Source organism: Lactuca virosa, chromosome 6 (assembly GCF_052849685.1).
Source record: "Lactuca virosa cultivar CGN04683 chromosome 6, Lactuca_virosa_CGN04683_v6, whole genome shotgun sequence".
In the NCBI taxonomy this organism is placed as follows: Eukaryota; Viridiplantae; Streptophyta; class Magnoliopsida; order Asterales; family Asteraceae; genus Lactuca; species Lactuca virosa.
The window spans coordinates 121,598,068-121,742,246 of record NC_136431.1 but is presented as its reverse complement, the minus strand read 5'-3'; the positions used below and the strand labels follow the sequence as shown (position 1 = coordinate 121,742,246).

The following is a 144,179-nucleotide window of genomic DNA, read 5'->3' as shown; positions in this document are numbered from 1 at the left end:
GATAATAGATACTGGCACTCCATGGAGTTTCACGACCTCCTTGATGTAGATTCGGGTCAGATTTTCCATCTTGTAGGATTCTTTTATTGGCAGGAAATGAGCGGATTTTGTCAATTTATCGACAATTACCCAGATAGCATCCAATCCGTCTGCTGTCTTTGGCAATTTGGCCATGAAGTCCATAGTAATCTTTTCCCATTTCCACTCGGGTATCACTGGTTGTTGCAATAGTCATGAGGGCTTTTTGTATTCCACTTTCACCTTGGCGCAAGTAAGATACTTGCCCACGAAAGTAGCTATCTCTGCCTTCATATTAGGCCACCAATATTGATGCTTGATATCCAAATACATTTTATCTGACCCCAGATGAATAGAATATTGCGTTTTGTGGGCTTCATGCATGACTTTCTCTCTGAATCCCCCAATTATGGGAACCCAGATTCTATTCATGAAGTCGTGGGTTCCGTCATCTTTAACTTCGAGCTCCTTCTCCATTCCTCGTAGCGATTCACTAGCGACATTCTCTGGCTTCAATGCGTCCAATTAAGCTTCCTTGATCTGTGAGGCTAGATGAGATTGGATGGTGATTGACAGAGTCTTCGCACGACGACTTGAATACTTCTTTCTGCTCAGGGCATCGGCTACCACGTTAGCCTTGCCTGGATGATATTTGATCTCACACTCATAATCATTTAACAGCTCAACCCATCTTCGATGCCTCATGTTTAGTTCCTTTTGATTTAGAATGTGCTGGAGGCTCTTGTGCTCTGTAAAGATGGTGCACTTGGTACCATATACGTAGTGCCTCCAAATTTTTAAGGCGAAGACCACCACCCCCAGTTCAAGATCATGCGTGGTGTAATTTACTTCATGCGTTTTCAGTTGTCTGGATGCATAAGCAATTAGTTTCTCTCGTTGCATGAGGACACAACCTAAACCCTGATTCGAAGCATCACAGTAAAATATAAAGTTTTCGGTTCCCTCTGGTAAGGATAGCACTGGAGCACTACAGAGCGCTTGCTTCAAGGTTTGTAAGGCAAACTCTTGCTTTGCGGTCCATTTGAAGGGTACGCCCTTTTGGGTTAACGTGGTGAGGGGTTTGGCTATCTTGGAAAAGTTCTGAATGAATCTTCGGTAGTAGCCTGCAAGACCCAAGAATTGGCGAATTTCTGTTGGCGTTGACGGAATTTCCCAGTTTTCGATTGCTTTGATCTTGGAGGGGTCCACATGTATTCCTTCCTGACTGACTACATGGACCAGGAAGTTCACACTGCGGAGCCAGAACTCGCACTTGGAGAGTTTCGCATACAACTTTTCAGCCCGTAGGGTTTCTAAAATCTGTCGAAGGTGTTGGCTATGATCTTCTTCGCTTCGAGAGTACACGAGAATATTGTCGATGAAAATGATCACGAATTTATCAAGGAATGGGCGGCAGACTCGATTCATGAGGTCCATAAATGCAGCGGGGGCATTTGTCATACCGAAGGGCATTACGACGAATTCATAATGACCGTAACAAGTTCGGAAAGCAGTCTTAGGAATGTCCTCATCTCGGACTTTGAGTTGATGATAACCGGATCTCATATCTATCTTTGAAAAGTAACTAGCTCCTTGAAGCTGGTCAAGTAGATCATCAATTCATGGAAGTGGATACCGATTTTTGATGGTGAGTTTGTTTAATTACCTATAGTCGATGCACATCCTGAAGGATCCGTCTTTCTTTTTAACGAAAAGAACCGGAGCTCTCCATGGCGAGAAGCTGGGTCTGATGAATCCTTTATCCAGGAGTTCGCTTATTTGGCTTGATAATTCTTGCATTTCAGCAAGGGCCAACCTATAGGGTGATTTGGCTATTGGAGTGGCTCCAGGCACTAGGTCGATTCGGAATTCGATTTGTCGTTTTGGGGGTATTCCCGGAAGATCTTCTGGAAACACGTCCGGGAAGTCACACGCCACTGGGATGTTGTGAATGCTCTCTTCCTCTTTGGTTTTATCCACCACATGAGCAAGGAATGCGTAGTTCTTCTTTTGTAGACACTTTTGTGCCTTGATACATGAGATAAGGTGAAGGTTTGCGTCGGGTTTATCTCCATAGATTATTAGGGTTTCGTGATTAGGAAGTTGAAGGCGAACGGCCTTCTCGTGACACATAATATCGGCATGATGGGGGCTTAACCAATCCATGCCGATGATCACATCAAAACTCCTAATATTTACTGGCATCAAATTTATTTGGAAAGAGTGTTTGCTTAGTGTTAACGTACATCCTATATAGATATATTTTGTTGTTTCCGTTTTCCCATTAGCCATTTCCACCGTAAAGGCTTCGTTGAGCTTCTGGGGTTGTTGATTTAGCAAGTGTTTGAATTTATTAGTAACAAAACTTCGTTCCGCCCCACTATCAAATAGGATGCATGCATACGAGTTGTTAAGTAGGAACGTACCGGTGCAACGACTGGGTCCTGTACTGCTTCACCCTGACCCATTGTCAGCACTCTCCCTGCTACTCCTGCCCGTTGATTGTTCGCGTTAGGGCAGTTTCGCCTGAAATTACCGGTCTTCCCACATCCGTAACAGGTATAGCTGGCTCCAGCATTGGTGTTGTTCTTATTGTTGCTGTTGTTGTTATTGTTGTTGTTGTTTGTCATCTGGTTCTGTGGGAGCTGAGTCCTACAATACTTTGCTGTATGGCCCTTCCGGTTGCACCTTGTGCAATTCATCTCTCTGCACTCCCGGTGATGGTGGAAGTTGCATTTGTTACACTTGGGAAGATTTCCTGAATACTGCTTTGAAGCATTTGGCATGGATGAGGCTGGAGCATGTGGTGTGGTGGTAGCTTGTGTTGCAGCATGGACAGACACCGTTTGTTGCTTCTTAGACAATTCCGAGTTTTGCTTTCCCTTTCGCTTGTTGTTTCTCCCCTTCTTGTTCTCACCTTCTTTCTTGACCTCCGCTTCTACTGTTTTGGCACCCTTTTTGTTACCGTGATCATACAGTTTCTTGGCCAGTCTCTTGGCGCTATCAAACGTCTTAGGGTTTTCCGCAATGACATTCCCTTGGATAGGTGCAGTTAATCCCCAGATAAACCTCTCAATCTTTTTCCCTTCTGAGGTGATCATTCCGGGACATAGAAGAGATAGCTCGCTAAACCGGGATATGTATGCATCGATATTGGAGTTTTGAACCGTGAGGTTCCACAACTCTTGTTGCATCTTCTGAATCTCACCTCTAGGACAATATTCCGCTAACATCATCTCCTTCAGCTCTTCCCAGGGCATCACGTTCGCCACCGGAAGTGTCATGGCCTCTATGTGGCCATTCCACCAGGAGAGAGCTTGGTCAATGAACGTGCAGGCTGCGAACTTGACCTTACACTCATCCGAACATCCGCAGATTTCGAAGACAGATTCTACCTTCTCGATCCATCTCTTCAGGGCTATTACGCCTCCTGTCCCATTAAAGGTCCGAGGTTTGGCGTTGGCGAAGTCCTTGTAAGTGCACGATCGTGCGGCTCCGTGGTTTGTCCCTTGATTGGTGCTTCCGGCTCCCTGCCCGTTGCCTTCTCCGTTGTTTCAATTGTGAATCTGCGCAAGTGCTGCAGTGACCGCAGCGGACACTGCTGCCTGGAATGCAACCAAGTTTATCTCAGGTGGGGTCGGTGTTGAGTTGTTTCCACGGTTGGGTCTTTGAGGCATCTTTCTGTCATGGAATGGAAGGATGTTAAGTGCCTATTGTTTTGCGATTTTGTGATCCTATAGACTAGGGGCGTAACGTGTGTATTTAAGTAACTTCATGCATTAACATAAAACAAGGAACATAAAACACATAGCAGATGACAACGTCATGATAAAACATAAAGCATTTTCATTAATACTAATAGTTTTGATACATGAAAATTTTCCAGAAGGCATAGAGTAGGCGGGGAAAATATAAAATCCGGCAGCATAACGACCCTATGAGTAATGTGGTCACTTAAACACAGAGTCAGTAGTACATAGGGTGGCATAAGTTAGAAGAAACATAATATTAGTAGGAAATACGGCTTGTTCCACACACTGTGAGAACTATATAGCAAGTAGTAGAGCAAGTCCCATCAGTAGTGATGACGATGACTCTCAATCGTCGAGCTGACGTATCAGGAGTTCAGCTAGTTCATTCGCCTCTTGGGTGATTACCTCTACTCTTTGCTCGACTCGTACATCACTTGCTTCGGATATAAAAAGTTGAAGCTTGAGACTGATTATTTCTTCCTCGAGAGAGCGTAGATGGTCTGTATCACCCTTCTGAACCGTGTGTGGATCTGATGGGGCTTTCGATAGGCGGGGTTCACTGCATGCCTCCTCAACGTCCTTTCCTTCATCTAACTCCCGGTCAGATTCGTCATATTCGTAATCAGTTACCACATACTCTTCCGGTTCCACTTCGGGTCCCTCTTTGGATTCCTCTAGCCATCCGTTATTTCCCCGATTGGGAAAATAAGGATCTTCGGGGTGGTGGAAACCAGCCATACTGACTGCACAAGGGTGCGTAAATAAATCACGTTTTGATTATCCCTATAGTATATTTTAATTATTTAGATTTAAGTTCCTTAGAGTTTTTTGGAGAGTAAGGTAGGCTTTTGGATTCATTTCCTGCTATGATTACTCCCGAACACATGTTGATCATATTCTGAATAAATATAGTTGATCAGACTATATTTATCCCTAATATGACTACATAACTGCCCAGGTTTAATCATAGTGCTCAATTTCCTCCAGAAGCTTTTATTAGATATTGTTAGATTGTTATTCAAATTTGTGCACATAAGTGTGAAATTTTTGTTTTGTTCAGAGTTATTTAGTCCCATTGTGTTTATAGTTGCATATCATGTATGGTTAGATATGCTAGTTCACTATAAACATTCCTCTGATACCAACCTGTCACACCCCCGAACCAGACGGCGTAAACGTCCCGGGGCTCGTGTGACTAACAATTGAATAATCATCACAATGAATATACATGAATCATAACACGATCATCACCAACATTACATAATACAACTAGCATTGTTCACATCAAATACATTGTTAAAATACATAAGTTCAAATTGTTAAAAGTACGATAAGTGTTGTTACATAAAACAAAACCATACACACTTGCAAAGCTTCCAGCTTAACGATTACCTGAGAATACAAGTTATTTTGAAAACGGTCAACATATATAATGTTGGTGAGTTCATAAGTATGTTTGAGTAAAAGTCTTTGTATCTTTCATAAAAACCCAGAAAATCCGATATTTTCTGTAAAATGTCTGAAAATGTTGTGAAAATCAAGTATAAATGCATGTGTGAATTTCATAGTTATAACTTATAAGAGTGTAGTTTAGATTGATTGTATTGTGAATAAATGATAAATGTATATGAATAATTTCCCCAGAAAATCCGATATTTTCTGTTTTATAACAACGTCTAGATTCTTGTATCGTTAAATAAGTCGTTTTGCATTGACACAATCGAAGAGTTTATTTCCGAAAGGTTACTTTTGGTATTAAATCCCTATATGAGCCGTTATAACCATGCATGATAATGACTAGGTCGCCCGTCTTGGTATTTTTCCAAATGTCGGTCTTTGCTAAGGATTTTGTCGCCCTAGACTGGCCTAGTCTAGCTGTAGCGAGCAGCTAAGGCGTGGGGGTTACCACGTATAGATCTATACACAAACTCCCGCTTTCCTACTAGGAAACTCTGATTATAACTACAGGCTACGATCGTACACTCAGAGTTGCCAACCGACATGTCTCACTAGATTCTCAACCCCTTTTTGTATTATGTTTAATGTTTACGTAAATGTGGTATGTTTTTGTATTCGAAAGGTATATATATAAGTATACGATGTTTAATGATTACACAAAGGTATAGTTACGGCCTACTAACATGTGAAATTTTCATTCCAAGCCCTATTAGCATGTAATTAGACCACAAAGGCCCAATAACATGTAAAAGGGTAATTTAGGCCCAATATGCATGTAAATGGGCCACAAAAGCCCAATAAACATGTAATCCATAACTTAGGCCCAAATTTAACATGTAAGTGGGTCGCAAGACCCAATAAACACGTCATGGAAAACATTGGGTTCAATATACACTTAATTGGGACCTTAGGGCCCAATGGCCAAGTAACGTGAATATTAGGCCCAATAAATAGTTATCGACGTATTTCGTTCGTTTGTTTTATTTCGTTGTTTGTTTTAGCTTGAGGTTTACTAGATTGATGATAAGAAGCTTTCATTTTGTAAAAATGACATTTTTAGTCAATAATCCTCCAATTCTTAATTAAGGCCCAAAGTTTTGTAAAAATGATACTTTAGTCCATAATTTATAAAAATTTGTAATTTTGTCCCAAATGTTTGGAATTTCACGGATTTAGCCCAAAAAGTTATATTTTCACATTTAGAACCCTGTTTTGCAGAAAAGTACATTTTCAGCCCCTTGTTTGTAAAAATTTACACTTTCGGCCCAATTTTGGAAAATTTTACATTTTTGGTCCAATTTTAAAATAAATGTTATTTTCACCCCTAAATTTGGTTTATTTACATTTATGAGTCAAACTTTGGCCAAATAATATTTTTAACCCCAAAACTTCATTTTTTTTGCAAATTGGGCCCAAAACCGTGAGGCCCAAAAGTTTTGGCCCATTAAGCTTAAATTTGCATTTTTGGCCCTTTTTAAAGTACGTTTGACATAAAAATACCTTTTTATACATGTAGGACCTGTTTGGCCCTTATAAAAACATAAATGTCACTTTTTCCCCTTATCTTTTGTTTTCTTGACAATTTTGACCTTTAACAAGGTTTTTGTTGAAATCTTGTGTATCTTAAACATGTAATCACTTTTGGCTTGATAATGTGATGTATATAATGTCATAGTTCATAGATCTTTGCTAAATAATACTTAAAATTTCGAGATTTACTAAGATCTAACACATTTTTACCAAATAAACTAAGAATTCACACAAAACATGCATATAACACATAGATCTACACATTTTACTTGCATTCTCCCCCAAAAATCATATGAAAACCGAAAATAAGGGGGTATGAACTCACCTTTGCTTGATGTTTCGGTTTTTGAAGAAGAAGTGGAAAGGATTTTTGGTCTTAGCACACCTTTGTTGTGAATCTCGAGTTTATGAAGCTTCTAAGGTGTGATCATGGAATAAAAACCTTGTAAGAAGGAGTTTTTCATGTTAAGATGAAAGAAGATACTTGTGTTTGACAATAACTTACCAAATATTTGAATGAATTGATGAAGATCCTTAGAACCCTAGCAAAATTTTGAGATCTTGGAGGAAGGAAAAGGATGATTTTAGAGAAGTTTGGAGAGAATTTTTCAAGTGTGTGTGTGTGTGTGTGTTTTGGCTCTCGGCCGAGAGTAGAAGAAGAGAGGATAGAGAGGTAGTGAGGTGACTTGCATGGAAGTATGGGGGATCTAACATGGATACATGGTGGACAAAATGGAGGTGGCACCTCCAAAGTCAACCCCCCCAAATTTCACTTCTTTTTTTTTGTTTACATGGGCCGAGATTTTGGGCCAAGAAGAAAGGGTGGAGTGGTTTGGGCCCATTAAGTTTAGGTAGGGTCTTTGGATCCTAAACATAAAATGTTTCGGCCCATTGGGCCCTTGAAAGCATTCACGGCCCAAATAGAATAAAAGAATGGGCTTTTGGCTCACTAAGGTTAATTGGATTAGTTATTGCCCAATAAGGCCCATTAGGGTTAGAATGAACCATTCTAGACCCAAATGGTACAAAATGTTTTAGATTTATGAATTGGGTCCAATTAGGATCCAATTAGGGCTTCTAAGTCCAATAAAGTTGAATTGGGTGCTTATTGGCCCATTAGGCCCAATAAGGAAATCCTAGTCCAATATGGACTTAAACCATGGATCTTAGGGCTTCAGACTCTTTGTTGAACATGAATGGTGAATCTAAATGAGCATTGAGTGAGATTTACTTAGAGTATATGTTTTACAATAGTTGAATGGTTACACAGGAATAGAATTTCCTAGCTAAAATGCCAGTTGTGACAAAATCTGAAAGTTGTGCCTAGAAACCTTAAATACACACTTGACTTCCTAAAAATTCGTCACCAACCCACTGCTCCTACGAGCATAATGATGGGTCATCCAAGAATTTCACGTTACATCCAAATTCCTTATCATCACGGATGTACATCCACCTGAAAAATCACTCGAGACATCTACAACAAACTACATGAGTCGAGATTTCATAACCACTAACCAACATTGGTAACCAAGTCCCTAATATACCACCATCTACAAAACGCGGTCCACAATTTCAAACATTCATCAAGCGACTTCTGATGCACAACTAATACATCTACCAAAACAAACTTCTACTATCCTTACGATCCAAACCAGCTGGTCATGGAGTCTCCCGACTCGAAATAATGCATTAACACTCAAACATGCCAATAAGACTAACGATGTGAGACCTAAGAGTCTCAGTCAAATTACTACCGGGTCCCACCCATGTGAATCATACAGCTACTGGTTTACGATACATCGTGACACCTTCTAACCACTAAAACGATAAGCTCACGGCACTTCGTTGATCTTGCCGTCATTCCATCACTGACCTGAAGACTCACGTCCAATACCACAAGGGCCTATAGGTACTAAACCATCAACCCACCGACTCGCATTATACCAATCAATATCCCTCTCGACACAATACGCACCATACCTTCTATAATGCACAGTTCCTTTCACAACACACGTTGTTACCAACGCAAAAGCAGAGTAAAACATGGTTGCACAAAACCAACAAATGGGATAGGCGGTTGTACTCTTCCTCCAATTCAAAGGCTACTAAACAAGTAAGAACCATATAAATAAATTCGACATTCCTGAAAGGATCCACTGGCTACAACAAGCTCATTGTCCAACAACTTCATGTCTCGATGATAACTCATGCATTCTCGAGCACATACATCTGATGGAAACTAGCTCTACACCCCCGACTTGACCAAATTTTGAACCAAAGTATCGTATACCCGGACCGCAGATCCCTATGACCCATTCTTTCGAAACTATAAACTCGAATAGATCGATGATCCTCCAAGCAGAATACCCAATTATCCCCCATTTCGGGTTCAAACTACCACCAACTAACATTACAAACATACCAAAATTCGAACCAGCTCAACCGGATACATAGCATTCCTAATCCTTGGAATGTATAACAAAACGAAAGATGATCTTCTAGATAAAGACCAAGCAACTCAAACTGATTTATGAATCTCAGATGAAGACCTCAGAAACTTCCAATCATAACCGCCTCTAACCTCGAGAATCTCATACAGATGCACAAGTAATAATTTTGACAGTCCATTCATAGCACATATTCTATATCTAGAAACAAATGGATTACCACTTACCTCGTCCACAAATCCCCAACTATCAGTTCATTGCGAGGATCATTCATATATACAAGAGGCATCACTCTCATAGTCAGGATACATCAGAGACAAAAAAAGTGGTCGCTCACGATTTACTTCCCTGATCATCTGAAACCATCAACTAGCACCTGACCTACCTATATCCAAAGAAAGAAAAACATTGATCTCATCTCAAGGCAACCATACCACAAGAATCCTATTCAGCATTCCCACACTGCCATATTGCCGCCAAAAACCGCAACCATCTATCCAGATGCTGGGTCTACATCCCAACTCTAAAAATCACATTTCCACTCTCTCTTTTCCTTCGAAAAATGAAAAGATTAAAGAACATAATATTCGTACAAGATCGTGACATCCCAACCCATCTGCCAATAATCACTTAGCCTCTGCAATCCTCGAGGCGATCATCACCATCGCTCTCTGCCTGAGTCCCGTGACTCATCTGGCACTACCCCGACCAAGGCCCTTGAGACCTCAAAATAAATTAACCTACCTAGGTGTGCACCATTCAAATCCCCAACTGACATGACCACTAAGGCCTAAAAAGTTTTTAGTCCCATCCCCAGCCTAAACAACCATAACCGATAAACCAATAAAGGTGGGAATACACTGTAATGAATCATGGTGCCCAACCATACAATATACCCTCAATGAACTCCATATAATCCCTGAATTTTTCCTCGATTCGATTATGAATACTGTGATTTCAATGGTAAGGGCCCAATACTACCTTCCACACCTATTCGTACTTTCCTGAAGAATCATTTCGGATCCTCTAAGTAGCTACTCATGTCCACTACAGTCCGATCCAATCATATATACCTGCTCTCAATCTAGTACACATTGCTCTTCTTCCTAGATTCTCCTTCTAGGATCCCTCTTCCGAAAATACTCACACAAGCACATTCTAACATTCTTCCAAGGCTTTCATAGGGTTCCCTTCAAACCACTCTCGGCCATCAGCTGTAGAAGAGACTCATCTAATACCTTCTAACTACCTTAAGAATACAATTACCTGCTACATGCACTAGATAATTCTTCGACTACAATGTCTCACACTACAACGGTTGTACTCAAACAAGAGCTGAGCAATAGAGTTAAACCCCACCTTCTAAAATTATCTAATCCCCGCAATATGTAACCTAACGTATTCACTTAATAGTTATATGATATTAGTGGAGGTCTCTAAAAGCACAAAGAAAGTAGCATTCAAGCATCGAGTAATTTAAACCAGCGCCTCACTTAATCAGGGCATTCTATCCAACAACCTGGAATCCATATTAGCATGCAGTTCCAAAAGCTGAATCAACAGGCATATAACAGAATCTCTCCTAACATTCTATCATGCAAATCCTGATCGGATCCTTATCCCTAATCTAACATGAAATTCTCATATACCTATACAATAATAATAAGCAGAACACATGTATGGGTATTTTGGGAAAGTACTTACTTCAGCTCGCCTGATTGCATGCATCGTACCCCTTTTTCCTAAAAAACCCTTTTAGAAAACTCATTTTCTTTTTAAAAGATTTTATTAACTCCTCAGTTTTATTTTATGCACACCCAAGAGTATGCCCAAATCCCTCAAACCAAGGCTATGATACCAACTTTTAACGTCCCAAAAATACCAAGTAAAAATTTCATTTACTTAAATCAAAACCATTCATTCATTTGTTCCAAAAGACAATAAGAGTAAAAGTATTCCCAAAACATCAGAGTACATCGTAAACAGTCAATGTAGAATATATATCCAGTGTATGCAGTGCGATTAATTTGAGCCCTTCCTTTTGAAGCTGAAAGTACGGTAACACAATTAACACAAAACCTAATAACATAGTTTACGAAGTTCCCCAAAATACCATATACTATACATACATTGTCATGGGCTACTCCCATGGTCTTTCATATAAGTGTCATGGGCTACCCCCAAGGTCTTTTCCCTGGAATACCACGGGCTACCCCAATAGTCTTTTCCATGGAATACCATGGGCTACCCCCAGGGTCTTACAACCAAGTGTCATAGGTTACCCCCATGGTCTAACATCAAGTGACATGGGCTACCCCCATGGTCTTTCCTTGAAATTCCATGGGCTACCCTCATGGTCTAACATGAAATTGCCATGGGCTACCCCATGGTCTTTCATAAAAATGCTACGGGCTACCCCCAGGGTCTTCCATGCAAGTATCACAAACACAACTAGCATATAACACAATCCAGTGGGCCGAAATTGGTGCCTTCCACCCACGAGTACAGTGACAAGACTCACATAAACTACTCAACAGAAGCTCAACAGCTACCTCATCATCAGCACAACCAACTCAAACTTCCTAAAATCCAAACCGAGACCCATCCTTAGTCAAATATTAAAATATACTCAAGTTTGACCAAAAGTCAAATTGTTCAACAAATCAACTATCAAAATCAAAGTTAAAAATGCCAATCTGCAGCCCTCCACGTTCTGGCCTTCCTTGGCCACGTCATGGGCACAAAATGTCAAAACAATCGCTAATTCCCCAGTTGTCACATTGTGGTAGCCTAAGGCCACGTCGTGGGAACTGGTCTGAACAACTCAAACGAGCTTAATCCATTTTATTCCGATTCCAAGAGCTCCAAATCTCAAATTTGATCCTTTCCAAGGTCTTAATGGATAAAGTTTCTAACTTTATCCATTAGGAAGGTCCAAACCACAAAGATCTAGACTTTAAGTCTCAAAGGGACCTAAAAATGCATCTTTCTCAACTTAATCCATTAAGTCCAACTCTCCAACTTTTAGATCTGAATCAACTAGATGTCTAGATGGATAAAGTTTCCAACTTTATCCATAATAATTCCATAATCTTCCAAGATATAAACTTTAATACACGAAAATAACCCAAAGGACCAAGATAACTTGAATGGCTAAAAGGAAAGGCAAAAAGATCACAACTTTCCTAGGTAATGAGGTCAAAGAAGCATTCTAACTTACCAAAAGATGTTGGAGTCCACTCAACTAGAAGATCACCCAAAAAATGGACCAAAATTGCCAAAAATCTGAAATGACAAGATCTAAGGAACTAGATAGCAAGATTGGAACTTTATACTTACAATAGTATGAAATATAGCGTCTTTGATAGATCTAAACTTGAAGCATTCTTCCTTACAACCAAAAAAGCATTCTTGATATTTAAACTTCATCAAATTATCATAAAAATAACCCAAAAGAGGAGATAGAAGAAAAGAGAAGCTCAAATCTTGAAGGTGGAGGCTAGAGTTTCTCCCAAGGGGTTCTAGAGGTGATGGAGGCTAATAAAATGGCAAAAAGTTGGAACCTTATGCTTAAATACGTTGAAAACCCTAAAAATCATGGGCTTGGGCCTGAATGATCGCTACGTCATGGGCTCTGATCCCCACTCCGTGGCCATGACTTTTCACCCAAACCCACCTCAACTTCAGACAACCATAACTTCTTTGTTTCAACTCCGGTTTCGGCGATCTTTATACCCACGGTTTCGGCGATCTTTATACCCACGACGATCTTAACACATGTCAAACCAAAAACTATAATCCATGCAAGAAGCCTAACAAATAACTTTTCCTATTTTACTCCTTAGCTCCAAAACATAAACCAAGGGCTTAGATCACATAACCAAAGTTATCGACATCCAATAGGGTCTAAACGTTATTCCTTTGAAGCCCAAGGCCTTTATATGATCCATTTATTGCCCACAATCCTGAAATAAGAAACTTCTCGAAACAGGATGTTACAGTGTTATAGGTCAAGAAGGATGTATTTTTCAAAGACATTTTTTTTACATTTAAAATACGAGGTATTAAGAGGGAATGATAAAGAGTTTTACTTGAAAAATTTCTTGTTCTAAATCTATCTTAGAGATGGATAGATTTTATTTCTCAAAGACATACAAGCATGTCTTCTAATGTGGTCACAAATCAGTCGAGGTGCATGAGATAAATAGTAGTTTCATTACATGTTTTAAAATATAATAGTATTTTTTTCATATAAAGGAAACAATCAGATGAATGAAATGAACTAATGTGAGCAAATTGATACATTTTTCTCTTCAAAACTAAAGGATATCCTGGATAACAATAATGAACTGGTTAAAAATTATAAGATAATTCGAGATAGATTCCACGGTAATGGGTTTGACAACAAGAATTTCTAGTTGGTAGGTATACATAAGGTAGGGTATATTATTTACCTAAAACATCTAAGGTAGTCATGTTGATTGCCGAATATGTTGACACATGTGTTGAGAAAATAGGTATTGTTGTTGAGACTAAAATTGGATCCTAATAACGCATCAATGTACTACACCTAGCATACATACTATTACAGTATCCATTATTATTTCCTTATGGAGATGGTGGATACAAACCTGAAATTGCCCATAAGGTGTGCTTGCTATCAGCTTAGAAAAGAAAACAAGGTTAATGATGCGGGAATTCTTTACTTACAGAATAAAAGATTGTGAAAAATGAATGTGTTCTGGTTCTCCGTGGTAGGCGTCTGTTACAAAAATTTATTTTCGATGCATATACGATGATTGAATTGGAAAGGCTAACATATATATGGACAAGACAAACGCTCTTGCGATAAAGTTCGTATGAGAAATTCCATAAATCATTAGATAAAGAGGAAACTGAGACTTCTTCAACTAGAAAAACAGTGATGTTTCCTTTATCTTTTATTCAAGGAATGTGTGATATATGATGCATAATTATCTTGATGTAGTTGCATTATGAAAATGGTATGCTTATCCTCATTTACTCGTCACATTCAAGTGCAACCCAAAATAGCTTAAACTAACATGTTACCCAAATGGGAAAGAACTGAAACCTAGGGACCGGTCATATATAGTTACATATGTTTTCAAACAAATATTTTATAAGCTTATATCTGATTTGAAAAAAAATCTTTCGGATGTTTAATGCGAGTTTAATTTTGTATTTGCTTTAAATCACCAAACTAAGATTATTTCATATTATATAATTACTTTAATGTACTTATGGTTCATTTTTTTGTAGTTGTGTACATGATTGAGTTACATAACAAGGCCCTCCACATGCTCATATATGTCATTTCCTTCATGAGGCTGATAAACTACCAACTGCATATCAAATATATATAGTTATCTAAACTGAAATGCCAGATAAGGAAACATAAAGCGACTTGTTCCAACTTCTGCATAATTTTATGGTTTATGTTCTATGTAGTTTGGGTAATGAACAATCTCTATGTATGAAATCAAGAAAGTGTAGCAAAATATACCTAAAGAAAATTATGACTCCACTATAGAGATACCAATGGATATCTTGTCTACAGATGTTGTAATGATGGATAATTTGTTTTCTGAAAAATGGGACAATGATTGACAATAGATTTGTTGTAACTTACAACAATTACCTTCTCAAAATAAATTAAGCTCATATTAATTCAGAATGGTGCAACCAAGTAGGATTGATTAAATAGATTTTTAAGTATATCACAAAAGGTCCAGATCATGTTGCTCTTTCAATTTGCCAATGTAAGAAAAATAAATTAATGAAGCGGAGGAAAGACACAGATGAAATAAAAGAGTATAATGTTTACAGATTGTATCTGCATGTGAAGTAAGATTACATATTTTTAGTTATGATATAGCATATAGAAGTCTTGTGGTTGACAGGTTGTGTTTTCATTTAGAAAAGGGAACAACCTATAATGTATAATGATGAAGAAAATCTTGGCAATATGCTTGCACAACCAGCTGTTAGTTGTTCTATGTTCATGTCTTAGATGGAATGCGGCCAAATTGATCCATAAGCTCGGGAACTTACTTATTTCGAGTTCCTAATGAAATATGTTTAGCATTCCATAAAAGGAAATAGGAAAAAAGGAAAAGAGTGTTTTCAACTGGAAGAATAAAATATGTTCCTCCAATAATAAGGGAGGCATACTTTTTGCAAAGATTGATGAATATAATGTGTTACATTTAAGGTAAAATGTTATCAACTTGGTTTGTTAGACAATGATAGTGAAATGGTGAAGCAATTAAGTAAGCCAGTTTTTGAGGAACTAGTAATTACTTATGTTTTTGTTTGTGACCCTTCTAACGCCATATAGTTTTTTCATAGTTTGCCAATGTTTGGAAAGAAACATGGAAATTTCTAGCTGAAGACATATGTAACAAGATATTAAATCTTTCAAATTTAAATGTTCAGTAGTGTTAATATTATAAATTCTTTTATATCTTAAGAGCCTACGTATTGATACTAATTATTGATATTATAAATTGGTTTTCCCTTTTTAAAGAATATAAGTTTCAGATGATATTATTGAAAATCTTGCATCGCCGGAGGTAGAAAAAGTAATGAAACAATGCTTGTAACTTATGTGGATTCCTCAAAGTGTCATATCTAATTGTTGATAATTCTTTGGTAAATCAAAATAGCTTAATCCAAAATCAGTTATCATATGATCAAATTTTTTTGGCAACGGGACATGAAACATTAATAGTTTAACTCACACGTGAATAAAAGAACACATACGATATGATTATGAAATTTGTAGACAATAATATTAGAAGAATGTTCTTTATTTATAGATTTTATAGAACTAGAAAAAAAACATATGTTTGATAGATCTTATGCTCACTATGTTCAAAAGGACATACTCTTCTTATTGTTTCATCAAGTGGAATAGCTTCACTATTGCTTACAAGAGCGTGCACTTCTCATTCAAGATTTTCAATTTTGATTAATGTTAAAGAAGACTAATTTTCTTCCATTGATATCGATAGTAATGAGGCTCCGATGGTACATAGACATTATGTTGACTCTTTAGACCAAACTCTTACTAAAATTTTAGGAATGCAAAACAATTGCAACAATGTTCCACCATTCGTTGGAAAAGCTTTTGTTCTTGGAGGGAATTTTAGACATATATTCTTTTTCACACGGAAAGGAGAAGGAAATATATCTTTCATGTATCTCTTAATTCTTCAAATATTTAGCATCACTATAAGGTATTAAAGTTGACTATGAATATACAATTACAAGTAGGTTTTAATGTAGACTAGTTGCCCGAAATTCAAGAACTCACATGGTTGATATAATATATTTGTATTGATTTCATGCATCCCTGTATCTTATCAAAATTATAAACTAGCACCTCATTTCAATAACTTGCTATTTTAGCAACAACGAATGACAAAGTAGGTCAAATTAATGAGAATATGCTTGATTATGTCTACTGATTTGCAAACATATTAATTATGGACAAATTGTGAAATACAGAACAATACAATTGTTTGACTGAAGTTGTACGCATTTGATGTCCTAAACTTCATTAAATTGTGAGGAATATCGAGTCATGAAATAAAGCTGAAAATGGGTGCTTTGGTAATGTTCTTGTGCAATCTTGATCAGTCTCTAGTGCTATGTAATGGAACACACATGAGTGTAGCAACAAATATGATAAAAGTAGAACTAATTTCTAGAAATAATGTTGGATCTCGAATATTCATTTACTTTGTGTCTAATACTCATAAACAATTCCCCATGGTGTGGTGTTTTACAGTGACAAGCAATAAAAGTTACTTTTGAGAGATGGGTTATTCTTGTCAATATCTATGTTCACCCACCAACAAATATATCTCACCTTATCTATAGTAATACATAAAAAAGAAGAAATCACAACAAAAAAACCCGCTTTTAGCGATGACAACAGTAGCCATAATTGATTCCAGAAATCGTCGCTAAAGGTATTAGCAAAGACTTGTCGTCGCAAATGGGTCATTGCTAGTACTTTGTGTCTAATACTTATAAAGTCGCTCTTAGCGACATCTCTAATAGCTGTGGTCGCAAAAAGAGGTCATCACCGCAAATAAGGTCATCGTTATTACCATTCCGATACACCGGTCGGAGTTTGTTTGGCCAAGGTTGTTGGAGTCACAAGTCGTCACAAATGAATCATGTCGTAGCAAATACACATCACCACTAATGATTTCTTTATTTTTTTATATATAATTTATATTTTATATAAGTTAGAGTAAATTGCACGAATGGTCCCTGTGGTTTGGGGTAACTTGCTCGTTTGGTCCGTAACTTTTTTTTTTAACTCGGACGTTCCCTGATATATGTTTTTGTTGCGTCGTTGTTCCCTACGTGAAGTATAACTACTATTTTCCACTTATTAATTTATTTTTTAATTTATTATATATTTTTATTATTTTTATTATTAAAAACTGACAATGGGCCTACTAGTTATGCCACCTTATCAAAACAAGTCTACATTCATTTAAGGTATTTCTTCTGCGACAACCATGATACTTCATGTCTTGCAACCACCAACTACCATCAATTTCACTTGTCTGGTGAACCAGAGCTTATATCTTTCGCAATGTGACTGATTTCGAATCTACAAATCCATAAAATTTTCATAAAATTTAAACTTTTCAAAACAACCCTTCTGAAATAGAAGTGTTTACAAAAAAACATTTGTTCCCAAAACATTATTTAAAATCTGAATCTCTTTCAACATAGTTTCCAAAACATTCACATTATCAGAGTTTCTTAGAAATCATCAGTTCAGAACGCGAGGATGTGTACGGTCACACCTTCACCTTGCCACGATCCACTGAAGTACCTGAAACCATAAACCAAAACTGTAAGCACGAATCTTAATGAGTTCCCCCAAAATACCAACACCCAAACAGATAACATAACAAATACATCATGCAATGGGTCCACAGCTAACAGACTGGATTGCCCCTGAGCCCAGAGTATGAGTCTGGCTTGCCTAACGGGCCCATAGATCATATATGGCTTGCTCCTGAGCCCACAACATAAGTCTGGCTTGCCCTTGGGGCCCACAACTTATGTATGGCTTGCTCCCTGTACCGATCAGTCATCGGACTGAATTATAAATGTTTAGCCCTCAGTACGAGTGTGGCATACCTATCGGGTCCTTAGCTCGTATATGGAATGCTATTGAGCCCTCAGTATGAGTCTGGCATGCCCTACCCGGCCCTCAGCTCATATCTGGAATGCTCCAGGGTTTGTTGGCTACAACACGAAGCAGTACAACCTCAACCCAACCCAATATGCCGACACATAATAGATAAACATATAAACAATCTACAGGCAGACAGGCAGATCTACAGATCACTACTCATAGCATCATCCTATAAGGCAGGATACTGATCTAACAAATCACTACTAAACATTAACATACTATCACATAATAGGATATCTAATCCAATGCCTTCGACCCAAAAGTACAGTGAGAAGAACTCACCTTGAATACAAAAGGTCACTAAAGAAATCCCTAGCTGCTACCCTGCCGGCTTCCCGAGCTATCAAAACCAACAACACACCCAATTAGCAATTGGGTTCCACGCTATAATCCATAATCCATAATTGCGGTAAAATGACCATTCTACCCCTAAGCCAACATACACCAAAACTGAGGCCGAAAACCAAAAGATCCAGAAAGGCTCACTAATGTCCCCATTTTCCGAATTGGGCCCAGACCCATATGGGTCTTATCCTAAGCCCATATTTTTCTTAAATCAAAAATAGGTTATCACAACACCCCTCGGGACAAACTTGGTCAATGACATACATCAAAAGTCAAAGTCAACGGTCCAAGTTAACCCAACTCGCTGAGTTGTCCTTCAACTCATCGAGTTTCTCCATCAATCTATACAGATCGAGAAAACCCAAGTCAACTCGCCGAGTTTACCCCTAGCCCATCGAGTTCTTCTATTCATATGAAAATATTGGGGAAAACCTAGCCAACTCATCGAGTTTATCCATAAACTCTCCGAGTTCGCTCAAATTCCAGCAGCTTAACTCATTAAGCACCTAATCCATAAAGGCATGGCCACAAAGCATAGATCTGACTTTCTTGAGCTGGAAAACCATTTAAAGTTGCTAACTTTACGTCCATGCATGTCTAGATGAAGCTCTTAAGCTTCAAATGAGCTTAACACTCAACTTAATGCATGCATGACCTCAAGATCCTCCTAAAGTTTTCACCTTTAAGGTCAAGGGTAGCAAAACAAACTCATATCTGAAAGGATGAACCTTTATACCACCTATCTTATCCATAATCTCAAAAAGGAGGCCAAAATCACAATAAAATCCAAATAAGAAGGTCTAAGCTATTAATGACCAAGTTCCAGACTTTTTAACTCAAATGGTTGCCAAAAGTGTGATATATTCTGGATCCCAAAGCTTCCCTCCAAGCTCTTCCAAACCTTCACCAAGCACCAAAAGCACACAAAAATCCACTCAAAACCGCAAGATTCCCAACAAGAGGATCACAACTCAATTTAGGGTTTCAGGAGGACAAGGAGGCTGGTCAAGGAAGTTTAAGATCTTTAAATAAGGTGCAAAACCCGGAAAATTAGGGGTTCCTTCCCAACTGCTAACTCCTTGAGTTGGGGCTCCCCATCTCGTCGAGTTGGTTCATTACTTCCTCGCGATCCATCCATATTCAAAACGACGAGTTGGTCCCTCCAACTCATCGAGTTGACCTAGAATTTGGGTTTTTCCCAACAATTCCTCTTCAAGATTTCGGATGTTACAACTCTCCCCCAGTTAAATTTGATTTCGTCCTCGAAATCGCCCTTACTAACACTCATAACCAGCACAAATACCTGAGGAAAGCACCTAGAAATTATGCACATAAACGACCTTCCAAAAACAATCCATCTCGAATAGAAACTGCCAACCTGAAGAAGAACAACCCATGATCCCATGCAAAGACCCAACCTTGTATATCCGCACTTGGGTATCGAATTGGTCTTAGTCCCTGACATACCTCCCAAACTGATCCGATTGCTAAAACCATGATACTTATCCATCGAACAATCTATCCAACCTTTGATGATAATAATTCCATAAACACATAAGAGATATAAAACACAGACTTCCTCGACCGTCGGACCGATACACTGCTGTTAAAGGCCCGAAACCTCATCACTTGCCCTTCATTCACAAGATGAAGCCACCCTAAAGCGCAGACACATAAGCTAGACTCTGAATCCTCCAACTGATGCTTTTGATATACAGATTTCTTAACCCCCTCCGCTCTGGATACGGACCTTGCACGGTCCCACTCGCGATTCCCAACACGAGTTCCCACCAAAAGCCTGCTCGAAAATGGCTACCCATGATACCTCCTCACGGAACCTTCCCTAAAACTGACGAATATCTATTTGAATCTACCCCCAGTCCCTAACAGGAGTATTGCCAGAACCATGAAGAATGATCCTTGAAACACACCGACCGCATACTTAACCCAAAACCAAACCATACGATGAACCCAAAATCTTAGCAACCCTTGACTCTTTGCTATGCCATTACCAACCACTGCTTTGACGAGCAACTACGATCAAACCATGAACTTCTGCAATACATCCAACCCTTACCGGTTCTGGTGCACCCCCACCTGGGTACCCACTTGATACAATCAGTAAGGACTTGATGACTTACGACTGCATAAGAAATTTCCAACTTGAGAATTACAATCTAACAACAGCTCGCGAACCACTAGAATTATAATGCATACATCCTGCTGAGACTTTCTGATACTTGACTGATACTTTCCCCAATCCTTAGTGCTTCCTTTATCCAACCAACCGATCTACAGCTTGCCCGACCCCCCTCAACGCGTCCATACCGAAAGTACTCCACGCAGAAGAAATGAACCATTAAGATCACTAGGCCCACAACCTATGACTGGAATACCCCTACAAGGTCCTCAGCATAGGTCTGGATTGCCTCTAATCCCACAACATGAGTCTGGTATGCCCTCCCTAGCCCTCAGCCCATGATTGGAATGCTCCTGATACCCTACCGACACTGTCGTCATCACATCATTGGCGCAACACTCCGGGTCTGAAGATATACACCTCATTCCATCATCTTGAAGGGACCTAAACAACTCCCTTACAATGCCAAACAAGCACCACAAAATAGCTACCAAAAAAACCTTACGAAAACAAAGTTGCACACAACCCGCAGATAGGATAAATGTTGCACTTTTGATCCAAATCGGAAGCTGAAACCCAAGAGAACCATGCACATAATTTCGACCCAAGAGCCCCAAGCCCTCTTGCCTAGATCACATAGAAAACCCCCATGCACATAATCAAGAGACCTAAAATCTCATCCAAAGAGAAAAGAAATACAAGAGATAATCAACATGCCACCTTATTCAAAGCAGAAAACATCTTCACAATCGGTCAAAACGAGACCCCATACTGAACTGAACAGATTCCATCACTACCCCACTAGCTCGAGAAAACCTACAAGATGATCCTAAAGGCTACCAAAACCAAGCTCCCACTCTACCATTTGAGGATAAGCACACCTGAAAACCGAAGGGACTTAGAATATAACGAACAGGAGGGTAACTGACGCATTCCTTGACCTTTAACTGGCACCACTTAAATCCTTTGGAGAATTCCTACTGAAAAAAACTCAACGACCAATGGCCTCTAATACATTGACACCCAAACCAGAGAAACCACAAGCCACCTGGAGCTGAATGCACCTACTTCTGAAAGGGTTCACCAATCAACATCTTCCCAACAAATCTGAAAGCAGCAAACCAAACAGCGGACTGACAAAACACTCAATGACTGACACTCACCCTAAGAATTCCAATTCTCCCCCACTTAGAACTTGAACCACCGCCCATTGGTGGTGGAACCAAAACATAACCCAAGTAGCCCATCCACGTACAATCATACATAACCATGAGTCAAATATCACCCGCAGAATAGTCTTCCAGGTGCGGACCAAACGAACCCCATGTGGAACCTGAAAAACAGCTGCAGACCTCGGATCTTCCTATAATAACCACTTACAAAGCATAAGCATCAACCAATTTATGATCCTAACATACACCCCTGCATGCAACCCACACAGCAATCTGGCACCTGACCTTCCATTTCTTAATGATACGACCCTTGCTCACATTGTTAAGATACTCGTGTCACATCAAAAAACTTGCGCACACCAGCGCTGACATGTCGTCACCCACCACCGCGACCAACATACATCAAGCTTAGAATCCAAACTAACTTGGGAGGTCACAAGCCTGCCCACTCCTTCGAACTTGAAAATCTGGAGGGCAAGATCCCTGCCACCAATAACAACAATCAAATTCGACAATCTGCCACTTAAATTCCAGATGCAATTCCAAACTGATCATATCAACCAATTCCTCCCCGTGTCTCGAGGCTCAAGGTACGACCTCTAACAAACTCCTCGAGACTTTCAATCAACATACTCATCTGGGTCTGAACCATTCAACCCACATCAATATTGCCACAGGGGGCTGAACAACACAAAACCCATCCTCGACTGAGCAACCCAAGCTAAAAGATCAACAAATACTGAACCACTGCCTCGAACCATGGTATCCAACTATGCTATCTTCCCTGACCAGCCCTTAGATTCCCTGAAATCTTCCTTGAATCGAGTATGGATCCTGTGCTTTCAGTAGTACGGGCCTAATATTACATTCCACACCTATCCATACTTTCCTCAAAAATTATCTCGAGTCCTCTACGACCTAGTCACAATATTCTTGAATCATGCTCAACAACAAAACAACCGCACTAAAGGGCTCCCTAGGCTATTTTAGGATTCTACACTTCTCTGCCACCAGCTACGGAAGAACTCCTCAGAATGTCAATTAGCCATTCCATGAATACAATCATATGCGACAAAGCTCAGATAATCCTTCGAGTAACAGACTCATCCCTACAACGGTTAGACTCAGACAAGAGCTGCGCAGCAGGGTCAAATCCGTCACTCTGAGATTATCCAACCTTTTCCATGTAACATCCCGAAATTTTAGAAGTTCAATGAAGGGCCAAAAGTGTAAATAAAAGAAGGGACTCGACGAGTAGGTCTGCTTACTCGCCGAGTCGAAGCAGGATTCTGTCGCGGTTTTAATGGCCAACTCGTCGAGTCGTCGGCTTGGACTCGACGAGTTGGTGCTGTAGAGAAAAAACCCTAATCTCGGGGGTTGTGCCCTATATAAAGAACATTATAACCCACCCTTAGCCTCTTTACTACCCTTTTGAGATCCAAAAACCCTAAAATCGAGTGAGCCTCCATTAATAGAGATAATAGAGCTTTGGAGGAGGAAATCTTGGAAAGGGGCTTGAAGATCAAGAGGCTTGCTGCAAAGGAGTGGTGTAGATTCGGGATCTACTTCAATTGGAGCTTATATTGGAGGTAATAATCTGTTGCTTGGGCTCTTTTGCATCTAGATCTTTTATCATTTGAGATTTGGGGCATTTTTGGTATGATTGAGAGCTATTTCGAGTTAGAGGCTTAGATCTGAGGTTGCTACCTCAGATCTAGGCTTGTGATGGTCCAAAATATCATAAAGCTCCTGTCTAAGAGTTGTTGGTGAAGCCCCCTAGTCCTTAACCTTAGCCCTAGAGTGTTTTGGGCCTATATCTCCTTGGTTTCACGTAAAGTTTGCCACTTTATGTGAGGGTTAGACTGTAGAAGAGTGGATCTATGGATTGGAGCCCCTGCATGGTTCGAAAAGCCACTGTATGGATTGAGAACTGGAGAGACTCGGCGAGTCACATGGGTGTACTCGACGAGTTGTATGAACATGTGCATGGCCTCGGCGAGTTGGAAGAACAACTCGGCAAGTCTGTTGAAGATTGCCTTGGACTCTGCGAGTCTGTTCTTGGACTCGGCGAGTCTTGTCGCAGAACCCCAATCTCTTCTGGTTAAACCTCGAAGCAGTGAGTCGGGAGGTGACTCGGTGAGTTGAGCAGGATGGGACTCGGAGATCGTTGGACTCGACGAGTCTTGGGGTGACTCGGCGATTTGAGTCGTGTTCTAAGAGTTTTCAGAGTATAAGGACTCGAAGAGTCAACGGGTTGACTCGGCGAGTAGAGTTAGTCATGAAGTTTGACTTTGGTCTGGACTTTGACTTTGACCTTCATGGGTGTTATGGTAATTGGTTATCTATGTCAATGGTCCATTGATGGAAATAGGTGTTGGGGTTTGGAGCAGTGCTTCGGGAGTGTGCTTTCGTGGTTCGATTCTTCGTTTCAGGTGAGTTATCCTCACTGTACTCAAGGGTCTAAGGCACCAAGTTCGGCCCTTTGAATTGTTGTTTATAGCTTGTTATACTTATGAGATGATATGCTTGCTAGTATCCTGGTAGATAGGATAATGATATGATGTTATGCTCTGTTAGCTTAGTATCCTGGAGGATAAGGTAGTTAAGTGATGTCAAGTTTTGTTGGATCAGCACCCTGGTAGTTGGGTAGTGGTTATATTCATAGACTTGTAGTTGGTCTTGCCTTATGTATGCTGGTAGGAGGTTACCTGCGGGATTTGTATGTTGAGCAGTAGCAGAAGGCATTCCATCCCGGTAGGATGATAGGGCCCTAGTATGTTGGTTCTGTAGAGTGTTATGTGGTTGCCTGTTATGTGTGCATGTTTGCTAGTGTAGGGGCATTCCAACCCGATAGTTGTGGGCCAGGAGTATTCCATCCAGGTGGGATGATTGGACTCGTAGTAGGTTGGCATTCCAACCCGATGGTTGAGGGGCCTGGAGTATTCCATCCGGAGGGATGATTGGACCCATAGTAGTAGTTATTGTATGTATAGGAAGTGGGGCATTCCAACCCGATGGTTGTGGGCCAGGAGTATTCCATCCCGGTAGGATGATTGGACTCATAGTATGTTGGCATTCCAACCCGATGGTTGAGGGCCCTGGGGTATTCCATCTTGCGAGATGATTGGACCCATAGTAGTTATTGTTGTATGTATAAGTGTATGGGCATTCCAACCCAATGGTTGTGGGCCGAGAGTATTCCATCCCGGCAGGATGATTAGGCTCGTAGTATGTAGGCATTCCAACCCGATGGTTGAGGGCCAGGGGAATTTCAACCGGAAGGTTGATTGGACCCATAGTATGTTGTTCTTTGTTGTATGTATGTTTATGTGTGTATGGGTACTTTGGGGGAACTCACTAAGCTTTCGGGCTTACAGTTGTAGTTTATTGTTTCAGGTACTTCAGGAGATCGTGGCAAGGCGAAGGCGTGATCGTATCGCTCCTCATGTTTTATGATTTATGTGATGTGGTTCTTGGGATACTCTGATGTCTAAACTATTTTGAAAACAAGATGTATGAACTTAATGGTTTTGAAATGAAATAAAATGTTTTAAATTGGTTGGAATTTTTGGTTGTTACAAGTTGGTATCAGAGCCTTGGTTTGAGTGAATTGGAGGAACATTCGTGTGAATCCAGTCTCAAATCAAGGAGAGATTTTTAAAAATAGTTTTCAAATGGTTTTCAAAATAAGTAAGGGAGGACGCAGAGGGTACGATCAGCCGGAGCCAGTAAGTTACCCCAAAATACCATACAAGTTATTTGTTTATGTGATATGTTAGAACAGCATGCTAGTACTAGGCTAGGGATCTTCAGGAATTGCATGATAGAATTGCCTAATTCGTGATGCCTGCTAGCCTAGGGTTTTCTTGATATGAGATATTCGGTATTCCTCTAGGGGTGAGGATTGAGTGCTTGCTATGTATGTTTGTGCTTAGGGCGTTGTGGTGATACTTGAGACAAATATGGGTAGGTGTGGAAGGTAGTATGGGCCCGTACTACTGAAAGCACAGGATCCATACGCGTGTCAAGGAAGTCACAACCCCTAGGTTGTTGGTTAGAGGTTAGTTTGCGGCGGTTATGTGAGGTATCTGAGGTTCTTGTGGTTTATTGCAGTATGGTGGATGTGAGACGATTCGAGTCAGGATCCGGTTCGGGATCGGGAGAGGGTGGTCAGGATGGATCAGCACCACCTGAGGTTATTGGTCAGATAAGGACGGATGAGTTGGATGCTAGGATTCGGGAGATCCTGCATGAGGAGGTTGCTGCTATGTTCCGGGCCGAGTTACCGAAACTGTTTGGGTCAATCAAGACCGCCATTGTTGAGTATTTTGATGAGCGCTATGCAGCTCTGGCAGAGACAGCAGCCGCGGCAGCCGCATCGGCTGTGGTAGCAGTAGGGGGATGAGCCAGTCGGGGATTTCAGTATCGGGATTTCGACAATACGAAGCCCCCTACTTTTGATGGAGTTTAGGATCCGATTGTAGCTATGAGATGGTTGTCAGATTTGGAGGGATGTTTCTTCACATTTTCATGCCCTGCTGATCAGAGGGTGAGGTGTGCTCTGAACCTGTTGAGGCTCGGGGCGAAGGATTGGTGGAGGTTGACCACGGGATCGTATTCTGATGCGCAGAGAGCTGCGGTTACTTGGGACCAGTTCCGAGACATGTTCAGTACTCGTTATGTTTCGCGGGTGGAGCGGGAGAGATTGGCTCAGGAGTTTTTGGAGCTGAAGCAGGATTCTGAGTCGGTGACGGAGATCACCAAGATGTTCACGGAGAGGGCGATGTTTTTCCCTGAGTTTGCTTCGGAGCAGGCTCAGATGACTCGATATCTGAGCATGCTCAAGACGAACATCAGGCAGTTCGTATCCACGCAGAGGTGTAGTACCTTGTTGGAGTTGCAGGAGGCCGCTAGGCGGCGCGAGTTAGATATTGAGCTCCAGTTGAGAGAGCAGAGGCAGGCCCCGGTGCAGTCGCAGCCTGCACCGAAGCGGATGAGGCCCACTGATTGTCGACAGGGAGGTCAGAGGAGTCGCACTTGCGGGAAGTGCGACAAGGTGCACGAGGGAAGTTGTCGTTCTTCTTCGGGATGCCACAAGTGTGGCAAGGAGGGCCACATAGCCAGAGATTGCAGGCAGTCGACTCCAGCTGCAGGAGTCCGACTTTGTTATCATTGTGATCAGGTGGGCCATATGAAGGCCCAGTGTCCTCTGCTGGCTGCCAGGTCAGTGCAGGCCCCAGCGCCAGCTACTTTGAGACTTACTGACGGGAGTCAGGGTCGAGCAGAGCCTCCGAATGCTCCAAGGCGTGCTTATCTGCTTGTGACCGAGGAGATCAGGTCAGCACCAGAGGTGTCAGCCGGTATGTTTTTCTGCTTTATCTCGTTTATGTTATGATTATGTGTTGTTGCTTCTCGCATGAGATATAAAGTGTTGTATGTGTTAGAGAAGAGTTAGTATTGAGAGTTTTTAGAGAGATAGTATCCGGTGTGGAATTCGTAAGAAAGGAAGGTCATGATTCGGGGAATTGGAAACTTTCAACAGGAACTTAGGTTCCTTGAAGTTCGGTGTATTAGTGGGGTTCGATTGAGTAGCATGTCAGCCTCGCCGCCTGTGTATAATAGCTAGTGCTCTAAGTGGGGGAGAATTGGAAATTCTCGAATGAGTTGCTGGGTGTAGAGTGTTACCTGTCGTGGTTTGAATGTTGATCATTGGAGTGGTGCAATGAGGCGGTTCAGTTGTAGTAAGGGCTTGGCACGTATCATGGATCTTGGAGCAAGTAGGGAGGATGCTGCTATGTGATAGCGGCTGGTGGGGTTGTCCCCGAATGGTGGAAATGCTGAGGAAATGCGGCAGGCTATGTATGGATTGCTGGTTATGCGATCAGTCTCTGGGTATGTATGCATGTTATGAGATAGCAGTGTGCGCCGCTAAGGGGTGATGTATAGTGAGGTGCTGTCATTGTGACAATGATTGGATGATATGTAGACATGATTTCAGTCTCCTTGGAAGAGGAGAAGGATAGTAATTCCAGATTGGAGATTTGGACAGAGGAAAGTGAGATGGCAGGTTGACAGACTCGGGAGTAGTCTAGACCGGTGATGAGGGCTGTATAATGATATTGCAGTCTGAGGGCGAGGACCTAGAGATCGTGATAAGGAGGTGTGATTGGGTTACACTCAGTTGTTTCGAACCGAAGGGTTCGAGGGTGACGCAAGGACAAGGTCCTTGGGTCCCGAGCATGGTTGTAGGTTTGGGTCATGTATGTGGAGGTATTCCAATCTAGGGTACTCCATCATGAGGATGACCGGACCCTATGATTGATTGGACCTGGTGTGTTTGGTATTCCAACCCGAGGGTTGATTGGGCCAAACATACATGAGGATGCGTGGGTATACCATCCTGGGAATGACTGTACCCGTTATAGGCGTGCCTGGTATTCCAGCCCGAGGCTGATTGGGCCAGGTACGAGTGGTTACGTGATATGGTTGGTTGATGGGTTATGGGAGCTGAAGGATGTAGTATCCTGTCAACGCGTAAGGGATATAATCAGAAAGGGGAACAGGGTTCATTCCAGGTTGCAAGTTATCAGGGTTATCGTCAATCTTGGGCGAAGGAAGATGGATTAGTGTCTTAGCAGAGCTCAGTGGGTGTTTGTAGAATCTAGCGTTTGCAGGGCGCGGAAGTGTGCCCCTGATATGAAGGGTTAGTATTATCGGGTGATTCGTGATTGATAGGTGGTGCTTTTGAGATGAAAGGCCAATGGTCAGCTTGGAGTAGTGGCAAGGATGCCACGCGAGAATAAGCCATTTTAAAAGAGATGCAGAAGTAGGGTTTGTAAGAACCTGAGTTGATTGAGAAATCGGAGTCTGCAGTGCAAGGGGTTTGTTCTGAAGCGTATGATGCAGTAGGCTTCGAGGACGAAGCCTAATTTAAGTGGGGGAGAGTTGTAACATCTCGAAATTTCAGAAGTTCAATGAAGGGACAAAAGTGTAAATAAAAGAAGGGACTCGACGAGTAGGTCTACTTACTCGCCGAGTCGGAGCAGGATTCTGTCGCGGTTTTAGTGGCCAACTCGCCGAGTCGGCGGCTTGGACTCGACGATTTGGTGCTGTAGAGAGAAACCCCTAATCCCGGGGGTTGTGCCCTATATAAAGAACATTATAACCCACCCTTAGCCTCTTTACTACCCTTTTGAGATCCAGAAACCCTAAAATCGAGTGAGCCTCCATTAATAGAGAGAATAGATCTTTGGAGGAGGAAATCTTGGAAAGGGGCTTGAAGATCAAGAGGCTTGCTGCAAAGGAGTGGTGTAGATCCGGGATCTACTTCAGTTGGAGCTTATATTGGAGGTAATAATTGATGGGTTTTGCGCATTCTAACACTCCTAAGTGTACATGCAACCCTAAATACCTTGGATCTATGTTTTCTCTATTATACATGCAATTATGAACTTTCCAAGGTATTACCCTATCTAGCATACAATACTTGATACTTGGGTAATCAAATGGATAGAATACATACCTTTGTTTGATGTAGCTTGTCTCCATGAAGCTTGAGTGCCTAGTGCCCCAAGTGTGACACCTCAAATGGTTCACACAACACCAAATGCACATGGAATGACTTGAGAGAAATAGAACACTCCTTGAAATCGTCTAGCCCTCATATTCACACATTAGTGCACGATTTCTTGAGCCATGGGATTCTTTTATATGGTGGCTATTAGGGTTACACCATGTAACTCATAACTTTACCCATTCCGTATGCTCCATGGATTTTAACCTCCATGGAGTATCCATGGGTCACCCCATGGACTTAGTCCAACATAAGGAATCTTGGATCACAAGCCCACATATATAAGAATGAATGATTTACACAATCATCCCATATATTTAATTAGTCTCCTTTTGATCACTTAATTAATTCCAAATTAGCTCTTGATCAATACTAATTAAATAACCTTATTAATATATTAGAACTTATAATATATTAACCAACCTTAAGTGTTATTTCTCTCATTATAGTATATCCAAATGCATGATGCCATGCAACCCAAATGGACCATGCCGGGTCGGGTCAAGTCTTACCAATTATAGTTATGGACTTAGACATTAATCCAACAATCTCCCACTTGGATAAGTCTAAAACTATTATTGCTTATGACTTCAGGAACCGATCAGCAATCGTAGCTCTCAAAAGCTTCTGTCGAACTCTGACCTTGTCGATGAACTCTGACCTTTGTCAATGACTTGTCCATTAGATAAGGGATCATATATTCCTCCATTCTAGATATCATATGGACTGAGACATGGATTATCAATCATTCTCTCTGTCTATTTGTTGTTTCCCGATTTCCGATTCATGATGACTGACTGATTGAACAAATCAAATCAGTCCTGGCTTGGCCAAGCACTCACATGTATCATCTTTAAATCATCGAGGGGCCCACATATATCGCTTTTATCCCGAAGGTAAAAGGAATGGATAAACTTCGACTCATATGGCTTGTTTAACTACTTGTTGAATCATACACAAAGGCACGTTTTATAACATCGAGTTACCAAATGCGTTTTCGTGCAATCAATGTATAACCAACTCATAGTAACAACTCATATCTCTAGGTTTGAAGAATATAAGATATTATCGTCTCATGATCACTCGTGATAAAATCCATGAAGTGATTCAAATGAGCGCGGGTTGAATCCAATACTCAGAACTTATGAGCACTCATGAGTGTTGTAGCACCACTTTGACCACCAACTTGGACCTCTACAAACCAACCCATGACAGTCTTGATTCATATCTACTTCCAACATATGACCGACTGTCGATGGTTTGAATAACTTAATCATTCAGGAAGAGCGACTTAGTTATTCTGGAAGTCAAAACATGCAAAGTGAAACACAAGAATAAATGAATCAAATATGGTATCAAACCCTATGAATATAAATAAACACTTTTATTTATCACCATACTGATTACTCATTATTCATTGTTTCGGTTTTATCAACTTTATACTTGAATTAAAAACACTAGTTGTCCCATGCTCCAAGCATGTACACTATGTTTTTCTTAAACAATAGCTTTGCCATACACCAAGTATGCACTCTATGTTTGTCTATGATCCTTACTTTGTGAAATAAACCAATTGAACATAATTTCAATGATTCTAATTTCACACTCCCAAATCCTTATCGAAAAATGTGAGAATTTCAAATTCCTATCATTTATCGAAATCTGTTTAGATTTTAAACTTATATGCACTGACCCTCCTGTAATGAATATGTACAAAGTCACAAAGACTTGTCAACAGTCATTATAATGTATTCCAATGGAGATCAACTCCATGGAAACTAAGTCTCATATTCAAAGTACATTGCTTTGGACATGCTTCTTGCATTAAGTTTTCTAATCTTACACAGATAACTTCCACCTATGGAGACAACTCCATATTCTCATTTTGACTATCACTTCTGAATAAGAGATGCCGCTTTTCAGAATATGTCAATATGGTCCTTCCAAAATTAGCACTATACTTCCAACTGTCCCTGAGCAACCAATCTTCTGTAAACCTCAGATTGTCCTCGACAATTGCTTAATCATTTTAGTCATATCCAATTCTAGACCTTTTCCCTTCTTAATGCCTCTGGGCATTTGGAAAAATTTAGAAATGACAAATATTATAGCACATGCAATCGATCCTGTACCCAAAGCAAATGGTACACGATTCATGATGTCTAACATAAAGACATGATTCTAGACCAGTCTTTTGCTACAATATTTTTATTTGCCATGTTTTCAAAATTTGACTATGAAGAGGGATGCCGTAATCATAATCGAATTTTGAGAACGCAATATATAGAATTTCCTTAAGTTGAACCAATCCAACATGAAATTCATATATATATATATATTCTTGACTAAGGATGATTAAGGTCTCAATCTAAGCCTTTAGAACTGAAATGAAGTATATCCTCTCCCTTAATTATAACAAAACAACTTTTTCAATCTCTGCAGCCTCACGAATTGAAACTTTTGTTTTCTATAATTAACATTGCTAACTTGCAACACTAACAATAATTATCATGCTCCCACTAACATGATGATTATTAGCATAACACTTATGCTCCTACTAGCTTTGACATGTACTTAGAAATCAGCTGGACTTCTAGAAATCAATACTTTATTGACTTTCTTACCAAAGTTCAGATTTCTGATACGAGATGCTTTGATAAAACTTTATCAAAATCATACACCTTTCCTTAGATAGCATGCATGTGTGTCTAAATAATTTCAGAACTATGAAAAGGGATGCCGTAATCATAGTCTCAATTGTTTAGACCTTTTGCCATCTGCTTCAAATCTACTTGGTGGAAGTGTTTCCTCACCATCATTTTCATGAATCGGAGAGAAACCTTATGACCCTTAAATTTTATGGTGTATGTGTTCTTATCCATGTGAATCGTCAAAACCATAGTCACAAGACAAGGATAATGACAAATCCAAACTCATATGGACTGAACTTATGCAATCTTAACTTCTTGCCACCTGGCAGTACAGGGCCTGCCATTGCTTCCAAGTTGTTATGCAACCAATTGAGAACTTTCAGAACTCCTATGCAAAGCCAACTTTAACTGGTATGGGCACAGAATATGTCAACATGATAGGTTATAAACCTCAAGTCGTGTGCTAGTGAAGAACCTCAGGTTTTATTCTTGATTAGTTCTTGAAATTCTTTTAGGATCTTTAAGACTCCCACTGTCCTCTTGACATATAAGACTATCTTGCCAAATATTCAAGAGATAGTGCGGATTCTTTATCAAGACAAACACTTCACACAATTGGCCTTATTTGGTCTTTGTTTTATCCAAAACATCACAACTTACCAATTTCAAATGTACAAGAGTAGGAGACTTTTACTCTTACATTTGACAAGTGTTTTAAACCTTTCTTTAAGATATGTCACTCAAGTTACAATCTTGGAGTATGACTCTAAGAATTGTTTTGGAACGAAGTATGACTCATCTTCTTGATTTAACCATTTCAACAATTCATGACTCCTCTTCTTAGTCATAAGAATGCACTAAGATTTCCTTAGAAGACCAATTGTGATGTGGTTCTTTAATCATTAAGATGATCACAAAACATGATACTAAAGTACTCTCCCATCTTTTCAGATTTGAGAAACTTTTATCTGTCTGCCTAATTTGATTCTTCCCATTCGTTCTGCCATACATTGAGACTTTTCCAATGTTTCAGAATTATACTTAAACTTGTAAGTATAACCATATTTACTAAAATTTAGTAAATCATGACGAATAGTCTTAACGAGCTTTGTGGTGGACTTGACCAGTGCACAAGAATGTGTACTCGATCCCTTTAGTCCTTAACTTGACTCACACATCCATGTGAACAAGTCTTAATTTTCCAATGCTTGAAAGTTCTCATTCATCATACTATTCAACTTGCATAATCCCAAGTTTCGGTCCAATTGAAACTTGGGTGATGAGGAACTTTCCTTATTTGGTAAATTATGACACTACCACAAACGAAAGAATCAAGTCCATTTTTTTTCAAATATTGCTATCAATGGAATCATATAAACAACCATTTTTCACAAATGCCACTTGTAAGGATATTTAAAATAAATATAAAATTAAAAACTTTTATTTTATTTCAAAACTTTGAGGAAAAAACTTATCCTTATAGTGCAAATGCATACGGAAAAACTTGTTGTTATCTATTCCTAAGCAATATATCATAACTCCTAAGTAACAGCTTCAAAATTCTGATGCGATCGAAATCCACCTACGCGATCAGAATCAGCATATACTTCCTTTAAGCTTTCTCTCTATTCTTTGATTCTTAAAACATCAACATGTGACCCAGTCACATCATGTAATGAGGATCTTAGAATAGAAACTTAACAGAGTTAGATAATGGGCTCTACCTGAAGTAGAGTCAGACTTATTGACTTTAACATCCTTAGGTAAACTTGGCAGCTTTGCAATTAACGCCCCTTCCTTTAGCAAAATAAACATATGGACCCTTTGGTAATGGGACTATCTCAGACTTAGCCTTTCTCCTTACCATTTGGTCAACCGGGTTGACTATGGCCAATCCCTTTCCATTGGGAAGAGAATGCTTTTTCTGGATTTCCAGTGTCACCATTGTCACTGTCCATAAAGTTTTTGGGAAGTTGATCTTCTAATCAAATTTGCTTTACTATCATTCCAAATCATTGCTGATTCAGCAGCACCAAGCAAATAGATATGATCATTAAGGTTCATGTCATAGTCTGTTTCATAGTAGTCCCAAAGGAACTCACTATGTGACTTAGAAAGTGATTGCACATCCAACTTTCTCAAGACTTTGACACCCAACTCTCCCAGCTTGTCAATATATGACTTCATCTCTAAGATGTGATCACACATAGACCTTGCTTGCCATTAGGGCTTGAGTGACCTTGAACTTGTGGGTTAGGGAGAATAATTGGAGGAGGTGGAGGAAGTAAAGTTCCAAGAGAATTGGGAAGATCATAGATGTCTGAACTAGACATCTTTTGGGAGATATTCAAGATAGTTGATCTAAAGTCCTTAATATAACACCCAATATGAAATATTAAGGCTAGGATCCAACAACCTATTTATAACTGGAAGAGGGATGCCGTAATCCGAGTTATAAAATAGTTGAAGGTAGGTAAATGACGATTTACCAATTTCCACCATGAAAAACAAAATAATGTAATTAGGTTTTTAATTGGATTTGAAACTCCTAGATCTTTTGAGATTCATTGAACTTTTCAATGGCATGTTTCAATCTCGAGTGTGCCCTTCAGGTTTTGTGACTGGGATGCCGAGGATCACAAAACAAGGTGTGAAGTAACCATGCAAATATACTTGGTACCCTTAATATTTACCCCTCAATCGATGTGCCGGTTAACCACACGAGCTCCACCGATACTATGATAAATATTAAGTTACCCTTTGCCTACTTTGTTAAATCCAGGTTAGTGTGCCGGTTAACCACACACGCTCCACTAACGGTTTAAACAAAGTGCAAAGTGTAATTTCATGGATTAGCACCTTATTCACATTTTCCTAAGTAACTAAGATTGGGAATTTATAAGTGTTTAGTTACTTAGTATTTATCATTAATACTTTTAATGAAGGGAGAATTATAGTCCTTGTCCTACCCGTTCGGCTAACGACCCTCCACCAGTCAAGGAAGCGGTGGGTGAGAGTGGACACCCATTAAACTGCCATTTTATAGGCAGTAACCTTATACCCCCCTTATAGACCGGCTTCGTGAATGAGGCCTACTAACGGTAAGACTGACTTGCTCTTATACATATATTTAGTATTAACTTATAATACTATAAAGTATAAGGGTTGAATTTTAACTTTTAAAATTCTAAGGGCTAACTTGGAATTAAAGTATTCATGGGGAAAACTTTACAAATTCCAAAAATTGAGGGCCAGTTTTGAAAATATTCAAAACTAATTAATTCCATAACTTATGTGTTTAAAGTAGTTTTAATTAAAAAAAAAACTCTTCAAGTTCCATAACTTGAGGACAAGTTATGGAAGACTTTAAACTAATTAAAGAATGTAACTTTTCTTTATTTTTGTAACTTATGGAACTAATTAAGGTTACACATTTTATCATTTAATGAAGTGACTCTTGAACCTCCATAACTTGAGAACAAGTTATGGAGTCATAAAACCATTTAATGAGGACAAGACTCTTCATTTTTGTAACCATTGCCAACTTTTTATGAGTTTTATGAAACTTAAATGTGACTTTTCATATAACTTGAGGACAAGTTACAAAAACACATTAGAATCAACTCTTAGATTAAAATGGATTGAAAACACATAATCAATTAACTTTTCTATTAATCTAATAAACTCATATGAACAAAGATAATTCACATCAAATTTTTTTCCAAGTAATTAGCATAACTTTTAAACTAATACAATTCGATTTTTCAGCTAATTTTGCAAGTATAACAAGAAAACAAAACCTGGCTCTGATACCACTGATGGGTTTTGCGCATTCTAACACTCCTAAGTGTACATGCAACCCTAAATACCTTGGATCTATGTTTTCTCTATTATACATGCAATTATGAACTTTCCAAGGTATTACCCTATCTAGCATACAATACTTGATACTTGGGTAATCAAATGGATATAATACATACCTTTGTTTGATGTAGCTTGTCTCCATGAAGCTTGAGTGCCTAGTGCCCCAAGTGTGACACCTCAAATGGTTCACACAACACCAAATGCACATGGAATGACTTGAGAGAAATGGAACACTTCTTGAAATCGTCTAGCCCTCATATTCACACATTAGTGCACGATTTCTTGAGCCATGGGATTCTTTTATATGGTGGCTATTAGGGTTACACCATGTAACTCATAACTTTACCCATTCCTTATGCTCCATGGATTTTAACCTCCATGGAGTATCCATGGGTCACCCCATGGACTTAGTCCAACATAAGGAATCTTGGATCACAAGCCCACATATATAAGAATGAATGATTTACACAATCAACCCATATATTTAATTAGTCTCCTTTTGATCACTTAATTAATTCCAAATTAATACTTGATCAATACTAATTAAATAACCTTATTAATATATTAGCACTTATAATATATTAACCAACCTTAAGTGTTATTTCTCGCATTATAGTATATCCAAATGCATGATGCCATGCAACCCAAATGGACCATGCCGGGTCGGGTCAAGTCTTACCAATTATAGTTATGGACTTAGACATTAATCCAACAATAATCTGTTGCTTGGGCTCTTTTGCATCTAGATCTTTTATCATTTGAGATTTGAGGCATTTTTGGTATGATTGAGAGCTATTTCGAGTTAGAGGCTTAGATCTGAGGTTGCTACCTCAGATCTAGGCTTGTGATGGTCCAAAATATCATAAAGCTCCTGTCTAAGAGTTGTTGGTGAAGCCCCCTAGTCCTTAACCCTAGCCCTAGAGTGTTTTGGGCCTATATCTCCTTGGTTTCACGTAAAGTTTGCCACTTTATGTGAGGGTTAGACTGTAGAAGAGTGGATCTATGGATTGGAGCCCCTGCATGGTTCGAAAAGCCACTATATGGATTGAGAACTGGAGAGACTCGGCGAGTCACATGGGTGTACTCGACGAGTTGTATGAACATGTGCATGGACTCGGCGAGTTGGAAGAACAACTCGGCGAGTCTGTTGAAGATTGCCTTGGACTCGGCGAGTCTGTTCTTGGACTCGGCGAGTCTGGTCGCAAAACCCCAATCTCTTCTGGTTAAACCTCGAAGCAGTGAGTCGGGAGGTGACTCGGTGAGTTGAGCAGCATGGGACTCGGAGATCGTTGGACTCGACGAGTCTTGGGGTGACTCGGCGAGTTGAGTCGTGTTCTAAGAGTTTTCAGAGTATAAGGACTCGACGAGTCAAAGGGTTGACTCGGCGAGTAGATTCAGTCATGAAGTTTGACTTTGGCCTGGACTTTGACTTTATCCTTCATGGGTGTTATGGTAATTGGTTATCTATGTCAATGGTCCATTGATGGCAATAGGTGTTGGGGTTTGAAGCAGTGCTTTGAGAGTATGCTTTCGTGGTTCGGTTCTTCGTTTCAGGTGAGTTATCCTCACTGTACTCAAGGGTCTAAGGCACCAAGGCCGGCCCTTTGAATTGTTGTTTATAGCTTGTTATGCTTATGAGATGATATGCTTGCTAGTATCTTGGTAGATAGGATATTGATATGATGTTATGCTCTGTTAGCTTAGTATCCTGGAGGATAAGGTAGTTAAGTGATGGCAAGTTTTGTTGGATCAACACCCTGGTAGTTGGGTAGTGGTTATATTCATAGACCTGTAGTTGGTCTTGCCTTATGTATGCTGGTAGGAGGTTACCTGAGGGATTTGTGTGTTGAGCAGTAGCAGAAGGCATTCCATCCCGGTAGGATGATAGGGCCCTAGTATGTTGGTTATGTAGAGTGTTATGTGGTTGCCTGTTATGTGTGCATGTTTACTAGTGTAGGGGCATTCCAACCCGATGGTTGTGGGCTAGGAGTATTCCTTCCAGGTGGGATGATTGGACTCATAGTAGGTTGGCATTCCAACCCGATGGTTGAGGGGCCTGGGGTATTCCATCCTGAGGGATGATTGGACCTATAGTAGTAGTTATTGTATGTATAGGAAGTGGGGCATTCCAACCCGATGGTTGTGGGCCAGGAGTATTTCATCCCGGTAGGATGATTGGACTCATAGTATGTTGGCATTCCAACCCGATGGTTGAGGGGCCTGGGGTATTCCATCTTGCGAGATGATTGGACCCATAGTAGTTATTGTTGTACGTACAAGTGTATGGGCATTCCAAGCCGATGGTTGTGGGCCGAGAGTATTCCATCCCGGTAGAATGATTGGGCTCGTAGTATGTAGGCATTCCAACCCGATGGTTGAGGGCCAGGGGTATTCCAACCGGAAGGTTGATTGGAACCATAGTATGTTGTTCTTTGTTGTATGTATGTTTATGTGTGTATGGGTACTTTGGGGGAACTCACTAAGCTTTCGGGCTTACAGTTGCAGTTTATTGTTTTAGGTACTTCAGTAGATCGTGGCAAGGTAAAGGCGTGATAGTACCGCTCCTCATGTTTTATGATTTATGTGATGTGGTTCTGGGGATACTCTGATGTCTAAGCTATTTTGAAAACAAGATGTATGAACTTAATGGTTTTGAAATGAAATAAATGTTTTAAATTGGTTGGAATTTTTGGTTGTTACATTCTACATGTGACTTGACATATTCACTTAATTGATAACTAACATCACTCATGAGTTCCACAAAGCACAAAGCAAGCAACATTTGTGCAAAGGAGTCGACTGACACTAAAATGCAATAAGATCAGACAGATTCTCCTATGAAATCCTCGATCTCAGACTCCCAGCATCTCGCGCTCATCTTCGCTCTGCCCTTACTATCTCAATAGTGGCTAATCCTTCCTCATGTCGACCCGCTATGAACTGCGCCCAAACCAGGGAAGCCACCGCTACCTCATCCAATAACGCGACTGGCCGACTGACCCCATACGACTCATCCATGAAACTTCCACCAACCCTTCAACACTTGTGTATGCTAGCCATACATAACATTGGACCCTATAGACATTCAAATATCTGATCCTACCCTATGCCCTTCATCAAACAAAAATATGAAATAAGGCCAAACCAAACATTCTCAGGCTATAAGATCTTAGTTATATATAACCGTGATGCATACACTAAGCAACTACAGTAATAATGTCAATTTCATAAAAGAAAGGCCCTAGGCTATCAAGCATCATATAATTAGGAAATTCTATCATGCAATTCCTGAAGATCCCTAGCTTATCACTAGCATGTTGTTCTAACATATCACGATATCAAATAATAATATGGTATTTTGGGGTTTACTTACTGGCTCCGGTTGATCGTACACATCGCGTCCTCCTTTAGTATTTTGAAAACCGTTTGAAAATCATTTGAAAATCTTTTCCTTAGTTTGAGACTGGATTCACACGAGTGTTCCTCCAATTCACTCAAACGAAGGCTCTGATACCAACTTGTAACATCCATAAAAATTTCATAAAATTTAAACTTTTCAAAAAAAACCCTTTTAAAATAGAAGTGTTTACAAAAAAAACCTTTGTTCCCAAAACATTATTTAAAATCAGAATCTCTTTCAACATAGTTTCCAAAATATTCACATTATCTGAGTTTCCCAGAAATCATCAGATAAAAACGCGAGGATGTGTACGGTCACGCCTTCACCTTGCCACGATCCATTGAAGTACCTGAAACCATAAACCAAAACTGTAAGCACGAAGCTTAGTGAGTTCCCCCAAAAAAACAACACCCAATTAGATAACATAACAAATACATCATGCAATGGATCCACAACTAACAGACTGGATTACCCCTGAGCCCATAGTATGAGTCTGGCTTGCCTAACGGGCCCACATATCATATATGGCTTGCTCCTGAGCCCACAACATAAGTCTGGCTTTCCCTCGGGGCCCACAACGTATGTATGGCTTGCTCCCTGTACCGATCAGTCATCAGACTGAATTATGAATGTTTAGCCCTCAATAAGAGTCTGCCATACCTACCGGATCCTCAGCTCGTATCTGGAATGCTATTGAGCCCTCAGTATGAGTCTGGCATGCCCTACCCGACCCTCAGCTCATATCTGGAATGCTCCAGGGTTTGTTGGCTACAACACGAAGCAGTACAACCTCAATCCAACCCAATATTCCGACACATAATAGATAAACATATAAACAATCTACAGGCAGACAGGCAGATCTACATATCACTACTCATAGCATCATCATATAATCCAGGATACCGATCTAACAAATCACTACTGAACATTAACATACTATCACATAATAGGATATCTAATCCAATAGGCCGGCCTTGGTGCCTTCGACCCAAAAGTACAGTGAGAAGAACTCACCTCGAATGCAGAAGCTCACTGAAGAAATCCCTAGTTGCTGCCCTGCCGGCTTCCCAAGCTATCAAAACAAACAACACACCCAATTAGCAATTGCGTTCCACGCTATAATCCATAATCCATACTTGGGGTAAAATGACCATTCTACCCCTGACCCAAAATACACCAAAACTGAGTCCCAAAACAAAAACATCCACAAAGGCTCATTAATGGCCCAATTTTACGAATTGGACCCAGCCCCATATGGGTCTTATCCTAAGCCCATATTTTTCTTAAATCCAAAAAAGGTTATCACAACACCCTTCGGGACAAACTTGGTCACAGAGATACATCAAAAGTCAAAGTCAACGGTCCAAGTTGACCAAACTCGCTGAGTTGTCCTTCAACTCTTCGAGTTTCTCCATCAATCTGCACATATCGAGAAAACCTACATCAACTCGTCGAGTTTACCCACCAGCTTGTCGAGTTCTTCTATTCATCTGAAAATATCGGGGAAAACTGAGCCAACTCGTCGAGTTTATCCATAAACTCGCTGAGTTTGCTCAAAGTCCAGCAGCTTAACTCAATAAGCACTTAATCCATAGAGGCATGGCCACAAAGCATATATCTGACTTCCTTGAGCTAGAAAACCACGCAAAGTTGCTAACTTTATGTCCATGCATGTCTAGATGAAGCTCTTAAGCTTCAAATGAACTTAACACTAGACTTAATGCATGCATGACCTCAAGATCCTCCTAAAGTTTGCACCTTTAAGGTCAAGGGTAGAAAAACAAACTCAGATCTGAAAGGATGAACCTTTACACCACCTATATTATCCATAATCTCAAAAAGGAGCCCAAAATCACAATAAAACGGATATGAGAAGATCTAAGTTATTCATCACCAAGTTCCAAACTTTTTACCTCTAATGGTTGCCAAAAGTGTGATAGATTCTGGATCCCAAAGATTCCTTCCAAGCTAAACAACTTCAAGCTCTTCCAAACCTTCACCAAGCACCAAAAGCGCACAAAAATCCACTCAAAACCTTAAGATTCCCAACAAGAGGCTCACAACTCGATTTAGGGTTTCAGGAGGACAAGCAGGCTGATAAGGAAAACCCTGAAAATTAAGGTTTCCTTCCCAACTGCCAACTCGTCGAGTTGGGGCTCCCTAACTCGTCGAGTTGGTTCATTAAACCCTCGCGATCCATCCATCTTCAACACGGCGAGTTGGTCCCTCCAACTCGTCGAGTTGACCCGGAACTAGGGTTTTTCCCAACAATTCCTCTTCAAGATTTCGGATGTTACATCAACTGAAAAGGCTTTGAACCTGCAAATCCATGAAGCAATTCTAGAGAGACAATGGGATAGTCTGGAAGGAGTAGAGGACAAAGTTCAGAATAGAATCGGAAGCGAACGGATAGCAATCCAAACCAAATAAAAACCAAAATCAAAATCAAAATGAATCAAAACCAAAACGTTAGAGCATCGTCTGTTTTCGAGATCGAGTCAAAATTCACATTAATATGTTAACCAATCGAGTTAAAAACCACAAAGAAGGTCATCTACTCCATCATTTGGCAACCAATAGATCTATTTCCCACTCCTACCTTCGAGATTTAATGGGGTCGTATTTTTTTCTATATTACCGATGTTTCAGAGGCAGTGGATATTGGGTGGGGGTTTCGATGGTGGCAAGTAGGGTGTTGTGCTTTTCGGACGTGAAGTTGTTCACCGGACGTGAGAATTACATGTGCTTAGCTAATATCTCTCTGAAATGATGAACCATTGTTTATGTGCGACCAGAATACATTGAACTATCTCAGATTATTCACAAAATCAATTTCTTACACCAAGATTTATTTTTGCACAGAAATGCATCAAATCCTACGAGTACACATCAGTGGAGGAGACAAATTGTTGTAGAAGTCTATACTTGAGAACTTGGGAAGACCTTGTGGGGCGTTAATAGAGTTGTACGAAGATGGTGGGGAATTTCATGATTTCACCGGATCTACCTGTGGCATGATGAAGTAGTGACGCTGGTGGTTTGAATTTCAGGGGCCGATTGTGTAGGTAGCGAAGTGGTAAAGGCGTCATAAAGAGGCGGTGGGGAGGATCGGCAACGAACCAGTCGATAAGCGGTGTTCACTGGCAGTGGCGTTGTGGTTGTGAATGAGATCGATGATGGTTTTAAGGAGGAAGAAGAAAGTCACATATATGAAATTCATTCAAGGCATCATGGGTATGGTGTGGTAGTGGTCGATAAACATGGAGTGGTTGTCGAAGATGGACTGGTCGACGACATTCCTCTTAGAGAGAGAAGACGAGGGTGGGGGAGATGCAAGACAGATGGACGTTTAACATTTAGGGTGGGCCACATATCTATTCTTCAAAATTATAACTAATTAAAAAACAATAAATTAATTGAAAAACAAATAATAAGGGTATTATAGTCATTATATATCAAGTAATTACTGATACTGTAACAAAATCAAAACTTAGGGACCGCCAAGTAATAATAAAAAGTTAGGGATCCACCGTGAAAATTAACCCAACTCATAGGGACCAACCGTGTAATTTACTCTATAATTTATTTTATAAATATACATAAATAATAAAAATGCAGAAATTATAATCTAGAATTCTATATTACATAAGCCATCAAATAACATAAAACAAAATATACTACATTACATAAACGACCTAATACATAATTGTATCGTTTGAACATTTTTAATCCATAAACAATCTAATAAATCCATAATAACATCATCCATAACATAAAACAATAAATATTACTTGTCTTCCACATCGTCATTGCTCGCATTATTGACTTGGTTATTAAACGAGCGGATAACATCTCCAATTGCCATCACAAACACCAGATTTTGAAGAAAAGCATTGACATCCATGTCCTACAAAGTAAGTATATAAGTTAAAATAACAAACTAAGAAAAAATAAATTAACACTTACCAATTAAGTCACAAACACATTAAGTCATTAAAAAAAATTAACAAACTATCAAAGTACAAAATCAATTAAGTCCTTAACAATTTAACAAACATCAAACTACCAAATCAATTAAGTCCTTAAAAATTGAAGTAATTAACAATTTAACAAACTACCAAACTAGAAAATCTATAACAAATGCATTAAGCACCTAACAAGTAAGCAAAGTACCAAACTACCAAAGTTCACTATAAAACTGCATCAAGTCCGTAACAATATAGCAAAGTTCGAAAGTACCAATTTCATAACAAATGCATTAAGCCCTTAAAATTTTTTAAAAGTACCAAGATACCAAATCTTTAAGAGTTTAATATGTACATGACTTTGTTGTGGTGCTTGTGACTATGACTGCCAGTATGAGGGAGCAATAATACCCACTGCAGAAAGAGGTTTAGGACCGTTGCATCTCACATGTTCACTTCAAGCACCTAACACCTTCTCAAATATGCATATCTAATCAATCGATCTTGGATCACCATCGGATGAGGTTATGAGTTGAGTTTGTAGAGCAATCTCATGAACTAAATCATTTTGTATTTCACAAAAAGTATCAGTATACTTTAAAACTAATGCAAAAAACAAAAATCTACTTCACTTTTACATAATCGAAACATATGTATTGCTCTTCTAATAATGGGCCATCGAATTCCCTGTGTTTATTAACATGTGCACGATGATGTGCTTTGAGTCTATTCAAATTTTGTTTAAAATTACAAAATAAGTCATACTTAAATAAAGATTACACAGTATGTTATACTTGAATAAACATTACTATAACTTACTTTCTTGAAACAAGCACTACCGTAGGTGTTTGTCCCTTCATGATTCTTAACTACTTACTTTTTCCAACATTCTTTGTTTTCATTAGATCATTTTTAAAGCTTCTATATTAAGAAATGATCAGACAAGTACGCGCAACATGCCCCAAGGTACGCCTGACGTACGCTATAGCTAGCCAAAACCCCATTCGAAGGTCTTAATCACTTAAGACCCAACGTCCAATTATATATCTAGGCTTATTAAAGTGCATTCAGCCATAAAGTTGCCAAGTTTATGCTATTGCATGTGTTAATGGGGCAAATCTTGGATTTAACCACATTCTCTTTATGAAACCACCTTCAATCCTTGCATGATAGAACTTAATCCATCAAGACTCCATTTTTATGCTCAATGGATGTTAGAAACACTAGGATCTAACATTATAACCTTCTGGAGTAGCTCATAATCCCAAGAAATACCTTAAGGACCATTTTAAGAAGAAATAATCCCTAAACTAACAACTAGCACATGAAGTCATCAAGGTAGATGCTTTTTACCTTCAATAAGCTAGAAATGATGAAAACCAATGGATCTTCAAGCTCTTTCTGATCCAATGCTTCTTCATAACTCTTCTTCTTCTTCCCTAAGCACTACACATACCCAAAACACACACACACAAGCTCAAACTTTAGGGAAAATGGATTAGGGTTTCGAGATATGGCTCAAGAGGAAAGGGAGGTTGATAAGGTGGTGAACTTGAAGGACTTAATGAACTTAAATATGGTGCAAACCCTAAAAATTAGGGTTTGCTTCTGGCTTGAGTATACCTTGCGTACGTATGGGTACACCCAGCATACTAATGGGTCATCCCTGATGCGCGCATGCAAAGGAGTAAGTCGTGCGTACCTAGTGTACGCCCAGTGTAGTCATGGTCCGGTACTTGATTAATTGAAATGATGGTTAAATTTTATACTTGGAGTCTTGGGTGTTACACCACCATACTAAGTTAGGGAACTATTTTTGAGTTGATCGAGTTCTTATCTTTATCGAACCAGCTCTTGCCTTTGCGGTGATGACTTTTTCTCTATAATTTCTGCCTGGAGCTTCAATCCTTTAATCTAGTTTTAGCTCCTCATCTAACCTGTGGATCATATTAGGCCGGATTATCGCGCTTCTTTAGATGATTCCCAACTTATCATTAATTTCATTGATGTGACACATAGTGCAAGTGGCTAGGGTAGGCATGACAGAACTATGTGATGTTTCTAGGGAAAGGGATTGATAGCAAATCCTATGTTGATTTGTGGCCTTCTTATTCTCACAATGCGAGAAATCAATTTCTCACTTGATGAGATATCTCTCCTCCTCTATAGGATCGTCCTCCTCAGTGGAATCTGAACTGTCCTCGGAGGGATCTTATGACGATTTGGATGGCGCTCTAGTTGTTTCTAAGGAACCATCCTCCTTGTGAGGTTCCTCGTCGGGGGTAAAAGGAAATAGAGGTATAGGAAGCTCAGGAAAAATGGGTATCCTTGGTCTTAAGGGGGAATGACACAACTTGATCTTTCTCTAGAACTGGTTTCGTTACCCTGTTTCCAAGATCTGACATTCTTGGGCAATGATCGTGGTATCTTTCCTAGATAGTGATGGTCTATATCATTGGGTTCTAAGTTCTATGGGATTCTCGAGAGTGTAGTCTATCAATTGCCATATGCAAGTCTAGTTGTATGTCGGTCTAACCATAATTAAGCATAGGTGTACAGGTTATGCCTAGTTGTGGTTCGTCTCATATATTATGCTAATCTTAGATATTGTATTTGACTTAGACTATTGGGTTTGGGTTCCTATAGACTTGGTTGTATATATTTAGGTGTTTTCTCATCAAGTGACTGGGTTTATAACTCTATATTCGAAGTTTGTTTGTGTGTTTTAATTAATTTTTGTTTTGTACTTCAAGACTATCAAGTAAGGATCAGCCACATGAGAAGTGTTAGAGGGCAGGATCATTTTAGTATATAGTCATTCTGAAATCCAACAACCCAAGCAACAGTTCAAACTAGACACCTCTCCCATAAGTAGTCTATCAGGAGTGTAATAAATAATAATACTTTTATTTATAGGTTTGAGGACAAACCTAATCCGAGTATAAGTCCCTACGTTATAGTCGTAATTCCTAAGGAAGTACCAGTTCACTATAGCCAATAGCTCTGATACTAATCTATCACACCCCCAGCCGACAACGAAAACGCCAGGTGGCGCGACGTTAGGATGTTGGATAACAGATTATTGAACATACATTGAACAGTACAAAACAATACATATAATATAAATATCACTTTCATTATGGATAAAATGTTACATCAACATATGTTTCTATAATACCAGAATCTCTAATATGAAATGTGCCTTGACAGTTAGGCATAACTATAACGATAAATAGTCTTCGGTAGCTTCGTTAATCAACCACGATTAGGTATAATGTTATCCGAGAGATTTGGCCAAACAAATGGTAAGTACTAAGTTACCTTAGAGATTTGGCTATATAAACTACAGGAGTATCGTTGTTTCCTAGCAACTGGCCAACATAACAACTAGGTTTCATTTTTTTTATCAGTATGAGGATGTATAACAACTAAGCATAATATTAGCTAAAGAGTTTGGGCAGAGTATCTACCGTGCATAATATGTCACACCCACGACCGAGGCAGCGGAATATGTCGGGCTGTGCGACTAAGTTCATGGATCACAGATAAACTGAATATAGAACACAAGTACAACAATAAACAAAACAACATTTGTATTCCATCATTATGTTTGAATACAGGGTTCTTACAGATAACAGTATTAATATATAAATTTCCTTAAACAATCAGGCGGACATAATAAAAGTAGTAAACTTAATTTCCTAAGATCCCTAATTATTCGTCGTCTGAATTTGCTTGATTAATGATTTTCTAAGAATACATATAGTTTTGAGGGTCAACACAAGGTTGGTGAGAGTCACAGGTTTTCTGCTAGCTGCAGTAAGAATACTTTTAAAAGCATTTTAAAAAGTATTTTCTTTATAAGTAAACCATATTTAAATAAGCTTTGAAAAATCTAAACAGTGTCCTGAGATATATAATTTCATGCTTAAAACGATTTTTAAACGAACCAAGTTTAGAAGTGGTGGTAAGAGAGAGAGATATATTCGAGTTAATGTTTATAGTGAGTCCTATAATCAAGCTATATGACTTGAATGTACCCGACTAAAATGTTTCATTGGACGTTGCAGTAAAAATTGTAGACACCTATCACCCGCTTCGACTGATCAGTCGAGATTGTAGCTAGAAACCGAAGGTGGGGATGTCAACCCCTTATAGATCTATACATATGTATATCGCTCCTAAGATTAACGATTATAATAGTTTGGGTATGCTAAGTGTTTAGACTCAGCTAATGAATAATGTAGCGTCTCACTAAAAAGCCCTTAACTAAAAAGTTTGTGAATAACTCTCAGCCCTAACTTACTTGTGGGTAAGTTCTAGGCATAATGAATTTCATGACATCAAGTTTATAAAATTCGAGTATGTTTGCCATATGTGTAAAGTAAAAGGCACTAAATTTTATATCGAAGTATGTTTATAAACTCTATAGTAAAAGGCATATGTTATCTCATGACATCAATTTTATAAAAGTCGAGTATGTTTGACATGTGTGTAAAGTATAAGGCACTAACTCCTATAACGAAGTATGTTTCTTTTATAAACTCTATAGAAAAAGGCATATGTTATTTCAATATTCGTATAATTCTAACAACATAGCATACTAGGATATAGAAGTTTAATGTTACTTATAATATATATATATATATATATATATATATATATATATATATATATACACACACATATATATATATATATATATATATATATATATATATATATATATATATATATATATATAAGTGTTAAACAATACTTTTCAACTATTATGCACAGACATGGGCCAGACATGAAACACCGGAGGGCAGGACCATTTTGGCATTTAAGTTGTTCTGAAATCCAACAATCCTATGAGGCCCTTCAAACCAGATTCCCCGTACCGTAAGTAGTTAAAAGGTATGTTAAATTAGAAATAGATTCACGGTAATTTAGTCATTTGAAATCTATGCCCTAAATTCCGGGATGTCACATTACCTCCCCGTTAAGGGAATTTTGTCCCGAAATTATTACTTTCTACGCTACTCTATGCTTAATTTGTTTCACTAGTGGAGGGGCATCGTTGAATAAGTGTGGATACTTTTGTTTCATTTGGTCCTCGCGTTCCAAGGTAAACTCTGGCTCTATACGAGAGTTCCATCAGACTTTTACTATAGGTATGGGACTTTGCTTGAGTCTTTTGATCTCCTGATCCATGATTTCCACTGGTTCCTCCACGAAGTGAAGCTTGGTATTAACCTGGATCTCATTGAGTGGAATTACGAGGTTCTCATCAGCTAGGCTCTTTTTGAGATTAGACACATGGAAGGTATCGTGGGATTTGTTGAGTTCTTAAGGTAATTTTAGTTTGTAAGCTACCTGACCAATAAATAGTGCATCCCCAATATATTTTCTAGGGTTTGTATCGTCTTGTTACTTTGTTCATCTGTTTGAGGGGGTAAAAAGTACTCATGTCTAGTTTGGTTCCTAAGGGGAAGGGGGAGGGGGGGGAGGAGTAGTTTGTCCTTTTTGGCTTAGCTTTTCCGGATGCTTTTGCAATATATTTATTTTGTTGTATAAATATGCATTTTAAACCATGGTGAGAGGTGTCATAGAATACTACAAGTCTTCCATTCCTTTTCGAATAGACAAAATTTGTGCACTGTGCAACAATTGTTTCAATTTCCGGAAGGCATACTTTTGACTGTCTCTGCAAACAAACTTTTTGTCTTTTTGGGTTAGTACGGTGAGAGGCTTGGATATCTTGGAGAAGTTCTTAGAGTTGACTAGATAGTTCTTGCATTTCCGATGGAGCCAGACGATAAGGAGATCGTGCCAATGGTGTTGCACCCAGGATTAGGTCGATTTGGAATTCAACCTATCTTACTGGAGGTACTCCAGGTAGATCTTCTGGAAATACGTCTGGGTGGTCGCACACTTGCGGTATGTCTTTGATTTCCTTACCTTTCTCTTACATATCCACGACGTAGGCCAAGAAAGCGAAGCATCTCTTCTGCAAATACTTCATTGCCTTCATGCAAGTGATGACTCTTAGGTTTTTTTCTGTCTTGTCTCTGTAAATCACAAGGGCTTCGTCTTTTGGTAAGGGTAGCCGAATGGATTTTTTGTATTATTAAACCTTCATTTGATGTGGTGATGACCAATCCATTTTGATGATCACATTGAACTTCTAATGGTCATAGGAATCCGGTCGACATGAAAGGTGTGGTTATTTAGGGTGAGAAGTAAATTTGTGAGTATTTCTAGAGTGTTTTCTAATTGGGCTGATTTTCATTTATGTTCTGTATGTTTTATTAAGTTTGCAAAATTTATGTTTTATCGTGTTTCTAAAACTATGGTCCATAAAGCTTATATCTTTATCAATATTAAATCATACGGAAGAATAAATATTGTGATATTAAATATACCATAAACCACATCTAGGTCCTGGCGAGCATCTCATGCATTGATCACTATGTTGTTCTTTTGTCACCCTCATTCTTCAGTTTCAGGAAGTCCTTTTTAAAATGCCCTGGTTGGTTGCATTCGAAGAAGTTACGACTTCCTTCTATCGCAGTGGTTGATGTTGTAATGGTTGGGGTCTTTCTGCAGTACCTCGAGATATGAACTCTTAGGTTACACTTGTTGCAGATTATCCCCTTGGAATTTCCGACATGGTGGAAATTGCATTCGTTATAATGGGGTAAAGTCACAGAGTAGGACTTGGATGGAGTGGGAGTATTTGAGTCGTAGACAGTCACAGGTTCTTATTTGGGCTTGAGGAGTTTAAAGTTCCCTTTGGATTCCTCATGGTACTTTTGTTTCTTACCCTTTGCCTAGTTTTGCTCCGTCTATCTGGTACTCGGACGAAGATATTGTTCAGTCAAATGATAGGCTAGTTGTTTTGCACTATCAAAGGTAGTGGGTCTGAATGCAGCAACCAGACCTTGAACTGGGGGAGTTAGCCCCCAAATGTACCTTTCCATCTTTTTGTATTCTGAGTTTACTATACTTGGGAAAAGGTTGGCGAGGTAGTTAAATCGGGAGGTGTGAGCAGTCATCTCTGACTCTTTCATAGAAAGGTTCAACAATTCTTGTTATAGGGCCTGAATTTCTTGTTGAGGACAATACTCCTCGATCAACATTTGTTTCAGGTTTTCCCAAGATATGGAATAAGTTGCATCAATTCCTATAGACTTGGTATGGTTATTCCACCAAATTAGGGCAGAATCCACTAGCGTACAAGTGGCATACTTAACACGACAGTCATTAGCACAAGAGTTGATACGGAACACTGCATCCATCAACTCTATCCAACGGGATAGACCAATAACTCCTTCCGTATCGAAGAAGGATGGGGGTTGGTAGGCTAAGAAATCCTTGTATGAACAGGATATGGGGTTGTTTTTGTTAAAGGTTGGAATATCGTCATTACTTCCACCCTTCATGGAAGATTTGTTTCGGGCAGCCTCATACGTAGCTAAGGTTGTGGCAATCCCTTGTGCAATCATGGTTTGCATTAGTGTTGGGTCCATTTGAAATACTGGTGGTAGGTGGACTCGCGGATTCCTTCGAAGGCCTTTATCCTAAACATTTAAAAAGGCACACTTAAGTTTTTTATACTACTTAATCATAAACAAATATGTAGGAATTGTATTGTATGATAGTGTATTAATATAATTTGTTCTTAGAATCCCATAGGATTCCAAATTATAGAGTGAGATTGATTCTTGAAATCCTACCGGTTTTCAAATTATAAGGGAAAGGTGATTGATTCGGAAATCCTCCAAATTTACAAATGATAGGGAGGGAATTGAGATCCTCATGATTTCAAATAATGGAGAGAATTGAAATCTTTTTCATGTTTGGAAGGGAGAAGTTTGGAGACTATTGAACGATTGACTAAGAAGTTATGGGTCTCTATGCTACGAAGGTAGCAGAGTTATCGGTTCTTCGGATTTGGTGAATGAGAAAAATAAGAATGTTATCCAAAAATTTAAGTACTTTTATGAATTAAATGTATACGTTGTTTTGGGGTTGAAATAAGGTTTCTAAGGTACTAGGTATCTGCAGCGAATCTTGAGAACATTCTTCAATCTCAAAAACTTTCAACCGTTGTAGTTTGTCAAACTCCTTGCTCAAGGTTGGTTGTGCACATGGCCCGACCACAAATAACATATGCGCGCATTCCAGGTTTATTTGTGGTATGGGTTATGTACGGTACTAACCTTTAATTTAGGCGTTTGACCTAAAGGGTTGAGTTGGTAGTTTTAGTTGAAGGGATGTTCAAAATTTTTATTAAGTGTTCTCATCGCGGTTCATAGTATATATAAACTCTTATATATTATGGTTGGTAGGGTTAGTAGTATTATTAATTTTTGTTTTGTACTCCAAGGCTAATATGTACAGAAGAGGGTCAGAAATGAAACACCGGAGGGTATGATCATTTTGGCAATTAAGCTATTCTGAAATCCAACAACCCTATGCGACACTTCAAACTAGATTCCCTGTACCGTACGTAGCCAAGAAGTAGTGTTATTATTAATAATACTTTTATTAGAAGCTAGTTGCTATAGTTGTATTTCCTATTTCGAGGATACGGGTTCACTATAGCCAACTTAGCTTTGATACCAATCTGTCACACCCCCGGTCGAGGCGGCGGAATATGTCGGGTTGTGCGACTAAGTTCATGGATCACAGATAAACTGATTATACAACACAAGTATAACAACAAACAAAACAACATTTGTATTCCATCATTATGTTTCAATACAGGGTTCTTACAGATAATAGTATTAACATATAAATTGCCTTAAATAGGTAGGCGGACATAATAAAAGTAGTAAACTAAATTGCCTGAGATCCCTGATTATTCGTTGTCTGAATTTTCTTGATTAATGATTTCTTGAGAATACATATAGTTTTGAGGGTCAACACAAGGTTGGTGAGAGTCACAGGTTTTCTGCTAGCTGCTGTAAGAATACTTTTAAAAGCATTTCAAAAAGTGTTTTCTTTATGAGTAAACCATATTTAAATAAGCTTTGAAAAATCTAAACAGTGTCCTGACATAAATAATTTCATGCTTAAAACGATTTTTAAACGACCAAGTTTAGAAATGGTAGTAAGAGAGAGAGAGAGAGAGAGAGAGAGATATTCAAGTTAATGTTTATAGCGAGTCATATAATCGAGATATATGAATTGAATGTACCCGACTAAAACGCTTCATTGGACGTTGTAGTAAAAATTGTAGACACCTATCACCCGCTTCGATTGATCAGTCGAGGTTGTAGCTAGCAACCGCATGTGAGGATGTCAACCTCTTATAGATCTATACATATATATCTCGCTCCGAAGATTAACGATTATAATAGTTTGGGTATGCTAAGTGTTTAGACTCAGCCAATGAATAACGTAGTGTCTCACTAAAAAGCCCTGAACTAAAAAGTTTGTGAATAACTCTTAGCCCTAACTTACTTGTGGGTAAGTTCTAGGCGTAATGAATTTCATGACATCAAGTTTATAAAAGTCGAGTATGTTTTCCATGTGTGTAAAGTAAAATGCACTAACTTTTATATCGAAATATGTTTATAAACTCTATAGTAAAAGGCATATGTTATTTCATGGCATCAAGTTTATAAAAGCCGAGTATGTTTAACATGTGTGTAAATTATAAGGCACTAACTCCTATAACGAAGTATGTTTCTTTTATAAACTCTATAGAAAAAGGCATATGTTATTTTAATAGTCGTATAATTCTAACAACATAACGTACTAGGATATCGAAGTTTAAAACGATATTGTTTACTTATAATATATATAAGTGTTGAACAATACTTTTCAACTACTATGCACAGACATGGGCCAGACATGAAACACTGGAGGGCAGGACCATTTTGACATTTAAGTTGTTTTGAAATCCAACAACCCTATGCGGCCCTTCAAACCAGATTCCTCGTACCGTAAGTAGTTAAAATGGATTGTAATAACATTTTTGTATAATTTATAATACTTAGTACATGTATTCTCCCCCAAAATAAGTAAATACAAAATAGGGCCGTAATACTCACCTTAGTGTGCGATTAACGATTGGTTTTCGAGGATTTATGCGAAGTCCGGGACGTGTTGTCGTGAAGTCGTAATTTCCGAGATTAATTCGATTTCCTAGAAGATTTCGATATACATTAATAGTTAGGAGTGATTTGATATTTTGACTAAGTATAATGATTTATTGAATAATTTTTCGAAATTTTGTTAATCTAAAATTTATTTAAATTAAAGTTTATTTAAATAAATTTTATCTAAAAATAAAATTTAATATCTTCCAAAATTTGAATTTAAAAATTTATTTAAATTAAAATTTTTTTAATAATTTTTTTAAAATTTAATAATCTAAGGTATATAAAATTTATCAATATCATTTAAAATAACTTTATTAAATTTTATATTAGAATTTTGGATTCAATTGAAAGGATTTTCCACCATAGGGTAGGTTTTGTACATTTTAATATGAAGTTTAGATGCTTAGGACTAGTTTTGTAAGTATTTTTGAAATTGGGTTAAAACAATTAATTTGGAAAAAGGAAGTTTGAGTTTTAAATGGTTTCATTCCCTGTGAATGTATGCATGAACGAAGTGTTAAAAAAAATGAAAACAGGTTTTGGTTGGATCATTTGCGATCGTCGACACACGAAACAAACAAAATAACAACAAAAATAAACGGTGGGTTATAAATATTAGAAAGGAATGTTTTTTTTTTATATGAAAACCAATTAACAATACATGACTTTTAATAAGAGAAATTAAAACTCGGAAGGTCCCTACAGTTTGATTTTGTTACGCTCTTGGTCACTGTTTTACTTAAAAATACTATTTTGCCCTTGATTTTTTAATTTATTTAAATAAGGTGCACTACTAGAAAAACAGCATTTTACGACACGCAATGTGTGTCGTAAAACGCTCAGACGACGTGCAAATGCGTGTCAAGGAAGGCCCTGTCATAACGAGAGACGACACGCTTTTGCGCGTCGTTTATAGACGACGCGCAGTTACGACACGCATTTACGACGCTCATTTATGACACGCAATGCGTATCAATGAAGGCCCTGTCATAAAGGAAGACGATACGCATTTGCGTGTCGTAACCTTACGACGCGCGTTTAGGACACGCAATGCGTATCATTATAGCCCCTGTCATAAATGAAGATGACACGCATTTGCGTGTCATAAACTTCAGCAACCATTTACAATATGCATATACAACGTGCCTTTTCGATACTCTTTTACGCATAATACAAAAATATAGAAACAAATATATACCAAAACAATCAATTTCATTCAATAACATCATGTCAAAAAAATTGTAATACATTGATATTAAAAGAATATGATTGTACATTGTTATTAAGAGGTTTTCCCTAACTATATAAATTAATACTACATTACTATAAAGGGGCACCTTCTTGTTTAAGTAACTCATCATTAAGCTATCCTAAGAAGCTCTGAAACTCTTCATGTATCCAACCAATCATCATGTCTGTTAGCTTCAATATCAATCCTAAATCTTGATCAAGAACAACGTTGTCCACATAGATATGTATATATTAAATATTTACATCTATGAATATAAGGGAAACTTGCATGAAAGACTAAAAGGTTAGTGAACAATATGTATAGGATACCTGTAAATCAGTTTCTCCAGGATATGAAATGAGTGTTGTAAGTGATATTCGCACAATAATGTTGAGCAAGGCTTTTCCCTGAGTATGCTCTGTAGAAAATCTAGGCAATGCTTCTCTGGAACGTTGCATCAGAAGTAGTGTAACCTCATCAATGGAGTACGATTTTTATAAATATATAAAATAGTTGAATAATCAAAATAATATGATCTAATATACAAATAAAAATAAAAAGATAGCTGAAATAAAGTATTAATTTAACAATTCTTTAATTAGAAAAATCAATCAATGTGATTTGAAATGTTGTATTAATTTACCTGCTCCACTTTCCCCAATCACCAAAATGGAATTGCTCTTTCCCTCATTGATAATAGCCCTGTATATTATTCCCATTGATTGGAATTAGATATTAGCTTTGATGATGAAGCTATTGGTAACTTATTCATAAAACAAGAATGACCTATAAGAGACATCAGCAACTGCAACAACATGGGGACTCAGTTCTCTAAAAGGTGCTCCTTTGTATTCATCCATCATATGACTATTATACGAATGAGGTAACTTTTGGAACAGATTGATTGCAGTTAGAATATTGCCAGTGTAAGTCTGTCACCATTTGAAACATGTAAAGAAACAAAGCAATCTTAGTTAGGTTTTAATTTTAACATGAATAAGGAAACTTACATCAATTTCACTGAGTTCATATTTGCTTCTTATGTTCTGCAAGACTCCTGGCTCATGTAAATAATATGGTTTTGTCATTTCATCAACACCACCAGCAGGAGCTTCTGTATCCTTTGGACACTTTTGATAATTTAGCAACAACCTAAAAGAGAAATCATGAAAAAGCACTCATGTTTTAAACAATCATTCATTAAGAGTAAGATGAAAGTATAGTTTTTAAAAATAAAATGTGAAGTACAAACCTTTTTTAGGTCAGGAGTCTCGATTTCTGCTTCTTGACCAGTAATTTTGTAACCTGCCCATCAATCCATGTTTTGTCTGGGTCTTCAACCCAGAAACAAGATCCTACTATGATATTCACTGAAGTGCTCTGTTGTACATAAAGTCACAGACACAATTTAAGTCTATGCAATATTGTTAACATATATCAATAGTATACGTAAGTAACCATATGCATACGTAAGTAACCATATGCACATAAGGATGAATTGATTGATTGATTGATTGATGGAAATATAAATGAATGAATGTCGGTGTGTGGAAAGGTTTGCCTGTTAAGCTCCATAACAACATACATACACTATTTTGGTAATATTCACCACTTGATTCAATATCTTCATCATCTGAATCCTTTTCATCAATCCCAATCGTATCATCTACCACAGGTTTATCCAACTCTATGCGTTGAACTATATTATATAAAAAGATAATTAGAAAAATAAATTTATGGATAAAATCATGAAAATGAACTTACAGCTCTTGGCGACGATGTATCAACAGGAGAAATTTGGTATTTTTCATGGATTTGGGGATCTTATAAGCACTGAGATGATCATCGTCTTTTATGGAGGATAATGACATGAGAGGATCTTCCAGAAACCGGTGAATTAAGTGATTCCATATCTGTGAAAAACAAAACCCACCTTGATTTAATTTAATTTAATTCATATGCTGAAAAAACAATTAAACAAATAAATGTAATATGTTTTTCACCTCAACTAGGAAGACTTTTTCACTGTTTTTTAAAGAACAAGAAATGGAAAGTGCTTGAATCAAGTCCCTACAACAACCCTGGTTGGGTACAGTTACAGTTACAGTGGTGGGCACTGCACTTCCATCACAGCTGAATACTGTGACACTCATTGTTCGGGTGGTGGTTGATTGAAGTGGCAATGAGAGATACATAAATGAGTTGAATGTAACCGAGATCTTCTCACATACAGGACAAACCAAAGTTGACTTATATTGACCCTGTTCAACAAAAAAACAAACCCATCAAATTATCTTTTATAACACGTGTTGAATGAAAATTGATGATTGATGATGCTTACTTGGCAGACATCCACAATTATTGAATCATTTCGAGAAATGTGATTGGCCCAATATTCATCAATAACTTCTTCATCAGGTCGACCATCTGCATCTCTGGATTTTATGTAAGGCTTGTGTTCACACGGTTTAGATCTTCATGTAATCCATCAAACAATATATATATATATATATATATATATATATATATATATATATCATTAAATGCTAAATGAAACAAATAACAAACCTGAGAATCATGCTGATTGTATCCACTAAATTGTGGTGCAAAATGAGCAAGCTTTGCTTTGAATTGCCTTGGAGCAAATGGAGTCCTTCCTGGTGCCCATAACTTCCTCAGTAACTCACCAAATGCTAAAGCTAACTCACCCTACAAATTACAAAACCAGTATTATAAAAAAACAAAATAATAAATAATAGTTTCTGTTAAAACTTACCACCATTCCTAAAGGGTTATGCCAGTTGATCTATTGGTTATAATCTTCTCTAAAATATCTAGCAAATTCTGGTGTATGAACAAGACACTGAATAGCACTATTCATAAAGCAAGTGTTTCCAAAATTCAGCAAGCCAGTTAGGCCACCAGAAGAGCCACGTGTACTAACACCAACACTGACAGGTGTCTGTTTGGGGCTGTGTTTTATCTTCTGATTCTTTGATTGTAGAAGACAAATTCTGAAGTTGTGACAATTCTGAATTGTTGTTTTTTGGAAGACTCTTGTTTGATGAAAGAACTGGATAGTTAGTTTTAGAAGGCTCTACAAGTCCTGTTGACTCATTTTTAGCAAACCCTTTTTCTTGAACATTGTTTCTACATCCACCACCATTGTCAATGACTTCCACCAAGATCTGTATTCAGAAAAAAAAACATCAAGTAAAACATGTTATGTAATTAATGTCCGTAAAGATATCACTAAAGTAACTCACCAAATTTCCTCTTTTATACCCTTAAGGGCAGGGGCGGACGCAGGATTTTACAGTAGGGGTTGCACGGTAGTAGAAAAAATAAAAATTTTGAAAATTGTCGAAAATTTTTCCACTGCGGCCGAAAAAGTTAGGGGTTGCCGGTGCCACCGTGGACCACCCCTAGGTCCGCCCCTGCTTAAGGGCCACATAAATGGTCTTACCAAATTTCCTCTTTTATACCCTTAAGAGCCACATAATGGTATTTGAGAGGTACAATATTAATGGAAAACATAGAATTATTTGTACCAGAAGGAGGTTAAGAATTATTAGTTTAAGTCGTAATAATCACAAATAGCAACATCTGATATATGCAACTGCTAAAAGCAAGAATCACTTGAATGACTTACGTTTTACCATTTCATGGTGTTAGCAAAGACAAAGCGTTGATTAAGGTGGGTTTTGTTTTTCATTTTTTTCATTTTCTAATTGATTCACGAATTGTAGGCTAAACTTTGAGTTTTGGTTTGACATCTACCACACCAGTTTCTTATTTGATTACTAAATCTCCTTTCATGTTATGATACATTGATACCCACTGCTCAAAGTTGAAAACATAATTTATGGTTGTTTCTTTTACCACACTTCAGATGGCAAAACCAAAAAGCACACTTCTTGAAATCTCCATAAAGTAAACAAATGCATTTAAACATAAAAGTGGACCCGGAACAAATTACAACTATAAACATCAAATAAGAACCAAATTGAGTATATACATGTTAGTGGTGTTGTGGTGCGTGCTAGACTCTATAGAAATCGAAAGTTGGAAAAGTAGTACAGACTACACAAACAATTATTGTAGAAGATGATTTAAAAATTGAGTATTATATACAAATTTATAGTAGTCGGAATAAGAAATTGAACATTAGTGTGTAAGATAGTTAAATGAATCAGAAGAATTAAGAGTCTATAAGATTCGCTGTGGAAGAGTCGGCAGTTTCCTGTCATTCCAAAATCGGCATTCCAAAATCAGAAATCGGCATACTAATTTCAGAAATTAAACCCAGAATCGCGTTTTGGAACTATTGGATTACTGAATCAAACTCGTTTAGGGTACCAATTGGAACTATCTCGACACAGTACCGATTTGCGATCCGGGAATCGTTTGGAACACTTTCGTACCACGATTGGGTACGAAACGAGTCGGTACAGGTTCGTGGCCATCTGAGCGAATTCGGTAACTATGAACAACAACCACACATACAACCCCAACCACCTAATGGTTGTGGGTGGTGGTAGAGAAACACGTCGGTAGCCTAGGCTGTCGGCCACGACGGTAGGTGGTGCTTGACGTAAAAAACAAAAAAGAAGGAGAAGAAAAGAACAGGAATCGATACCTTAGGCTGGAGAAAAGTTTTTCTTGAGGTCCTCTTCCGTCTTCTCCCTCGACGGTGACTCAAAAATCCGACAGCTCTACACAAAAACTTGAACAACTCCCTCTCTAGCCGCTAAGACGAACGAACGGAAGATTAGGGTTATTTTGGGATGCTAAGGGTTTGGAGAGGGGATGTAAGAACTAAATGTATGAGAAATCGGCCCTAACATAAGAGCCCAAGGGGATCTCTACATCAAAATGAGGCTTTCATCTCAAGGGTACCTGACGTCAACATGTGGCTGCCAATTAGGGTTTTTTTTCATGTAGAGGATGTAGTTGGAGGTTTTCTTGCAGATTAAAACCCGAGTTGTGTTGGACGAACGAAGAAGGGTCGGAGGTGCTGGATGTAGGTGAAGACGAAGAAGGTGTTTGGCAAAAGTCCTTTTTTTAAAATGTGTTTGGATTTTTGCAAAAGTACTTTTTACAAAAGTTGTTTTGTAAAATGTGTTTGGATTAGCTTTTGAAGAGAAAAAATCAAAAATTAAAGTATTTGGTTTAATTTTTACATGCAAAATGACTAAAAATGACATGTTTACATATTTATTGGGGGTAGATGGAGATATAAAAGTAATTTTAATGTTTAACACTCTTGAAAAGTTGGAAAAATCATGATTTCGTGACTTTTCAAAAAGACCAAATTTACTCTATTGGAAAAGTCATTTTCAAAAGTCATTCTCATCTTCCCAAACATCTTTTTGACTTTTTCTAAAAGAAAAGTCAAAAGTCATTTTAGAAGTTAAACCAAACACCCTCGAAGGCCCTAGGATTTTTTTCTAGCTAATTCAAAGATTAGCATCAATGGAAGAAGGTGGAGGCATCAGTAGAGGGAACAAGGGAGACTGAGAGAGGAGCAAATAGGAGGGGGGTTTAATTTTTGGGATGCCATTTCCCCATGACTAAAAACGCGTGTTTCATTAGGAAATTATAAAACGACATGCAGATGACACGCATTTTATAATAAGCGTCATCCGTGTTTTTTTTTGTGAGACACTAACTTTAGGGCACGCATAAATGCACGTCCTAAATTCTTCAAATTTCTAAAGATCTGGCATTATTCTAGGGCACACCCTTTTGCGTATCATTAATTAGTGCGTGTTGTAAAAAACGCGTCATTAAAGGTCTGTTTTCTAGTAGTGGTGAGGTAAGTAAGGTATGGTAAGGTGAGGTGGAAGTGGGGTTGGGGGTGTGTTTATTTAAATAACTTATAAAATCAGTGGCAAAATAGTCTTTTTAGTTAAGACAGGGACTAAGCGCACAACAAAAACAAACGGTAAGGATCTTCCGAGTTAATTGTGAACAAAGAGGAAATCCTCTGAGGTTTATTGTGAACAAAGAGGAAATCCTCTGCATGAGCTTTTTAATACCAAAACTAAACAACATTTTCCTTGGTTTCTTAGGTTGTATACAAGACACACAGGAGACCTAGAACCAAAATAAAATAAATGAACAATATTTTTATTTGACATGAAACTTGATAATCACAGAAACATCAGAACAATAATGAAACACAAAGACACAAACCAAAAAAATGATCCCTTTATTTGGTTTTTGATAAACTTATTGTGCATGGCGGTATTTAGCAAGGATCATAACAACAAAAAAAATATTATATTTCTTCAACAAGAATCGTACATCACAGGGACCAAGTATGAGGGACATAAATGAGTTTGGGTGATATAACTTATTGTGATACCATGTTCATGTGCATGGGTTATTATATAAAAAAAACAACCACACCACACTTGTTCTTGGTTTGCAACTAGACTCACATATAATGAAACAAAAAGGAGAAAGGAGGCTCATGGTGGATGAGGGAATAGGGAGGTTAATGATGGAGGTGGTGGTGGCCGGCGATCCTTGACAACAGCATGCAGTGGGGTGCCGGTGTAGTGTTGCTGCCCGTTTTCCTTTGTGTTTCTTGGCAGAAATTGACAAGAGAAAGGATGGAAGAGAGTGAAGTTGGAAGGAGGTGGTGTTTGGGTGTGATTTTCGATCAAACGAGGGTGTTACAAGGTAAATTATGGTGGTGGAATAAGGTGGTGATGTTGGTGGAATTTTTCTAACTCAAGAAAGAGGGAGAGTGGAGAGATCGAGATTTGAGAGAGGAAGAGATGGCTGAAGATTGTGAGTTTAATGGCTTGCTAGGAGCTCTTATTTATACTTAGAATAGTTTCAAGAATTCCCATACTCAATCAAGTGTAAGTCATTCAAACCTAAGCCATACTTTGTACAAATGGATGTGGAGTGTAAGAAAGAAGAGGGAGGGCTCTATCCCATGTGGGCAAGGCCAAGGAGGGATCAATTGGCTGGCTTCTATGCCTAGGTAAGCCATGTGGGTCCCACATGATGTCATACATCCATTAAATGCCCAAAAGTTAATTTATTTTGGTGTATCGGGATCCGAATGTCGAGAAATTTTTCCGAAAGTGTCGTTAGGTAGAGTTTAATTAAAGGATTCCGGAATATGAAACAGATTAATTTTTGGAGTTACGGAACTCCGGAAAATTGCGTTTGAAGTTTCGCGTCTTAACGACTCGCGGTGTTCATTTTCGCGACTTTTGTAAATATTTTTGTTAAAAATATTTTGAGTGTGAAACTAAATAATAGAGTATAGTCTGATTCCGAAAACGTTCTCGGAAATCCCGTCGGCAAAGTGTAAGTGCCTCAACGGATGGATTCGGTTTTACGCGATTAAAGAAAACCAGTGTTTTACTGTCTGTTTTCTTAAAACGGTCGTATCTTTCACATACGAACTCCGTTTTGGACGTTCTTTATATTTTCGGAAACAGGGGAACATGTACTATAATATTTTAATGTTTGTTTTGCTCAAAACTACTTAGTGCAAAATTTCAGATTTTCAGACACATTAATCAGCGCTGCAGTTGAGCGGTTTGATTTGGTTGTCAGTTTACACGTTTTGAAGTAAAATATCATCTGACATCATATCATAATTGAATTGAACTTATTTATTTTAATTTATATGCACTAAAACTGAATGAGTTAAATTACAAACAGATTTACGGTAATTTAGTCGTTTAAAATCTATGCCCTAAATTCCGGGATGTCGCACAATATCATCCTAATGTTATGAGCATAATTATCCAACTATAGTTAGTAATAACTATGTAAAGTTGTGTTCTAAATATGTAATCCCCCTCCCCCCAGGAAAGACTTGGAAAATGGGGTCGTAAACTCACCCTTGAAGCGTGTAACCGTTGACGTAGGGAAGAATTCGGAAGTCCGGAACTCGGGAGGCGCTCAGGATCGACAGGAATCGAAATTATAATAATATATTACTAAAATACAAATATATAAGTTTCTAAGGTTTTTATGGAGAAATCTCGTAGAAAAACGAGAGAAACGAAGGAAGTAGATGTGAGAAAAAGGGAAGCAGGCTGCGACCTTATACACGCGAAATTTTGAGAGTGCGCGTTGCGCAAATAAATAGTGTTTGGGGTGCCACGTGTCAACTTTATGGTGGTCCACATGGCCATCTAGAAGCCTTTGGAAGTGTGCGTTGCACACCCGACGCATATTGCGCGCTTCGCAAAACGTTGAATATGTAAAATCCATAACTTCCTCATACGAGCTCCATTTTTGATGTTCTTTATATCTATGTGTAGCTATGGACAAGTACTACAACTTTCTTTTAGGTTGCATTGGCTAATTCTGATTTTATTTTTAGCTCTAATTTTTATATGATTTAAATGATTTTGCAAAATTCATATGTCTCTCATATGGACTCCGATTTTGCGTTCTTTTTCTCAAATTCTTATCTCGAGGAGTACTACGATTCACCTTTTGGTGACTCTAGCTAAAAGTTAACCATTATCTTCGTAGTTTTTTGACATTGAAATTTTGTGTGCGCAGTTGATTTTTATACATTCTAAAATTCATAACTAATTCATACGAAGTCAGATTTCTATAAAATTTATATTTTTGGGATCATTTCGACTTGTACTTTCAAATATGTAATATATATATATATATATATATATATATATATACATATATATATATATATATATATATATATATATATATATATATATATATATATACGTTTCAGTGCACTAATATTTACGATTCATGGATGATTTGGTTGATTTTTCCATTTCATCATAATACGAAACTTGTATTTTTGTCATAGTTTGATAAATATTACGAATTAACTCTATTATACTTGACATTTGTTACTTTTGGCTATTAACGGTCGGTAACAATTTTCGCAATTGTTACATTATCCACTCTATCGTATCACCACATCTACAAGTGACTTTTGAATCCACAAGTCTCCTAGCTGACTCTACTATGAAATTGCCATCTGGGCTTAGCACATAGTGAAATTTGTCCAGCCCCTACAGGAAAATATGATTACATAAAAGTGAATTCAGGTTTGTTAGCTCCAATAGGGCTTGAGCGGAAGTGGGTGTTGATTTCCACTGTAACATCTTGTTCTTCTAGGTATTTACCCTTTATACCCTTAGTAAATGAGTATTGTGCAAAGTGGCTCTTTATGGCATATTCATAATATTGGGTGCATCATGAGTACGAGGGCGTACACCTTGGTAAGCCAGGCGTACCTGGCCCCGTGCATGTACGTTGAGCATACGCTGGTACGTAGGGCGTAGACAATTTGGAGTGAATTGTGGGCTTTCTTGGTTGTGAAGGAAGATCATCAAGCAAGTGGCTTTGCTTTCAAGACTTTGGATCCAACATTTTCTCTTCATTGTGCACCATTTGGAGTTATAAAGCTCCAAACTTGGATCATGTTATTCTAGATCTTGGTTAAGCTTAGAATTTCTTCTCTTTTGTCCCAAAACCTAGGCCTTTGTGAGTATAAGGTACTACAATGCCTTTAAGTAGTCATTTTAGTCATTCTAGGGAGTTTTAAGTCATAAAAATGCAAGCTTGGATCTTGATTTGTCCCCATGCAAGAGTTATGGTGCAAAAAAGGATGGAGCAAGTTAGGTTCTTAGTGTTGGGCTCCTTGTAGCCATGCAAAGGCATAAAGTGTGTAACTTTATGGCCTTAGAGGTCTAAATAAGCTCATATATGAAGTTTGGATGTAAGGTCTTAAAGCATTGAGACCTTAATGGGAGTTTTCGCTTTAGGGTGCGTACGTTGGGCGTAAAACCGAGTATGCTACACGTACTGCACCTTGACCCCGATTCCCTTCGCATTGATCGTGTACGCGGGACGTACAAGTTGGTACGTGTGACGTACAACCTACTTCCAACAATTGGGCCATCCTTTTGAGCTTTGAATCATTAGTGTTGGACTTTTCAGAATTTGGGCCGAATGGGAAGGACAAATGACCTTTTTGCTGCAATTTAGGATATGGAATTGGTTGGACCATCTATTATGGAATAAAAGTCGGATTATTAATTATGGCTATTTTCTTTGGGATATCTTTAGTGTGAGGAGCCATATTAGTAGCAGCTCGAGTGTGTGGCATGGTTATCTTCTTTGGAGGTGAGTTTTCTCACTGTATCCATGGGTCGAAGGCACCAATGCCGACCCATTATTGTATTACTTAGGATGATTGCCATTATGTGATGTATATTGGATTGTAGGCTGGGCTAAAATACACCCCAGGGTGGGGCCCACTATCATATTTTAAGGTTGAAATATACCCATGGCAGGGCCCACTACTATATGATCGGGTTGAGATACACCCCCGGACGGGGACCATATATGTTGATCGGGTTGAAATATACACAGGGCAAGGCTCCAGGGTAGGGCCCATATCTGTATATCGGGTTGGATTTACCCCAGGGTTAAGCCCATTGTATGATTGGTATATGGTACTTTGGGAAACTCACTAACTTTGTGCTTACAGTTTATGTTTATGATTGCAGGTACTTCCGGTTCGAAAGGGAAGATCCCGGCGTGATGGCACATCCCCCCCTCATGATTTCCGCATTTGAATTAATTGTACTATGATATTTTGAATATGATGACTTGGTGTTTATTTTGAACAATTAATGAATGATTTGATGAACTTTTATATGAAAATGTTTATTACTGTTTTCAGTATGTTACAAGTTGGTATCAGAACCTTGGTTTGAGGGATTCAGACACACTTTTGGGTGCGTCAGAACACAAACTGAGGAAATGATAATTTTTCTTAAGAAAAATGAAGTTAAACTTCTAAAAATATTTTTATGAAGAAGAAGGAGTGCGATGCATGCAATCACTCGAGCTCAAGTAAGTGGTTCCCAAATTACCCATACCTATGTATTATGAGTAGTATGCTTGATATTAGAATTGCATGCTAGATTAGGGCTAAGGATACCTTCAGGAATCATATGATAGAATTGCCTGACTTGTGTGATGCCATATATCCTAGTGGAACTTGATGCTATGTATTACTTGGAATTTATATTGGCTCAATTAATTGTTGAGTGTATGATTTGAAAGTTGTATATGAATAGGATTGTATAGCCCTAGAATGATCGATTTGACCTCATTTCCTGTTCCTTGTTTGGTTGTGGACTTAGGGTAGAATCATCATTTGACAGTCTATGTGATCCTAATTTGTGTAAAACTTGCATGCTTAAGGCATTTAGCGGTGTTGATTGAGGTCCTTGGTATTGCGAGTGGTGGGAGTTGACACGTCCAAGGAGAGTGTATGATATGTATGCTATATAACATAGGATTGGTATATGGTTTTAGTGTGGTGACTTAGAGGAATCAGGACTGACCTTGAGGAAGGTACATGTAGGTGTGAAAGGTAGTATTGGGCCCGTACTACTAGAAGCACGAGACATGTACCTGAGACAAGAGCAGACCTGGAAACTCTAAGGAGGCCTGAGTAGAGGAATCCCCTCGAGTCCTATGATGATTGTTTATATGTTGTGTTTCAGTTTATAGGATGGTGATGATTTCTCGAGAAGTTTCTAACTCAGGTTCTGGTTCAGGTTCTGGATCCGAAACAAAACCGATTGATGAGTGTTTACGCAAGTTCATTCTGGTTGAGGTTACTCGCGGTATCTTGAATGTTACTCTTGTGTTGTTCGGTACCGTCAAGGAGGGGATTTTGGAGTTGATGGATGAGAAGCTCAAGAACTTTCGAGCTGAGATTTTTGCAGATCAGATAGGAGCTCGAGCTCCCTCATTCCGGGAGTTCAAGGCATGTGGAGCTCCTGAGTTCTTTGGGGCTAAGGACCCCATCGCTAGCCGACGTTGGATTGTTGACATGGAGAATGCTCAGCGGAGGAGTTTTTTTCCTTAAGGGGGAAAAGGTGGGATTTGCATCCTGTCTGCTGAGGGACCGAGCACGAGACTGGTGGGAGGAGGTTAGCTGAGCAGTAGGGTCTGCGGCAGTGGCAGTCATGACCTGGGAGGATTTTGTTATGGGTTCCAGAGGGAGTTTGCACCAGCTATCGAGGCACAACAGCTGACGAGGGAGTTCCAGGACCTTCGCCAGACTACTGAGACTGTGGCGGAAATCACCACCAAATTCGGGGAGAGGGATTTGTTGGTCCCGCAGTATGCTACGGATGAGGAGATGAAGAAGACGCGATACCATGACATGTTGAGAGAGGATATTTAGGGAGTTCATGAGCTTTTCGGGGCGCGAGACCTTGAATGATATGATCGAGAAGGCCCGTGAGCGGGAGATCGAGTTGGATCTTCGGTCGAAGCGGAAGACGGAGCTGGTACAAACAGCGGTGGACCAGACTAAGAGGCCCAAGGCTTCTGATTCACATGTCAGTGGCTCGTAGGGTCATAGCCGCTACGGTAAGTGCGGCAAGCCACATGGTGGGGCGTGTCAAGTTTCGGTTCAATATGTTTTGGTTGTGGTCAGTCGGGCCACATGAGTAGGGATTGCCCTAGGAGTGCTCTGGTTTGCTTTCATTGCAATCAGACCGGCCATAAAAAGGTCTATTGTCCTAGATTTTCAGGGGGAGTTGTGGCGGAGCCTGCGCCATCCACATTGAGGATTACTGATGGCCGCCAGGGCAAGGCGGAGGCTCCTGTGGTGACGATCATGGCATTTCAACTGACCAACGATGAGGCCCGTGCAATGCTGGATGTTGTTATTGGTATGTGATTTATATCTATCTTTTATTGCTTTCTTTGTTTATGCTTATGATTACTTTGATCTTGTATATGGATATTTTTGGTTAATGGTATAACCGCTCATGTTCAGTTTGATTCGGGTGCTACCCGATCCTTTGTATCTCTTGCACTTAGTAAGAAGTTTTGTGATGCTCCCGGAACTTTGGATTTCCCTCAAAAGGTTGAGATTGTGGGTGTGTCTTGAATCTGTTTAGTGAGATATACTCTATTGATTTGGTTTCGATTCTCCTGAGAGGATCGAAGGTTATCATCAGGATGGATTGGTTGGGACCTAATGGGGCCATGATTGATTGCGAGTGGAAGTTGGTGAGAGTTCGAACCGCAAGTGGGGGAGAACTGGTTATTCCTAGCGAGAGAGATTCACATGGACTGACTCTCTGTTCAGCTGTGAGAGGCAGGAGATATATGCAGCAGGGTTGTTCTGGGTTCCTAGCTTATGTTACAGACGCTAGAGTTGAGCATACGAAAGAGTTGAGTGAGGTACCCATTGTGTAGGATTTCCCTGATGTGTTTCCTGAGAACTTTCCAGGAGTACCTCCCGAGAGGCAGGTTGAGTTTCAGATTGATCTAGTTCCTGGTGCGGCTTCGATAGCCAAGTCATCGTATCGCCTGACAACACCAGAGATGCAAGAGTTGTCTACGCAGCTTTAGCAACTTCTAGATAAGGGTTTTATTCATCCAAGCAGCTCTCCATGGGGGGCACCGATTCTGTTTGTGAAGACGAAGGACGGTTCACACAGAATGTGCATTGATTATCGGGAGTTAAATTACCTAACGGTGAAGAACGTTACCCACTTCCGAGGATTGACGATTTGTTTGATCAGTTTCATGGTGCATCTCGGTTTTCCAAAATTGATTTGTGACCGGGGTACCATCAGATGAGGGTCAGGGATGATGATGTACAAAAGACAGCCTTCAGGACTCGCTATGGACATTACGAGTTCGTGGTGATGTCATTCGGGATCACCATTGCACCAGCAACGTTCATGGTTCTCATGAACCAAGTCTGCAGGCCGATGCTGGATCGGTCTGTAATTGTATTTATTGATGATATTCTAGTCTACTCCAAAACCAAGGAGCACCACGAGGAACATTTGCGAGAGGTGTTGGAGACCCTAAGGAGAGAGAGGGTTTATGCCAAATTCTCCAAATGTAAGTTCTGGTTGCGCGAGGTATAGTTCCTAGGGAACATCGTCAACCAGAAGGGTATTTTGGTCGCCCGACCAAGATCAAGGCAGTTATACGATGGGAGGTTCCAAGGACCACATCTGAGATTCGGAGTTTATTAGGCCTCGCAGGGTATTACCGGGGATTTATCCACGATTTATCCAAGATTGTAGTGCCTTTGACCCGTTTGACAAAGAAGAATGTGACTTTTTGGTGGGGGCCTAATCAGCAGTTGGCTTTTGAGACTCTGAGTCAGAGATTGTGTGAGGCACTGATTCTTGCGCTTCCTGAGGATTTGGATGATTTTGTGGTTTATTGTGACGTATCTATTTCGGGTTTGAGAGTTGTTCTTATGCAAATGGGTCACGTGATTGCTTACGCTTCAAGGCAGTTGAAGCCTCATGAGGCGAACTACCTTACGCATGATTTGGAGTTAGGGGTCGTAGTTTTTGACCTCAAATTTGGAGACACTACCTCTATAGGGTTCGGTGTACTATCTACACTGACCACATGATTTTGAGGTACTTGATGGACCAACCGAATCTGAATATGCGGCAACAAAGATGGTTGGATGTGGTAAAGGATTATGATTGTGAGATCCTAGACCACCCTTGGAAGGCCAATGTGGTGGCTGATGCTTTGAGCGGTAAGGCCGTAAGTTCTTCTATCAGGGATATCTGCTTGAGGATGATTGTCACATCGCCTTTGTTGGATTTGATCATGAAGGCTCAGGTGGAGGGATTGAAAAAGGAGAATTGCAAGGCCGAGCGGATCAGGGGACAGATTCCATTATTTTTCAGATACAGTCGAGGGTTTTTGGCTTAGAGTGGTAGAGTTTGGGTTTTAGAATTAGGTGGGGTGAGACAGACAGGTACGGAGGGGGCGCTTAATTCAAAGTTTTATGTCCATCCCGGGGGCCACGAAAATGTATAGGGATCTGAGGTTGATCTATTGAGCGGTGCTTGACTTGTAGGAAAGTCAAGGTCGAGCATCAAAGACTGTAACGCCCGCAGATTCGGGCTAGTCAATTTAGAGACAATAAACATCAAAAATTACTTTTTGATAGAAGATTATTTAGAATAAATAATATTAACCAAAATATATTATATATGTCACAAGGATTCAGTACATATAAAGAACGCTGAAATCCGAGTTATAACGAAAAAGTTATGAGTTGTTGATTTTTTTACGGCTAAAACGGCACGACACCGCGTAATGTAAAAAGTGAATTTTTGATAAACAGCTTTTTATCATTAGCAATCTAAACAAAAGTCATAGTAGACGTTAAACCGAAATCGTGCATATAGAGAACGTCCAAATCTAACTTCGTAGGAGGAAGTTATGATTTTTCTAAGATTTAGCCTAGAAGTGCATAGCCCGAAAATCGAATTTTATATCGATCGTTTTTTAGCCGACACAACCTAAATGATAATTGAAGATCTCATTAATAGGAGCTCAACGACATAAAGACAGTCGAAATCGGACGTCGGATGACAAAGTTATGAATTTTTAACGGACTTTAACTGTCTAAGCCTATTACAATATAACTTTAAAAATAAAGTCAAAATTAGCTGACGGATTCTAAACAAACATTGTTGATCACGTCGATACCTACACGTGGATATAAAGAACGTCAAAAACGGAGCTCGTATGAAAAAGTTACTGTTTTAGAAGATAATTAGTTTTTAGAATAACCATGAGGTGACACGTGGCGCGATCTGAGCCACTGCTTCCTCACCACGGCTTGGCACCAGATGATGACACCTGGCCACGAATGCCCAATGTTCAACAAGGGAAGGCCCCGCGTTCGCACCGAACTCAGCCTATAAATAGAGGCGAGGATCATCCCAAAAACTCACACCTTTCTCATTCTTTCTCTCTCAAACACCCCTTTTAGCCCCTCCCATTCCCTAGCACTTCACGAGTGCTAGAGATGAGTCCCGAAGCGCCAGAAGGCTCCGAGAAGAAGAGCTTTCGGCTCCGAAGTTCTGCCCCTGCAACGCTCGGCTCCTAGCTAAACCCCTTGTAAGTGAGTTATGCTTACCCTAATTTAAGTATAGTTTATGTTTAAGTTCATTATCGTTATTATGAACCTATACACAATAAATGTGCTAATTAACATAAATTATACAAAGTGTTATTATAATATATTTTAACTATGTGTGCATATTATCTGTGTTCTTGACATCTATGATGGATGAACAGAATATACATGTTTTATTCGATTTAAACTGTATACATATTTTATACCTATAATTATGATGGTTAAAGATGGGTGGATGAAAGATGAGATGAATGATGAGAGATGAAAGATGATATAGAGGATGAGAGGTGAAAGATGCTGAGAAGGCTTGACCCAAGCGATGGCACAATCATCTAGCAGAGTATAGATGACTACCATGAACTATTCTAGACAGTTCAGTGGAAAGCTAGCATGCTTGCAACGTGTAGGTGTTGTGAACGATGTGTTCACCAGATGTACTCTAAAAACCCTGGAAGCTATGGATTTAGTACCCTATAGATGATCATTTTGCAGCTATGGACTTAGTTCCTTACAAACAAACATTGGCAGCTATAGATTTAATGCCCTAAAGATGAACATTGGTAGCTATGGACTTAGTGCCTAACAGATAACATCGGCAGCTATGGACTTAGTGCCTGTTATATAAACCCTAGAAGTGATGGACTTCGTGCCTATTCCTTAGGACAACCCTTAGGAATAAATATTGAGGAATAAATGATTCTTAGGGAAGATACTTAAGAATAAAGAAGATAAAGGGGATGGGTAATTGGGTTAATTGTTTGATGATGAAACATAATAACTTTATTATTGTGGGTTGAAAACCTTATTTACTCACCAGGTTTCCCAACCTGAACCACTCAGTTTATTTGTATCATAAGTATCGATACAAAGACACATTACACTGAGAGATTAAAGGAGATGTAAACCACTAGTGTAAATGAATGTAAGGTCTGTTTATGATCATGTTTCTGTATTGACAATGACATCCCAAAGTTTTAATATAAACAAAATATATTTCTTTGGAAATTTTTTGGTAATATATTTATCATGTTTTCTGGGAACAAATTCCGCAATACTACTTTTTCAGAAAGGGTACTCTGATTTTTTAAATAAGCATAAATAAAATTTTTAAAATGATCGTGAATTTGGGGATGTCACAGTTGGTATCAGAGCATTAGTTTAAGCGAACTAGGAATATTTGAGAATTTCTAGACTTCAACTTAGAATGCTAAGCGATGATCGTGAGGAGTGTGTCTAATATATTTTAGGTAGTACACTTGAATAGACACAAGCACTAGCTTATTTAGGGAAGACGCCTAAAATGCTTTTATATGCTAAATGATTTGTGATGCTTTATGATGCCATTGTTTGATCGGATCTATGGTCTATTGCCGATCGGATCTAGAACATTTATGTGTTCAGATTTCTAAACATTTAATTACGATATTAGAACTGGCATGTAACTTTTTGGAGTAATAAGGAGGATTAAGCATCTAAACCTTCTATGTATTAAATTTCTCGTCTTGAATAATTATTATAGTCTATGGAACGTCATGATAAGGACTCGTACCAGACTGAGCAAATAGAAGAAATAAGAAATCTGATGATAGTGAATGATACCTTTCAGAAGATACCATAAGAGAGGTATCTTGCCTTTAGAATGCGTCTAATAAATAATATGTCTAGTACGGGAGAAGTTCACTTTCGATTTGTAGAAAGAAAGATTTTTGGTATAATCCATGAAGTTATCCCATCATCAGGCATGTCCTCCACCAACCAAGTTGAATTAGAATTGTTGTTGAAGATACGCATGGAAGAAGTCCAAGTAGAGTCTAGGGAAAATTTTATGATTGTTTGGACACAATTGTATGTGTTAAATTTGTTTTTGTGATAATAACTTGGAGAACTGAGAGACAATACTTGAGACGAGTATGAGTAGGTGTGAAAGGTAGTAGAGGCCTATACTACCGGAAGCACGAGACTCACACTTGGATCAAGGAAAGTCACAAGGCTACCAAGGCACTAGTAATTGATTCTGTTTTATTCATGTATGTCGTTACCATCGCTTTGGTAATGGCAAAGAAGATGATTGTTATTCCGACCCAAGTGGTCATATCAAATCGAGTCCGACTAAGATGTGTATGTTACGTGGTTCAGAGAACCAAGATCGATGTAGCAGTTGGATTAGATGTCTAAGCCCATAACTATTATTGGTATGTACTCGACCCGAGATTAGCATGGTCCATTTGGGTTGCATATCATCAGGACAATTTGTTAGGATGGACTTTTGAGAATAAGTTTTATATGATTTATTAATATATTATAAGTTCTAATATATTAATATGAAATCATATGATTTAATTAGTATTGATCAAGAATTAGTTTGGAATTAATTTAGTGATCAAAAGAGACTAATTAAATCTATGGGGACTAATTATGGTAATTGGTTATATTTATATGTGTTGGGCTTATGATTCATATTGGACTAAGTTTATGTATGTATACATAAAGAGTTGGGTCACATGAACCATGGATCATAAAACCCATGGGTATAGATTTGGGTTTTACCCATGACCTTTGGAATCCTACATATAAATATGTTACTTCATGAACAATTTTGTGGGGCTTCTATTCTTAGTGAAAGATAGATGATTTTGATGCATGGAATTCTCTCTCAAAATGTCATCCTTTGTCCTAGATGTGTTGTGATTCCATTTGAGGTGCACCACTTGGGGCACTAAGTTCTTAAAGGCCAAAGTCTTCCTAGCAACATCAACAACATCAAGAGGTATGTCTAAAACTTGTCTTATTATACATATGTTATTTGTTTGCTAGTTTTAGGCTTAAAGCTTTGGAAACTATATGCATTATAATTAGAGAAAACATAGATCCAAAGATTTTAGGGTTGTATGTGCACCATAGGATGTTGTAGTATACAAAACCCAACAGTGGTATCAGAGCCATGTGTTGTTTTCTATTATATTTGATGTTATTATTGATTTTCGAAGCAAAAAAATCGAATTTTATGCATTCTGCCAGCAGGACTCGCCGAGTCCACTGGGTGACTCGACGAGTTGCTTGAAGATACTCTTGGACTCGTCAAGTGTATCAAGGGACTCGACGAGTTGGATGTACTGAGTGTAGATTTTCGAGTTTTTTGCCCTATTTTGGATTAGGATCATTACCACAAAATGTTTTTGTTCATAAAATTTGATTTTGATGCTATGGTAATGATTATCCTTATCCAAATAAAGGATAATTGTCAAAGTTTCAAGATTTGTATTAGTTTATGTGATTAGCTAATTTCTTGAAAATTGTTGATGTGAATTAAATTTACTTATGAGTTTAATCTAGATCATAGAAAAAATTATTTGATTATTGTGTTAATTGGAATAATTGATCTTAATGTTTTTATAAACTCCATAACTTGTCCTCAAGTTATGGAAAATGAAGAGTTTTTCCTTTTAAAAGATTCATTAAAGTTCATAGGTTATGAAAAATCAAAGGTCATGTTTTTAAATGTCATCATAAAATAGTTTTATGTCTTCCATAACTTGTCCTCATGTTATGGAACTTGAAAACTCATCCATAAAAACCATATTAAACTCATAAGTTGTGGAAACCAGAGGTTTTTGAATTGTTCAAAACTTTCCATCAAGTTTTGGAATTTGTAAACTTACCCCCCCCCCCCCATGTATACTTTAATTCCAACCCTTATATTTTAAAAGTTTAAAATTCAACCCTTACACTATTATAATATTATAGGTTTAATATATATATATATATATATATATATATATATATATATATATATATATATATATATAAGATTAAGTCGGTCTTACCGTTAGTAGGCCTCATTCACGAAGCCGGTCTATAAGGGTGGTATAAGGTTACTGCCTATAAAATGGCAGTTTAATGGGTGTCCATTCTCACCCACCGCTTTCTTGACTGGTGGAGAGTCGTTAGCCGAACGGGTAGGACAGGACATTAGTTCTCCCTTCATTAAAAGTATAATGATAAATATAAAGTAACTAAACTTTATTTAATTCCTAATCTTAGTTACTTTAGGAAAATGTGAATTTGGTGCTAACCCATGAAATTGCACTTTGCACCTTGTTAAGTCGTTAGTGGAGCGTGTGTGGTTAACCGCCACACTAATTTGGGAATGACAATGTGTGGCAAAGGGTAGCTTGATGTTAATCATAGATCAATGGAGCGTGTGTGGTTAATCGGCACATTGATTAGGTGGTTGTAACATTAAGTGTACCGAGTTAATTTGCATGGTTATTCACTCCTTGTTTGTGATCCTCGGCATCCCATTCACAAACTTGAAGGGCACAATCAAGATTTAAACATGCCATTGAATAGTTCAATGAATCTCAAAAGATGTAGGAGTTTCAATTCATTTAAAACCTAATGTTAAATTTCGTTTTTCATGGTGGAAATTGGTAAATCGTCATTTACCTACCTTCAAATATTTTGTAGCTTGGATTACGACATCCCTCTTCCAAGTTATAAAACATTGTGTTGGGTCCTAGCCTTAATATTTCATATTGGGTGTTATATTAAGGGCTTAAATCAACTAAACTTGAATTTCTCCCTCATAGATGTCTAGTTATGACAACTATGGTCTTCCTTATCCTTTTGGATAAAGCTATCCTCATGAAGATGATATCCCAAATGGCGATCAAGGTGAAAGATTAATCCCTTTGTTGTGCATTAATGGGACTGGAAATCATACTTCACTTCCTCCACCTCCTCCAATTGTTCTCCCTAACCCACAAGTTCTTGAAAAGTTCAAGGTCACTCAATCCTTATTGGCAAGCAATGTCTATATGTGCTATCATCTTGGAGATGAAGTCTCATATTGAAAAGCTGGGAGAGTTGGGTTTCGAAGTCTCAAGGAAGTTGACTGTTGACTGGGTTCTTCATTCACTTTCCGAGTCATATAGTGAGTTCATTAAGGATTACTATGTGACAGACCACGCCATGACCCTTAATGATCTTACCTATTTGCTTGTTGCTGCTGAATCAGCAATGATTTGATTAGAAGATCTACTTCCCAAACTTCCATGGACATTTATAATGGTAACATTAGATATCCAGAAAAGCTTTATCTTCCCAATGGAAAGGGATCGGCCATGGTAAAGTCATCTGACCCAATGGTAATGAGAAATGATAAGTCTGAGATAGTCTTGTGTACCATTCCTAAAGATTCCATATGTTTCTATTGCCAAAAGAAGGGGCATTGGTTGCGAAACTTCCCTATTTACCTGAAAGTTCACTAGGATGGTAAAAGTCAAAAATTTGACTACGCTTCAGGTAATTTCCACTATCTAACTCTATTAAGTTCCTATTTGTAGATTCTTATTACATGATGTGAATAGGTCGCATTTTGATGTTTTGTAGAATCAGACAAAAAAAGAGAGGAAGCTTAGAAGAAGAGTATGCTGAATCTGATCGCGAAGATGGATTTCGATCGCATGATTCAAAGATCTGAATTTTGAGCTGCTGATAAGAGTCATGATAGATTGCTTAGGAATGGATAACGACATAGTTTTCATATGTATTTGCATTATAAGGATAAGTTTTTTCCGCAATTTTAAAATAAAAGGAAAATTTTTGGTTTTATTTTTTTTAAGTATCCTTACAATGACGTTTATAGAAAATTGTTGTTTCTATGATTCCATTGATAGCAATATTGGAAAATGGATTTGATTCTTTCGTTTGTGGTAGTGTCATAATTTACCAAATAAGGAAAGATTCTCATCACCCAAGTTTCAGTTGGATAGAAACTTGGAATCATGCAACTTGCATTGTATGATGAATGAGAATTTTAATCTTTGGGAAATTAAGACCAATTCCTTATTCACATGTATATGTGAGTCAAGTGAAGGACTAGGAGATCGGGTACACTTGGTTGTGCGCTGATCAGGTCCACCACAAAGAACGATAAGGCTATTCATCATGATTTACTAAAGTTTAGTAAATTTGGTTGTGCTTACAAGTTGAAGTATAATTCTGAAACATTGGAAAAGTTTCAATGTACGTCAGGACGAATGAGAAGAATCAAATTAGGCGGAAAGATAAAAGTTTCTCGAATCTGAAAAGATTAGAGAGTACTTTAGTATCATGTTTTATGATCATCTTAATGATTATGAAAAACCATATCACAATTGATCCTCTAAGGACATCTTAGTGCATTTGTTTGACTAAGAAGAGGAATCGTGAATTGTTGAAATGGTTAAATCAAAAAATGAATCATACTTCGTTCCAAAATTAAGTCTTAGTGTAATACTCCAAGATTGAGCCTTGAGTGACATAATGTTAAGAAGGTTTAAAACACTTATCAAATGTAGAGTAAAATGTTTTCTACTCTTGTACATTTAAAATTGGTAAGTGGTGATGTTTTTGATAAAACAAAGACCGACTAAGACCAAATGTGTGAAGTGTTTATCTTGATAAGAATCCGCACTAACTCTTGAATATTTGTTTGTCGAGTAATGTTCCCTGGACAAAGTGAATCTTATATGTCAAGAGGTCAGTGGGAGTCTTAAAAATATTGAAAAGTTTCAAGAACTAATCAAGAATAAAACCTATTGTTTGTCACTAGCACATGACTTGAGGTTTGCAACCCATCGTGTTGACATATTCTTGTTTATGTGCCCATTCCAGTTAAAAGTTGACTATGCATGTGAGTTCTATGAGTTCTCAATTGTTTGCATGACAACTTGGAAGTCATGGTAGGCCCTTGTGTTACCAAGTGTCAAGAAGTTAAGATTGAACAAGTTCAGTCCATATGAGTTTGGATTTGTCACTAACCTTGTCTTATGATTATGGTTATGACAAATTCATATGGATAGGAACACATACACCATAAAATCTAAGTGTCATAAGGTTTTTCTTTGATTCATGAAAATGATGGTGAGGAAACGCTTTCACTAAGTAGATTTTAAGAAGATAGCAGTTGTGATATTTGCATTCTCAAATTCAATTATGATTACGACGTCCCTCTTCATGATTTGAATTGTGAGAAAAGGAAAATGGTCTAAACATTTGAGACCTATTGCTATAAGTTCTAAAATTTTTTAGACATACATATGAGCTATCTAAGGAAAGGTGTATAAGTTCGAGACGCCTAGATAAAGTCTTATCAAAGCATCTCATATCAGAAATCTGAACTTTGGTAAGAAAGTCAACAAAGTGTTGATTTCTAGAAGTCCAGCTGATTTCTGAGTACATGTCAAAGCTAGTGGGAGCATAAGTGTTATGCTAATAAGGATGTAATTATTATGCTAGTGGGAGCATAATCAATTATTGTGAATGTTGCAAGTTAGCAATGTTAATTATAGAAAACAAAGGTTTCAATTCGCAAAGTTGCAGGGTTTGAAAAGTTATTTTGCTATAATTAAGGGAGAGGAAATTATACTTTATTCCAATTCTAAAAACTTAGATTGAGATTTTAATCAAATTTAGTCAAGTATATATATGAATGTTATGTTGGAATGGTTCAACATAATGAAATTCTGTATATGGAAATATTAATTGCGTTCTCAAAATTTGATTATGATTACGGCATCCTTCTTCATAATCAAAATTATGAGAACATGGCAAATAGAAATATTATAGCAAAAGACTGATTAAGCAACATGTCTTTATGTTAGTCATTATGAATTGTGTCCCATATGCTTCGGGTATAGGATCGATTCATATGCTATAATATTCTTGTGTTCTAATTTTACGAATGCCTAGGGTGTTTAGAGGGAAAAGGAATAGAACCGGATATAACTAAAGTGGTTAAACAACTGTTCAGGACAATCTAAGGTTCGCAAAGATTGGTCGCTTAAGGACAGTTGGAAGTATAGTAATGGATGAACCATATTGACATTATTATGAATAGACAGGAGTCTATTAATAATGAATTGTCGTATGGAAAATATGGAATGTTTCCATATTGGGTGTTGAAGAATAGATGAGAAAGTTAGAAACTTTCATGCAAGAAGGATGTTCAAAGGAATGTACTTTGAATTTGAGACTTCATTTCCATGGAATTGTCTTGTAACAATCTCCAAAGGAATATTTTGTAATATCATTGGTCAAGTATCTGTAACTTTTGGCACCTAGACATTACAAAAGAATCATTGCATGATAGTTTAGAATCTAACACTTTCTAGCAGTGACAAGAATTTGGAATTCTTACACTTGCAATAAGGATTTGGAATTGTGAAATGAGCATCATTGAAATGTTTTCAATTGATCTATTTCACAAAGAAAGGACCATAGGTAAACATAGTGTGCATGCTTGTAGCATGGGACAACTATTGTTTTAGTTCAAGTATTAAGTTGATTATTTGAAACATTATACAATGAATAATGAGTAATCAACATGACTCAAAAGTTTTGGGGCCATATAGGATTAGTATTTTTCTTGTGTTTCACTTAGCATGTTTTGACTTCCTGAATAACTAGGTTATTCAAACCATCCACAGTCGATCATACTTTGGAAGTAGGTATTGAGGCAAGACTGTCATGAATGGGTCTGTAGTATGTCTAGGTGTTTTAGACATAGTTGCAGTATTCATGAGTGCTCCTGGAATAAGATTCGAGTATTAGATTAAACCCACACTCATTTGAATCACTTCATGGATTTTATCACGAGTGATCATGAAACGATAATATCTTATATTCTTCAAACGGAGACGTGTGAGTTGTAGTTGCGAGACGGTTGCACATTGACATATGTAAACGCACCAGTAACTTGGATGTAATAAAAGATATCGTTGTGTGTAATTTTATGAGTGAGTACAAGCGAGCATTTGATTCGAAGGTTATCCATTCCTTTTACCCTATGTGGATAAAAGCGATATATGTGGGCCCCTCGATGATTTTGTGATGACAACCCTAAGTGCTCGGCTGGGCCTGGACTGATTTGATTTGTTCAATTAGTCGGTCGTCATAAATCAGAAATTGGGAAACAACAAATGGACATAGATAATGATTATAATCCATGTATCAGTCCATATGATATCTAGAATGGAGGAATATATGATCCCTTATCTAACGGACATGTCATTGACTAGGTCAGAGTTCGACAGCGGCTTTTAAGAGCTACGATTGCTAGTCGGGATTTTGGAGTCGTATTTGCAATAATAGTTTTAGACATATCCAAGTGGGAGACTATTGGATTAGATATCTAAGCCCATAACTATTATTGGTATGTACTCGACCCGAGAGTAGCATGGTCCATTTGGGTTGCATATCATCAGGACAATTTGTTAGGATGGACTTTTGAGAATAAGTTTTTTATGATTTATTAATATATTATAAGTTCTAATATATTAATATAAAATCATATGATTTAATTAGTATTGATCAAGAATTAGTTTGGAATTAATTTAGTGATCAAAAGAGACTAATTAAATCTATGGGGACTAATTATGGTAATTGGTTATATTTATATGTGTTGGGCTTATGATCCATATTGGACTAAGTTTATGTATGGATACATAAAGAGTTGGGCCACATGAACCATGGATCATAAAACCCATGGGTATGGATTTGGGTTTTACCCATAACCTTTGGAATCCTACATATAAATATGTTACTTCATGAACAATTTCGTGGGGCTTCTATTCTTAGAGAAAGATGGACGATTTTGATGCATGGAATTCTCTCTCAAAATGCCATGCTTTGTCCTAGATGTGTTGTGATTCCATTTGAGGTGCAACACTTGGGGCACTAAGTTCTTAAAGGCCAAAGTCTTCCTAGCAACATCAAAAACATCAAGAGGTATGTCTAAAACTTGTCTTATTATACATATGTTATTTGTTTGCTAGTTGTAGGATTAAAGCTTTGGAAACTATATGCATGTATAATTAGAGAAAACATAGATCCAAAGCTTTTAGGGTTGTATGTGCACCATAGGCTGTTGTAGTATACAAAACCCAACAGTGGCATCTTACTTAAGCCACGCGATTGAAGTGAAAGACAATCGAAGCAATCAATAGAAGTATCGCGATCGTTGTTAAAGTAAGAGCTTCTAGCTAGAAGTGCTACATGCTAGAATGTGATTATATCATATTAGAACATGAAGGAAGGAAACTTCCATTCTGGAATCTGACTCTAAAAGACCTGAGTCTAAGCATTATTCCATACGATGAAAGGTCATTAGAACATGATCCATCGGTCTGTTATGATAATCGAAGGAAAAGAACTTACCTTAAGTCTGTTAAGAAGAAGAATGAGTCTCCAATAAGGATTGATTTTGTAACTCGAATGTTACAATTGAAAGTCCAACATAGGATAAAAGAGTGGGTGCAAGATTGAGCACCGCCAACAGTCAAAAAGTCCAAGAGTTAGAAACTCGTTAAAAAGGACATAAGAGTTACGGTTATTACCTAGGATGAAAAGATAATGTATGGAGTCATTATACAAGCCCTGTCTCGTTGATGATTCCGGGACGTAATCATCCTTAAGGGGAGATAATTGTAACGCCCGCAGATTCGGGCTAGTTAATTTAGAGATAATAAGTGTCAAAAATGACTTTTTCATAGAAGATTATTTAGAATAAATAATCTTAACCAAAATATAGTAAATGTCATAAGGATTCGATACATATAAGGAACACTGAAATCCGAGTTATAACGAAAAGTTATGACATGTTGAAGTTTTACGGCTAAACCGACACGACACCGTGTAACGTAAAAAGTGAATTTTTGATAAACAACTTTTTAGCCTTAGTAATCTAAATGAAAGTCGTAGTAGACGTTAAACCGAAATTGTGCATATATAGAACGTCCAAATCTGACTTCGTATGAGTAAGTTATGATTTTTCTAACATTTAGCCTAGCAATGCACAGCCCGGAAATCGAATTTTAGATCGATCGATTTTTAGCCGAAAAAATCAAAATGAGTATTGAAGATCTCATTAATAGGAGCTCAACGATATAAAGACAGTTGAAATCGGACTTCTGATGACAAAGTTATGAATCTTTAACGGACTTTAACACTTATATAATACAAGAAAAACAATATTGCTCGTAGACCTTGATTTAATGATAAATCTAGACTAATAATTGGTTGCAATAAGTATTAGACTAAAATCTAGTGATAATGGCACTAGGTTTCGTCGAAGGAAAATAAAATTGTTAGAAGCGAAGCGCTGCCCGAATTGCGAATCGTCACTTTAACAAGTGAGTGCATAGTTACTTTCATCTTACATATAGATATGAAGTATTTAATATAAATTACATGTTATGTGTACATATTATTTGTGTTCTTGATATCTATGTTGGATGAACAAAATATGCATGTTTTAATCGATTTAAACTGTATACGTATTTTATACCTATAATTATGGTGGGTAAAGATGGGTAGATGAAAGATGAGATTAGAAATGAAAGATGATATAGATGATGAGAGGTGAAAGATGTTGAGAAGCCTTGACCCAAGCGATGGCCCAATCATCTAGCAGGGTATAGATGACAACCACGGACTATTCAAGACAGTCCAGTGGAACGCTAACAGGCTCACAACCTGTAGGTGTTGTGAACGATGTGTTCACCAGATGTACTCAAAAAACCCTGGCAGCTATGGATTAGTGCCCTATAGATGATCATTTGGCAGCTATGGACTTAGTGCCTTACAAATAAACGTTGACAGCTATGGATTTAGTGCCCTACAGATGAAGATTGGCAGCTATGGACTTAGTGCCTAACAGATAACATCGGCAGCTATGGACTTAGTGCCTGTTATATAAACCCTGGAAGCGATGGACTTCGTGCCTATTCCTTAGGACAACCCTTAGGAATAAATATTGAGGAATAGATGATTCTTAGGGAAGATACTTAAGAATAAAGAAGATAAAGGGGATGGGTAATTGGGTTAATTGTTTGATGATGAAACATAATAACTTTATTATTGTGGGTTGAAAACCTTATTTACTCACCAGGTTTCCCAACCTGACCCACTCAGTTTATTTGTATCACTGGTATCAATACAAAGACAGATTACACTAAGAGATTAAAGGAGATGTAAATCACTAGTGTAAATGAATGTAAGGTCTGTTTATGCTTATGTTTCTGTATTGACAATGACATCCCAAAGTTTTAATATAAACAAAATACATTTTCTTCGGAAATGATATGATAATATATTTATCATGTTTTCTGGGAACAAATTCAGCAATACTACTTTTCAAAAAGGGTACTCTAATTTTTAAATAAGCATAATTTTTTTTTAAAATGACCGCAAATTTGGGGATGTCACGGAGAACCCACGACAAGATGCAGCCCTTACCCATCCCCATGTGGAAGTGGGAAGAGATTACCATGGATTTTATCACAAAGCTGCTAAGGATGGCATGTGGTGTTGATTCTATCTAGGTCATTGTTAATAGATTGACCAAGAGTGAGCACTTCATACCGATTATCGAGAGAATATCCGCTGAGAAGTTAGCGGGCATCTACGTCGGGAGGTGGTAGTTCAGCACGGGGTGCCAGTTTTGGTGGTTTCAACCGGAATATTCATTTTACATCTAGGTTTTGAAGGAATTTTCATGGTGAGTTAGGTACTCAGCTGCATTTTAGTACGACATACCATCCCCAGACTGACGGCCAAAGCGAGCGGGCGATTCAGAATCTCGAAGATATGCTCCGGGCTTGTGTGCTAGATTTTGGAGGGAGTTCGGATACTTATCTTCCATTGGTCGAGTTCTCCTACAACAACCGTTATCATGCCAGTATTGACCGACTGCCATTTGAGATGTTGTATGGGAGAAGGTGCAGGACCTCGTTTTGTTGGGGGAGGTCAGGGATCGAGTCATGGGGAGTACTGAGGTTGTACTCAAGACCACTGAGTTGATTCAGCAGGTTCACGACAAGTTGCAAGTCGCGCAAAGCCGACAGAAGAGTTATGCAGATAGGTGATGTTTGGACCCTGAGTTTCAGGTAGGAGACTTGGTTCTTCTGAAGGTGTCACCTTGGAAAGGTGTCATCCGTTTTCAGAAGCGTGGCAAGCTGGGCCGCAAATTCATTGGACCTTTCAGGATTTCGGCCCGGGTAGGCAAGGTTGCATACCGGCTGGATTTGCCTGATAAGCTCAACCAGATCTATAACAACATCCATGTGTCTCAGCTTCGGAAGTGTGTGGTCGATAAGTCCGCAGTTGTACCTCTAGATGACATTCAGGTTGATGATCGCCTGAATTATATGGAGAGACCGGTGGCGATTTTGGATCGAAAGACAAAGACTCTGCTGGAAGTGCCTCTGGTCAAGGTCCAATGGCAGCATCCGAAATGTTCTGAATAGACGCGGGAGCCTAAGGCAGAGATGCGAGAGCATTACCTTGATTTATTCGTGACAACGAACTTCGAGGACGAAGTCTAGTTCAAGTGGGGAAGAGTTTTAACATCTTCTTCTTCCAGGTATTTACCCTTTATCCCCTGAGTAAATGAGTATTGTTCAAAGTGGCTCCTTATGGCATTTTTATAATATTGGGTGTAGCATTAGTACGTTGGGCGTACACCTTGGTATTACTGGCGTTCCTTGCCCCATGCATGTCCGCTGAGCGTACGTTGGTACGCAGGGCATACACAATTATGACCAAACCCTAATATTTATGGTTTGTGCAATATATAAACACCATTATAGCCCCAAAACCCTTCCTCTTATCAGCCTCCATCTCAAAAATCGACCCTCCTTGCAAACCCTAATCTATTTTGAGCATTTTGAACTTTTGAGTGAATTGTGGGCTTTCTTGGTTTGAAGAAAGATCATCAAGGAAGTGGCTTTCCTCTTAAGACTTTGGATCTAGAATTTTCTCTTCATTGTGCACCATTTGGAGGTATAAATCCCCAAACTTGGCTCATGTTTTTCTTGATCTTGGTTAAGCTTAGAATTTCTTCTCTTTTGTCCCAAAACTTAAGTCTTTATGAGTGTGAGGAACTCCAAAGCCTTTAAGTTGTCTGTTTAGCAATTTCGGGCATTTTAAGTCATAAAAATGCAAGCTTAGATCTTGATTTGTCCCCATGCAAGTGTTATGGTGTAGAAAAGGATGAAGCAAGTTAGGTTCTTAGTGTTGGGCTCCTTGTAGCCATGCAAAGGCATAAAGTTTGCAACTTTATGGCCTTAGAGGTCTTAATAAGCTCATATCTGAATTTTGCACGTAAGGTCTTAAAGCATTGTGACCTTAATGGGAGTTTTGGATTTAGGGTGCGTATGCTGGGCATAAAACCCAGTACGACGCGCGTACTGCCGCTTGACCCCAATTCCCTTCTCAACGACCGTGTACGCAGGGCGTATAAGTTGGTATGCGTGGCGTACGACCAAGTTCCAATAATTTGGCCATCATTTTTCGGCCTTGAATCATTAGTGTTGGGCTTTTCAGAATTTAGGCCGAATAGGAAGGACAAATGACCTTTTTCCCTTATTTAGGATATGGGATTGGGTGGACCATCTATTATGGAATAAAATTTGGATTATTAATTAGGGTTATTTTCTTTGGGATATCTTTACTGTGAGGAGTCGTATTAGCAGCAGCTCGAGTGTGGCTCGGTTATCTTCTTTGGAGGTGAGTCTTCTCACTGTATCCATGGGATGAAGGAACCAATGTCGGGCATTATTGTATTACTTAAGATGATAGCCGTTATGTGGTGTATATGTGATTGTATGCTGAGCTGAAATACACCCTAGGTCGGGGCCCACTATCGTATCTTTGGGTTGAAATAGACCCCAGGGCAGGGCCTACTGTTGTATGATCAGGTTCAGATACACCCCAGGGTGAGGCCTAAAGGCGGGGACCATATGTGTTGATCGGGTTGAAATACACCACAGGGCGAGGCCCTAGGGTGGGACCCACATGTGTATATCGGGTTGGATTGTACCCCAGGGTTAAGCCCATTGTATGAGTGGTATGTGATACTTTGGGGAACTCACTGAGCTTTGTGCTTATAGTTTATGTTTATGGTTTCAAGTACTTTCGACTCGAAAGGGAAGAGCCCGACGTAATGACACAACATCCTCCCCTCATGATTTCTGCATTTGAAATACTTGTACTCTGATATTTTGAATATCATGACTTGGTGTTGATTTTGAAAAATTAATGAATGATTCGATGAACTTTTAAATGAATTTTTTTTACCGCTTTTGGGATGTTACATCCGCACCCATTTAAAACCATTATCTCCTCTCCTTTCAGCTATATAACATGATTTGAGCGAGTCGAGTGAATAAATCATCGAGAATTGAAATTCGTAAAACAAGATGAATGGCTGGCTTTTGACACAATACTTTTAGTCCTCAATTCTAAGTTTGGATGGATAGGTCATAGATTAGTGGTTTGGGCTAGGCAGTCATTTGTATAAGTCTTATAGGGTATTGATCTTGTAATGTATGTGTTTGTGTTTGTTTACGGCTGTGTTGGTGTTTACGGCCGTAAAAGTGTGTTCGGCCGTGAACCGCGTTCACGACCAGTCTGTCCCTATATATAGTGTCAGAGTCTGTCAGTCCTGTGTGGCGTTGTTAGAGAGTTTGCGGTCAACTATGTGTGTAACTCAAGGTGTACCAGAGATTTTGTGAATGAACGTGTGCATTGCTTAATCATCTTCTTGTTCTACTCATTTCTTGTTTGCATTTGTTTTGATCACTGGTTTGGATCACTGAATTGGGGCTCTACAATTGGTATCAGAGCAGATCCAGTGTCAAACCAGATTCAAGTCTCGTTTTCGGTTGAAGGAATTGTTGTGTTCTTCATTGTTCAAGCTTTTTTCTGCATCTGATCGTGTTTTCAAAGCTAAGGGAATCAAAATCTGATAAAAAACAATCATTTTCATCAAAATCTGGGAGTTTACGGTTAGCTGTGTTGAAGGGTGTACGGCCATAAACGCTTAACTCAGCCGTAAACCATTCATATTCAAGAACTGTAAACTTTTTCTGGACTGTAATAGATTGTTTGACCGTGAACCATTCATCAAGTGTTGACCGTAAACACATCTTGGACCGTAAAAACATCATATGGCCCTAATCCATTGAACCGTGATTAAGTGTACGGCGGTAAATAGTTTTCGCCCGTAAACACTTGTATTGTTTCAACATTTTGTTTTCTTTTACCTTTTCATTTAATCAAGAAAATTAGAAAAACAAACAAAAACAAAAATGGATTCACAAAACTCAACAATTCATCATGAACTGGACTCCATAATGGGAACAACCACACGTATTCCTCGTTTGTTATCGGCTGAAGGTTTCCTGGAATGGAAATATCGGATGGAAAAATACATCAAGATGAAGGATATCAAAGTTTGGCGCAATATTCTAAAAGGTCCGGTTAGAATCACTACCACTCTTCCAAATGGAACCATTCTCGACAAAGATTTTGCAAATTACACAGACGCGGATTTCGAGAAAATTGAAGAACAAGAAAGGGCTCTTGCGACACTTACGATGGCATTATCTCCGGAGATTGCTCAAGGTTTCCATGAATATGACTCAGCAAAATCTTTGTGGGAAGCTTTAATCGAAGTGTATGAAGGAAATGAGGATATGAAGCAAAACCGTCAGGATATGCTGCGACAAAAGTTTAATATGTTCAATCACATTCTTGGCGAAACATTGGAAGCTCAACTACAACGTTTTATCACACTCACCACTGAGATGAGTTCAGTTGGTATCTCATTTCCAAGATCAGAAATCAACAAGAAGTTGCTACACTCTCTCCCAAAGGCATGGGATATGAATGTTGTTGTCATCAAGAAAACAAAAGATCTTCACCGACTTAGTCTGGCTGAAACCATGGCCATCATCAAAGCATGTGATCTTGATGACAAACAGAAGGAGATCAATCATGTGAACTCGTACTCAACTGCAAATGTTGGAATTTCTATAAACAATGCTCTTTCATCCTTTACCACCCCTCAAAGTCAAGCTTTCTCCATTCCCAAACCACAAAGTCAAAATGTTTACCACCCCACAAGTTCAACCTTTTGCTGCTCCTTAATCATCATCATATGCCATTCCATCCATGCAGAATGCTCATCCACAAGTTGCTTCCTATTCAAAAGCACCTGTTTCAGCTCCTGCTCCCAAGGAAAATGAAGAAAATTTGGCTCTTGCTACCGGTCTTGTAAATTGCTACAATGCCTTCATAGCTGGTGAGCTACCTCCTCAACTATCTTTTGCTGATTTGGATCAAATTCATCCCGAAGATGTTGAGGAGATGGACATCACATGGCAAATTGCTATGGCGGTGTTCAGAGCCAAACAGTTCTCCAAAAAGATAGGAAAAAATAATTGGGCAATGAATGCTAAGAAGAAGGTGGGGTTCAACAAAGGAAAACTCCGATGCTTTAACTCCCATGAACCTGGCCATTTTGCCAGAGACTGCCCTAAGCCTGACAGGAGGCAGAATAGTGAAAGAACAATGGTTTTAGTGGGTAGTAGGAGGGGAGCTACCACCAGTAACCAGACCGCGAATCTTGCTGTGGTGGCTCAGTCGTTTGACTCGGATGACCAAATTCAAGCCCTGAACATCTCAGGACCTGAAAATGCACAATTTGCTCAAATCAACGACATTGCAGATGGAGAAGCTGAAGTGGACCCCGAGGCGGAGATGATGAAATTACAATTTGCGTTCATGGTTCAAACTTCTCTTGAGCCTGAGAAAAATGAGGTCAGTCAAATTTCTTGCTCTCAAACATGTATTGATACTATTAAATTTTTACGTGAGCAAATTGAATTGATAAAAAGGGAGAACGTGGACCTTAAGTATGAAGGTTATACCCTTAGAAAATGCCAAAGACCTCTAAAAGAAAAATTATAAATCACGACTCAGGACTTCAGAAAACTACAGGAAGATTATAGAAATAAGTGTGAGAGCTACAATTTTATCGAAAAACAACTTGCCATTGCAACTGCCGATCTTGACACATTGAAAAATAAGTTTGAAAATGCAAATTTTAATTTTAGAAAAGTTGATGTGTCGAAGTAGTTGCGTCAATGATGGAAAATAATTTGCGATTTAAAAATAACCAGCAGAAGGGTTTAGGGTATGATAAAGTTCCTCCTCCATTCAATCACAATTACACTGTTGTCCCTTTGACTCAAGAAGAGATTGACCGAGAACCATTTATGGTGTATGGTAAACCAGTGGCACAGGTCACAGAAAGTAGTGCTAGGGAAATAGATACTAACATTTTTACTTCCCATGCAGATTTATATCTAAGTCAAGGAAAGCAGGAGTCGGGAAAGAATAGTGATAATAATTGTGCTTCAAAATCTGATGTTTTTGTTTCTGACTTGAAAACTTGTGTTTTGTCTTGTAATAATTCTATGACTAAGTCTGATGACTCAAATTTCTTTGATATGTTTGATGATCTGTTTGATATGTTTGATGATCTGTTTGATAATTCTGATGTTCATGTTACAAGCACATCCACTTCATCCTCACCAGTCACACAACCTGATTCTTGCACATGTACTTGTGGGAAGAGTAAGGTTGTCATTAAAGAAAATAAACCAGAAAAAGGCGGTGCCAGTTGTTATACCAAAAAGCAAACATGTTTTAACTGTGGAATCGCTGGTCATATAGCTCGAAATTGTCCTAATCGGGCATGTGTTCATATTTCTGCACCGAGAAGAGAAAACGAGTCTCGAGGAAGGTCTTTAATGAGAAAGTCCTCAAGATATCGTCTTCGTGATGATGATCGGAAAGTTCATAATGATAAGAAAAGGGTTGATCTTAAACCGAACAAACAAGTTTTCTCTAAACCAGCCACAGGTACTTTGCCGAAATCTACTGCGGCCGAGCCAAGGTCAATTTCGTCAAAGGGTGCGTCTGGATCTTCGACTAATTATAGCCGAAAATCTAAACGCTCAAAGAAATGGAAAAATGTTTCTAAATCACCTGTGAATACCTTAAAACCTAACTACCAATGGGTGCCCAAATCTACAGCTGTCCCATCATCATCATCCTCTGAAAGTGTTTATGATATTAATACAAATTTGAAAAATCAAAAAGATAAATATGTCAAAGTCAAGGGTACACCCAGGGCTGTAATGACCTGGGTTCCCAAATCTAAATAATCTCGCTCATTGTCCAGGAACAGCTACGGAGGAATGTCGCTAGACCATGGTATGTCGACAGCGGTTGTTCCAGGCACATGACAAGAGACATCTCCCAACTGCACAACATTCAGAATTTTAATGGGGGATACGTTTCCGTTGCGGGAGGAGATGGAAGAAAAATCACTCAAAAAGGAACAGTTTCAAATGGAGTGATGAGCTTCGAGAATGTTAACTACGCGCCCGAGTTAAAGCACAGTTTTTTGAGCGTCTGTCACATTTGTGACAAGGGCTATTCGACGCATTTCACCGATAAAGAATGTCTAATTTTGAAGCCAGGCATTGTCATTCCAGATGAATGGATTCTTGTGAAATCAAAACGGGATGGCAATGTATATATCATTGACATGAACAATAATCTTCCTGAACAAGTCACTTTCCTTTTCTCAAAGGTTTCCGAGCACAATGCTATGATGTGACATCGAAGACTCGGTCATGCTAACGCAAAGAAAATGAATCGACTTGCTAAGAATGAAATAGTGCGCGGGCTTCCTGTCAAGGATTTCATCACATTTGAAAAGTGTGTGGCATGCGCCCAAGGAAAGCATCACAGAAAACCACACCTACCTAAACAGGTCAATTCAATCAACCAGGTGCTTCAATAGTTACATATGGACTTATTTGGTCCGGTCAACGTCCTCAGCATCAACAAAAATTCATATTGTCTGGTTGTGATCGATGACTTCTCGCGATTCACGTGGTTTTCTTCTTGTCCAACAAGGCTGGGGTTGCTGACTTGATTAAGAAGTTTATTGTGATGATAGAGAACCAGACCAACCACCGGGTGAAGGCGCTCAGAACTGACAACGGGACGGAATTCAAGAATTTCATTCTCGATCACTTTTGTGTGGAAAAGGGGATAGTGCGTCAATACAGTGTCGTTCGCACACCGCAACAAAATGGTGTTGCTGAGCGGCGAAACCGAGCTCTACAAGACCCCGCAAGGACGATGTTATGTGACTCCAAACTTCCGGTTTTCTTTTGGGCCGAGGCGATCAACACGACGTGTTATGTTCAAAATCGTGTTCTGATCAACAGAGCTCATATGAAGACTCCATATGAAATTCTGTACAATCACAAGCCATCTGTTAGTCACTTTCGTATCTTTGGCTGTCCTTGCACCCTCCTTCATCTGGAATCCAATCCCAAATTCAACGCCAAAGCCGATGATTGTTACTTTGTGGGGTATGCTGCTCGCACGGCGTACATGGTCTACAATAAAAAGACAAAGCAAATCGTAGAATCCTTCGACGTGCGCTGGTTGGAGGAGAACGAGACGGATGCCAGAGTAGGTCCATATTGGTTGTTTGACTGCACATATTTTTTCAAATCATTCAATGTGTCTTCAGATGATTTGTCTGGTTCCAGCTCCGGTTTGAAGATTGTGATTGAATATGAAGACGAAGAAGTTGTTTACAGTCCGCCGGTGGTGTCCTGTACGACTCCTTCAGTGGATGCATCTGTTCCAAGCGATTCGTCAGAGTCTCCGTGTCAACAAAACAATCCAGATGCTGATGCCACTCCTCTTACTTCTGATGAAAGAGAGCTCATGTCCAGAGATGCTTCCGCTGTTACTCAAACATTTATGGAACTTCTCTTTCCCGAAGCGATTGCTAATGAGTTCGTGGCAAGCCCCTCTCACGATTCCAGACCGTCTGAGGTGGATCATTCAGCAGATGATGGATTTGTCAATATTCACAACCTTCCTATAACACTCAATGACATCATCCAGGAGCTTCCTTCCATAATTCAACGCGATCAGCCGATCGAAAACATCATTGGTCAGCTGGGCGACGGTGTTCAAACGCAGAGTCAGAGTGGAGATGTAAATACATGTCTCTATTCTTGTTTCATATCTCAAATAGAGCCAAAGAATGTTTAAATGGCTTTGAATGAGCCCAGCTGGGTGGATGCTATGCATGAGGATTTGAATCAATTTGATAAACTAGGGGTTTGGAAGCTGGTTAAATTACCTAAGGGCAAGAAGTCACTCGACACGCGCTGGGTTTATCGAAACAAGCAAGATGATTCAGGGGTTATTGTGCGGAATAAGGCCCGATTGGTTGTACGTTGATTTCGCCAAATTGGGGGTCTTGACTACGCCGAAGTTTATGCTCTGGTGGCTCGCTTGGAGGCTATTCGTATTTTCCTCGCGTACGCTTCTTACATGAAATTCACGGTTTACCAGATGGATGTCAAGACTGCCTTCCTGTACGGCGCTGTGAAGGAAGAAATCTATGTTGATCAACCTCCTGGGTTTGTCAACTCGAAGTTTCTGAATCACGTCTACAAGTTGGACAAGGCTTTATATGGGTTACATCAAGCTCCAAGGGCGTGGTATGTAACTCTTACGAAGCACTTGCTCGAGCATGGCTATTCACGGGGAACAATTGATCAAACCATGTTCATTAAGCATGTTGGTGCTGATCAAATTTTTGTTCAAATCTACGTTGATGACATCATATTCAGGTCAACATGTCCACATCTATGCAAGGAATTCGAAAGCGTAATGAAGAAGAGGTTGGAGATGAGGTCTCTGGGGTAGATGACCTTGTTTTTGGGGCTTCGGGTCAAAGAATACTCAACCGGAATCCTTTTACATCAAGCTAAGTATGTTGAAGATATGCTAGAGAAGTTCGGGTTTTGAGACGCAAAACCTGCCTTGACGCCAATGGCCAAGATACCTCTGTTGACTCCAAATATTGAAGGCGAATCCGTAGATCAGGCTGATTACAGATCAATGATCGAATCGTTAATGTATCTAACCGCAAGCAGGCTAGACATCATGTTCGCGGTTTGTCAATGTGCACGATACCAGGATAATCCTAAACTTTCACATCTTATTGTTGTCAAAAGAATCTTTCGGTATCTCAAAGGCAGCCAGAAATTGGGTCTTTGGTACCCGAAAAATTCTGAATTTGATTTATATGCTTTTGCAGACAGTGATTATGGAGGTTGTGAGCTTGACAGGAAATCAACGTCTGGCGGATGTCAATTTCTTGGAGACAGGATGGTGTCATGGAAGTGCAAGAAACATCATAGAGTCTCAACCTCAACGGCAGAGGCGGAATACGTAGCTGCTTCTGCCTGTTGTTCTCAAGTTATCTGGATACAACATCAATTACTGGATTACGGTTTGAATTTTCTAGAAACCCCTATTTTTTGTGATAATGAAGCTGCAATTCAAATTGCTAAAAAACCAATCCAACACTCGAAAACCAAGCACATCGATATCAAAGTGCATTTTATTAGAGATTGTTATGAGCGTTTGCATGTGCTTGTGGGATTTTTGAAAATGATACGCTTTGAGGACTAATTTTTTGTTTTATGTTAGTTTAAATTTGCGCATTTAATTTTCATTCTCACCCATGCACAAATTTAGGGGGAGAAATTAAACAAAAACCAAACAAAAATTAGAAAATTAAAAAAAATCCAAAAACAGTTACATTTTTGTAAGTGTTGTATTGGGAAGTGATATATTCATGTGATAACAGGCAATTTGACTCTGTGTAAGGTACCAAAGTTGAATTGTCTAGGCTCTGTGTTCGATGCGTTGGTAGACACGAAAGATTTAAATGGACTTGACTAGGTGTAGATGAACTTAAGGAATCTAGAGATTTGACAAATGTTAACTTAGATAGTTCCATTTAGCCTGACAATACGACGCTTGGGTAGATTGAACATGGAGATATACATGAGAATCCACAGGTCACACTAAAGAAATCTGTATCTAGAACCGTGGTTTAACTGTACCTCGATGTAGAGACTCTGTCCTTAATTCCGGTATTGACGGGGCGACTGAGGAATGCCGATAAAGTAGGTTTGTAGAAGGTTATTTTCTTGCTTTCCTTCTGTTAGTCATATGTTGCCTCCTCTGCGTGATTGAAATACATCCGACCTGGACTGCAACATATGCAATTCTATTTCTCTACATCTTCTATCTATGCAATTCTTCCTATCTGTTAGCCATATGCTGTCTCCTCTACGTGATTGAAATACATCCGACCTGGTACACAACATATGCACCATTATACTTCTCAATCCCTCTAAATCTGGTTAGTCATATGCTTTACCCTCTGGGAGATTGGAAGAGATCTGACCTAGGTGTACAACATATGCATTCTAAATCTGACTTCTCCCATAATAATTGTCTGCTCACCTAAAGTAAGGAGTATTTTGGAAGTACCTGATTATTGGGGTATATTAGGAAGCGGGAAACATTTTTAGTACATTTAAAATTGAACAATCACTAGGTTGTCTGTAGATCTCGCTGCTCAATTTAGGTGGACAACAACATCCTTGGTCGTCGTCAAATGAATGGTCCTTAGGAATTTTATCTAGAAACGTAAGGTCACAATGCCTTGTCATTTATAGTATGTCAAAAATTTGTCACAATCTTTCGTGTTTAAGTGGACCACAATGTTGGCGATCAACCAGATCTAGACATGAAGGTAGAGGTACTGATAAACGGATTAAGGTTGTCTAATAACTTTGATCCCAATATCACAAAATATTATTAGCGTTAGTTGAGGTGAAATTAGTGTTAATTCATTTTAATTTCAAATTTTATTTTAATTTTTATTTTTATCTTGCTAAAAAAAATCAAAAATTAAAAAATTAAAATAGTTTTGTTTAATTTTTAGAATTTGTTTAATTTTATTTTATTTTATTTTTTTAGTCCTCAAAATGCATTATTTTTATTTTTTTGAGTATTGGGCTTTATATTTGAAGCATTTTGGGTTGCAGCCCATGGATTTTGGACCGGGTTTTGGGTCCAGGTATAAAAGCCTCCATATCTGGCTGTACACTCTTCTCCCTCATTTTTACTTGTGTCCGTAAACTGCTCCCGAAATCCTCTCACTACTGTTCATCGATCCATCCTAAATCCGTGTTTTTACTCGAAATTGTTTGTTTAATCGTGTAGGTATGCTCATTGCAATCACCAAGATGCTAATCTAACACAAAATCAACCGTGAATCGAGGGTGAAATCAAAGAAATCGAACTGTTCGGCGTTTACGGCCAGTTGAAGGGTTTACGACCATTGAAGGGTTTACGGCCGTACACACCCTCTCTAACCGTAAACCCAAGTTTTTGTACATAAATCCTTATTTTTATCATTTAATCACCTATAAAAGCCTAAATTAATTGATAATTGAGTAAAACCCATACTTAATTGCTTAAATAAATTATTTTCTCACTTGGCTTGGTTAATGGCAGATCAAGAATGGCTAAACTCAAGTTTGCAGACAATCACAATTTGGTTATCTTCTTGGCTGACCCACCAGTAGCCCATGGTGATTTCAGGTCAATGGTGCATGGTCTGAGGAAATGCTGCCTTGCTTTCGCTCTCACGTTAAATACTGTGATCTACCAAAGCCACATTAAAGATTTTTGGAACTCTGCTGTGGTGACAAAAGGGGATGGTGACTCCAAGTATATTGAAGCAAAAGTTAAAGGGAGAAAAATCACTGTTATAGAGCAGATTGTCCGGGAAGCTCTGAGGATTGAAGACCAATCGTGTTTTCTGACCGAGATTGAAATGGCTCAAGCTGAAGAAATCATCAAACTGATGGATTATGAAGGAGAATTTCCTCCAACCATCAAGAAGCTGTTACCACCTTACTGGAGGTTTCTAGCCCATGTATTTGTGAGCTGCATCTCGGGAAGGAAATCCGGAGCGGATGAAATTTCTCTATAGAACACGGGTGCAATCGCTGCTCTTGCCGCGGGTTTTGATTTCAACTTCTCAAAATTTATCTTGAAAGAATTGATCGTGAATATTGAAGGAAAGAAAAGAGATAAATTTCTCATGTACCCAAGATTCCTGCAGCTGATCATCAACAACCAATTCCCGGAGATTGAAAAGGAAGGATAAACTTTAGATATGAAATCTCTTGGGTCTACCACCTTCGGTTTAATGAAACAAAACCATAAGGGTAAGTATTTGTTCGAAGGAAAGCACCCTTTGGTGAAATTCGGGATGTTTGCTGAATTGAGTGATGCATCTAAGTCAAGTGATTCCTCTGACCACTTGGAATCTGAAGACGATGCCATTACCGTCTCAGAGCATGAAGAAGAAAGAGTTCCTTCTGTCGTAATTGTAGCAGAGGAACATGACACCATGATAAATGTGGAGGTACAGAGTGACTTCAATAAGAGTCAGGATGCGGGTGGTGATGGTGATGATGATGGTAATGATGAGGGTTTCAGTGATGATGATTCAATTTTTGGTGGTAACTTTCCTAGGCATGATGATATAGACATGAATTTTGAGTTTGCGGATGATTATTGCCTAACAAATGAGGACCTTGACTCCTTCTTTTACAATGTCCATGAAGTTGCACAACCGGCAACGGAGACATGGGAAGTAGAAAATATTCAAGAAGCTATGCTTCCTACTACTGAACAGATGGCCAATATTCCAATTGATACGAATGCAACATCAAGGATTCCTCCCCTTAATGTTGATATTCCAACTTCCACGCCATCTGTGAGTGATCCGCTTGTGACACATACCTCCCAGCCTCCATTGAAGAGAAAAAGACATGATCCGAGGCCGGGGTACTAATTCGGGAACAGACCTCAACGATTCAGCCTGCAATCACAATACAAGACTCTACGTCAATCATTCAGACTCAAGAAGGACCTAGCAATGTACTTGAAATCATGAGTTCTTCAGCTCCTGGAAGTTCCTCCCTCCCAAGGCCTAATCATGACATCGCTTATGAGATACTTGCACAGGCCTTGGCAGCATAAGAAGCGACAGGCCTTCCTCCTCGCGGAAAAGGCATATCAATCGAGGAAGGTAACACAGAGGGAGTGGAGCCATCCAATGCAGAGCTCAAGGTCGAGATAGGAATGTTAAAGCAGACATTAATTGAAAAATATCTCTTGATAGGTAAACTCGACGTTCGACTTTCGGATGTTGAAGCAGACAACAAAACCAAGTCAAAGCAGATAACAAATCTCCAGACTCACCTTGGAGCTTTAACTGCATGCTATTATGACTTGAAGAATAAACTTTTTGAAGAATTTGGTGATAAATTCAAGTCATCAGTGGAAAAGCCTGCAGCCACTGAAGGTTTTTCCAGTGTTCCTGACCAGCCCTCTCAAAATGACAACCCTGTGGATCCTCCACCTCCCAGAACCACACGAATTGTCGATCGATTCGAAACTGAACCTGTAAATGCCAACACTCGAATTACTATCAAGCAAGCTAAGAGAAAAGTTACTGCTGAGAAGAAAGAAGGATGGCTATTTATGAAGAACTCTGATGAGAATCGAAGTGCAGACCACATCAACTCACAGTGACTGATCTTCAAAAACAGAGGTTTGGTGACAAGTTTGGCAATTGATCGGGAATTAAGATGTGGGAATATCATGCTGACTTAAAACTGTGGTTGGTGAAGAGGAACTTTGGCGCTCCTGAATACTACAAGAGTAATCACGACTTTTGTTCTTGGAAAAAAGTCGATCTTACGGAACTCTCAAATGCTTCATTCCACAATCCCTCCAAGGACCCTCATGTTTTCAATTTCAAACTCTTTTTGGAGCGACAGGTCAAATAAAAATTTTCTAGAATGAAGATAGCTAACTCTATGATTAGAAGAGATCCGGAGGTGCTCGATCCCAAAACAAACGAGCCAATGAAGATAGTGTTGTGGCCTGCTACTAAACAGTTGAAAGAAATTCCAATTCCTCAACATTTTCAAGATGGATATCTGGATCGGATGGAATTATGGGCTTTTGATGAGGTCACAGCCACTGCAGTAATCAAGTTTTTAGATAGTGACACTATCCTTCGACTTGTTGAAGCTAATGATCTTCTGAGGTTCAGGGAGAGAGATATTCACACCTTGGCAAGACATCAGATAATCTGCAAATCGGATATCATGGAGGCAGCCACTAAGGAGTTCACAGGAATGATTGCTAAGATAATTGACAAGAGGCTATGGATAGGGACAATAGATAAATCAGATGTGGTGCTGTTGGAGAATCCAAGATAAAAGAAGACCGAGCTCATGCTAGCCGCAAACCAAGGGGGAGATTGCTAGGTCATAGATTAGTGGTTTGGGCCAGGCAATCATTTGTATAAGTATTATAGGGTCTTGATCTTGTAATGTATGTGTTTGTGTTTGTTTACCGCTATGTTGGTGTTTACGGTCGTAAACGTGTGTTTGGTTCATGGCCAGTCTGTCCCTATATATAGTGTCAGAGTCTGTCAGTCCTGTGTGATGTTGTTAGAGAGTTTGCAGTCAACTGTGTGTGTAACTCAAGGTGTACCAGACGTTTTGTGAATGAATGTGTGCATTGCTTGATCATCTTCTTATTCTACTCATTTCTTGTTTGCATTTGTTTTGATCACTGATTTGGATCACTGAATTGGGGCTCTACATGGATATTGAATGTAGGGAGATGAAGTTTAGTAATTCACACGTGTGCAGTTTTTCACCATGTTTTTTTGGCGGAAATATATATATATATATATATATATATATATATATATATATATATATATATATATATATATATATATATATAGAGAGAGAGAGAGAGAGAGATAGGTTCAGGTATTTTAACTAAGTATTGTATTATTGTATGCATGATTGTGGACCAATCAAAATTTAATGGAAAAAACAATAATTAAATAAATCAATAAGGGTAACTAGGTAATTTGAGAAATAACTTCCGCAAATACTCCCTATAATTTTGCTAGTTACGTTGATTTTAACCTAATCCCCCTTTTATATACGGCCTACGAAATCAATCGTTGTAGGATCAATTTTCATCACCGGTTGAAGACTCCTTCACGCCGACCATCCAATCGGCTACACCGGCGACGGCGACGTTGCCAACTTATTCAGTTCTCGACGTGTTGCCGGACCCAAGTAATCAGAAACACCTCCATTGCTTCTTGACCAATTCGAAGGAGTAGGGTGAAGAATGAAGGCGAAATCGAGGGCTACTCAAGTAGCTTTCCAGCGGTGTCTCTTTTGCTTCGGCAGTTAAATGCGAAGAGAAAGGAGAAGGTTGGTCCGAGAGAATCAAGGCAAGCAGCAACAACGCATGTTCAGGGATTTGCGAAGGAGGCTGCTGCCCTCCTGACCACCGAATAACTCCACCACCGGTGGAGGTTTTCTCAACCGAAGCCGAAGAAGATGGAAGGAGGGGAGAAACAAATTTGTGCATTGGTTTTGGAATATACAATTGGAGGATCTGCAGTTGCTCGTGGCATTTCTCCTAATCTGGTATGTATATGAAAGTAATAGGCAATGATGCTACTTTCTGGACTTAATTGGTATGCTGAAATCAAATCTTTTCAGGCATTGCTCTAGTCTACCATATTTTCTAGCACGCCGTTCTATTCCTTCACTTGGTATTGTGGTCGACCCTTGTGCAGCTTTCTTGGCGTTTATTGTTACAGGGCCATTATGTGTTGGAATCAAAGAGGTATTCCTTCATTTTCTTCCAAAGATCTTTTTTTTTTCTTCACTAATTTGTGTTGGAACTGTTGTTAAACATGTTTTTTTATGAAATTTGAATGTTACAAAGCACTTTCGTGTGCAAACATTTGTGCTATGATGAGAAATAATGTAGTTATCCATTATGGTTTTCTAGGGTTTACACGGATACAAGTGATTCTGCCGATACAAGTGAAGCAAATTGGACTAATTTTTCTTGGATATCAATGGGACACATATTGGCTTAATTTCACAAGTTATCCTAGTAGATGCACAGAAGTTTACCAGTGAGCCAGTTTCAATTATTACCTTGCCATATCGAGTGCCTTATGGTTTTCATGGAGCTTTCATGCCGATAATCTCCTAAATATAGCCCATCAATTCTATTAGAATGGAATCACGAATTCCAATTCAGTTGGAATGGAATCACGAATTCCAATTCTGTTGGAATCACAGAAGTTGATGCTTGAAGAACGGACCACAAAATAGAAAGTGATTCTAAACAACATTATTCTTTTAGAATGTATTAGTGTCGTTGTTAGATTTTGATGATTTCTTTCCCATTTTGAAAGTTTTTTTAGTTTTATTCTTTAACAATAAATGTAATTCTTAGCAATTGTTACCCGTATTCTATAAGAAATAATGTATTTTTTGTTTTTATTCTTCAATTGATTGTTCAAGAAATAATATATATATATATATATATATATATATATATATATATATATATATATTAATGACTATCAAAGAACAAAAATAAACCATTAAAAAAGTGCAAGTTAGTGTTGTATTTTGAAACTAAACAATCTAATTAATTAATCATAGTTTTCTTATTTCTTTTATGAGTCCACAAACAAGATAAATCAACAACATTATTAAAAAGTATATATGCATCCATGCATACCTTACACTACAAAAAAAAAAAAAAAACTTTTAGCGGCGACGAAAAGCATTGGTATTACTCCCTCAAAGCTCCACATGTGTTGCTGCTATTGCTCCGTCGCTATTGCTCAAAAAATTTCTGGTAAAAGTTAATGTCGCCGCTATTATTTTTGTCGCCGCTAATACTTCCATCTTCACTAAAGGTACTCATCACTACTAATAACCTTTCTAAAAAAAGCAACCCGTTTCAGGTGCAAAAAAGCCAATACAGAATAAACACAAAACATTAACTCCAAAAGAAACTACTCCATTACGACATATCAAATAAAGACTAAAAGCGTTATTCCAAATATGTACAAAGATGCCAAATTTAATACCAAAAGTGTTATAAATTTCAGAATATGTGTCATACAAAGTCTAACAAAACATGAAATAAAGCGTAAACTAATCGGATGTATCATCACCTTTGTTCCCCTCGTTTCCTCTGATATCACTTGGTGGTGGCAAGAACACAGTCCAACATAGGTTGCAAATTTATAAGATATTACAAATAGACATACATTCAATTTATCTTTCATTCTAAAAGAAAGTGTGTTGCTATTTAAGGTAAAAATGGGACAAGCAACATAACCCATAGCCACATACATTACATACATAACTTCATGTTTTTATACATCCAAATACACACACACAAACACACACACACACACACACACACACACATATATATATATATATATATATATATATATATATATATATATATATATATAGACACACTAAGCATACAGATACACATATACATACACAACTTCATGTTGTAACATCCCGACACCCAAGTATAATATTTAATTATATTATATTCATTTTGTCAGGGCAACTCGACGAGTTGGAGGCCCCAACTTGCCGAGTAGACGTGGAGATACCCACATGACTTTTAGAGTCTACTCGACGAGTTGGAGGACCCAACTCGACGAGTAGGTGCTGAGTGAGAAAACCCTAATTTTCAGGGTTTGTACCCTATTTAAAGGACCTTAAGCCTTCATTTCCGCCTCCCTTATCAGTTTAATACCCTGAGAGAAACCCTAAACGAGTTGTATTCTTCTGAGAGAGAGAGAGAGAGGCTAAAAGTGTGTGATTTGGTGCTTTCTTGGAAGGAGATAGAATAGCATAAGGCTTGGAACGTGTAGAAGCCCTTGGATCCAGTGTTCCTTAAGTACTAGCTACTAAATGGAGGTAGAAAGCTATCACCTTGATGATTTTTTGGTTAGATTTCTTCTTTAGTAAGTTTGTGGCCATTTCCATCTTCCTTTTTGAGCCTTTGAGTCATTTAAGCATGACATGAAGTTGAAACTTCAGATCTAGAATGTATGAGGTCCCTTGAGCATAAAGATCCAAGCTTTATCAACCTATTCGCCAAGTTTCAAACATTAAACCTTCTATACAGCTTCGTTTTGGCATTTTGAGCCTTAGGTGCCATGCATGGACGTAAAGCTTGCAGATTTACGTAGTATTTCAGCCTTGGGATGCTAGATCTAGAGTTTGGGACTTTATATCTGCTTAGAATCGTCTGAATAAGAATTGGACTAGAGGGACTCGACGAGTGCATGAGCAAACTCGACGAGTTGGTTAGGGTTTTCCACAATGGTCTGTACACATGCAAACTCGACTAGTTTATGAGACAACTCGGGGAGTTGAGTTGGAGTTTTCCCTATTTTCTGAGAACAGGAGGAACTCGACGAGTCGCATAGGTGCAATCGACGAGTTGGGTCAACATAGGCTGTTGACTCGAGTGTTGACTTCCGTTGACTTTTAGGGTTTGGTCAAGTGATGGATATGGAGACCATGGAGGGTTAAACTTGTCTTTTCACCCTTTCCAAGAGTTAGTAAAGGGGTTAGCTTAATATCTTTAGAGCGGTTATTACAAAGTGTTAATTAGAGATGATTATGATATGTAGGCGGAGTCAAGACCGATCGTTGAGTACGAGACATACTTTCTTTGCTTACGAGGTGAGTCTTCTCACTATACTTACCTGAGTGGTAATATTTAGTGACCGGAGGGTCTTATTTGAGTTATTGACCGGAGGGTCTTATTTGAGTTACTGACCGGAGGGTCTTATGTGCTTATTCTGAGTTATATGATATTATGCATTTTGTCTTTGTGATTCATGCTGTATATTATCTGTGCCTTATTAGGATAGGACCATAGGGTCCAAACCGAGTTGTGAGACTAGAGGGTCTTCACTAAGATATCGAACTGGAGGCTACGACCCGAGCTGTGAGACTGGAGGGTCTTCATTGAGACACATGACCAGAGGGTCTTTATCGAGATATAGCCATGAGAGGCTAATTAGTTATGCATGTTATTTTGGGGAACTCACTAAGCTTCGTGCTTACACTGTCGTGTGATATGTGTTTCAAGTACTTCTCAGGATCGCGGGAAGGCGCCGACTTGATTGTACACACAAGTTGGAGTTTATGTTTTTGAGGATTCTGGGATATTATCATACATTTTATGGTCTTCTGTTTTGAACCATTTATACATTTGGATTTTTGAGAAATGTAATATTGGGTTTTATGTGGTTTTAAAAATGAAAATTTTGTTTGAAATTTTAGAGTGTTACAAGTTGGTATCAGAGCGTTGGTTTAAGGGATTCAGATGTACTCTCGGGTATGTCTGGACTCAAACTGAGGATTTGAGAAATTTTTCTAAAAAGAAATGATTTTTCTAAAAATGAGTAAGAGCTTTTAAGAGAAAATGAAATGGAGCAGTGTGTACAATCAGCCAGAACCTGGACGGTGATTTCCCAAAATACCATTACTTGTTTATATTATGAGATACTTATGAGATATTAGAGTTGCGTGCTAGAGGATAGGCTAGGTATTTTAGGGATATAGGGCTAGAGTGCCTGATTCATGATGCCTTAGCCTAGGAAATTCTATTGATTGATCTTATCTGCTACTTGCTCTGTGAGTGTGCTTAGTAGGGATACATAGCAGAAATTTTCTTTAGAGAGAGTTTTGGAGTAATCTAGGAGAGATACCTAGATAAGCATTGAGGAATCTACTGAGAGAGTAGTTTGAGATCCGTGAGGGATAGAATACTTGTGAATTAGGATCCTAGGAGGAGGACTTGGGACGATTACAAGTTGGTGTGGAAGGTAGTATTGGGCCCATACTACTGAAAGCACTGCGTCTGTATGCGTGTAACATCCCAAAAATCATGACCAAAAAATTCATTTTTGATATAACAAATCATAAAACAATTTTAAGAAAACATCATCAAGTTATTTCATTTCATCAAAACAAAGATCATATGTCTCAAAAGCATGTCATAGTATAGTAACAATGTCATATTACGATCCCAAGAACATCATAGTGCAGAAAATAGTGGTGTGATGCATTGCTATAGTGCCGACTACTTTCCCTTCGAAGAAGAAGGACTTGAAACAAAAATTGTAAACGGTAAGCACAAAGCTTAGTGAGTTCCCCCATCATACCACATACCATAAACACATAATGCCTATCCCTCAGTATCTTTCAACCAGTACCTGACTGGCATAACTGGAAGCTGGACTTCCCTTCAGTATCTTTCAACCGATAACCAAGAGCTGACCACCCCTTCGGTATCTTTCAACCGGTAACTGGGAGTTGACCACCCCATTGGTATCTTTCAACCGGTAATTGGGGACTATTTCACCCCCTACCACTACCACATAATAACATAACATGAACATACTGCTAGGGATGAATGGGTACTGTCTACCCCTTCGGTATCTTTCAACCGGTAACCGGGGACTATTTCACCCCAACTACTACTAACACATATATCATAGCATCTTAGCACATAAAGCGTAACAAATAGTGGCATACCTGACAATTATCACAAAGACAATCATCTAACAAACAACTCCTACTAGTGGGCCGAAATTGTGGCCTTAGACCCACTTCTACTGGGAGGTAACTGACCTCAATGTCATGCAACAAATGAGCTGTCCTCGGTATTGGGATCAACCCTCCTCAAACTCCTACACATAACAGTCTCCTTCAGTTACTCTTTCATATCCATAACCCCTTTAAGGGTCAATCTTGGATAATGGCCAAGTCAAAGTCAAGGTCAACACCTTGGTCAAAGTCAACATCCTGGTTGACTTAACTCGCCGAGTTGGTCCATCAACTCGTCGAGTTCCATAATTCAGAGAATATCAAATTCGCAATCTGACTCGTCGAGTTACCCTCTAACTCGTTGAGTTTCTCCTTATGACAGAATCGGGACTTTCCATTTGAACTCGTCGAGTCCTTCCTTGGACTCGTCGAGTTCTCCTTCATACAGTCAGGATATTTACTCATTGACTCACATAGTTCATCCTTGGACCTGTCGAGTTCCAAACCTTTAAGTCCACAAACACCTCTATCTGGCTGAGTCATCTTCTAGACTCAACAAGTTTTCTAAGTAACAGAGAAGGTTGGGGAACCACGACCAACTCGCCGAGTCCTAAGAACGACTCCTCGAGTACCCCACGATCCAAATCTATCCAGTCGATTTCAGTCGGGCTTAATGCATCCAAAACATAGATCTGACCTTCTAGGCTCGATATAACACGTAAAGATACAAACTTTACGCTCATGTATGGGCTATTTAGCTCAAAAAGCCCTAAAAACTGGTTCATAGGATGCATGGGACTCCCATGGCCATAAAGTTAGCACCTTTATCCCACGGTGTCCCTCAAAGACTCTGGATCTAAAGTCAATACTCTAAAACATTCTTGCATCCATGAATGGTTCCAAAAATGGCTCCTTAAAGCCCTAAACTACTCCAAGAAGAGATCTGATAGATGAATGGACAAGGTATAAACTTTTTACCTCAAATGAGCTGGAAATGGAACACAACCTCTGGATCTACTTGCTTCCTCTTGAACTCCCAAGCTTCGTCTTCCTTCTCAAGCTTCAAAACCACCAAAAACACACAACAATGACTCAAGAACATTCAAAATGGGTTAGGGTTTCGAATTAGGATTTTATGGACTAAGGGAGGCGATGAGGGAGGCCACAATGGGGGTGTTAAGGTCTTTAAATAGGGTGTAAAACCTGAAAATTAGGGTTTCACTCTAGCAGACCTACTCGTCGAGTTGAGGCTCCTCGACTCGTCGAGTAGACTTCAAGTCCCGTGTCCAATATATCCAATTCGTACTCGACGAGTTTGGGGCCTCCAACTCATCGAGTCCCTTTGCAAATATGAATAATTCTTATTTAAATTACATACCAGGAACCGGGCGTTACAAATCTCCCCCACTTATTTTAGACTTCGTCCTCGAAGTCTGCTGCTGCATCTGGAAAAAGCTCAGGGTTGTGCTCCCTCATCTCGTCCTCCGACTCCCAAGTCCATTCTGAGCCCTTGTGGTACTGCCATTGTACCTTCACTAACTCGACCTTCTTGTTCCTTAAATCCTTCGTCTTCCTGTCGAGGATGGCTATTGGCCGCTCAATGTAGTGAAGGCTGTCATCCACCTGAATATCCTCTCGAGGCACCACCACAGAGTCGTATACCAGGCACTTCCGCAGCTGGGAGACATGAAGGGTACTGTGGATCTGGCTAAGCTCGGCTGGCAGATCCAGTCTATACGCCACCTTGCCCACCAGGCTGCAACCCTGAAAGGACCAATGTATATGGGGCCCAACTTTCCCCGCTTCCTGAACCGGATGACACCCTTGTTGGATTGGTGTCTAAGCCCATAACTATAATTGGTATGTACTTGACCCGATTTGGCATGGTTGATTTGGGTTGCACTTCACCGAAACAATTTATATGGATAGTCTTTTGAGAATAGTATGTTTATTATTTAGATTAATATATTATAAGTTCTAATATATTAATATGGAATCATATTATTTAATTAGTATTGATCAAGAATTAATTTAGAATTAATTTAGTGATCAAAAGGAACTAATTAAATATGAAATCTTATATATGGAATGGGCCAAGTTCATTTAGGTTGGGCTAAGCTTTCATGGATAGTCCATGGAGTGTTTAACCCATGGATCCTATGGAAATGAAAGGTCATGGGTATTAGGGTTTACATGAATGTAACCCTAATCCTCCATACTACATAAAGAGGTCTTTGGCACATGAAATGGCACTAGTGTGTGAGGATACAAGAGTGGGCCGATTTCTAGTGTGCATTCTATTCTCTCAAGCTTTCCAATGTGTTTTTGGTGATTTGTGATTCCACTTGAGGCTTCCACACTATTGGGGCTAAGCTCTTAAAGTTCAAGACTTCAAGCTTTATTAAAAGGTATGTTATCTAACTAGGCTTTTGTAGTATAGTTGCTTCATATTATGCTAGTTAGGATGAAACCTTGGAATATTGAATATTTGCATGTATAATAGAGAAAACATAGATCCAAGGTTTATAGGGTTGTATGTATACCATAGGAGTGTTAGAATGCTCAAAACCCATCAATGGTATCAGAGCCTAGGCTTGTTTTCTTTATACTTGATGCAAATTGCTGGAAAAATGTTGAATTTCTGCACTCTGCCCAGTTGTGTCACACCCCTAAACCGGAACGGCGGAAATGTTCGGGGGCGGAGGACGTCATGTTTAGTATCACAAGACATGCATCATAGTAATCAAAGTAATAAACAACCATTTCATTAGAAAGAAAGTGTTTACAAAGTATGTAATTCACATAAGATAGATTACAAAAGTAAATGACAATACAAGACATGAAGTTACTATGCTCCATCTTCTGAATCCCAGTGCGTACCTGTCTACTAGTTTCCTGAGAATACAAGTTATTTTGAAAGAGTAGATCAGGATTTAAGTTGGTGAGTTCATAAGTATTTAAGTGATGTAAAGTAAGTTGAAATTTCTTTTAGAAAAGTTCGCATGTTCCTCCAGAAGAACCTATATCTTCTGATATGATGAAAGATATGTAAAAAATGACACTACAATCCTTTCTATGAGTACTAACTGGATGTAAGTTATATATAATACATATTAAACAAACAATCAATTGTGTGTATCTGCCCTAAACCCACAACCAAACAAGGAACAGGGAATGAGGCGGAAGTCACACATCCCATTGTTTGTTAGATCTTCATTGTATATAACTTTGTTGCATTCATTTGTTACTCACGGAGTTAACTGTAATAGTTCCTTTAGTAAAAATGGTAACCACAATAGTTCCTTCTATAATCACTTAATTTACACTAGTTATATATAATCTAATATCGAACAGATAGTTAATTGTGTGAATCTGCCCTAAGCCCACAACCAAACAAGGAACAGGAAGTAAGGCGGAAAGCACACATCTAACTATCTGTCGGATATTACATATATATAACCCTAATGTGTAAACTAAGGTATTATAGAATTAACCAATCAAGGTCCTTTAAGTTGTACTGGTTTAATAAAATGGATTAAACCTTTCACTGATAAGTTTCTAGTTTAGTATACTCATTGTTCTATCTGAAAGTATGTTTTTGTACTAGAAAACGGTGTAATGAATTTATATACTATAACCTGACCTATACCTGGTACTCCTTATGATTACTTGGTGTATACGAAATATATATATATATATATATATATATATATATATATATATATAGTCAAGATCGAATATATAGTAGATTGGGTACATCTGCTCTAAACCCACAACTAAACAAGGAACAGGGAATGAAGCAAAAAGTACACATTCTACTATCTGTTGGACTCAATTAATATATATCCTTGATGTATCTACCAAGAAATCATAAAGTTAGCATTATAAGTCACCTTGTAACTGAATGTTTATATTACATATTTTACTTATGTTTAATGTTATTCCTGTATCATACATCGTGTTTGCTAACCCTGGTACGTTGTATTTGTACCTCTGTTATTGAAACCTGGTATGACGTTGTACCTCGTGTTTGCTAACCCTGGTACGTTGTATTTGTACCGTTGTTTGTGCAAACTCGGAATGATATGTTATTACTTCGTGTTTGTTAACCTGAGTTTTACATATGTTTATGTGTTTCTTGTATCATACTCCGTGTTTGCTAACCCTGGTACGTTGTATTTGTACCTTTGATATTGAAATGCAGTATGACGTAAGTGTCATTCTTCAAGTTTGCTAAGCCTGGTACATGGTATTCGTACCTTTGTTATTGAAACTCGGTATGACGTTGTACCTCGTGTTTGCTAACCCTGGTACGTGGTATTCGTACTTTGGTTTATGCAAATACGGTATTCTTGTGTAATTTCATGATGTATTCTCCTGTTATAGTATGTTCTTTATGTTATCGTGTATTTAATCTTCTTTCCTGAGTATGTTCTATATGTTATCGTGTATTGTATCTTCCTTCTTGAGTATGTTCTATATGTTATCGTGTATTGTATCTTCTTTCCTGAGTATGTTCTATATGTTATCGTGTATTGTATTTTCCTTCCTGAGTATGTTCTCAATGTAGTATGTTCTAGTATCTAGTATGAACTGAACCTCTAAACCATACCTATAATAGTTTAGTAGTATGTTTACTTGAACTGTTACTGACTTGAATAAAAGTCTCATTTATCTACTAAGTTATGATTGTACTTTTAAAAACGGAGCTTTATAAACTATAAAGTAACATAACTTATAAAGAGTTTTTGAAATGTTTTGATTACTCCTGAAACATAAGCAATCCTTTAACATGATGTTTATAACGAAACATTTACACAATTATCATTGTGTTCAACTTGTATTCCCCCCCCCCCTTTAAAAGTATTTAAAACAGTTGAAAGATTGATTATAGGGGTATGAACTCACCTTATGCGAGTGATTCAATTTCAGCTTCTCGTAAGGATGAGAAGTTCCACAAATGAAGTCCTGAGACACAAACGAGTCCTAAATGACATATGTTGACATATTTTGGCATGACTATAGTGTTTAGAAGCAACCACATGCAAGTAAACACCTCTATGGACTAGGAAACACTTGGATCAAGTGTTAGAATCACATGTGATTCATCTAAGGGATGCTTAAGGCCATCATTTGGTGTTTACGGCCATGGGTTTATGGCCATGGAGTTTACGGCAGTAAACTCATGGTAAAAGGTGCATAAGAGGGTGTTTGAATGATAGGGAAGCTTGAGGGACTATTGGTCTACAAGAGGATGAGCAAAACTAACCTTTTAGGAGGTGTTGAGGTGTTTATGGCCACACTAAAAAGTGTATGGCCGTAAACTCTCCAAATGGTCTCATTTTGGGTCTTAAAGGCAAGAGTTTCAACGGTTCAAGTGTTCCAATGGTTAGCAAGTGTCTATAATTGTTTAAGGCTCAAAACATGACAAACATAAGGGTTTACGGCCAAGGGAGATGCTCCTGGCCGTAAACTCTCATTGATGTTGAGTTTGGTGATGTTTCAAGGCTAGGATCTAGTGCTTAACATGGCTAACTAGAAGATATACGGAATACTCACACTTTTTAGGCCCTTAGATGAGTTTGCGGCCACCAAGAACAAGTGTGTGTTCTTGGTGTTCTTGGTGAAAGTTGATGATCTTGAAGATCTAACCAAAAGAGATGATTTTATGGATGAAATCATAGGGGTGTACTACATTAAGAAGAATAGCAACTCAAAGATGGAAGAACACTTACGTTTTTGAAGATATAGGATGAAAGGCTTGATGATACTTGAAGGAGAATGGAAGTTTCTTTAGTTGAAAGTGTAAGAATGAAATAAAAGTGAAGGAAATGAGACTTAAAGGGGGGGAGTTTACGGCCAACCTTGAGTTTACGGCCGTGAACTCCTTTTGGTGGGTTTAAGGCTAGAATGTTGTATAGTGTCTCAAGAAGGTACTTCCTATCACTCATTCCTTAAATGTACTAGGTTAAAACTCCTTAGAATGACCTTTAACAAGGCTAGAACTCATTAGAAATGAGTCTGACACTCAGTTGAGTTGAATGGTTGGACTTTACCAGATAGAAATTTTCGGGTTGTCACAAGTTGACTCGCCGAGTACCTCATGGAACTTGACGAGTCCATGCATATATTCAACCAACTCGACAAGTCAGTTCTTGCACTCGACGAGTTGGCAGGCCTGAGTGCAGATTTTCGAGGTTTGGTGCTGGAATTGGTCTAGAATCATTACCTTAAATTGTTTTGGACTTATAAAACCTGTTTTTTTTTATGTGTTAATGATTATGATAAACCAATTTCAAGGTTATTATCAAAATTTCAAGTTTTATATGTGTTTATATGATTCTTGAAATTGTTGATATGATTGTTCATACACTTATAAGTTTTGGTAGATCATAGGAATTATTTGCAAATTTTTTTGTTAGTTAATTCTTGATCTAAATGTGTTTTAATGGGGTCCATAATTTGTCCTCAAGTTATGGATTACCAAAAGTCATTTCTTTTAAAGATCCACTAAAATGCATAAGTTACAAAATTGAAGAGTCTTTTTGTTTTATGAACTCCATAATTTGTCCTCAAGTTATGGATGTTCAAGAGTCTCTTCATTAAAGTTTTATAAAACTTTAATTAAACTCATAAGTTATGAAAAATCTAAACATTTTTGAATAGTTCAAAACTTGCCCTCAAGTTTTGGAATTTGTAAAGTCTCACACACACTTTAATTCCAAACCCTAGAGTTTTAAAAGTTAAAATTCAACCCTTATACTTTATGGTATTATAAGTTAATAATATATATATGTATAAGAGCAAGTCAGTCTTACCGTTAGTAGGCCTCATTCACGAAGCCGGTCTATAAGGGGGTATACGGTTACTGCCTATAAAATGGCAGTTTAATTGGTGTCCACTCTCACCCACTGCTTCCTTGACTGGTGGAGGGTCGTTAGCCGAAGGGGTAGGACAAGGACTATAATTTTCATTATAAGTATAATGATAAATATAAAGTAACTAAACCTTTTATAAATTCCCAATCTTAGTTACTTTCGGAAAATGTGAATTTGGTGCTAACCCATGAAATTACACTTTGCACTTTGCTTAAGTCTTGAGTGGAGCGCGTGTGGTTAACCGGCACGCTAACTTGGATTTAACAAGGTAGGCAAAGGGTAACTTAATTTTTATCATAGGATCGGTGGAGCGCGTGTGGTTAACCTGCACATCGATTAAGTGACAAATATTAAAGGTACCAAGTATATTTGCGTGGTTATTCACACCTTGTTTTGTGATCCTCGGCATCCCAGTCACAAAACTTGAGAGGGCACAATCGAGATTGAAACATGCCATTGAAAAGTTCAATGAATATCAAAAGATCTAGGAGTTTCAAACCAATTAAAACCTAATTCCTATTTCGTTTTTCATGGTAGAAATTGGTGAATCGTCATTCGCCTACCTTCAAATATTTTATAGCTTGGATTACGGCATCCCTCTTCCAAGTTATAAAAGTATTGTGTTGGGTCCTAGCCTTAATATTTCATATTGGGTGTTATATTAAGGACTTTAAATCAACTAACTTAAATATCTTCCATTGTAGATGTCTGGTTTAGACAACTATGATCTTCCCAAATCCCTAGTAACAAGCTTTCCTAATGAAGACGATGTCCCATGGTTGGTTCATGGAAATCATACTACTCTTCCTTCACTTCCTCCAATTATTCTCCCTAACCCACAAGTTCTTGAATAGTTCAAGGTCACTCAAGCACTATTGGCAAGCAAGGTCTATGCGTGCTCACATCTTGGAGATGAAGTCACATATTGACAAGCCGAGAGAGTTGGGTGTCAAAGATTTGAGAAAGTTGGTTGTTCAATCACTTTCTAAGTCACATAGTTTCCTTTAGGACTACTATGAAACAGACTATGACATGACCCTTAATGATCTTATCTATTTGCTAGGTGCTGCTGAATCAACAATGATTTGGAGCACTGGTAAAGCAAATTTGATTATAAGATCAACTTCCCAAACTTCCATGGACTTTGACAATGGTAACATTGAAAATCCAGAAAAGATTTCTCATCCCAATGGAAAGGAATCGGCCATAGTCAACTCGGTTGACCAAATGGTAAAGAGAAAGGCTAAGTCTGAGACAGTCTCGTGTACCATTCCCAAAGAGTCCATATGCTTATATTGCCAAAGGAAGGGACACTGGTTGCAAAGCTGCCCTATTTACCTGAAAGATCATAAGGTTGGTCAAGTCAAAAAGTTTGACTCTACTTCAGGTAAATCCACTATCTAACTCTATTAAGTTCCTATTTGGAGATTCTTATTACATGATGTGACTGGGTCACATGTTGAAGTTTTAAGAATCAAAGAAAAGAAAGGAAGCTTAAGGAAGAGTAAGTTGATTCTGATCGCGAAGATGGATTTCGATCGCATGGTTCGGTGATCAGAATTTTTGAGTTGCTGCTTAAGAGTTGTGATGGATTGCTTAGGAATAGATAACAACATAGTTTTCATATGCATTTGCATTGTAAGGATAAGTTTTCCGCAAGTTTTAAAATAAAAGAAAATTTTTGATTTTATTTATTTTAAGTATCCTTACAATGGCATTTGTGGAAAATTGTTGTTTACATGTTTCCATTGATAGCAACATTGGAAAGTAGATTTGATTCTTTCGTTTGTGGTAGTTTCATGATTTACCAAATAAGGAAAGATTCTCATCAACCAAGTTTCAGTTGGATAGAAACTTGGAATTATGCAAGTTGTATTGTATGGTGAATGAGAATTTTTCATCTTTGGAAAATTAAGACTAGTTCCTTGTTCACATGGATATGTGAGTCAAGTGAAGGAATAAGGGATCTAGTACACATTCTTGTGAACTGGTCAAGTCCACCACAAAAGATCGATAAGTCTATTCGTCATGATTTACTAACGTTTAGTAAATATGGTTATACTTACAAGTTTAAGTATAATTATGAAGCATTGGAAAAAGTTTCGATGTATGGCAGAACGAATGAGAAGAATCAAATTTGGCAGAAAGATAAAAGTTTCTCAAATCTGAAAACATGGGAGAGTAATTTAGCATCATTTTTATGATCATCTTAATGATTGTGAGACCATATCACAATTCATCCTCTAGGGACATATTAGTAAATTCTTATGGCTAAGAAGAGGAGTCATGAATTGTTGAAATGGTTAAATCAAGAAGATGAGTCATACTTCGTTCCAAAACAAGTCTTAGAGTCATACTCCAAGATTGTAACTTGAGTGACACATCTTAAAGAAGGTTTATTAACACTTGTCAAATGTAAGAGTAAAATGTGTTCTACTCTTGTACATTTGAAATTGGTAAGTTGTGATGTTTTGGATAAAAAAAAGACCAACTAAGGCCAATTGTGTGAAGTGTTTGTCTTGATAAGAATCCACACTATCTCTTGAGTATTTTGTTTTGTCAAGTAATGGTTCTTGGCAGGAGAGTCTTTTATGTCAAGAGGACAGTGGGAGTCTAAAAGATCCTGAAAGAGTTTCAAGAACTAATCAAGAATAAAACCTGTAGGTTATCACTAGCACACGACTTGAGGTTTATAACCTATCGTGTTGACATATTCCATTTCTGTGCCCATTCCAGTTAAAGTTGGCTTTGCATATGAGTTCTGAGTGTTCTCAATTGGTTGCATAACAACTTGGAAGCGATGGCAGGCCCTTGTGCTGCCAGGTGACAAGAGGTTAAGACTGCACAAGTTTAATCCATTTGAGTTAGGATTTGTCACTAACCTTGTCTTGTGATTATGGTTTTAAAAAATTCACATGGATAGGAACACATACACCATAAAATCTAAGTGTCATAAGGTTTATTTCCGATTCATGAAAATTATGGTGAGGAAACGCTTTCACTAAGTAGATTTTAAGTAGATTGCAATTGTGATATTTGCATTCTCAAAGTCGTTAGTGGGGCGTGTGTGGTTAACCGGCACACTAACATGGACTTGTGAGAAATGGAAAAGGTCTGAAAAATTGAGACTATGATTACGGCATCCCTTTTCATAGTTCGAGAAATTGTTTAGACACACATGTGTGCCATCTAAGGAAAGGTGTATGATTTTGATAAAGTTTTATCAAAGCATCTCATATCAGAAATCTGAACTTTGGTAAAAAGTCAATAAAGTATTGATTTCTAGAAGTCCAGCTGATTTCTAAGTACATGTCAAAGCTAGTGGGAGCATAAGTGTTATGCTAATAATCATCATGCAAGTGGGAGTATGATAATTATAATAAGTGTTGCAAGTTAGCAATGTTAATTATAGAAAACAAAAGTTTCAATTGGGAAAATTTGTTTTGCTATAATTAAGGGAGAGGAAATTATACTTCATTTCAAATCTAAAAGCTTAGATCGTGAGATTTTAATCAAATTTAGTCAAGTATATATATGAATGTTATGTTGGAATGGTTCAACATAAGGGAATTCTATATATGGGAACATTATTTGCGTTCTAAAATTCGATTATGATTACGGCATTCCTTTTCATAATCTGAATTGTGAGAACATGGCAAATAGAAATAGAAATATTATAGCAAAAGACTGGTCTAGTATCATGTCTTTATGTGAGATATCACGAATCGTGTCCCATATGCTTCAGATATAGGGTCGATTGCATGTGCTATAATATTCATCTGTTCTAAATTTTCCAAATGCCTAGAGCATTAAGAGGGAAAAAGTACTAGAACTAGATATGACTAATTTGATTAAGCAATTATCGAGGACAATCTAAGGTTTACCAAAGATTGGTTGCTCAGGGACAGTTGGAAGTATGGTGTGAATTTTTGGAGAGGACCATATTGACATATTCTGAAAAGAGGAAACTCTTGTTCAGAAGTGATAGTCAAAATGAGAATATGGAGATGTCTCCATAGGTGGAAGTTATTCAATCTGTGTAAGATTAGAAAAACTTAATGCAAGAAGGATGTTCAAAGCAATGTACTTTGAATATGAAACTTCGATTCCATGGTGTTGATCTCCATTGGAATACTCTGTAATGTCTGTTGACAAGTATTTGTGACTTTGTGCATCATCATTACAAGAGGATCAATGCATATAAGTTTAAAATCTAACAGATTTCGGTAAATAGTAGGAATTTGAAATTCTTACATTTACGATAAGGATTTGGGATTGTGAAATGAGAATCATTGGAATTATGTTCAATCGATCTATTTCACAAAGTAAAAGATCATAGACAAACTTAGTGTGCGTACTTGGTGTATGGCATAACTAATGTTTGTACAAACATAGTTTGCATATTTGGTGTATGGCATGACTATTGTTTGGATAAACATAGTGTGCATGCTTGGAGCATGGCTTGACTATTGTTTTTATTCAAGTATAAAGTTGATAATTTGAAACAATATGCAATGAATAATGTGTAATCAATATGGTGATAAATAAAAGGTGTTCTATTTATATTAATAAGTTCTGAGACCATATTGGATTCGATTATTCTTGTATTTCACTTTGCATGTTTTGACTTCTAGAATAACTAGGTCGTTCTTTCTGAATGACTAAGTTATTCAAACCATACACAGTCGATAATACGTTGGAAGTAGGTATTAAGGCAAGACTGTCATGAAGCTGGTTTGTAGATGTCCAAGGTAGTGGACATAGCAAGAGTTGCTACAACATTCATGAGTGCTCATAAGTTTTGAGTATTGGATTAAACCCACGCTCATTTGACTCACTTCATGGATTTTATCACGAGTGATCATGAGACGATAATATCTTATATTCTTCAAACCTAGAGATATGAGTTGTTGGCTATGAGTTGGTTCTACATTGATTGTACGAAAACGCATTGGTAACTCGATGTTATAAAACGTGCCTTTGTGTATGATTCAACAAGTAGTAGAACAAGCGTATGAGTCGAAGTTTATCCATTCCTTTTACCCTTAAAGGGATAAAAGCGATGTTTGTGGGCCCCTCGATGATTTAGTGATGACACCCCGAAGTGCTTGGCCAAGCCTGGACTGATTTGATTTGTTCAATTAGTCAGTCGTCATAAATCGGAAATCGGGAAACAACAAATGGACAGAGAGAATGATTATAATCCATGTCTTAGTCCATATGATATCTAGAATGGAGGAATATATGATCCCTTATCTAATGGACGCGTCATTGATTTGTTCAGAGTTCGACAGCGGCTTTAAGAGCTACGATTGCTAGTCGGGTTTTGGAGTCATACACAATAATAGTTTTAGACTTATCCAAGTGGGAGACTGTTGGATTAGTGTCTAAGCCCATAACTATAATTGGTATGTACTTGACCCGATTTGGCATGGTCCATTTGGGTTGCACTTCACCGGAACAATTTGTATGGATAGTCTTTTGAGAATAGTATGTTTATTATTTATATTAATATATTATAAGTTCTAATATATTAATATGGAATCATATTATTTAATTAGTATTGATCAAGAATTAATTTAGAATTAATTTAGTGATCAAAAGGAACTAATTAAATATGGACTCTTATATATGGAATGGGCCAAGTTCATTTAGGTTGGGCTAAGCTTTCATGGATAGTCCATGGAGTGTTTAACCCGTGGATCCTATGGAAATGAAAGGTCATGGGTATTAGGGTTTACATGAATGTAACCCTAATCCTCCATACTATATAAAGAGGTCTTTGGCACATAAAATGGCACTAGTGTGTGAGGATACAAGAGTGGGCCGATTTCTAGTGTGCATTCTATTCTCTCAAGCTTTCCAAGGTGTTTTTGGTGATTTGTGATTCCACTTGAGGCTTCCACACTATTGGGGCTAAGCTCTTAAAGTTCAAGACTTCAAGCTTCATTAAAAGGTATGTTATCTAACTAGGCTTTTGTAGTATAGTTGCTTCATATTATGCTAGTTAGGATGAAACCTTGGAATATTGAATATTTACATGTATAATAGAGAAAACATAGATCCAAGGTTTATAGGGTTGAATGTACACCATAGGAGTGTTAGAATTCTCAAAACCCATCAACCCTTCCAAGGTGACACCTTCAGGAGAACCCTATCTCCCTCCTGAAACTTCAGGTCCGATCGTCGGTTGTTGGCATAGCTCTTCTGCCGACTCTGAGCAGTCTGAAGCCTGCTCCTGACCTGCTGGATCCTCTCTGTCGTCTTGAGTACCACTTCGGTACTCCCCATGACCCTCTGTCCAACCTCTCCCCAGTATATCGGGGTCCTGCACTCCCTCCCATACAACATCTCAAAGGGAGGACGGTTGATACTCGCGTGGTAGCTATTATTGTAGGAAACCTTTGCCAAGGGAAGGTAGGTATCCCAGCTACCACCGAAGTCTAATACGCATGCTCGTAGCATGTCCTCTAAGGTCTGGATGGTCCGCTCACCTTGACCATCCGTCTGAGGGTGAAAAGTCGTGCTAAAATGCAGACGAATACCCAACTCATCATGGAAGTTCTTCAAGACTCTAGAAGTGAATCGCACGTCTCGGTCAGAAATCACGGAAACTGGCACTCCATGACGGGCTACTACCTCTCTGATGTAGATATCGGCCAGCTTCTCGGCCGAGATGCTCTCCTGGATCGGTATGAAATGGGCACTCTTGGTCAACCGATCCACGATGACCCAAATCGAATCCACCCCTCGTGCGGTCCTGGGAAGCTTTGCGATGAAATCCATAGTAATATCTTCCCATTTCCACATAGGGATATCCAACAGTTGTGTCTTGTCGTGAGGCCTCTGGTGCTCGGCCTTGACCTTCCTGCAGGTCAGGAATCTCTCAACGTACCAGGCTACATCCCGCTTCATGCAGGGCCACCAATAATCAGGACGAAGATCTCTATACATCCTCGTCTCCCTGGAATGGATAGAAAAACTGGATTTGTGCGCCTCCTCCATCAAAACCTAACGCACACCTCCATGATATGGAACCCACACTCTACGGTGCAGTGTCAACAACCCGTGACTATCATAGTCGAAGGAGGAAACATGACCCATAATACACTCACTCTTCCGATGTTCCTTCTTCATAGCCTCCTGTTGGGCCTCTCGACATCAATATTGCACCCAAACCCAAAATGGACGCATCAATACTGCGCCCAAACCCAAAATGGACACATCGCAGTATACTACAAAATCCTCCACACCCTGTGGCAGGGCTACGATCGGCGCCTCACGTAACCTCTGCCTCAGCGTCTCGAACGCTACTTGCTGCTCAGGCCCCCAACGAAAGACAACAACCTTCTTCGTTAGCCATTTCAAGGGTACTGCTATCTTGGAGAAGTCTTGAATGAATCTCCGGTCATAGCCTGCTAACCCTAGGAAACTCCGAATCTCAGATGGAGACTTCGGAACCTCCCATCTCATCACGACCTCCACTTTGGCTGGGTCAACCAAAATCCTGTTCTGGTTGACAAGGTGCCCCAGAAATTGCACCTCGCGCAACCAGAACTCGCACTTGGAGAACTTAGCATACAATCTCTCCCTCCTCAGGGTATCCAACACCTCTCGCAAGTGCTCCTCGTACTGCTCCTGCGTCTTGGAGTAAACCAATATGTCATCAATGAGGACTATCATAGACCGATCCAACATCGGTCTGCATATGTGGTTCATGAGGTCCATGAATGCAGCAGGAGCATTGGTGAGCCTGAAGGGCATTACCACGAACTCGTAGTGTCCATAGCGTGTCTGAATCCCTCTAACCAAGGCTCTGATACCAACTTGTAACATCCCAAAATTCATGACCAAAAATTTCATTTTTGATATAACAAATCATAAAACAATTTTAAGAAAACATCAACAAGTTATTTCATTTCATCAAGCCAATGATCATGTCTCAAAAACATGTCATAGTATAGTAACAATGTCAGAGCACAATCCCAATAACATCATAGTGTGGAAAATAGTGGTGTGATGCGCTGCTACCGTGCCGACTCCTTTCCCTTCGAAGAAGAAGGACTTGAAACAAAAACTGTAAACCGTAAGCACAAAGCTTAGTGAGTTCCCCCATCATACCACATACCATAAACACATAATGCCTATCCCTCGGTATCTTTCAACCGGTACCTGACTGGAATAACCGGAAGCTGGACTTCCCTTCGGTATCTTTCAACCGATAACTGCGAGCTGACCTCCCCTTCGGTATCTTTCAATCAGTAACCAGGGACTATTTCACACCCTACCACTACTACATAATAACATAACATGAACATACTGCTAGGCATGCATGGGTATTGTCTACCCCTTCAGTATCTTTCAACCGGTAACCAGGGACAATTTCACCCCTACTACTACTAACACATATATCATAGCATCCTAGCACATAATGCGTAACAGATAGTGGCATACCAGACAATTATCATAAAGACAATCCTCTAACAAACAATTCCTACTAGTGGGCCGACATTGTGGCCTTAGACCCACTTCTACTGTAAAGTAACTCACCTCAATGTCGTGCAGCAAATGAACTGTCCTCGGTGCTGGGATCAACCCTCCTCAAACTCCTACACATAACAGTCTCCTTCAGTTACTCTTTCATATTCATAACCCTTTTAAGGGTCAATCTTGGATAATGTCCAAGTCAAAGTCATGGTCAACACCTTGGTCAAAGTCAACATCCTGGTTGACTCAACTTGCCGAGTTAGTCCATCAACTCGTCGAGTTCCATAATTCAGAGAATCTCGAATTCGCAATCAGACTCGTCGAGTTACCCTCTAACTCGCCGAGTTTCTCCTTATGATAGAATCATGACTTTCCATTTGAACTCGTCGAGTCCTCCCGTAGACTCATCGATTTCTCATTCGTATATTCGGTACATTTGCTCATTGACTCACCGAGTTCATCCTTGGACTCGTCGAGTTCCTGACCTTTAAGTCCACAAACACATCTATCTGGCTGAGTCATCTTCTAGTCTCAACAAGTTTGCTAAGTAACAGAGAAGGTTGGGGAACCACGACCCAACTTGTCGAGTCCTACATCATCCAATTCTATCCAGTCGATTTCAGTCGGGCTTAATGCTTCCAAAACATAGATCTGGCCTCCTAGGGTCGATATAACACGTAAAGTTACAAAGTTTACGCTCATGCATGTGCTATTTAGCTCAAAAAGTCCTAAAAAATGGTTCATAGGATGCATTGGACTCCCATGGCCATAAAGTTGACACCTTTATTCCAGGGAGTCCCTCAAAGACTATGGATCTGAAGTCAATACCCCAAACATGCTTGCATCCATCAATGGTTCCAAAAATGGCTCCTTAAAGCCCTAAACTACTCAAGAAGAGATCTAATAGATGAATGGACAATGTATAAACTTTATACCTCAAATGAGCTGGAAATGGAACACAACCTCTGGATCTACTTTCTTCCTCTTGAACTCCCAAGCTTCCTCTTCCTTCTCAAGCTTCAAAACCACCAAAAACACACAACAATGGCTCAAGAATACTAAAAATGGGTTAGGGTTTCGAATTAGGGTTTTCTGGACTAAGGGAGGCGATGAGGGAGGCCACAATGGGGGTGTTAAGGTCTTTAAATAGGGTGCAAACCCTGAAAATTAGGGTTTCACTCTGGCAGACCTACTTGTCGAGTTGAGACTCCTCGACTCTTCGAGTAGACTTCAATTCCCACGTCCAACATATCCAGTTCCTACTCGATGAGTTTGGGGCCTCCAACTCGTCGAGTCCCTTTGCAAATATGAATAATTCTTATTTAAACTACATACCAGGAACCAGGCGCTACAATGCGACTCAAGTAAGAACCTTAGGATACTAAGGAGCATGTAGGGGTGGGTAATGGCGTGAGTGCTTGAGCTAGTCTCTGATGATTTTCGTGTTGTGTTTCAGAGACACTATGTTGATTACCCGCAACAACCCCGGGAGTAGTGATACCGGTGACGAGGAGATCGACATGATCATTCATGAGGAGTTGGCCACAACTATCAGAGAGGCTATACCAGAGATGTTCGGGTCTGTTAAGACCAAACTAATTGAGACATTCGATGAGCGATACGCCGCTGTCACGGAGGCTGCTGTTGCACCAGCCACCGCAGTCGTAGCTGTAGCGAGGCCACAGGGAGGTGACTCGTTGTTATTCTGAGAGTTCAGCAACACGAAGCCACCAGATTTTGACGGGACCCAGGACCTGATTGCCGCCATGAGATGGATCTCCAACATTGAGGGGTGTTTTTATAAGTGTTTGTGCCCGGAGCACTTGAGAGTTCGGTTTGTACTGAACCAGCTTCTCTTCGGAGCGAAGGACTGGTGGAAGTTCGTGACGACTGATTTTACCCCTGTATATCACGCTACAGTGACTTGGGAGAGGTTTACCAAGTTGTTCTCAGATGAGTATGTTCCCCAGGTGGAGAGGGAACGTTTGGCACACGAGTTTCTGTCTCTCAAGCAGAAGACAAAGTCGGTGACAGATATTACGAGGATGTTCCATGAGAGGGCGTTGTTCTGCCCTGAGCACGTGTCTACTAAGCAGGCACGTGTGAGCCGGTATTTGAGCATCTTGAGGAGAGATATTTGGGAGTTCGTGGCGAACTCGTCATATCGGACATTGGCTGAGTTGCAGACCAATTCCAGGAGTAGAGAGATTGAGCTGGAGATTCAGACCAGAGAGGAGGGAGAATCTCAGGGGAGAGATAGGAGACCAGCACAGTCGCAGTCGGCGATGAAGCGGGCTAAGCCTGCTGATTCGAGAGCAGGAGGCCAAAAAGGTCGCACTTGTGGCAAGTGCGGAAAGAGCCATGCGGGATCATGCTGAGCAGGGATTTGCTACAAATGTGGCAAGGAGGGGCACATGGCGAGGGACTGCCCGAAGGGATTTTTGGTTTGCTTTCACTGCAACCAGACTGGCCGCCGGAAGGCCGAGTGTCCTAAGCTCACTCAGGGATCAGCCCAGGCTTCTGCTCCTGCTGCTTGACGTGTTACTAATGGTCGGCCGGGGAAGGTCGAGGCTCCGAGAGCTCTTGGGAGAGAATTCCAGCTGACTGCGGAGGAGGTCCGTTGATATTGCCATATTTATACATAGTTTTAGGCAATATTGATCTACATTTTATTAAATATTTTGGTTATATGCACAGAATTATGGTACGTATAAGGATAAATTGTTATGTGCAGCTAAATAGAAGTATTTTCAAAGAAAGGGACCAGAAGTAACAATACTTCGAACTTTGGGGGGCTTGAAGAAAAGAAGAACGAAAAAACACCCAAAAGACGTACTCACGACGTGAACAGTTCATGGTTCATGACGTGAGTAGAGAGTTTTAGAAGATAAGCATCCGGGTGAAGGAATCCTTGCCGAACACGATTATCTCGAAGTTCACGACGTGAGTCTTAAATTCTCACGACGTGAACGGGAAATTTAAAGATATTATAAATACCTTTGCCCATTACGATTTGGGGGACTTTTGGCTGAAGGAAGAGGTTCCAGGAGACGATTTACAGCAGAAGTAAGGCTCTGGAAAAAGTGTTTTCAACACCAAAAGAGTAAAAGTTCATAATTAAGTTATTTGTTTGATCCTTATGAACATGTTTTCTTATTTGAGTTGTGTTTATGTGTTAGTTGCTACTATGAACAGCTGAATCTAGCTACTCTTATCTAGCTAAATGAAGCTTCTAACTTATGAATAACATAATTTTATATGGATTTATTTAGTTGGTGAATTGCTTGTGTTTGATTTATTGTTACCTAGCATGCTTATGTTGTTGCTTTAGTTGTTTAAATTCATGTTATGTGTAGTTTAGTGACCATTAACTGCATTAACTTGATAACCTAGTAATTTAGTGAACATTGAATTACTAGAGCTAGGATCAACCAAAATCTTAGTTAGTAATTAAAGTAATTAACTTTGCTGTGCTAGAGAACATAGATTATGACTATAATTGTGTTTACATGATAAATCTTACATAGCATATTCTTAAACATAATTGGTTCTGTGTTTAATTGTGTGTGACCATACATAGTTTTACATGAATTAATTAACTATTGGTAAATTTAGACCTAAATTACTAATATAATAACAACCAACTTAATAATCCATAATTATTAGCTAGCCATAAGGACGAAGTGGATTCGAACTGGATAAGAGTGTGTTTTTAATTATTGATTAAATTTGAGTTAAGTTAGTCTGATCTTGCAAAATCAGATAAAAACCCTTTTTAGCTTGTTAATAATTAGATTAATTTAGTAGTAAATAGATTAATTAATAACACCGTTCCCTGTGATCGACACCCGACTTACCCAAGCTATACTGTAATCTGACTAGGTACACTGCCTATAAGTGCATAGTTAGTCTAAGTTTGTTAGGTTATAAATATTAAAATTAGTGGGTACTTCCGTGCACATCAAGTTTTTGGCGCCGTTGCCGGAGAACGACTTAGTTAATTATTAGTTTGTTGCTTTAAATTAATCGATCCTTTTTGTAGGATAAAACCTGCAAAAAGTTATTTTTCTGTTTTAATGTTTTTTTCTGCATTACAGGACTCACGACATGAACCTGTAAGATTCACGACGTGAGAACTGAAGTCCTTAGTTTTGTTTATTTCAGTTCGTTTTTCTTAGTTCAGTTTTACGTTTTATCTTTTTATTTCATTTTAGGAGTTCATGGCCAGAGGTACTAACACACCTTTGGTACCACCACTTGAAGATCCCGAGTCTACACTTCACAAAAAGAAGGATAAGAGCGTGAAAGAAGATTAAACACCAAAGAAGACACCTTTACAAGAATTCAAATCAGTGTTCTCAAAGAAGTCAGGGAAGAAAACGGAGGAGTCAAGTTCATCTTCAAAGAACAAGAGCAAGCTTGAACACTTAGATCAAATACCTGTCCAAGCCGAGTCCGCGTACGATACCGAGCCTGAATTTGAATTACAAACAAGTGAACCCGAGAACAAGCTGGAGAACGAAATGGCGAACATTGATGAAATGGCCATGGGGGACTACAAGAAGCGCATTCGAGATGATGTGGGGCCGGGTTTAGTACATCCTACGATTCTTGCCAATGCCACATTCGAGTTGAAGGGACATATCCTTACTGCACTTAAGGATATCCCATTTTACGGGAAGGATCACGAGGATGCTTTCAAACACTTAGACGAGGTGAACGATATTGCGGATTATTTTAATACTCCCAATATCCCAAGGGAGACAGCTTTGCTAAGGATGCTACCAGTCACTTTCAAGGGAGCAGCAAAAGACTGGTTGAAGGCACTCCCAGCTGGTACAATCACCACATGGGCCCAATTGCGTAAGAGATTTCTAGATCAGTTTTGTCCACCCTCCAAAATCTCTAAACTCAAGAAGGCAATTGCCAACTTTGAGCAAAATCCGGGGGAGTCATTATACGAGGCCTGGGAACGCTACAAGGGGTTGTTAAGGAATTGTCCTCAACATGACCTCAATATTCAGCAAGAGATGTCGATATTTTATGATGGGGTGAATGTCATGACTAGACAACTCCTTGATTCGCAAGGACCACTAACGAAGAAGAACCCAAATCAGGCCAAGGAGTTGATTGAAGAGTTTTCAAGGCACTCTCGTGAGTATCACAACCCAAGGCGTGATGGAATAAAAGGCAGTGGAGGTACACAAACTGAAGAGATGGTTGCTGTGATGGCAATGCTTAACACTATGGATAGGAGATTGACTCAATTGGACCAATCAATTCATGCAATTCGAGTTGGTTGCGAGAGATGTAGTGGCCCACACTTGATAAAGGATTGCAATATGGATGAATATGGAAACAAGAAAGCTCAAGTATGCTACTCAAGTGGGGAAAAGTATGATGAAGATTGGAGAAAACCAAAGAAAGAGTGGCTGCCTTACGAAGAATACAAGAAGCAAAAAGAAGAGAAATTTAGGCAAACTGGCTGAGGCTTCTACCAAAGAGAGCAACCACCAGTTGAGAAGAAATCAGAATTAGAGACCATGTTGATGAAATTCATGGAAGCTTCAGAAAAAAGACACGATGCTATTGACACTGCAATGGAAGAACAAAGAACTATATTGAAGAATCATCACGAAATGATGATAGATCAGCAAGCATTAATAAAGAATCAGCAAGCCTCCATCAATAACCTTGAAGTACAACTTGGTCAACTTACCACTTTGGTTAATGAGAAGATGTTCCCGAAAAATCCTGAAAACAAAATCCAATCTCACGTAATGGCCATAGATATTGAAGAAGAGGCGATTTCTGAGTTCCTAGAAGCCTTAGAAGTGGAGCCACAACAGCCCGATCCAAAGCCAAAGAAGCCGAAGCTCGAAATTGAAGAATTTGCTGGAATACCCAGTTCACGTCGTGAGCCCGCCATGCTCACGTCGTGGGCTCAGTCTGAACAGAAGAAATACGTATCTGTTCCAGCTTATAAACCACCTTTGCCATTCCCGTCTAGAGCTAATCTCAGTCCACTGGAGAGAGAACATCTGGAGTTTATCAAGCAATTGAAGGGTATTCCTATCAATACTCCTTTTATTGGTTCACTTGCAAAAGTTCCAGAATATGCTAAGTTCTTACAAGACTTGTTAGACACTCGTCAGCAATTAAAGGATAATTCTAAGGTGATTCTAAGTGAGCAAAGCTCAAAAGCTGTGTTGGGAGAAATACCTAAGAAGATGGGGGATCCTGGACGACTCACTCCCCCATGTGAGTTTGGGAATAATATGAAGGTTTATGCTTTAGCCTATTCTGGGGCTAGCATAAATTTGATGCCTTATTCGTTTTTATCAAAAATTAAATATTCAGAAGTTGAAGGCTACAAAGATGACTATTCACATGGCAAACCGTTCAGTGACACAACCCCGGGCATTGTGGAAGATATTCTCGTGAAAATTGGAAAATTCGTTTTTCCAATAGACTTTGTGGTTTTAGATATGAAAGAAGATCCCAATGTCCCAATTATTCTTGGTCGCCCGTTACTTAACACTGCTGGAACTCTGGTTGATATACGCGAATCCAAGCTCACCTTGAGAGTTGGGGATGAGAAGGAAATTTTTGGAATAGAAGATGGTTTCCAAGGGAATCATGCTCGAGAAGAAGTTTTCAACATTGATGAAGAAAATGAACTTGAAGAATTAGAGAAGCTCATGGAAGAAGAAATCAAAACAATTCAACAAGTTAAAAGAACAAAACCGAGAGCATCTGTTCCATTTTTAGTTGAAATCATTGCCTACACGATCCAACTTCTTGGGTGAGCAAGGAAGATGATGAGATGACGAGTGATGAAGAGGAGGTTACATCAAACATAACAAGTCCAGTGGTAAAGGAAGAAAAGGATACTATGGAGTGTAAGTATGAAGACAAGATAGAGACTAAAGGGACCAAACGCAAGCTTGATGGAGACGAGGTCAAAGCTAAAAAGGAAAATTCGAAAAAGGCGTATAAAAGACGTGTTCAAGCTTACAAGAGGCGTTTCAAGGAGCAAAAGATCCTGGTGGTGAACTCTTCAGATGATTCAACGTAGGAGGCATGGAGTCCAGCTCAAGACTCCTAAAAAAGAAGCGCTTCTCAGGAGGCAACCCGAGTTTGGTTTGCATTTTCTTTCTTTTTCTTTTTAGTTTTTAGCATGTTTTTAGTTCTTAAGAAGTCGATCATGTCATCCGAATTATTATCTGCATAAGGAGTCATTAAAATCAAGTGGTAACACTTATAGAATATCTTACAAAATTAAATTTGGAGAAATTAATAAGTTTCATGATCAGAAAGGACTCACGACGTGAACCATTTCGGATTCACGACGTGAATTCAGATGGAATACGGGCATAAATATTTTATGATAACTATTTTTTATGCCTTAGCCCACTTCCTACTTAAATGGCCCAATTCTAGAGTCCGGACAAAACTCACGACGTGAACCATTATGGATTCACGACGTGAGTTGTAAATTATTCGGGACCACATATTAAAGGATAAGTAATCAGTTTGACCTACCACTTTGTTTATTCCTCACGAAGTGAAAGCGGCAGTTGGTCCCCTCCGTTCGATATTGGCCGACAACCACTCTATTTTCCTTTTTGCTTACGTAATACTTCAATCTAAGGTAATGGTTCTTAAGTACTACGTTTAATTCTTCTCTAATAGTTGAACTTAGGTTTAGGGTTTGTTAGTTAGTTGAAATGTATGCCCTAGAATTCATGAATTAGCCTTGGAATGTAGATGATTTATGGTCGAAAATAACATAGGAGTAAACCCTCAGCATTGTATTGGCCGATTTGTACAGGAACAGAACAGAATTTGACATCGATGACGAACTCACGACGCGAATTCTTAGGAATTCACGACGTGAATTCTGGGCTGAACAGTTTTCTATTTCTTTTATTTCTAAACTTGTGGGTTGTTTCTTTTGGCTGTGTTTGTTGCTTGTTTTTGCAGAAATGGGTCCTAGAAGGGAGGCACCTCTTGGAGTTGCGGGTTTACACCCGTTTTACAATTTTCCCACAACGATGTCCCGAGACATATTGACCTGATGGAACAACAAATTAGGGTGGCTCTACAACCGAGAGATTTATGTTGCTCCTACAATCAATTGGACGCGGTTGAGGGAAGTCGGGCTTGTGGAAAGGCAAAAATATTTATTGGAGATGGGTATTCGTTCACTTGCTCGGGTTGGCTCAACCTATTTCGGATCCAAGAGCGGGTGTATAAGGAATTTTGTGTTGAGTTTTTCTCAACAGTGACATTCCAGGAGACTGTCCTAGACCCACATTGGCTGCAAGCTTTGGTATTCCGGTTAGGGGGTGAGTATCGGGAGTGCAGCCTCGTTGAATTCGCTTGGAGGATTGGAATATATGATCGACAAGAGGCAATGACTCCCGAATTTGGTATGTTCTTGAGTGAGGCAGCTAGAGGATACACGGAGGGTGTCACTGGATATGCTTTCTGGCATAATATTGCATCCGGGATTTTTAATTCTGGAGTGTCTCCCGAGAGTAGTATTCGATCCCCTATCCACCGCTTACTCCACTGTTTCATCACATTCTCCATCAATCATAGGAGGCATGGAGACAAAGTAATAAAGCAAAATCTGTTCTTCTTATGGTGTATCTTGCAGCCCGGAGTGTGTTGCAACATTCCGTATTTTTTGGCACGTTTTCTGGCCGGGTCTGCAGCTAGTTCTCGCCCGGGGAGCCCTATTTGTAGAGGGCAATTTATTACGCGTTTGGCTCGCTCATATCATTTGCTTGTCCCTGATATTACTCGTTCCATGACTTGTATGGATGAGCATGAGTTTGGCATGGGGTATTTGGAGACCATGCGGGTTGTCAGAAGCTTTGGGTCGCATTGGGGAATGGTACCTTCAGATGATGAGGGTAATGAGGGTGATGAGCAGCCTGATACACAACCAGAACAACAACCACAACCACGACCTACGAGAAGAAACGTGAGAGGAAGAAGAGAGAGAGGACAGCCAATGCATCCACCCGCACCCATGGTAGGAGCACCTTTTGGGAATGATATGGCTGGGTATTTTAACCAGTTATCATTGAGCGTCAACTGGATTGGGGGTACCATGGAGAACGTGGTTCGACACCTTGGGGTGGAGCAGCCGCCTCATTTGGGGTATCATTACCCAATTTGCCCGAGGTGGACGGAGTATCGAGGACATGAAGGAGATGGGGCGGGCACTAGTGGAGCAAACGAGGAGGATGAAGATGATTGATCAATTAGTTTTATTGTGTTTGGTTTGTTTTTATTTTGTTTTTAAATTTGTTTGGATTGTAAGACTTTCAGATATTATGTTACTTTGCTCTTCTTCGGTTGTTAACTTTCAGTTTGCTAAGGAGTCTTGGGGAAGGAGTAAGGTCAAGTCAAGAGTCGTGTTCGTTTAAGCGAGTGTCGTTCAAGTTTAGAAGTTGAAAGTCGAAACCCACAATTGAAAATAAGTGTGGGGTGAGTCGAGAGAGAGGTTATAGTTAGAAGAGTCGTTAAAATACACTGAATTTAGAAGGGCCTTAATTCGTTAAGATGTTGAGTGGAGTATATGCATTTACAAGGAAGAAGGCAGTTTTCATTCTGGTTTACCCAGATTTCACGTCGTGACCCTTTATTTCTCACGTCGTGAACAAAGTTCCAAGGAAATTCAGAATGCGCGATTCAGTGACTTCACGTCGTGAGCCTGTACCGATTCACGTCGTGAGTTGTGAATTTCCACCATATTCATTTTGTTCCGTTCTTCTTCATTACACGGAATTACTACCATTCCTTATGACACTTTTGTGACGATTTGATGGGCTGTTTTCTCTAATATACAATGTGGTGTATGCTTTCCCACATTGTCTACATGATTTGGAGGTTTGCACCATTCTTTTTGAAGATTGAAGTTTTGATTGATTGCTGGTTTCGCAAGACAAGTCCGAATTCTTATTATTAAAGAGGTCCATATTCGAGATGCACGTTTTTCCACACTTTTGGAATTTTGATCACGCCACTATACCAGGGGAGTCTGTTCCTTTTTCTCCCTTCTCTTAATTTTTATATTATTTTAAGCATACAATGAGGGCATTGTATGAAATAAGTGTGGGGTAGGGGGTAGAAGTAGAAAAAGTAAATTGCTAGATAATTTGGTACATTCTAAAATTTTTATTAATTGGATCTAGTAGTAATAATTTGAACTGTACTTGCTAGTGGAATGATCCGATAAGAGCTCAAATGTTTAGTTGAGCCGATATACGTTATAATGCATTTGTGGCCTCCCTTATTTTAGTGAAATCATGGAACAAAAACATAACCCTGCTTAGTTTGAGGAATGCAACATGTTTAGCAGCCTAAACCTGAAATGTATCCAGGAAAGATATGTCTTAACCAATAAAGGTTGAAGTTAAGCGCCCCTGCTTAAGCATGTAGGGTTTTGAAAAAAAAAGAAAAAAAAAGTGAGTTATACATGTAAAAAAAAAGAGAGAGAAATTACCGAAAAGTAAAAATTCTTGAAGAATTTTGGAGCTATCAAAGTTGAAGATCAGAAGATCAAAGTTCTAAAGAATCAAAAGTTAAAGATGCCAAAAATCATGAAAGAAGTGAATTCAATGAAGTGAAAGATCAAACATTAAAGAAAAGAAGAATTCAAGAGCTCCAAGTTGTGGTATCTTCTAAAAAGTTGTAATTCTCTAGTTTATGTATGCTTGGGTAGCTTTACAAAAATATCTTGAGGTTAGAAAGCTCTCTGAGGATGGATTCGGAGGGTTGCATAAAATAAGCATTGTTCGAAAAAAGTGGGTAATTGTTTATGAAGATTGTGAGTATTTAAAGTATGGGGGGTCATTTAGGAAAAAATTTAGACACAAATGCATGTGTTGAGGTCTTGGCATAATGGCTGAGCTGGAATTGGATTGTTCTATGTATTGCTAGTGATGAAGGTTTAAGTTTAAATAAGTAGATTTGCTTGAGGGCAAGCAAAGCCTAAGTGTGGGGTATTTTGATATTGCCATATTTATACATAGTTTTAGGCAATATTGATCTACATTTTATTAAATATTTTGGTTATATGCACATAATTATGGTACTTATAAGGATAAACTGTTATGTGCAGCTAAATAGAAGTATTTTCAAAGAAAGGGACCAGAAGTAACAATACTTGGAACTTTGGGGGGCTTGAAGAAAAGAAGAACGAAAAAACACCCAAAAGACGTACTCACGACGTGAACAGTTCATGGTTCATGACGTGAGTAGAGAGTTTTAGAAGATAAGCATCCATGTGAAGGAATCCTTGCCGAACACGATTATCTCGAAGTTCACGACGTGAGTCTTAAATTCTCACGACGTGAACGGGAAATTTAAAGATATCATAAATACCTTTGCCCATTACGATTTGGGGGACTTTTGGCTGAAGGAAGAGGTTCTAGGAGACGATTTACAGCAGAATTAAGGCTCTGGAAAAAGGGTTTTCAACACCAAAAGTGTAAAAGTTCATAATTAAGTTATTTGTTTGATCCTTATGAACATGTTTTCCTATTTGAGTTGTGTTTATGTGTTAGTTGCTACTATGAGCAGCTGAATCTAGCTACTCTTATCTAGCTAGATGAAGCTTCTAACTTATGAATAGCATAATTTTATATGGATTTATTTAGTTGGTGAATTGCTTGTGTTTGATTTATTGTTACCTAGCATGCTTATGTTATTGCTTTAGTTGTTTAAATTCATGTTATGTGTAGTTTAGTGACCATTAACTGCATTAACTTGATAACCTAGTAATTTAGTGAACATTGAATTACTAGAGCTAGGATCAACCAAAATCTTAGTTAGTAATTAAAGTAATTAACTTTGCTGTGCTAGAGAACATAGATTATGACTATAATTGTGTTTACATGATAAATCTTACATAGCATATTCTTAAACATAATTGGTTCTGTGTTTAATTGTGTGTGACCATACATAGTTTTACATGAATTAATTAACTATTGGTAAATTTAGACCTAAATTACTAATATAATAACAACCAACTTAATAATCCATAATTATTAGCTAGCCATAAGGACGAAGTGGATTCGAACTGGATAAGAGTGTGTTTTTAATTATTGATTAAATTTGAGTTAAGTTAGTCTGATCTTGCAAAATCAGATAAAAACCCTTTTTAGCTTGTTAATAATTAGATTAATTTAGTAGTAAATAGATTAATTAATAACACCGTTCCCTGTGATCGACACCCGACTTACCCAAGCTATACTGTAATCTGACTAGGTACACTGCCTATAAGTGCATAGTTAGTCTAAGTTTGTTAGGTTATAAATATTAAAATTAGTGGGTTCTTCCGTGCACATCATCCGCGCAGCGCCTGATGTTGTTGCTGGTACGTATCTCCTTATTTATGTTATTTTGAGATTTGTTTATGCTTATATTGCCCTGTATATAGGTACTTTTCTTGTGAGTTTTTTTCCTGCCTTGGTGTTATTTGACTCGGGTGCGAGTCGATCTTTCGTGTCTTTATTCTTTAGTCGTCACATTAGTGTTAGACGCGAGGCATTGAGTCGACCACTAAGGGTTTCTATAGTCGATGAGTATACGGTTTTTGCTACTGATGTATTCCAAGGATGTGTTTTAGAGATATTTGGCGTTAAGTTCCCGATAGATCTGGTGCCGATAGCGATGGGTGATGTCTGTGTCATAGTGGGCATGGATTGGTTGAGTCGATTTGGAGCCGTGATTGACTGTGAGCATCAGATGGTGACCATACGAGACCCTAGTGGGGCAGTACTTACTGTGTATGGCGAGGGAACAAGATCGTGATCAGCTTTCTGCTCTACCGCCAGGGCGAGGCAGAGTTTGCAGCAGGGATGCATGGGGTTTTTAGCGTACGTGATGGATACGCGAGTTGCCACTGAGAGGCCGAGTTCTATTTCCGATGTCCCGGTAGTGTGTGATTTCTCGGATGTTTTCCCTGAGGAATTACCGGGTGTGGAGTTCCGGATCGATCTGATTCCGGGTGCGGCGCCTATTGCCAAGGCACCTTATTGCCTTGCGCCGCCTGAGATGCAGGAGTTGTCCTTGCAGCTCCAGGAGCTGATGGGGAAGGGTTTTATTAGACCGAGTAGTTCACCATGGGGAGCGTCGATCCTTTTTGTCACGAAAAAGGATGGTTCACACCGGATGTGCATCGATTAACGGGAGTTGAACAAGCTAACGGTCAAGAACTGTTATCCACTACCGAGGATTGACGACTTGTTTGATCAGTTGCAGGGGGCGTCTTGGTTTTCGAAGATTGATTTGAGATCTGGGTATCATCAGAAGAGGGTCTGTGAGGAGGATATTCAGAAGACAGCTTTTTGAACTCGTTATGGGCATTAAGAGTTTGTGGTGATGCATTTCGGGCTCACCAATGCACCTGTAGCGTTCATGGACCTCATGAACTGGGTGTGCAGGCCCATGTTGGATAAGTCGGTGATCATGTTCATCGACGACATTTTTGTGTACTCGAGGTCTAGGGAACAACATGAGGAGCACCTACGGGAGATTCTTGGAGTATTGAGGATGGAGAGGCTTTATGCCAAATTCTCCAAGTGTGATTTCTGGTTAAGAGAGGTCCAGTTCTTGGGACACCTCGTTAATTAGAATGGGATTTTGGTCGACCCAGCCAAGATTGAGTGTAACACCTGTTCCAGATAGTTATTTGATTTTGTTAATTTCAGGGTTTTGGTGCATGGACTCGGCGAGTTGGAAGTGCAACTCGTCGAGTAGGGGCATTTAATCATGGACGCGGATCGGGATCAACTCGACGAGTCGGAAGGCCCGACTTGGCGAGTTGGAGCTGTAAAGAGAAAACCCTAATTTCGGGGTTTTCCTCCTATATAAAGATCATTATCTGCCTTTGTGGCCTCCCTTAGCACCTTATCTCCCTACAGAAAGCAGTTTGCGGCCGTGAACACTCTTGAGTGAGAGTAAGAGCATTTGTGAGTGGTTTTGGTGGGTTGTAAAGGATTTTTAGATCTTCAAGAAGAAGGAGCAAAGAGAGGAGCAATAGATCCGACATCTACATTGTATTGGCCACCATCTTGAGGTAGAAAGTCGTGACCTTGAGCTTTAGGTACTTGGATCCCTCTTTTTGGAAGTAAATGGCCATTTTTGGTGCAAAATGGAGTCATACTCGAATCTAGACTTATCACAAGGATATGGTTCCAGATCCGGACCTCTTTAGGTCCCCAAAGACATAAAGTTATCTCCTTTAGGCAGTTCAATCCCTTTCCATGCATTAAAACCTTGTATGAAGACTAGTTTTGGTGTTATGGCCATGTGAGGCCTTGCATGCACGTAAAGTTTGCAACTTTACATGATATCTAAACTAGGAAGGGCTAGATCTAAAGTTTGGGACTCTAGATCCCACTGGAAAAGGCCAAAAACGAGAAGGACTAAAACGGACTCGCCGAGTTCTTTAATCATCTCGAAGAGTCGGCCAAGGGCTTTTTGACTGGATGCGTTTTCGGTCAGGAGTTTGCGGTTGAGAGTTTACAGCCGCAAACATTAGGGAACCTCACAAGTCACTCTAGTGACTCGGCAAGTTGGAGAGTTAAGCAAGGAACTCGGCGAGTGACTGGTTATACTCGACGAGTCGAGGTCAACATGAATGTTGACCTTGACTGTGAACTTTGACCTTGACCTTGATTTTAACCAGGGTTGATCTTAGAGTATTTTTGGGATGGTGTTAAGTTAATCACTTGATGATTATAGGCAGTTGAGAAGGAGCGATGCATGGGATATATTTGACTTCAGCTTACCAGTTCAGCCTTTGAGAGGTGAGTCTTCTCACCATACCAATGGGCCTAAGGCACCAAGGCCGGCCCATTTTATGTTATGTGGATTGTTGATTGATTATACGTTATGATAGTATGACATCTGCATGAAAGACCACGTGGGGGTTCCCGTGGCATTTGGTATAAGACCTTGGAAGGTTTCCATGGCATCCTAGTATATCTGCTTGTATAGTTTGATTATGTCTTGTTTGGTATTGAAGACCTTGTGGGGGTTCCCAAGGAAGGAAGACCATGTGGGGGTTCCCATGGCAGGTAAGACCACATTGGGGTTCCTGTGGCATTAGGTGTAAGACCCTGGAGGATTTCCATGGCTTCCTTATATGTTGTATGCATGGCTTATGTAATATGTGTAGCTTTATAGCTAATTTGATATGTGTTATGTGGTTTGTATGTTGGGTATGCTCTGGGGGACTCACTAAGCATTAACTTACAGTTTGTGGATTTGTTTCAGGTACATCTGAGCCCAAGGGCAAGGGCAAGGCGTGATGGCACAACGTGCATTCTCTCACCGACATTTTATGGGACACTCTGATATTTTGGAAATAAAGTTGTAATTGATATGGTTTTGAAAACAAGTGTAACTGGTTTTGTGGATGATGAGCACACATTTGGGATAATAAACAATGAAAATTTTATTTTGAAAATTTGGTCGTTACAAGTTGGTATCAGAGCCTTGGGTTGAGGGAATCGGGCACACCCTCGGGCGTGTTAGGACTCAAACTAAGGAAATGGTAAAAATTGTTTTCAAAAATAACATAAAAAGGGTTTTACAAGAAATAAAAAAATGAGATTGCAATGCGCGTGATCAGCCGAGCCAAGTAAGTAGTTCCCCAATATGTTAGCCATGATATACTGATATTTGAGCTTGATAATCGTATGAAACTTGCTATGTGTATGCTTTTAAAATTATATACGGTTAGGAGCTTATACCCTTAGAATGATTGATTTGGCCTTATTTCTTGTTCCTTGTTTGGTTGTGGTCCTAGGGTAGAATCTCTTATTCGAATGTCTATTTGATCCTTTTCTATGTATAATTTGCATGCATAAAGGCAACCTGTCATGATTGGTCGGTTTGATGCAGGTAGAGCAAATCTTAGGACAACCTGGGATTTAGGTTATGTGGTGGCTTGTGGTATATGATTTATTGTGGGACGAATTGGAGTTGTCATGTAGAACTTTGGGGAAAGGTATAGGTAGGTTTGGAAGGTAGTATTGGGCCCGTACTACTGAAAGCACAGGACCTGTACCCGAACTCGTGTTAGATCTGACAGCTCTAAGGAGGATCGGTGTGGGAAGATCCCCTATATATATATGTCCTCATTATTATGGTTTATGACATTTTAGTTCAGCATGGTGGTGACACGATTTGGAACAGGGGGTCAGGATCAGGATTAGGATCTGGATCCGGATCGGGCAGCGGTACAGAGCCCGTTGATGAGAGGCTGCGCGAGATAATTGCAGCAGAGGTTACGAAGGGTATCCTTGATGCTACCCCAGTGATCTTTGGGATAGTCAATGAGGGTATTATGGAGATCATGGAGAAAAGGCTCAGGTAATTCAGAACTGAGATTCCTGCAGGCCAAATCGGGGCCCGAACTCCCTCATTTCGGGAGTTCAAGGCGTGTGGAGCGCCGAAGTTTTTCGGGGTCAGGGACCCGATCGTTAGCCGACGCTGGGTGGCGGACATGGAAAACGCCCAGCGCACGAGTTCTTGCCCTAAAGCGGAGAAGGTGGGTTTTGATTCCTGTACGTTGAGGGACAGAGCCCAGGATTGGTGGAGAAAGGTGACCAGCCAGGTGGGAGCAGTCGGTGTGGCTGAGATGACGTGGGCCGAGTTTGTTAGGCGATTAGATTTGGAGTTTGCACCACCGATTGAGGTGCAACGACTTGTGAGGGAGTTTCATGACCTTCAGCAGACTACCGAGACTGTGGCGGAGATCACCGCCAAGTTCCGGGAACGAGCCTTGTTGATCCCACAGTACGCTGCCGATGAGGACATGAGGAGGACACGATATCATTCCATGCTGAGGGATGATATCCGGGAGTTTGTGAGCTTCACATGGTGCAAAACCCTGAATGAGATGGTGGAGAAGGCCCGTGAGTGGGAGATGGAATTAGAATTCCGCACCAAGCGGAAGCCTGAGCAGGCATAGGCAACAGTAGGTCAGGCTAAAAAGCCTAAGACCTTGGATTCATCTAGTAGGGGTCAGCAGGGCCACGACCGGTGTGCCAAGTGTGGGCGATCTCATGGGGGAGCTTGTCGGGGGTCGAACCTGGTGTGTTATACGTGTGGTGAGCCGGGCCACGTGAGCAGGGACTGCCCCAGGAAGGGCTTGATATGTTTCTACTGCAACCAGACTGGCCATAAAAAGGCCGATTGTCCGAAGTTGCAGGGAGGGGGAGGAGCGGTGGCGGCGCCTGCGCCCGCCACCTTGAGGATTACCGATGGCCTCCCTGCCAAGGCGGATGTTCCGACAGTGAAAAGCCACACATTTCAGTTGACCACCGAGGAGGCTCGGGCAGCACCAGACGTTGTGGCTGGTACGTAACTATTATTCTCTACTCGTTATGATTTGTACGACTTATATATGTATATTATGCTTGTATAAGGACCTTTTTGGTCAATGGTATGTCGGCTCATGTTTTGTTTGATTCGGGTGCTACCCGATCGTTTGAGTCTCTTGCACTTAGCAAGAAGTTCTGGGATGCGCCGGGAGCTTTGGATTACCCGCTTGAGGTAGAGATTGCAGATGACCGCACTGTGAGTGTTGCGAGGGTGTATCGGGACTGTGTCCTGAATGTGCTTGGTGAGAGGTATCGTGTCGACCTAGTCCCGATACCATTGCGAGGGTTGAAGGTGATTGTCGGGATGGATTGGTTGGGGGCCAACGGGGCCATAATCGATTGTGAGCGCCATTTGGTGAGGGTTCGAACCCCAAGTGGGGGAGAACTGATGATACATGGTGATAGAGCCTCGCAGGGGCGACTCTCTGTTTGGCTGCGAGGGCTAGGAGATTTCTGCAGCAGGGATGTACGGGATTTCTGGCCTATGTCTCGGACACGAGGGTAGAGACCATGACAGAGGTGGGCAGTGTGCCGGTTGTGCAAGACTTTCAAGATTTTTTCCCCGAGGAGTTACCGGGAGTGCCTCCGGAGAGGCAGGTGGAGTTTCGCATCGATTTGGTGCCTGGTGCCGCTCCAATAGAAAAGGCACCATGTCGGTTGGCACCACCTGAGATGCAGGAGTTATCTACGCAGCTACAGGAGTTGCTAGACCGAGGGTTCATACGTCCGAGTAGTTCCCTGTGGGGAGCACCCATCCTTTTTGTGAAAATGAAGAATGGATCGCACAGGATGTGCATCGACTATATAGAGCTGAACAAACTAACGGTGAAGAACCGTTATCCGTTTCCAAGGATCGATGATTTGTTCGATCAGCTGCATGGTGCGTCTTGGTTTTCCAAGATGGGTCTTCAGTCGGGATACCATCAGATGAGAATTCGGGATGAGGATATACCGAAGACGGCTTTCAGGACTCGGTATGGGCATTATGAGTTCGTGGTGATGCCGTTCGGGCTCACCAATGCCCCAGCAACGTTCATGGATCTTATCAACAGGGTGTGCAGACCGATGCTGGATCGGTTGGTGATTGTTTTTATTGATCATATCCTGGTCTATTCTAAGACCAGGGAGCAGCATGAACAATATTTGAGGGAGGTACTGGAAACCCTGAGGGCGGAGAAACTTTATGCAAAGTTCTCCAAATGTGATTTCTGGCTGCGGGAGGTACAGTTTTTGGGGCATATCATCAATTAGGAGGGCATTTCGGTTGATCCAGCCAAGGTTGAGGCTGTGATGCGATGGGAAGTACCGAAAAGCGCATCAGAGATTCATAGCTTCTTGGGTTTAGCGGGCTATTATCAGAGATTTATCTAGGATTTCTCCAAAATTGCTATGCCATTGACCCGTTTGACCAAGAAGAATGTGACCTTTCGGTGGGGAACGGATCAGCAGATGGCTTTCGAGACCCTGAGACGGAGGTTGTACGAGGCTCTGATCCTATTACTACCTGAGGGGTTAGACGATTTGGGGGTATACCGTGACGCATCGATTTTAGGGTTAGGTGTTATATTGATGCTGAGAGGGCACGTGATAGCTTACGCCTCGAGGCAGTTGAAGCCTCATGAGGCGAATTACCCCACTCACGACCTAGAATTGGGGACAGTAGTGTTTGCCCTCAAGATTTGGAGGCACTATTTGTACGGAGTGCGGTGCACCATTTATACAGATCACAAGAGTTTAATGTATTTAATGGATCAGCAGAACCTCAACATGCGACAGCGGAGATGGCTGGTTGTACTGAAGGACTATGATTGTGAGATCTTATACCACCCCGGGAAAGACAACGTGGTGGCTGATGCTTTGAGCCGCAAGGTGGCAGGTTCCCCGATTGGGAACGTTTGTTTGAAGGTGACCGTGATCTCTCCATTGTTGGACTTGATAAAAGAGGCCCAGGTCGAGGGGGTGAAGAAGGAGAACTGGAAGATACAGCAGATTCGAGGCCAGTATCCTTTGTTCTTTAAGGATAGTCGTGGTCTTTTGACGCAGTGTGGTCGAGTATGGGTACCGATGACTGGAGGAGTGAGGCAGAGGATATTGGAAGAGACACACAAGTCCAAGTTCTCTATACATCCAGGGGCTACGAAAATGTATAGAGACCTGAGACTGAGTTATTGGTGGCCCTGCATGAAGCGGGATATCACCTGGTTTGTGGAGCGGTGCTTGACCTGCAGGAAGGTCAAGGCCGAGCATCAGCGGCCTCATGGCAAGGTTCAGCCGCTACCCATTCCCATGTGGAAATGGGAGGAGCTCACTATGGACTTTATCACGAAGTTACCAAGGACGGTGATGGGTGTGGATACCATATGGGTGATCGTAGACAGACTGACGAAGAGTACCCACTTCATTCTGATTTACGGGAGTATATCCACGGAGAAGTTGGCGGATATTTATGTACGAGAAGTGGTGGCTAGGCACGGCGTGCCAGTGTCGGTTGTCTCTGACAGGGATGTTCGGTTTACATCCAGGTTCTGGAAGAAGTTCCACGAGGAACTGGGTACTCAGCTACCTTTTAGTACGGCGTATCACCCCCAAAATGATAGCTAGAGCGAGAGGACGATCCACACACTGTAGGACATGCTTCGAGCATGCGTGTTGGATTTTGGAGGTAGTTAGGATGCGTACCTCCCACTGGCAGACTTTTCGTACAATAACAGTTATCATGCCAGTATCGACCGAGCTCCATTTGAAATGTTATATGGTTGGAGGTGCAGGAACCCGGTTTGTTGGGACGAGGTTGGGCACCGGGTCATGGGGAGCACAGAGGTAGTGCTCAAGACTACCGGACTGATTCAGCAAGTGCGTGACCGGCTGCGGGTCACACAGATCCGTCAGAAAAGTTATGCTGACCGACGACGATCGGATCTTGAATTACAGGTGGGGGATTTTGTGTTGCTGAAGGTGTCGCCCTCGAAGGGGATTATCAGGTTTAGGAAGATGGACAAACTGGGGTCTCGGTATATAGGCCCGTTCAGGATTATGGCCCGGGTGGGAAAAGTGGCATATCGCTTGGATCTGCTAGGGGTGCTTAGCCAGATTCACAACACCTTCCACGTGTCTCAGCTTCGGAAGTGTGTCACTGACGAGTCCGTAGTTGTTTTGTTGGACGACATTCAGGTGGATGATAGCATGATCTATATCGAGAAGTCGGTTGCGATTCTTGATAAGAAGACCAAGGGTCTTCGGAATAAGGAAATAAGACTAGTAAAGGTGCAATAGCAACATCGAAAGGGCTCCGAATAGACCTACGAGCCGGAAGAGGAGATGCGAGAGCACTACCCGGAGTTGTTTGGGTCAGCAGACTTCGAGGACGAAGTCTAGTTCAAGTGGGGGAGACTTGTAACACCTGTTCCAGGTAGTTATTTGATTTAGTTAATTTCAGGGTTTTGGTGCATGGACTCGGCGAGTTGGAAGTGCAACTCGTCGAGTAGGGGCATTTAATCATGGACACGGATCGGGACCAACTCGGAGAGTCGGAAGGCCCGACTCGGCGAGTTGGAGCTGTAAAGAGAAAACCTTAATTTCGGGGTTTGCCCCCTATGTAAGGATCATTATCTGCCTTTGTGGCCTCCCTTAGCACCTTATCTCCCTACAGAAAGCAGTTTGCGCCCGTGAACACCGTTGAGTGAGAGTAAGAGCATTTGTGAGTGGTTTTGGTGGGTTGTGAAGGATTTTTAGAGCTTGAAGAAGAAGGAGCAAAGAGAGGAGCAGTAGATCCCACATCTACACTGTATTGGCCACTATCTTGAGGTATAAAGTCGTGATCTTGAGCTTTAGTTACTTGGATCCCTTTTCTTGGAAGTAAATGGCCATTTTTGGTGCAAAATGGAGTCATACTCGAATCTGGACTTATCACAAGGATATGGTTCCAGATCTGGACCTCTTTAGGTCCCCAAAGACATAAAGTTGTCTCCTTTAGGCATTTCAATCCCTTTCCATGGATTAAAACTTGTATGAAGACTAGTTTTGGTGTTATGGCCATGTGAGGCCTTGCATGCACGTAAAGTTTGCAACTTTACGTGACATCTACACTAGGAAGGGCTAGATCTGAAGTTTGGGACTCTAGATCCCACTGGAAAAGGACGAAAACGAGAAGGACTAAAAGGGACTCGTCGAGTTCTTTAATCAACTCGATAAGTCGGCCAAGGGGTTTTTGACTGGATGGGTTTTCGGTCAGGAGTTTTTAGTTGAGATTTTACGGCCGCAAACATTAGGGAACCTGACGAGTACGTCTAGTGACTCGGCGAGTTTGAGAGTTAAGCAAAGAACTCGGCAAGTGACTGGTTATACTCAACGATTCAAGGTCAACATGGAATGTTGACCTTGAGTGTGAACTTTGACCTTGACCTTGATATTAACCAGGGTTGATCTGAGAGTATTTTTGGGATGGTGTTAAGTTAATCACTTGATGATTATAGGCAGTTGAGAATTAGCAGTGTGTGGGATATATTTGACTTCAGCTTACCAGTTCAGCCTTTGAGAGGTGAGTCTTCTCACCATACCAATGGGTCTAAGGCACCAAGGCCGGGCCATTTTATGTTATGTGGATTGTTGATTGATTATACGTTATGATAGTATGACATCTGCATGGAAGACCACGTGGGGGTTCCCATGGCGTTTGGTATATAACCTTGGAAGGTTTCCATGGCATCCTAGTATATCTGCTTGTATAGTTTGATTATGTCTTGTTTGGTATTGAAGACCTTGTGGGGGTTCCCAAGGAAGGAAGACCATGTGGGGGTTCCCATGGCAGGTAAAACCACGTGGGGGTTCCGGTGGCATTAAGTGTAAGACCCTGGAGGGTTTCCATGGCTTCCTTATATGTTGTATGCATGGCTTATGTAATATGTGTAGCTTTATAGCTAATTTGATATGTGTTATGTGGTTTGTGTGTGGGGTATTCTCTAGGGGACTCACTAAGCATTAGTTTACAGTTTGTGGATTTGTTTCAGGTACATCTGAGCCCAAGGGCAAGGGCAAGGCGTGATGGCACGACGTTCATTCTCTCACCGACATTTTAGGAGACACTCTGATATTTTGGAAATAAAGTTGTAATGGATATGGTTTTGAAAACAATTGTAACTGGTTTTGTGGATGATGAGCACACATTTTGGATAATTAAAAATGAAAATTTTCTTTTGAAAATTTGGTTGTTACATTGAGGCAGTTATGTGATGGGAGGTGTCGAGATCCCCATCCGAGATCAGGAGTTTTCTGGGATTGGCAGGTTACTATCGGTGGTTTATCAGATATTTCTCCAAGATTTTCATTCCTCTCACTAGGTTAACTAGGAAGGGTGTTACTTTTTTCTGGGGGCCCGAGCAGCAGGCCTCATTTGAGACTCTTTTCCAGAGATTGTACGAAGTTCCAGTGTTAGCCCTTCCAGAGGGAGTGGAGGACTTCATAGTCTACTGTGATGCATCCATTTCCGGGTTGCGTGTCGTGTTGATGCAATGGGGGAACGTGATAGCATATGCATCGAGGCAGTTGAAGCCTCACGAGACAAGATATCCCACCCATGATTTAGAGCTGGGGGCGGTGGTATTCGTCCTCAAGATTTGGTGCCACTACTTTTATGGTGTCCGATCTACCATATACACGGACCATAATCGCCTGAATTACCTTATGGATCAGCCCAACCTGAATATGAGACAGAGGAGGTGGTTGGATGTAGTGAAATAATATGACTGTGAGATTCTGTATCATCTTGGTAAGGCTAATGTGGTAGCCGATGCCCTGAGTCATAGAGCAGCGAGTGCTCCGATCCGAGACGTGTACATGAGGATGACGGTGATGAATCCATTCTTAGATAGCATCCGAGAGGCCCAAGCGGTGTCCATTACACCAGAGAACCATAAGAGAGAGCAGGTGATCGGGCAGATTTCTGAGTTTGAGACAGATAGACGTGGGCTTATGACCTATCATGGGCAGTGATAGGTGCCATATTCGGGTGGACCTCGACAGACTTTGATGGAGGAGGCCCATAAGTCAAGGTTTTCTATTCACCCTGGGGCCACTAAGATCTATTTGGACTTGAGAAGTGATTATTGGTGGCCCTGTATGAAAAGAGATGTGGCATGGGTAGTCAATAGATGCTTGACCTGTCGCCAGGTCAAGGAAGAGCACCAGCGTCCTCATGGCAAGTTGCAGCCTTTGGAGGTTCCTCTAGGGAAGTGGGAGTAGATTTCCATGGATTTTATTACCAAGTTACCGAGGACTACGCGAGGTGTTGATGCGATATGGGTGATTCTAGATAGGTTGACGAAGAGTGCTCACTTCCTGGCTATAAGTGAGAGCTCTTCTGCGGAGAAATTGGCCGAGATCTACGTTCGATAGGTGGTATCACGGCATGGGGTGCCAACATCGATAGTGTCAGATCGGGATGTGAGTTTTACTTCCAGGTTCTGGAAGAAATTTCATGAGGAGTTGGGTACCCGGTTGCATTTCAGCACCGCTTACCACCCACAGACAGACGGGCAGAGCGAGCGAATGATTCAGACGCTCGAGGACATGCTGCGCGCATGTGTTATGGACTTCAGTGGGAGTTGAGACTCCTATCTGCCCTTGGCTGAGTTTTCATACAACAACAGCCATCACTCCAGCATCGGTATGCCTCCATTTGAGTTTTATATGGGTGGAGGTGCAAGACTCCCATCTGTTGGGGAGAAATAGGACACAGAGTGATGGGAGAGCACTGAGATAGTGCTCAAGACGACAAAGCAGATCCAATAGGTCAGACAGAGGTTACTGACGGCCTAGAGTCATCAGAAGAGTTACGCAGACTGGCAACATTCAGAGCTAGAATTCCAGGTCGGGGATTATGTTCTCCTGAAGGTATCCCCATGGAAAGGGGTGATCCGATTCAAGAAGCGGGGCAAGTTGGGACCTAGATACAATTGTCCTTTCAGAGTGATCGATCGAGTGGGTAAGGCAGATTATCAGTTAGAGCTGCCTACAGAGTTGAGTCAGATTCATAACACCTCCCATGTGTCCCAGCTGAGGAAGTGTGTAGCCGATGAGAAGGCAGTGGTCCCTTTAGAGGACATTCAGGTTGATGACCGTCTAAACTACATTGAGAAGCCGATGGCGATTTTGGATAATAAAGTGAAGGTCTTGAGGAATAAAGAGGTTCCCTTGGTTCAGGT

General features: G+C 39.4%; 1 protein-coding gene, 1 non-coding gene and 1 pseudogene across 3 annotated transcripts; 1 reads left to right on the top strand and 2 right to left on the bottom strand.

The window, feature by feature from the left end:
• Positions 1-54,893: 54,893 nt before the first annotated feature.
• LOC145121913 (ubiquitin carboxyl-terminal hydrolase 5-like) lies at positions 54,894-86,677 on the bottom strand (annotated as a pseudogene). The gene is made up of 12 exons (XR_013714608.1): positions 86,558-86,677; positions 57,673-58,084; positions 57,238-57,605; positions 56,900-57,157; positions 56,661-56,809; positions 56,486-56,595; positions 56,149-56,276; positions 55,907-56,048; positions 55,683-55,828; positions 55,540-55,598; positions 55,226-55,340; positions 54,894-55,107 (listed from the first exon to the last, which is right to left on the bottom strand). The product of XR_013714608.1 is annotated as a ubiquitin carboxyl-terminal hydrolase 5-like (transcript).
• Positions 86,678-87,134: 457 nt separating this feature from the next.
• Positions 87,135-87,846, top strand: LOC145121912 (uncharacterized). The gene is made up of 2 exons (XM_079057594.1): positions 87,135-87,660; positions 87,770-87,846. The coding sequence occupies exons 1-2, from the start codon at positions 87,135-87,137 to the stop codon at positions 87,844-87,846; spliced, it is 603 nt and encodes a 200-aa protein (XP_078913720.1).
• Positions 87,847-124,470: 36,624 nt separating this feature from the next.
• Positions 124,471-124,577, bottom strand: LOC145123045 (small nucleolar RNA R71). The gene has a single exon (XR_013714925.1). It is a non-coding gene; the product is annotated as a small nucleolar RNA R71 (small nucleolar RNA).
• Between the last annotated feature and the right edge of the window lie 19,602 nt (positions 124,578-144,179).

What these genes read in the sequence shown, in the direction of transcription:
- LOC145121912 (XM_079057594.1), top strand. Translation starts at nt 87,135, where the DNA reads ATGAAGGATATCAAAGTTTGGCGCAATATTCTAAAAGGTCCGGTTAGA. An exon ending in CATGGCCATCATCAAAGCAT is followed by an intron (nt 87,661 to 87,769) that starts GTGATCTTGATG and finishes CACCCCTCAAAG; the next exon opens with TCAAGCTTTCTCCATTCCCA.